Below are 140,613 nucleotides of genomic sequence, written 5' to 3' on the forward strand. Positions count from 1 at the left end.
AGAAACTGGGTCCCTTCCTGGGGTTTAGGAACACCTGGTCTGTGGAACACCTGGTCTGTGGCATTTACCACGTCTGTCTCAGAGCACTCTTAGGCAGTCTCTGAGGGAGGGGGATGAAGGGAATTTTTGGCTTGATGAGGTTAAAGAAAAGTCAGGACTGGCCAGGTAGCTCAGTGGGTTAAAGACGTTCACCACTGAGCCCGATGTGCAGAGCACGCATGGTGGAAGGAGGAAAGTGAGTCTCACAAGCTGTCCTCTGATCTCCACATGTGCACTGTGGTCTCTCTCTCTCTCTCTCTCTCTCTCTCTCTCTCTCTCTCTCTCTCTCTCTCTCTCTCTCTCTCACAGTAGGGCATGGTGGCCACACTTCTAGTCCCAGTACTTGGGAGGCAAAGGCAAGTAGCATGTGTGACACACCAGCGCCACCCAGTGCATGCCTGTGGCAGTCAAAGGACAGCTTTGTAGAGGCAGGTCTCTCTCCCCACCTTTACTCAGGTCCTGGGGACCAGCCTTGGCTCACCATTGGTTTCATGGCAAGTGCCTTTCCCCACTGAGCCATCTCACTGGCCTGAGGAACGTGTTTCTATTTACTCATTTTAATTAAACGTTAATTAATTGTCTCTGGATCTCACTGTGTAGACCTGTTAGCCTGAACTCAATATATAGACCAGCTTGGTCTTGAATTCACAGAGATCCACCTGCCTCTGTCTCCGGAGGGTGGGAGTTAAGGGTGTGTGTCATCACCTTAGGCTCCAAGGAATTTGTGTGTGTGTGGGGGGGGTTGTTTGTTTGTTTGTTTGTTTGTTTGTTTTTTGAGACAGGGTTTCTCCGTGTAGCCCTGGCTGTCCTGGAACTCACTCTGTAGATTAGGCTGGCCTCGAACTCAGAAATCTGCCTGCCTCTGCCTCCCGAGTTATACCTAAGTACACTGTAGCTGTCTTCAGATGCACCAGAAGAGAGCGTCACAGATAGTTGTGAGCCACCATGTGGTTACTGGGATTTGAACTCAGGAACTTTGGAAGAGCAGTCGGTGCTCTTAACCACTGAGCCATCTCACAAGCCCTTTTTTTTTCTTAAGATTTATTTATTATATGTAAGTACACTGTAGCTGTCTTCAGACACGCCAGAAAAGGGAGTCAGATCTCGTTACAGATGGTTGTGAGCCACCATGTGGTTGCTGGGATTTGAACTCATGACCTGCAGTCAATGCTCTTACCCGCTGAGCCATCTTGCCAGCCGTGGTTTGTTTTTTTTTTTTAATTTTTATTAAATATATATAAAGAGAGAGACACATACGGCAGAGTAAATAAGTCAAAAGAGCTGCCAGCCATAGTTGAAGCTTTTTCACCTCATTGGTGCTTTGAAATTGATTCCAATGTGCTTTGCGGAGGGTGGGGCTGGGGGTGTGGAACTCCGTGGTAAACTAAAGATACAAAACTACATCTTTATTGCAGCATCTCTAAGCAGAGCTGAGCTTGCTATGCAAGGACCATTTGAGGACACACAGAGATGGGACAGGAGCCAGATGTGGGTGAAGCAAACATGTCACAGCAGGGACAGTGGCCACCTCTGTGGAAGCCCAACCATCCCCAGATCTCTTGCTGCACCTCGCTGCGGGGTGGGGGTGGGGGTGGGGAGCAGCCACCTCTGGCCAGGACAGTCCTCGAGGGAGGCTGCCTGGGGTAGTGACTCAGGGCACCATGTGCCACCACTTGAAGGTGAAGGGCTTCCTGCGCACATTGGTGCCACAGTGAACCTCCCCGTTGTACACGTGGTAGGTGTAGAAGTCGTTGATGAAGGTGCAGTGCAGACCCAGCGGCTCCAGGTGGGAACGCACCTCCTCCTCCAGGCAGCAGTGGCCATCGATGATGGGCCCAAAGGGCTTGGGGATGCCCAGGTACTTGCCCAGGACCAGCATGTTCACCTGCGGGAGGGTGGGGCCAGATCAGAGGCAACAGCTGTAGGGTAGGTAGGGCCTACAGGTCTCTGGACTAAGACTGGTTCTTTTTCCCTTTTGCATCTCTCTTTCCCCCTCCCTCCCTCTCTCTCCTGCCCTTCCTCCCCTTTTTCTCTCTTCCCTTCATTCCTTTTCCCCTCACTCCTTCTCCCCCTCCCCTCCTTCTCTTTCTCCCCTTCCCTTCCCCTCCTTTCCCCTTCCCTTTCCCCCTCCCTTTCCCCCTCCCTCTCCTCCTATTCCCTCTCCCCTCCCCTCCCCCTCCCTCCTCCTGCCCCTCTCCTCACTCCTTCTCCCCCTCCTCTCCTCCTCCCCACAGTGTTTTTGTGTGTGCCTTGCGGGGTGGGTGCACCCAGAGCCTCTTGTGTGCTCTTCAGTGTATTCCTTTGAGGCCAGGTCTCTCTCCCTGGACTTGCCTGCAAGCCTCTGTCTCTGTGTCCCTCAGAGCAGGGATTTACAGGCATGTGGGTGGCACATGTGGGTGACACCCAGCTTGTTACTGTGGTGCTGGAATCTGAACTCTGGCCGTCAGAGTTCCATAGCAAGTGCTCTTAGCCACTAAGCCACCCGGCTGTACCCCACCCTCGAGTTTTCCGTTTATTTTTGTCTGCGTCTGCCAGGTGCGTGCAGGTGTCTCAAGGAATCCAGGAGACACCTAGATCCTCTAGGCTGAGGTTGTGGGCGGTTGGAGGGCCATTCAATGTGAGTGCTAGGAATCGAACTGGGGTCCTTGAGAGGAGCATCAAGGACTCTGACTGCTTAGCCATCCCTCCAGCCCGCACAGCTCTTTTTGGTGACTTGGTCTCTTGTAGCCAAGGCTGACTCTGAACCCCAGACTCTTCTGCCTTCACCTCTCATGTGGTGGACACACTGTACACTGCGTGTGTGCCTCTAACAAGTGTCCTGTGGGTAAAGGGCCACGAGCTGTTTGAGCTCACTTAGAACGCATCACAGTGAACTGTGATCCCTGGGCCTCGGGCACTATGTTCAGGGAGAGAGGGAGACCGGTTTCCCTACTCAATGGAGTCTTCTGTCATAGCTCAATACATGGAGGAGGAGACACCTCAATGGCTAGAGTGGAGCTGCTGCCTTGGAACCCCAGAGCTCCAGGGAGCCCGGTTTGGAAACGACTGTGCCAAGAAACATCACCAGCTCCTTAGATCTAGGTAATTCTCCACCCAGTACTCAGGTGTCCTTTGGAGGAGGCTGGTAAAAAAGGCAGGGGGAGGTAGGAAGACACGTGGCAGTCACAGTTAAGTAACAAAGGTCAAATCTGGCCCTGCTCTGGGTCCTGTTTCACAGGGGCCCCCTTCCTGGCAGCGAATGCCACCGCAGAACACTTTGTCTATGGCCCGTGTCTGCTGGTCCCCTTAACGCAGTATGGGAGACAAGAAGCAGCAGGGTAGAGCTGGTTTTGAAACCAGACCCTGGCTTTGCCATCCCTTGCCTGCTGTGTGTTTTTGTGTTAGACACCTAATTTCTCTGAGCCTGCCTCTGGAAGGCAAAGCCACGAGAGAGGGCACTCCTGACATTGTGTGAGGCTCAGAAGAGGCTCTGGGTGCCGAGAGGGCTATGTGAGCCTCAAAGGGCGCACGGAAGTGCCACCTGGACCTGCCTTATGCCTGGCCAGGCTGTGTCCTGCAGTTTAGGAGGTCATTTGAGTCAGAGGGAGTCAGGCGGTGGCTGTCACCTCCTTACCATGTTTGGGAAGAAGGCCTGGGCCTTAGAGTTCCCTCTGGAGTTCCCCGCGAGCTTGAAGAGCTGCGGAATGTCGATGATGTCACCCTCTGCCAGGCCCAGCTCCCGCTTCAGCACCGCCCGGTTCCAGTCGATACAGCTCTGGTAGGGAGGCCAAGGGGGTGCGTTAGGGGAGGAGACAGTGTGGGATAGCAGCAGGGATCGGTAAGAACTGGGGGTTCAGGATCTCAGGGACCTCACAAGCTCCCCTCCTGTGCTCTGCCTGGGCTTCTGACCCTGGGCTGGTAGCCAGTGCTGTTGTGAGCAGCCCTGAGAGCCCCGCCCTACCCCATGCACCCGCTGCAGCGTCTCCAGGACACCCAGGCTGCGTACCTCCACATAGGCATTCTGGTCTCTTAATTTCTTGTTGGACAGAATTTCATTGATTGTCTGCCTTTTCCCTGTGGTGGAGAAAGAGAGAAAACGATGGACCCCACTCGGGAGGCAGGCTACCCTCCGGTGCCGCCATTCCTTCAATGGGTGGATATATTCTTGCTCCCTGAAAGGCCCCCATCTCCAAAGGGACCCAGTTTGTTTTAGAGAAGTGGTTAGGGAAATGTTGTCTTGAATGATAATTCTTAGCATCTTCCAGCACCGGAATTGGCACAGAGTCAAACCAGTCGGGACGGCTGGGTGACCCCACTGAGCCTCATGTGACAGGGAACGAATGCGGAGGGTGACCTTCAAACAGGACAAAGCCCCAAGTGGCAGAGAAGACAAGCTGCTTCCCGAGACAGGATCCCGGCACAGTCAACCAATTAGGCCAACAAAACCCATTCCAGTGCCAGCCCTTGATCCAGCCACACCAACTGGGGAGGCCTCTGCACCAATCAACAAGACTGCTATGTCAATGTCCCTGGGAGGTGACACTGGACACCTGGATCAGACCCCTGGCTCAGGAGTGGCTTAGAAATGGACAGCTTTCTGGTGGTCTGCACTGTTTCCAATCCCAAGGCATTCGCCCTTGGTCTCAGAGCCTACTTATTAATATTTTTATTTTTTAATATTTTTATTTTATGTGCATTGGTGTTTTGCCTGCATGTGTGTCTGGGTGAGGGTGTCAGATCTTGGAATTACAGATGGTTGTGAGCTGCCATGTGGGCGCTGGGAATTGAACTTGGGTCTTCTGGAAGAATACTGAGTGCTTTTAACCACTGAGCCATCTTTCCAGTCCCATATATATATATATATATATATATATATATATACACATATATATACACACACACACACACACACATATATATATATGTATATATATTATATTATATTTATGCACCACAAATGTGCCTGGTGCCCGAGGAGGTCAGAAGAGGGTTTCAGACACCTAAGGAGGTCAGAAGAAGGCATCAGATCTCCTGGAACTGGAGGTGGTTGAGAGCCACCATGTGGGTGCTGGGACCCAAACTCAGGCCTTCTTTAAGAGTTACACGAGCTCTTAATGGCTGAGCCATCTCTGAAGGCCCTATATTTACTTTTAAAACTGGTTCTCATGTAGCCCAGGCTAGCCTAAAATTTGTGATGTAGCCAAGGATAACCTTGAACTCCTGGTCTACAACCTCCTGAGTGCTGGGCTTATAGGCGTGCCTCACCATATCCAGTTTATGGGAGCTGAGGATAGATCCTGGGGACAATCCTGGCAAGAATGCTACCATTTGAGTTACACTCCCCAACCTCAGATCCAGATCCTGTTAGGACAGGAGGCAGCTAGGGGGTGGGGCATGGGGAGTGACCTCAGTAACAAAGCAATTCTCTGGCATGCATGAGACCCCTAACTTCCACTCTCAGCAACACTTAATATTTAGAGAAACTCTTGATCCGCTGAGAGCCCTTCGCCTCTGATGCTGGCCCTTGCCTATTGAAACATTCCATCATCCATGGACTTGATTCATTCAGATCGGTCACGGCTGGCTGCCTCTGGGCCTTCTTAGTTGCCTGTCTAATTTTCCTTATCTGTCACCTCGACAATCTCCCCTCACCCCCCACCTCCCTCCCTCTCTACTTCCCCCCACCTACCCACCTCCCTTTGCTGCCTCTGACTCGGGTATCCCAAAGGTACCTTTAGTCTTGGTAGCTCACAGGGAGCTTGGAGGCCCAGCGCTGAGCATGGTTCCCCGCACATAGTAGGTACACAACTCTCTGTACCCTACAGGATCTCAGGGAGCAGTGGAGCCGGTAGACAGCAGAAGCTGCCCACACAGGATGCCAGCCACGGTCAACTTACTCTTGAGTCCTTCGAACAGTGTCGCCTCCCCGTGGCCCTGGCTCTGTAGCTCCTGGAACAGCTGATAGCAAGCTCTGGGGCTGGACAGCAGCAGCCGAAAACCCTGCTGGGGAAACGCTGGAGTCAAGGGCCGGGAGCTGCTTAGCCACCCACCCGGGATTCCATCTACTACCTTCCTCCCTCCACGGAGAGGGGGCGCTGGCTTCTGAACCCTGGCAGAAGGGTCACGCACCTGCTTGTCCCGCGCTGGGACAAAGCTCAAGAACTCATCCACGTGACCCACAAAGAGCCAATCGGAGAAGAGCCTCACGGGGGCCTGCACCTGCTGGGCGCTCAGGAAGTCCTGCAGGGCCTGGTGCATGTCCCGGCTCTCGCTGCTGCTCTTGCAGGGATTCGAAGTTATGACAGGCATCGGCGGCAATGAAAAGACACAGTGATGACTCCCATACGGCCTTGAGATCCGGCCTGGTGACCTCCCCTCATAGATGGAACAAGTTTGGGAGGGTCACTGGACCCTCCTGTGAGATTCTAGCTGCTGCCTGCACCCCTTCCAGCTGTCATTCTGCTCTAAGGGTGTACTGTCACATGCAAATGTCCCAAGAGCTGGGGATATTTGTCTCAAACGGTGGGTCGGGACCCCATTGGGGCGACTCTTTCACAGGGGTGGCCTAAGATCATCAGAAAACACAAGTATTCACATTACCGTTATGAGTCATGAGTAGCAAAATTATAAAGTAGCAACAAAAATAACTTTATGGTTGGGGGGGGGGCTCACGGAAACATGAAGAACTGTATTAAAGGGTCCCAGCATTAGGAAGGCTGAGAACCACTGTGCTAGATAGAGTGTAGCCATGTGGGAGAAGGTTGACTGAAAAAGGGGGAGTCATCTGTGTTGGATACTTCACAGTCACCCACCCACCTGTAAGTCACCCTTACCCACCCGTGCTCAGTGCAAGCCCAATCTACCCCCAACAGAAACGTATTTCCATTGCCTTAGGAAAAGCTCCCAAATTGGAGGTGTCTGGGGTTGGTGGCCTGGCAGAGGACTTTGGGCTCCTCCCACCTAGGAGAGGGACCGTGGAGTCTGGGCTGCTGCTGTCATGGTATTGACATCCGAACAATTTAAGCTTTGTCCCTGGAGCTTCCTTGGGTGGGGGGAAACTGAGGCACGGCCACTGAGGTCCTAGGATCAGTGTCGAACCACAGAAAGCATTGTCCGTTGACTCTGCCTAGACTGTGATGGAGAAGCCAGGCTTTAGAGCTGGTGGGTGACTCCTCAGCTGTTGTGTGGCCTCGGGACTATCCCTTCACTTCCCTGAGCCTCGTCTTCACTGTGAGGCCTTCTTACGTGAGTCGGCTTTTCTTTTCCCCCCTCCTCCTCTTCCCCCCTTTTCTTCCTCTTCCTCCTAGTCCTCCTCTTCCCTCCTCTCCCTCTTCCCCTCCTCTCCCTTCTCCCTCTCCTCTTCTTCCCTCTCCTACTCTCCCTCCTCCCTCTTCCCCTCCTCTCCCTTCTCCCTCTCCTCCTCTTCCCCCTCTTCCTCTACTTCCTCTTCCTCTATTTCCTCTTCCTTCTCTTCCTCCTCCTCCTTCCTCAATCTGTCCCAGCCACCCGGGCCTTCATTCCTGCCTCAGGACATTTGTTCATGTTCTGTCCTATGCTAGGTCACTCGGTCCCAGGACACCTCTTCTGTGTTTTTTTGTTTTGTTTTGTTTTTTGTTTGTTTGTTTGTTTTTGGTTTTTTTTCCCCCCCTGAGACAGGGTTTCTCTGTATAGCCCTGGCTGTCCTGGAACTCACTCTGTAGACCAGGCTGGCCTCGAACTCAGAAATCTGCTGCCTCTGCCTTCCAAGTGCTGGGATTCCAAGGCATGTACCACCACCGCCCGGCCTGCTTTTTTTTTTTTTTTTCTTCTGTGTTCTCTTTTATCTTACTCGTTTGCTTTCTCTGGTGTGACACACTCACTGATCTAACCCCAGCTTCTGGCACATAGTAGGTCTTCAGTAAACAGTCATCTCCTGAAGGCATACAAGTGGGTAGAGGTAGGCTCTGGAGGTTCCGTACCCTCCAGGTGGCTTCCTCTCAATGTTTGCTGACCTCTTAGGTTTGGAGAACATAGGGGAGGCCTTACTGTGGCCTTTGTCACTGTCCCCTACCCCAGCCACCCCCATGTTCTTCTCCTTACCTGGAGTAACCGCTATTCCCGATGAGAATTCTGCCCAGTGGGTACTCCTTCCCTCTGACAGTGACTGGGGGACTCACCTCCAGGTTCCCAAAGGCATCCAGCCCAGTGAGCTCTGACATATAGAGCTTTCGGGTCACATAGCCAAAATTTGGACCCTAAGATGGGAGGATACAATGAGAGAAACGATTGTCCCCAGGGGGACATGGCAGCTGCACCCGTGGTGGTAACGGGAGGGAGCTCTGTGGATACCAGAGAGGAACCTTACGACTCTGCAGGGTGGAAGGGATGTTGGATTGAGTCAGTGGCCCTTGAAAGAGATGGGGGGCCAGGCAGTGATGGTGCACGCCTTTAATCCCAGCACTTGGGAGGCAGAGTCAGGCGGATTTCTAAGTCCGAGGCCAGCCTGGTCTACAAAGTGAGTTCCAGGACAGCCAGGGCTATACAGAGAAACCCTGTCTCGAAAAACCAAAAAAAGAAAAAAGAAAAAAAAAAAAAGAGAGAGATGGGGGTGCTGGTTGAGTCCCCAGCATGTGTCACCTGACCTGCTTGGAAAACTCCTGCACAGAACAACAGACTCTCAAAGCATTCTTTCTGCTCTCTGTCGAGGTTGGGAATGGGGGATGAGTGAAAGCAAGGTTCCTTTAGTCAATCTGAGGAGGGACAGGAGTCCAAGCCACCCCTGTGGCCAGCACCGTGGTTCACACCATGTCCCGATTCAGACCCTGGCTTAGAATAAGCTTTATGGCTTTACAGATGTTTTACATTCCGGCAATTCTCACCAGAGGATACACAGGTCACTGCTATGTGAGCTTTGTGGGTGCTGTGACAAATCACCTCCAGATAGTGGCTTAACATAACACTGGGCTTATCTTCCTGCAGTTCCAAAGGCCTCAAATCACTTGTCACAGAAATGTCACTTGTCAGAGTGTGGCCTTAAGATCATCACCGAGGCACCAGAGGAAGCGTCTCAAGAGAAAAACACCTTGTGCTGGTTGGCAGCTGCCTGCAATGGCCTTGCACAGCCTTCCCACAATGCTCTATGCTGTGGGGGAAGGGCAGGCCACTTGTGCCTCCTTCACTTTCCGGTGTCAGCAGGTGGCTATTTCATGGAATCCCGTCTGTGAACTGAGCCCCACCACCCACATCACACCTCTGGCCACCTCTGCTCCGCCAGATGCTGGACACCAGACATCAGACAGATGTCGGCGCCCACCTGAGTGCTCAGCAACCCACAGCCTTCCTGTGAGCCTCTCTTCCCAGGGGACAGCCTCGAGGCCACCTTCACCTCACCTCCCTCACAATGGCCAGAAAATCCAGTTGGCCTGGTCTTGTAGAGCCACCCAGAGCCTGACCACAGGCAGCCACCACCTCCTCATCTGTCCTGGTCTCTTCCCACTCTGGCTGGCCCCTGGATGTAATCTCTTTATAACACTAGACAGAGCACACCCTCCCTGACTGACGACTTACTAGATCGCCCATTTCTCAGATTCTAAACTGATGGTCCCCCAAGGCCAGCAGCTCACTGACTTTGCTGTGCACAGCATTGGGTTAGCTTTAACAGAAGTATTTTGTTTTAAATCTATTTCTTTTAGAATTTTTTTTATTTATGGAGCTGGAGAGATGGCTCAGCGGTTAAGAGCACTGGCTGATCTTTCAGAGGTCCTGAGTTCAAGTCCCAGCAACCCCATGGTGGCTCATAACCATTTGTAATGAGATCTGATGCCCTTTAAAGACAAGAATAGCCTCAGATTTTGCCTCCCTAGGACCGAGCTTTCAGATGCACCAAGCCTGTGGATGTGAAAGTGAAATTTCCCAACATCAGGTCACAGGCCGGCTGCTCCCATTCAGTAATAGCAGGGCAGCACCACACTCTGGCCAAGAAAAGTGAACAAATGCACTGGAGACAATGTAACAAAATACTCTACTAGAAATCAGCAAGGACAAAACTTGTCAGTTTTTGTCAACTTGATACAAGATCAGCTGGTGAGAAAGAAACCTCAACTGAGAAAACACCTCCATAAGATTGGCCTCAACCAGATTGGTCTGTGGTAGCCCACAGGATTGTCTGTGGGACATTTTCTTGATTAATGATTGCCCACTGGAGCTGGGCAGTGGTGAGGCATGCGATTAATCCCAGCACTTAGGAGGCAGAGGCAGGCGGACTTCTGAGTTTGAGGCCAGCCTGGTCTACAGAGTGAGTTCCAGGACAGCCAGGGCTACACAGAGAAACCCTGTCTCAAAAAAAAAAAAAAAAAAAAAAGATTGCCCACTGGAGGCAATGCCAGTCCTGGACTGGTGGTCCTGGGTCCTACTGAAGGCAGCTGGAGCAAGTTTCTCCATGGCCTCTGAGTCAGCTCCTGCCTCGACTTCCCTCACTGATAGTGAGGTGTGACTCCACAGTGTGGTACGGAAATATAAACCAAATAAGCCGGGTCTTCCCCAACTTGCTTTTGGTCAGGATGTTTTATCAGCAAGGCAAAAGCCAACTGTGACAACAGTGGCGTGAGCTCTGACAGCATCAGGAGAGGCCTGGCTAGGTGGGACATTGATACTGCGATCTGAAGGCTGAAAGTCAGCTAGTGCCAGTATAGGGAGGCGCATTCCTGGCAGAGGGAATGGCGTATGGCATATGCCAAGGTCCTGGGGTCAGGGAGTAATGGGAAAATTTGAAGTCATGGTGTCACTCTGGGGACAGTTTTCCTGTCACTCTGGTACTCTCCACAAGGAAGAGTTGGGTGGGGAATGTACCCAGCCAAGGACCTGCTGTGACCTCCTTCCATCCAAGGTGGGATAAGGCAGGAAGGAGACTTCTGTACTGAGGCCCTGTGTTATAGAACGCTGGGAGTCTGGTTCAGAGCAGGGAAGTTGACCTTTGGAATAGCTAAGTGGTAAGATGCAGCTACTGCAGGCAAAGTGCGGGAAATGGGGGCCCAGAGGCTTAGCGACAGTCCTGGGTGATGCTCCCACCTACGGTAGGAATGAGCTTTCCTCTGTCCTTAGCCAGCACACCTTGGCCAAAGGCACAGGGTTTGGCCAGGAAGAAGCCAAAGGTTGATGGGACAGACATTTCGTTCCAAGCCTCTGGCCTGAGGTGGCCTATTGTCTCACTCCTTGGGGTGCAAACTATGCATGGCTGTAAGACTTGTTCCTCTTCTGTCTGGGGATTTCAGGCCCCAGTGCAGGCTAGGTCTTCCTTGGATGGCAGAGAGGCAGCATGGGAGACCTGATGCTGTCCCTCTTGAGCCTCAGTTTCTACCTCTGTGAAATGGACCCACTGATAGCAGCTCTATCAAAGGTTGTCACACAGAATGAAGTCAGAGCTTGCATCTGAAGGCGTGTGGGTTCAGTAAACATACTATTCTTTTTATTTATGATGTTGATGACCTAGACTGAGTTGGCATCCATCTGCCAGGCCAGGCCAGGCCGGAGTGACTCACCAATATGTCACTTCAAAGTACCTGATGTGTTGACTGTGACTGATAAAGTCCAGCTGACCCTGAACCCCTGCCACAGCCCCAGTGTAGCCCCCAAAGGACAAATGATGCCCAAGAGATGGAACTCTCGCCTTGTGGCAAGAACACTCTTAGGGAGCCCAGGATGCCCCTTACAAAGCTATCTCAAAGACCAGCTGAGCTCATGTGGGGTGAGGCTGTGAGAAACCAGATCTTATCAGAGTAATGACTGAGGTAGCCAGCGCTACCCCTTGGGTCCCACTGGAACAGGAACTCAGCTTTGAGGACCAGGCTGCTCAGGGGTGGGGAGAGCTGGATTGAGAAAGGAGGGGGCCTCGGGGCCAGGGACACTGGACGGCTGGAGGTTGGCCAGGCCTACAGGGTTCCTACCATAACTCGCTTGACAGGGAAATCCTTCAGGCCTCTGTCCCTCGGGGAGTCAAAGACCACAGGCAGCGTCTTGTGTGGGGCCTGGATGTAGCCAATCTCCATTTCGTCCTGGAGGGATACAGAAAGGCTGTGGCTGTGCCACAATCTTGGCACCCAAAGCTCGATGTGGTGCGGACCTATCCTGTCTAACTATTGCCATCAAGAACAAATTCTCCATAACACCTGAGCCCAGAGAATGGCCCTGAGGATGCCGGCAGACCCGAGTCCTGCACAGCCTGCTGGGAAAATGAATAGGACAGAGGCCCTGACTCTGGTGGGGGGGGAGGGACGGGACACCCCAGGGCTGTGACTGGGGTGTAGTGATTGAGCCTTGTCCTAGAGGAAAGAACACTCAGCGTGGGGGTGACTAGAGGTGCTGAGGTGGGGGGATGCTGGGGAACCCAGAGTGCTCCCAGTATTATACTGGGATAGGCCGAGGCTTCCCTGGAAAGGCTCTTTACTGAGCCCAGGTGGGAGCAGCCTCCTGGATCTCACAGGAACAGACACTGGCCCACCCAGCCCTGTAGGTGGCTGCACTGGTTTTCAGAAATGAATCTAGTGAGAACGTTGACTCTCTGGCAGTTATGCGGGGTGGGGGTGGGGACAGGCAAAGTCGCTATGACGAGTTATGGGATGGGAACCCTGGGCATTTCCTGGTGAAAGATGGGAACCTGTGTGCAGCTCCCTAGGGATCAGAGGCAGGGATGGCAAGGGCGGGACTTAGCAGACAGGGAGAGGGACACGGTCCCACTGGGGGGATGGCATGAACGGAGGGGCGGCCTTCACGCTGACCACTGATGAGCAGGGCTGAGTCATGGGTGAGGAGAAGGAAGACAGCTGAGGGGACAGAGGTAAAGGCTCAAGATGAGAGCCAGGGATGGGCATGGAGACGGGAGCTCACCTCTATGTCAGATGAACTCTCTGCTTGATCCCCCCAACCCCCACCCCTGCTCCCTCCCTGGTGTGAGGACCTTCTGAGGCTCCTTCCTCTCAGTCCATCCCAGGAAGGATCGCCTCAGAGCTGGAGCTGTGACCCAGGAGCCCAAGGCCTGTGTCTGTCCCTTGGCCTCAGGCCAATGGGAGCACGTACCTGCATCCATTGGTCATCTATATTCTCCTCCTCGGGGCACACAGTCAGCTTGCACTTGGCTTTCTTGGTCAGAGTAGCTAGTGACTTTAGGAAGTCTTCATTGTCAGAAACCCTAGGGAGATTAGGCCTCATCATCACAGGGGGGTAACAAGGACAGATAACAGACAATCTGTTCGTTCCTCACTCCAGGCTCTCTGAGCCAATTCTGGCTTCCAGAGGCTGAGGGCAGGAGTTATATTTTGCCATTCCCAGAAAATGCACCTGCCCAGAATTCAGAGCTCTCCTTAACGAACCCAGACACCCCTCCCCCAGAGCTTCACCTGCACACGTACACCTCCTGGGGGGGCTGAGTGTTGGGGGTCATGATCCAGGGGGCCACACGGAACGTCACACTGTCTTGGAACACCAGGGCCTCGGGGAGCTCCTGATGGGGAGAGGTGAGAAGGGTCGTCATGGTCACTGGCAGGCAGGGTGTAATGCCTGCCTCCCCTCCCCTACCCACCCCTAGGTCGAGGCCTACCGGGTTAGACTTGTCCAGCAGGGAGATGGTGAGGGGAATGAGCCCTTTGAAGTCTGCGTCTGGGAAAGCAAGGCCTTCCACATAGAAGTCTGTGCTGTGCTGGCCGCCGGGCAGCTCCAGGCAATACGAGAACTGTTGTGGTCCCAGGGCCACCTTGTACCGGGACGGCAGTTTGCCCCCTAGACAGAGGTGAAGTGTGCTTAGGCCTAGCGTGCAATGTGCTTCTGATTTCCTCTCCTCAGTACTGAGGTGCCTTCCCAGGGTCCCTGCGAGTTACAACCCAAGGGGCCCTGGAGGTGTTTAGGGGGAAAACTTCAAAGCTCCACTTGGGACCTTGTTCCCCTGACAAGAGGGGTCCAGGAGGGGCAATGAATGGCAGGTGCCAGCACCATTCCGAACTTTGCACAGTTCTTTTATTCTTTCACTGACTGGTCCATTCATTTGTCCCTAAGCACTGTCACAGTCTCCTAGGCGACTAGGGAGGAGCAAAGGCCATTATCTGTAACAGACACCAATTAAAGTAGTGACAGAGGAAAACGGGAGGGTCTCCTGGGTAATTATCAGTTTATCATATAAATACGTGTGTCATATGTGTTACACATTATATGTACATTATATACTACAGATATTACATATACATGTAATATATCACAAATATAAAGTATCATATGGTTACTTCAGCCTAAGGTTGGAAGGAAGTGGGGGCAAAATGAGCCTCGGAAAGCCCTCTGCCGTCCACTGTGCCTGGGAGAGCCGAGGCATCGGTACACGCCCCTCCCCTTGGCCATCCACCATTTTAAATCTTGCACACCTCACAGTGGCTTCTCTGGCCCCCTCGAGCACACAGGCACATTCCCACCTCAGGGCCTTTGCACCTTCCTCAGAATGCAGTCTCTTCTGACCTGCCTTACTTTCTCTGCCCTCAGCTCCACACCCCACACTGCTGCCTCTAATTATTTACCTGTCGCTCCTCCTATCCCACCAGGATAAAAGTGAACGGGACAAAGACTCCGTTCACGGCCATGTGCCCTGTGCTCAGGCCTGAGGTTGGTACTCCCAGGATAGGAGGAGCTGCGGAGCTACCGAAGTTGGAGTGGTAGATGCCCAGCAAATGAGGGCATGGCACATAGTGGGGGAGGGGAGAAAGGGAGAGAGAAAGGGGGAGGGAGTAGAGGGAGGGGGAGAGGGAGGGTGTGAGAGAGAAAAAGAGAGGAAGGGACAGAGGGGTGAGAGGGAGAGAGGAAGGAAGGAAACGAAGGAGGGGAGAGAGAGAAAAAAAAGAGTGGGGCTAGAGAGATGGCTCAGTGGTTAAGAGCACCGACTGCTCTTCCAGAGGCCCCGACTTCAATTCCCAGCAACCACATGGTGGCTCACAACCATCTGTAATGGGATTTGATGACTTCTTCTGGTGAAGACAGCTACAGTGTACTCTTTTTTAAAAAAAAAGAAAGAGCCGGGCGTGGTGGCGCACGCCTTTAATCCCAGCACTTGGGAGGTAGAGGCAGGTTGATTTCTGATTTCAAGGCCAGCCTGGTCTACAAAGTGAGTTCCAGGACAGGCAAGGCTACACAGAGAAACCCTGTCTCGAAAAACAAACAAACAAAAGAAAAAAAAAAAGAAAAAGAGAGGGGGGAGGGGAAAGGAGAAGAAATGGGAGGAAGGGAGAGGGAGAGAGGGAGGGGAGAGAGAGAGAAAAGAGGGAGAGAAGGGAATTGGTGGACAACGACTGGCAGCAGTCACTCCCTTGTTCTCAACTGGGACAAGCTCAGGTCACCTCCTCTGGACGGCAGAGGACTGAGGCATGTGCCTGCCTCACAGCCCTGTGTCTGGAGTCAGAACCAAGCATAAGGACTGTGCCCCATAAGGACTGTGTCGTCAGAGCGGCAGAGGTGCCAGGGAAGGCTAGGCCAACTCACGTGTGGCCCGGAAGACTCTCACTCTGTTCATCTTGGCCTTGGGCACCTCCAACACCAGCTGATACTTTTCAAAGAAGTCTTTGGGCGTCTTCGTGCTTAGGGTCATTGGAGACATGTCCTGCAGGTCTGAGAGAAGGAGCATGTGGCCATGATGGTCCCCAGGGCCCTTCTCCCTCCAGCACCTCTTAGCAGAGCCCAGACTCCCCCACACACTGCCACAAAGGAGCCTGGCTTTCTTTTCTCATTTTAAAATGGCTACTTGTTGCTTATTTTTTCAAATGTTTATTACATTCACTTATTCTTGTTTGTTTTGGAGCACTGGAAATTGGGTCTGGAGTCTTAGTTGTGCAAGGATGAGAGCTCAACCGCTCAGCCCCTGCCCTGCCCCGCCCCCTCCCCACCCTCCGCCCCAGCCCTAGCCCCAGCCCCTGCTGCTCAGTCCCAGCCCACACTTATTTATCATGTGTGTGCATCAGAGAGGTTGAACGCGCTGTGGTACATGTGTCAGAGGATATAGCAATTTAAAGCAGCCAGTTGCAGCCAGTTCTCATCTACTACCATGGTGGACCCAGGGCTCGAACTCAGGTTATCAGGCTTGGTAGCAAACACCCCTACCCACTGAGCCACCTCGGCAGCCCCTGGTTCTGTTCCTTTCAGCATGTCTATAACGTTTATCTGTGTATGACTATGAAAGGGTGAATTAGGGATAGAAACTCAGAACAACACAGCCTATGTCCATTTGGTTTCTTGCTGTGACCCGAGACTCAAATTCCGGAGCACAGAGAGCGCTCAGAACAATGGTGGTACATGGCAGGATCAGCGCCAGGGTGACGGAAACACCAGGGAAGGAGACAAGGATGTGGACTCAACCTGGATCTGGGGGAGCTTGGGGAACTCCTTCAGCTCTTACTGCCTCAGTTTCCCTATCAGTAAGCAGGGGTGGAGAGAGCCAAAGGGGAGAGTGAAATGGCATATTTCTCAGGAGTGCTCACAGGTTGCAGGGATGTCCCTAGCGACAGCCCCGGCCAGCCGCACACATTAGACACTGTCATTTTACACCGTCCTTTGACTCCCAGGCAAGCTCTAGTCCTGGCCCCTCAGCTGTAATCCCTTAGCACCCTCCGAGGGAAGGTCACCCTCCTCCATCCCTGGGCTACCTCAGCATCCTGGATGAGTGTCCACGAGACCCTGCTGCCTCTACCACCGTCCTCGAATCTCTCAGACCCACCAAGGTGTCAGGCTCCCTGGGCCTCAGATACTGACCCTGCACCTGGGTAGTCGTGTGACTCACATGAGTTGTGGGTTTAACTTCTCTGTGCCTCAGCTTCCCCATCCTTTAGGCGCTTGGGTCTTGTGTGATATCTGGGGACCAGCACCCCTTTCTATTTGATTTGGGCCCCGAGTCTGAGCCAAGCACAGCTATGTGAGCTGGCCAAGAGCCAGCATGGAAAGCAGAGACTCTTGGGGCTCCCTGAGCCCCCCCCACTGGTCTCTTCTGACTGATGTGTGACTTTGGTAGGTCACTTGCTTCTCCACTCCGTCCTCTATAATGTGCTTTTGCTAAGCCAAATTCAGGGGCTACGACAAGACCACATGGGCAAACGGGCCTTGTTGAAGAATGAAGCCCCTCTCCCCAGAGCTGGCCAAGGTCTTCCGTCTTTACCTTTGTTGTCCAAGATCTTGTCATCCTCAAAGTCCATTCCGGAGGCCTGAGGGTCCTCTTTGTCACAGTTCACCAACAGGATGGCGCCACGGCCGCCCGGGCCCCAGGTCCAGGTGCTCTGGGAACATCAGGAGGGTAAAAGACAGTGTCAGGGAGTCTCAGATCCCATCAGCCCCTGCGAGACAAGCAGCTGGTTTCTCTCACCTCCCACGTTGTCTGGCTTTTACTTACCCAGCAATTCCTGGCCCAAAGAGTAGAGTTTTCATGGCTCCAAATATAACCAAATCTGCCCCAAATGCACAATGTGTGTATTTGTTAAAGACAGCATCTACTCTACCCAAGGTTAGTTCAACTTGGAATCCTCCTGTCCCCACCTCTGAGAGCTGAGATACAGGCCTGTCCCACCATATCCAGTCTGTGTGGCACCTATGACATCAGACATGTTAGGCAAGCAACTCCACCAACTAAGCCACATCCCAGCCTCAATTCATCTTTTTAATTTTATTTTTAAATAAAGGGGTCCAATAGAAAAATACACTTTAAAAGCCTTTTTAAAATGTTGGCTTGAAAGTCGGGCAGTGGTGGTGCATGCCTTTAATCCCAGCACTTGGGAGGCAGAGGCAGGTGGATTTCTGAGTTGAGGCCAGCCCGGTCTACAAAGTGAGTTCCAGGACAGCCAGGGCTGTCCTGTCTCGAAACTCCTACCACCCTCCCCCCCCCCAAAAAAAGTTGGCTTGACAGAGAAACGTAGTCAAGAACATAAGAACGCCATGATTCTAATCCACACAGCTACTCTCATGTGACCACGAGTGTGAGTCTTAGTGCCAGGCACCGTCTGCCCAGTGATGGAATATGTTGGCCCACCCTTAGAGATCTAGCATAATATAGTAGATTATATAATATCAGAGGAATTCAACGCTAGGCAAGCTCTCTAAGCCATGCTTTCCCCTCTTTCTACTTTTTTGTTGTCTTTGTTTTGTTTTGTTTTCAAGACAGGGTTTCTCTGTGTAGCCCTGGCTGTCCTGGAACTCACTCTGTAGACCAGGCTGGCCTCGAACTCAGAGATTCACCTGCCCTCTGAGTGCTGGGATTAAAGGTATGTGCCACTATGCCCAGCTGTTCCTCTACAGCTGATGTACCCTGTAAATGGGCCAGTCATTTGAAGCCTGCCAAAGTGTATACTAGCCTCAAACAGAAAGCCATGTGGAAGCTTTGAAGTTGCAGGGACACTCTCCAGAGTGTCCCTAGGGCTCACCCACAGGCCCTAGGTTGACAGTGTAAAGGTCCCTTTCCGCACCCTGACCAACCTTGCTTCCACCACACATACTCGCCGCCACACCTCCTTCCTTTCTCCCTCCACCCTTGTCTCTCGTCCCTTCTCCACCATCCCCTGCCTTGTACGCAGCTCCATGGGGACCCATCCACCAGTCACTAAGAGCTGGGGAGTATTTTTGAGCCACAGCTGAGACCTATCTATGTAACTTTTTTTTTTTTTAATTACCTGGGTGACTCTAGAGATTCCAGCTTGTAGCGTAACCCCATTTCTGAACCCACAGTTGGTTGTAAATATGATCTTGTAAAAGAGATGGCGTATACACAAGCCAAAAGATGAGGCTCCCATGCCTGCGGGGTGGGGGTGGGGCACCTGTCCCATCAGGGCCAGTCTGGGAGGGGTTGTTTCTTACAAGTTCACGTGAGACCCTGGTGAGGTGACCCTGTTCAGATCATCACCACAAGGGGGCGCCACAGGAGAGCCCAGTGGCACTGAAGTATTGACTGACATTTGAGCCTCACCTGATCCTTCCCGGCTTGGGCTGGCTTCACTCTGCCTGTGCGGGTGACATCTGCGCTCAGGGACAGTTCTGAAATCCGAGAGAAGAGATCTGGTGGGGGTGAAGCCCGGGGCTCCCAGAGTGGCCCTGAGGGACAGGTCTCCCCCAAGCATGTCCCCCTGTTTGTCCCCAAGAAGCCAGAGTACAATTCAAAGGCCAGAGGCAGGACTTCCAAACACTGTGCCCTTCAGGGGCCATGACCATGATGCCAAAGCAGTTCCAGCCACCCCAGTGAAGCCTCCATATGCCCTGCCAGGTCACTCAGTTTTGTAATCTGTGAAATGGGATCGTGAAGGTAAGCCCACTGGGTTATTGTAAGGATTAAATGTAGCATCTCGGCACAGAATCTGGCGCTGGAGTGAACCTCACTTAATTTAAATGTATACTCATGGATGAAATCCATCAATGAAACGAAACCTGGAGGTTTCACATATCATGTACATATTCAATACGCACTTAAATAAAACGACCATGCTGTCCAGGCTCAGATCTCACTAATTTAATTTTTTAAAAACGTAGATAGGGGGGCTGGTGAGATGGCTCAGTGGTTAAGAGCACTGACTGCTCTTCCAAAGGTCCTGAGTTCAAATCCCAGCAACCACATGGTGGCTCACAACCATCCGTAACGAGATATGACTCCCTCTTCTGGTGTGTCTGAAGACAGCTACAGAGTACTTACATATAAAAAAAAAAAGTAGATAAAAGGTCTCTCTCTGTTGTCCAGCCTAGCCTCTAGCTCATGAACTCCTCCGTAATCCTAAGAATGAATTTTTAAGTGATTTTTTTAAAAAGTGCCTTGGTGTTTGCCTGCATGTCTGTCTGTGTGAGGGTGTCAGATCCCCTGGAACAGGAGTTACAACAGTTATGAATTGTCACGTGGTACTGGGAATTGAACCAGGATCCTCTGGTTGATCCGCAACCAGTGCTCTTAACCACTGAGCCATTTATCTCTCTAGCCCCTAAGAATGGATTTCTAAAAAAAATATTATATAATTTTTATTTAATTTTGTGCGTATGTGGTGAGGGGTAATAGTGTGGTTGCCTGTGGAGACCAGAAGAGGGTGTTGGATCCTCTGTAGCTGGGGTTAGAGATGGTTGGGAGCCACCGGATGTAGGTGCTGCTAGCCAGACCCTGTTGGAGCAGTACATATTCTTGACCGCTGAGCCAACCCTCCAGCAACACTAATAGATTCTATTTAAAGATGAGTAGTAAAAAATACAAGTATATGTGCATGCATGGGTTATTAATATGATAAAAAGAGATATAAATAATAGGACTTGGGGAACACAGAACTATCTGCTACAAAAAGCAGTGCACGTATGTATGTGTATATGTGTGCATGTATATGTGTATATGTGCATGTGTATATGTGTGCATATGTGCATGCATATATGTGTATGTGTGTATGTATGTGTGTTTGTATGTGTGTAGTGTGTGTTTGTAAAGCATTTATAAGGTATAGAGACCCCGTGTGTAGAATGGAGGTCCTCACTTCCCACCCTGAAGAGCAGTTATTACACTGTGATTCGTGTCTTCCAGTGCACTTGTGTTAACTGAATAACTGTCAGAGGTCCATGGAGCTGGAAAGTCACTGCAGCTGAGGGCGACCTTGAGCCTCTGACCCTCAATCCTCTGCCTCTCAAGGGCTGGGAGTACAGATGTGCGTCAGCACACCTGCCTTATGCAGGACTGGGAACGAAACCCCGGGCTTCATGCTACCTAGAGAAGTTCTCTCCCCTCACCCTCGGCTGTCATCCATGTTTCTCTATGTAACTCTCTAGGGAGGGATATTTATGAAACACCAGATACATGCATGGCTAGAAATGATCATTTTTCTTTGCTTACTCAAAAGTAAGATCTGGTCACGATGTGTCATGGGGAGAAGCCTTGTTGAGGAGGGGATGGGGGTGTATTGTGTGGAGGGAGAGGGCAGCTCTGGCTCCTCCCTCCCTCCCTCCCTCCCTCCCCTCCCTCCCTCCCTCCCTCCCTCCGTTTTTTCTTCCTTTTTGAGACGGGATCTCACTCTATTGCCCTGACTGGTCTTGAACTCACGGAGACCTGCCTGCCTATGTCTCCAGGTGCTGGGGTTAAAGGTGTGCACCCTTGGCAGCTCTTTAGTGCCCTGATCATCACTTACCCACCCCAGTGATGTAGATCAGGGCTTGGACTGGGGAGGTCTTGGGTCCATAGTATGAAACTCGAACCTATAAGACAATAGCAGACATTTATGATTTCTCTTAGTCACTCAACAAACAAGTTTGAGCTCTGCTGTATGCCCGCTCAATCCAGCTCAACTCTGCTAATTACGAAGTTGTAGAAAATGGTCCCAAAGGAGCTCAGAGATGGAGGGACCCGCCCGGCCTGAGAAAAGGGGGTAAGGGAAGAGTCCATGAGGGGTGCTTATTTATTGGCTAATTTTATGTCACCTTGACACAAACCAGAGTCGTCTGAAAGGCCGGAACTTCAATTGAGAAAATGCCTCCTTAATATCCAACTGGTGGGCATTTTCATAATTAGTGTTTGATGAGGGAGGGCCCAGCCCATTGTGGGTGGGGCCATCCCTGGGCTGGTGGTCCTGGGTTCTATAAGAAAGCAGGCTGAGCAAGCCACAAGGAGCAAGCCAGTAAGCAGCCAGTAAGCGGAACTTTCTATCAGCTCCAGCTTCCAGGTCCCCACCCTGTGTGAGTTCTTGTGCTGACTTCCTTCTATGATGAACAGCGATGTGGAAGTGTGAGCCAGATAGACCTTTTCCTCCCCAACTTGCTTTTGGTCACGGTGGTTCATCATAGCAACAGCTACAGTTCTAACAAAGTATGTCTTGAGAGATTCTTGGAAGGGGAGTAGGGGATCAGCAGCTGGAAATGGGGTACAAAAAGCATTAGAGGGAAAGAAAGAGCAGGGAGTAGCCATGGAACTGGACTTCAGGTTGTCTCTCAGGCACCGGGAAGCAGGCCCTCAGCTGTAGAGCATGAGCTGTCTGTGCGGCCTCCAGATCAGAAGGCTGGGGAAGAGAGTGGGGATGGGGAGGGGGTGCACCTCAGGGGAGGAAGACATGAAGCTCTGGGCTCATCTCAGTCCCTCTGCCCAGTAAAAACTGAAACAAACAAACAAGTAAACAAAAACCCAGAGAGGGGTGTCTGATTGACCCAGCTGTCGGGGAAGGTGAGACATTAGGAGGGAGACGCTTGAGTGACATGAGCTGGGGACACCAAAAGCAACCAAAGAGCTACAAGGAAAGGAGCCTATCGTGACATCTGAGGGGTATCTGAGGGGACACACACTGAGGAGAGTCTGAGGGGACACACTGAGGAGTGTTTGAGGGGACACACTGAAGAGGTCTGAGGGGACACACTGAGGAGTATCTGAGGAGACATACTGAAGAGTGTCTGAGGGGACACACATTGAGGAGTGTCTGAGGAGACACACTGAGGAGTGTCTGAGGGGACATACACTGAGGAGAGTTTGAGGGGACAGACTGAGGAGTGTCTGAGGGGACACACTGAGGAGTGTCTGTTTGAGGGGACACACTGAGTAGTGTCTGTCTGAGGGGACACACACTGAGAAGTATCTGAGGGGAAACACACTGAGGAGTGTCTGAGGGGACACACTGAAGAGGTCTGAGGGGACACACTGAGGAGTGTCTGAGGGGAGACACTGAGGAACAAAATATTGGGGGTTCACACTTAGAAGCTCCTGAGGGAATAGAGTGAAAGAACATACTCAAAGTTCATACTAAGAAATTCTTGAGGGGACACTGAAGGACCACATGGAGGAGCCCCTGAGGGACACACTGAGAAACCACTGAGGTGCTGGGTCCTGTCCTATAGACAGTAGTTATCCTGGGCGAGGGAGGGAGGGGACAAATGACAGCATCATGAGTTCTCTGGACTCTGCAGTACATTTTAGTCTGGGCTCCCTGCCTTCAGTCTGCTCCCTGGGTGCAGGCTACTTGCTTGCTTGGCACCAGCCAGTAACATCTTTGCACAGAACTTTTCTCTGGCTTTCTGTTCGCTCCAGAAAATGAGGCTCCTAGCCTTGTGTGGTGGCACAAGTTTGATCCTAATACTGAAGAAGCTGAGGCAGGAGGATTGAGAGTTTGAGCAGAGGCTGGACTAATTAGCAAGATTCTGTCTCGAAACACAGGAAAAGTAGAGCAAAAAGGAGAAGAGAGAGGGGGAAAGGGGAGGAGGGAAGACAAGGTGGGCCCCACAATGAAGCCTCTGAGCTGGCTCCCTCACCCCTCACTTCTCCCCCTGTCTTTGTCATACAGGACTCCTTCAGCACGCTCAACCTGTGTCTTGTCCCTATCATCCAGGGTGAGCCTAGGAGCCACCTGGGTGTTCCAACTCTCTCCCAGGCTGGCCTTTGGCTCCATCCTTCAACTTTCTTCTTCTTCTTCTTCTTCTTCTTCTTCTTCTTCTTCTTCTTCTTCTTCTTCTTCTTCTTCTTCTTCTTCTTCTTCTTCTTCTTCTTCTTCTTCTTCTTCTTCTTCTTCTTCCCTCTTTCTCCCTCTTCCTCCCCCTCCCTCCCCCTCCCTCCTCTCCTTCTCCTTCTACTCCTTCTTCTTCCTCTTCTTTTTGAGACAGGGTTTCTCTGTGTAGCCCTGGCTGTCCTGGAACTCACTCTGTAGTCCAGGCTGGCTTCAAACTCAGAAATCTGCCTGCCTCTGCCTCCCAAGTGCTGGGATTAAAGGCATGCGCTACCACTGCTCGGCAACTTGTTTCTTTTTATGGCAAGTATTCCCTGACTGCACCTGCCAGACACCCTAGTTACCTTCGTGTTCTTAGAGTGGGTGACAGCATTTTGTCCCCCAGGAAAGACCAAACTGGGTATGCTCCTCCAGGGAGCACGGTGTCTGTGGGAATCCCAGAGGATCTTGTGGAGACTACCTACGAGGGTCTCACCCTCTCAGTCCTGGAACTTGTGAACAAGACACAGGGAACAAAGTTTCTTAAAGGTAAGTTAAGGGTGACCTTGGAATTCAGTCCAGTGGCGTGTGTCCTTACAAGAGAAGCACACAGAGGGGGAGGAGGCCAAGTGACCAGAGCGGCACCACCACAGATCAGGGAATACTGACTGCCACCTGACAGGAGCTCAGAGAGATGGAGAGTGACCCTCGAGAGTCGCCACAGAATGACACCCCCCCCCCCCAATGGCCACAGGAAGCTAACATTGGGACACAGAAGGTGCTCCTGGTGGATCCCTGCCTGTGGCCTTCAGCATCCTCTCAGCCACAGCTACCTGTTTGTTTACCTGTATGTTACCTGATGCTCCCATCCCAGTGCCGTCTTGTGTCTGCATGAGTTGGTATTTACTAAACAGTAATACGTGGATGAACCGGGACCTTCATAAGCCCTGCAAGTGTCATTGTGAACGTGACTGCATTTAGACTCGCCTCTGGGTGTACCTAGGAGGATGTTTCTAGAGTGGTTTAGTCACACTGTGGATGTGGGTGGCGCTGTCTGGGGGTCCTAGACCTGCAGCCTCTCGCTCCTGCCGCCACGCCTTTCCATCGTGATGGACTGAGCCCTAGACCGCGAGCCAGAATAAGCCCCGCCCTCCTTAAACTAGTTTTTATTGGGTATTTAATCCCGGTGATGGGAAAAGAATGACGGGGACAAATGTGCCATCTGTGCGGGCACAGAGGACAAAGGAGTCACTATGAACTTGTCCAAGGAGGGGAAGGAGGCTCTCCCAGGGTGGGCCTTGAGCATGGGAGCAAATAGACTGTGCAGGGGCTCACATCTCTCACCCTCGGGCCATCAGGCCCCACCCACCCATCAATCAGGCTCCACCCCACCTATCAGGCCCCACCCCATCCCACTCATTAGGCCACACCCCACCCATCAGGCCCCACCCTCACCACACCCATCAGACCTTTTCATCATCTGTTCTGCTGCTGGCTGCTTTCACCTGTAGGGTCACCTCCAGCTCAGGGTCCAGAGGCCATTTGGAGGCCCCCATGGTACTCTTCTTGACTGGAGGACCATGGATGACATCTACGATGACTCCTGGAGAGGCTGTGATGCCGAAGGTTGTGTAGCCCTTAGGAGCAGAACTGTGGAGCGACAGAGGCAGGCTGAAGCACATATGATAAGAGGGCCCACAGCCATGTTGTCTCCAGACATCCTTTTTCCAGCAGGAGGAAACACAGGCCACCACTGGGCTTGCCCTGGCCAGAGAGTAAATCTGGTGTGATTGCCAGGAGGGAGTGAGAACACAGAATGGCAGGCCTCTTGACCGGAGGAGGCCTTAGACTTGGACCAGAGAGACCGCATTGGGAGGTGAGCAGTATGCACACATGGAAGCAGTGTGCACACACGGGACCATCACCAGTGGGCATGCCAAGGGCTTTGTGCATATAAAGTCACACACAGGGGGCTGGAAAGATGGCAATACCCCTCCCCCCAAGAACAAAGACCCCACAAATATAACAACAACCCAAACAAAATCACACAGATTTCTGGAGTTGTAGCAGAACAAATATTCTTTGTGAATGAGTGTGTGTGTGTGTGTGTGTGTGTGTGTGTGTGAGACAGAGTATATAGCCAGGGCTGTCCTAAAACTCACTCAGTAGACCAGGCTGGCCTGGTCTGGAATTCATGGAGACCCCCCTGCCTCTGCCTCCAGAGTGCTGGGATTAAAGGCGTGTGCCACCATCACCCGGAGGAACAGCAGATCTTCTTGAGGCTCATTCTCACACAAAACAACTGGATCAGGGGTCAGATACACTTTAAAAAGCAGCAGGAGTTGGGTTGGGCATTGGTGGCACACGCCTTTAATCCCAGCATTTGGGAGGCAGAGGCAGGGGGATCTCTTTTTAGTTTTAGTTTTAGTTTGAGGCCAGCCTGGTCTACAGAGGTACCTCCCAAGACAGCCAGGGCTGTCTCAGGGTCTGGGAGGGGTGTGGGGTAAGAAGCAATGTTTGAAGGAGTAGGTGAGGGGACAGGAGTAGAGTTGGAGGCTGGAGAGAGAGTGGAGAAATGTCAGCTCGGTCCTCACGATTAAATTCCCCAAATAAAACTTAAAAGCTTGCTGGAAGCCAGCCCGTGACCCAAGGCTTTCTCAGAGGTCCGGATGAAACAAAGGGAGCTTTAGTTCTGAGTGCTGGTCCAGGGGTGGGCGTGGCAATGGTGTGGGGCTGGGGCCAGCGGGAGTTTAGGTTTCAGTTTCGGGAACTGGAGTTATCTGTCCGGAGGCGGCTACTGTGTGCTTAATCTGCAATGCACTCTCCGTGCCCCGTGTCCCTTTTGTGCAACAAGGCTCTGTTAGCTTTCTGATGACCTCGAGTCCCATTATATGATGGCTTTCTGCCGACTCTGCCCCTTTCTCCCTGTGAACTGTATAGAAGCTGCTGTACTTTGTAACAAACGTGCTTAGCATTGGTCCTCAGCTTAGGCATGGACTTCTGGTCTCAGCTCTGCTATCTCCTTTATTTTCTCATCTCCTGTCCTTAGTCCTTCCCCCTCTTCACTGAAGAACAGCCTGCTGGTCCCGGTAGGAGGGCATTGCTGAGTGAGCATAGGAGAAGGATTGTCCCCAAGGACACATCTCTCTCTCCTATTCATTCATATATATATATATATATATATATATATATATATATATATATAGTACATAATATATGTAACATATTATATATTATAATATATATTATATTACATATTGTAATATATGTATATATTATAATATATATATATATATTCTCCCCAGAGACCTGCTATAGCCAATGTACACTCCTTGACTCAAGGCCAGCAGCCTCAACCTCCCGGGAAACTGGGCACAACCAGTTTCCAAGGCTGCTGCAGACTTGGGGGTGGAGCCCAGAGGTCTGAGCTTCCTCAGGTCTCCCGGGTGCTCTGTGCACCCTCAGGCGTGAGAACCACACCCAGGAAGCTACTGACCGGAGCTGCTGAGTTACCCAACTGAGCAGAAGCTGAGGGACTGGAAACCCAGGCTCAGCAAGGCATGATGAAGCCAGTGGCTGAGAAAACCTGCATTTTATCTTATTTTATCATGATTTTTTTTTTTTATGAGGCAAGTGGAATTGTTTCCAAGTCAACAGAACCTGCTGGACAGAGGGAAGAGCCCAGGTTTCTTTCTCAAGAGACTCTGAGGTGAAGAAGCTGTGAGGTGGGGGGCAAGGAGGAGTTGCAGGCTTGGGTCAGCCACAGTCGGGACACACAGCACCGGGGTAATGGAAAGCCAGTGTGGTGGCGCACGCCTTTAATCCCAGCACTTGGGAGGCAGAGGCAGGTGGATTTCTGAGTTCGAGGCCAGCCTGGTCTACAAAGTGAGTTCCAGGACAGCCAAGGCTACACAGAGAAATCCTGTCTCGAAAAAACAAACAAACAAACAAACCAAGAAACAAACAAAAAAAAAAAAAAAAAAGAAGGAAAGCCAGTGTGGAGGAGTGACAGTGACAGTCACAGCGAGGCCAGCGAGGAGGAGGGTTCCAGAACAGGTGTGGAGAAGCCTGATTCCTGGAACATTCTCTGTCCTTTCTCTTTTCCTCACGCCCATCTTTTGGCTCCACACCGCACTCAAGGATCAGAGAGCTACGTGGCACAGAGGCCGGACTTTCCTGGAGGACTGTGGGAAAAGGCTGGGTGGGGATGGTTTGGAGCCTGCCCTGGGGAGACAACACAGAATGACCAGAAAAGGGTTTTGATTTCGAGTATATTCCCCCTACCCCTATCCCTGCCATTCCTGTAAAAAGATCCCAGAGTGACTGAGGGCCAACTTCCTTTCACTCACTCAACAAACCAGAAAACCACTATGCACAAGGTCTGGCCCTCCCTGCACATGCAGGTGCCCCGCCCCCATGTGCGTGTGTACATGCGTAGCCACGGAGAAATTATCTACCTAATTCACGGCACTCATTTACCCCCAGCATAGGCTGGGGTTCCCATTGTGAACACAACACCTTCTAGTGTCACCTGGGGCCTCTCAAACCACAGGTGGCCTCTTCTTTGTCCCCTGGTCCCCATGCTTGTGGGGTTAGGCCTGAGTCCCTGACAGGGCCACAGAGCTTGGTAGCCCTGTTTAGGGGCTTGCTCATATAGCACTGCCTGGGAGGGGCAGTTAAAATGATTTATTGTCGGTCTGTCTATTTACTTATTTATGTCAGATCCTGGTGTGGCTCTATGAAAGGCCCAGGACTCGAGTTTGCGCCCCAGAACCGTGTGCTAAGCGCGGGGGTGCAGGCTTGCTCCCAGAGCTGGGAGGCAAAGGCAGGTTGAGCCCATGCCCTGAGAAGGGCAGAAGTTCTTCCAAGACCTCATGCAAGCGGCACAAGCTGCTGTCCCCCTCTACCCCCCGCAGTACAGCCCTCCCATTCTTGTATTCCCTTCTCACGGACGGGACATGCCCCAGTCTTGGCTCTTCCCGGGGGACAAACACCCACATTTTCATCAACACCCCTGTCTGATCAAATGCTCAGATCTCCCCATTTGAAAACCTCCATCAGGATCAGCAAGATGGCTCGGTGGACAAAGGCGCCTGCTGCCAAGCCTGCCGACCTGAGTCCTGGAGCTCACATGGTGAGAGGAGAGCTGACTCCCACAGGCTGGCTGCCGACCTCGGTACACAGAGCCTGAGGAATGACACCTGAGTTTGTCCTGGCCTCCGCAGGCTCCCACACACCCCTGCATCTACAGACAATAAGAGCACTTGTGACCTAGACTTAAGGCGAGAGCTAGCCTGGGATCCTGGCGAGGATGCTGGGCTAGCTCTGGCCTCTGGCCTCTACTCGGCACCCACTTTCAAGCAGCTTGTCCTCTGGGAGTGGGCGCCTCTGATGATACCAGGCTTTCCCTTCCTTGTGTCCTCAGCCTCTCACCAGTGGCCTGTGAGCCACCCAGACCGCCAGTGCTTTCCTGCTGCTGGGGTCAGACAGTCACTGACCCACTGACCCTGGGCACCTCCCAGAGGCCTTTATGGACATCACTTGGGTCACGATGCCCAGCTCTGTGGGGGAAGCTGCTGCAATTCCCACATGAAAGGCTGCATCAGACTCCACCCACGAGGCTTCCTCCATTGTCCTAGGTGACCCGGAACCTGGCAGAGGTCACAGTGCTCAGTAAGTACTCAGGTTATATTTGTTGAATGTACAAGGGAATGGAAAAAATGAACAACAAATGAACTGTTGGGGATCTGATCTGCCCAGTACTGTACAGAGTACCTAACAAACAGTACCTCAGAGTATTTAACAAACAACACCACGGAATACCTAACAAACAGCACTGTGGAGTACCTAACAAACAGCACCTCAGAGTACTTAACAAACAGCACCATGGAGTACTTAACAAACAGCACCATAGAGTGCTTAACAAACACATTTGGAGTTGCCACACTTAATCCTTAAAGTCATTTCATGAGGTAAGGTAAATCAGGCCCAGCTGCCCAAGCCCTCCCCACCGTCAGCCTACAGCAGGGACTGTTTCTCCCTTGTTAGGCAGCCCTGTAATTCCTTGCATTGAGTGCCAGGCAGTTGTATTTATACCTCACAGAGAACTAATTGGCACGATAGGCCCCACACCTCTGGCTTATCTCTCTAGCAGATCTCTTGCCCAGAACCTGAGCTGGGCCAGCAGCGCCCAGCTCCTGCCTGCCCCAAACTGCCCCCACAGGCCCAGGATCTCTGCCCCTCTCACCCGCGGACATCCAGCGGGGTCGCTGTGCCCACCACACACACGGCGTGAGTGGGCTGCTCGGGGGCCACGTGGATCACCGCGCCTTGGGCCATCCTTGCTCGCTCGGTCAGCAGGCAGCAGGAAGCCCCTGGGCTGGTTCCTTTATAGTGCCAGGCGAGCCCATGAGTCAGCACCTGCCCTGCCCCGGAGGCCCAGCCCCTCTCCACTCAGGTGCCCCAGTGGCTGCACAGCCTCCTCTACCCTGGGCCACCCAGGACCCCCCCACCCACCCATGGGTGTCCACAGTGAAGCCTGCAACAGCAGAAGAGTGGGGCACTCGGAAGCCTGTGAGGGGAGAGCACAGGCTATGCCCTTAGCCACCCCTGCCTGGGCCAGGACTGCACATCTTGCCCAAGCACACTTAACAAGACATTGGAAAGAAGGGGAGAAAGGCAGGAGAAGGCTAAACAGAAGGCTATTCTGGGCGTGGCTGAGGTCGCCGCCCTACCCCCCACTCTTCTCTTCGGGACTTGCTCTCCGCTGAAATGCTCCCAGGACAGTCTGTGAAACTCAAGCTGTTGCAGTCCCTTCCCCCACTTCATCCTTGAAGCATCTCTGAGGTCAGCTCACATCATCACACCCACTTTCCAGATGAAGAAACTGAGGCCCAGGGTAGAGGAGGCTCTGCAGCCAGTAAGGATTTGAACAGAAGCTGGCCACAGGGTAGGGCCTTTATTAGCAGTCTGTCCTGGTGACGTGGTCTTTTCAAACCTTAAGACAAAGGCTTCTCACTGTAACACCAAGCATCCGAGGGCAGTTGACTGCCAGCCCATTTTATAGAAGGGAAAGCTGAAGCACAGAGAGGAAAAAGTAGTGGGGGCCATGGGCACGGCTGGGAGGGGAAACCATGTTACCCAACCTAGAGGTGAGGTTTGCTGCATACCCTGGGTATCTGCCTCTACAGGACCTCCCCCAGAAGACCAGATGGTGCGGGTGTGGGCCGCGCCCGCCCTGAGGGCACTCATGAGGGCTCTGCACCTGGTGCCAGGGCTGTCTGCTCATGGGGTGAACTGGGGGTGGGGATGACAAGTCCTAACAGGGAGCACCCAGAGAGGGTGTGTCTGTCTCGGAGGCTGCCGAGAGCACAGGGTGTTTGGGGGGCTGTAGGGTCTCCTTTGGCTCCACATCAAAGGCCGCAGGATTCGGTAGACCTGAGCCCATGGCCTCCTGGCCAGCGTCCCCAGAGCTCAGCACATGTGTGTGCTGGACAGGAGGCTACTGGGGGTCTGAGAGGCCAAAAAAAGGCTCCTGGGTCCCGTGATCCCTAAATAGGAGTTAGGACCAGGGTCCCTTTCTGTCCTCAGGGGGTTTGGTACAGGAGCCAGGCCACCAGCCATAGTATAAAGACATGGTAGGAGTCTGTTTTGTCCCTCCTGTCCCTCCACCATGTGAGTCCTGGGCATTGAACCCCAGGTCACCAAGCTTTCTGGCAAATATCATCTCCCTGGTCCCCAGCCTGATTTTTTTTTATTTTTATTTTTTGTTTTTTTCAAGACAGGGTTTCTCTGTATAGCCCTGGCTGTCCTAGAACTCACTCTGTAGACCAGGCTGGCCTTGAACTCAGAAATCCGCCTGCCTCTGCCTCCCAAGTGCTGGGATTAAAGGTGTGCGCCACCACCGCCCGGCCCCTGAGTTTTGAGACAGGATCTCTCATTGGCCGCAACCCACGAAGTCCACTCTGCTGGCTTCCAGTGAGTCCCAGAAGAATGTGTTTCTGCTTCCTCAGCGCTGGGATTCAAGTGTGGGCCTCCACCCCGCAGGGCCTTACATATGTGTGACACACATGTGCACATCTGTGTGAGTGTGCATGAGCCCTCGTGAGAGCACAGAGAAGCCATGGCACAGTGTTGAACATCTTCCTCCGTTGAGAGTTATTTGATGTTTTGAGACAGGGTCTCTTACTGAACCCTGATTGGCTGGACTTGCTGACTCTACAAATCGCTTGTCTCTGACTCACAGGTCCCGCCACTGCACCTGCCTTTTTAAGTGGGTGTCGGGGAGCCAAATGCAGATCCTCCGGCTTGCAAGGCAAGCACTTCACTGACTGAGCCGTCACCCCAGACTTACCCACGCAGTTGAGAACTGTATGTTTTTAAGATGCACAGTGTGCCGTGGGATGTTTTTCTTGTTAAATAATAATAATAACAACTTATTATTATCATCATCATTATTATTAGAAGTAGTATCATTATTTATTATTATTGTTGTTATTGTTATTGTGTGACGCAGGCATGCATGAAGGGCAGAGGACAGGTCTGTCCATCTGATCTCCCCTGCCACCTCTACATAGGTTCTGGGGATCAAACTCAGGTCATGAGTTTTGGCGGCAAGCTCCTTTACCCACTGAGCCATCTTGCTGACCCAAGGTAGTCATTGTTAAATGATGGCTGCAGTCAAGCTATCTCTTCATGTAGGAAAGTAGGAAACTGTGTTTCTGTCACATTTTCTTTAGCCTGCCCTTTCTGATGAGCATCTGACTTACGGCCGCTCTCTGGAATACTGATTTATCTTTCTACGCCCCCCCCCCTCCGGAAGTGGGCTCACAGAGTCAGACGCTTGCTTTTCGAATGACTTTATCGAACCACACCTACCTGAGCCCACTCCTCGTCATCCCTGTCCCATCCCTGTTTGTTTGGTTTCTGTTTCCACCGTGTCACAGCCACGGATGTCACTGATGTGACCGGCAGATGCTTCAGATGTTGGGTATCCGGCCTTAATCAGCAGGCCTTGCAGATGCTGAGCTACTTTGAAGATTCACCCCTGGGCTTTGACTGTAAAGCCCTCGTTTGCATCTCTCCAATGACAACTTGAGGGCTGAGCCGGCAGCCTTCAGAAGTAACATTGACATCTGAACTTGAACCTGGGCCGGGTTTAGAATAACACAGACACCTACACTTTCCTCTGGCGTGCGTGGGTGATTCTCTTCCTGAGCCTGTTTGTTTGCCCAATGGATTCCCACCCAGCAAAAGGTTGCTGGGCAGGGCTGGGTGGCACAATGGCCAGGTGTGGCCAGCACGGCCTGGGGCTTCTTGGCTCCTCAGTGCTTTTGCTCCCTGTCTTTCAGACATCACCAAGCTCCCCCATTGTTAAAGCAGGGTCACTCATTGTTGTTTGTGGCTCAAGGGTCCTGTGGTGTAGAATGAGCAAGCTGGTAGTTACAGAAGTAGCCATGGTGCAAGCCATGCTTGCACTCCTTGGCTGCTCTCCTGCTCTCCTAGGCGCAGTGTCTGTCTGTCTGTCTGTCTGTCTGTCTGTCTGTGCAATTCCTCCTGCCACTGGCAAATACATTATCTTCTAGGTCTCAAAGATTCAAACCTTGGCTTCTTTAGAATGTTATTGTTACCAAACCTGGGGTCATAGTCTATGTGACCCAAGAAGCCAGGTGGAGCCACCCGATTTTGAGAAGCCAATTAATGCAACCACATAACTATCAAAAACAAACAAACAAACAAACAAACAAAAAACAGGAAAAGGAGATCTAGTTAATGTGGCCACTCTAGAAAGAGGGTCAAAGAAATACAGTGAGCCTCTCAAGTCCTTTGTCAGGGTTCTGAAGTGAGACTGAAATTTAAACATCGGGCCAGAGACAGCGGCTCAGCGAATAAGAGGGCTTGCTGCTCTTGCAGAGGACCTGAGTTCGATTCCTGGTACCCACAGGGCGGTTTACAACTCTCTGTAACTCCACTTACAGGAGATCTGACGCCCTCTTCTGGCCACTGTGAGCCACACACAGAGAGACACACAGACACATAAATTAAAATAAAATTTAAAAGTTCATTAACTTTTAACTGGAGGGGCAGGGATCTGCACATCTAAGCATGCCATGATCCCCGCCGACCGCTGACCTGTCATTATCTGGGCTCCAATTTCTTCAGAAGGGGAGTCTAGTAAGTTGTTGGCACAGTGGGAAGTCTTTTCTGGGAGACGAGTTCCCAGCCTTTTCCTTTGCCTACCACAAGGTACCCAGGGGGATTCCAGTGTTGGAGTGGCCCACCATTTCACTAGTCTGATAGTCAAATGGAGAGACGCAAGAGTCTCTAAAATATCCTTTTCTCTGGCAGGCCAGTTACATTTTGATGGCTGGCTAATATGGCCCCTGAGTACAGAGAATATTCCAGGGCTACTGGCTGTACCCTGAGCTCCGGGTGACTGTCTCACTCCTAGAGAGAAAGAGTCTGTAAGATCACACAATGAGAATCCAGCGCTTGTTCCACCCCTGACGCTCAGATCTGACAGTGGAGATGTAACACAAAGGCCAGAAATAAGAGGTTGTTCTGGGCTGGGTGGTGGTGCTGGTGCACGCCTTGGATTCCAGTACTGTGGAGGCAGAGGCAGGCGGATCTCTGTGAGTTTGAAGCCAGCCTGGTCTATATATCAAGTTCTAGACCAGCCAGGGCTACATAGAAACAAAACAAAACACACTCATAAATGAAGGCATTTTTCAGATGCACTGGTGGGAACGTCAGGTAGACGGTTACAGGAGCCCAGGGAAGCTCTGCCCCAGGCCTCAGAGACTGTCTGATGACACTCTGAGCGCTGAGGTGCTGAAAGCTAGTGGTTTCTTACATCACATCCCCAAAGACCTCAGTGACAGTCACAGCGGGTCACGTCAGGTGCTGGTAGGTGAGGAGTGGCCATCACGGGCACTAAAGAGGGTACGAAATAAGTTTGCTCCCAGATCTGTAACTCCAGAGAAACTGGTACTCAATGCTCCCCACAGGCACCTGCAACACTTGTGCTGTGTATGAACTCATGAAGGCACACTACACGCTATGCTGGCTAGCCTTGTGTCAAACTGACACAATATAGCGTCATCTGAAAGGAGAGAACCTCCATTGAGAAATTCCTGAGATTCACCTGTAGGGAATTTTCAGACTTAGTGAATGGTGGGAAGGCCCAGACTATTGTGGGCGGGGCCATCCCTGGGCTGATGGTCCTGGGTTCTATAAGAAAGCAGGCAGAGCAAGCCATGCAGAACAAGCCAGTGAGCAGCATCCTTCCATGGCCTCTCATGAGCTCCTGCCTCCAGGTTCCTGCCCTGCTTGACTGAGTTCCTGTCCTGACTCTTTCAGTGATGCACAGTGAGTGTTACGGAAGTGTAAGTCTAACAAGCCCTTTCCTTCGCAACTTGCTCTTTGGTTACAGTGTTTCATCTTGGCAGCAGAAACGGTAACACACACACACACACACTATGGAAGGATGCTGCTCACTGGCTTGTTCTGCATGGCTTGCTCTGCCTGCTTTCTTATAGAACCCAGGACCATGCAGAGGGCGTTGGATCCCCTGGAACTAGAGTTACAGGTGGCTGTGAGCTGCCTGGTGCTGGGAACTGAACCTGGGTCCTCTGTGAGAGCAGCAAGTGCTCTTAGTCACAGAGCCATCTCTCCAGTCGCCAAGGAGGAGGAAGAGGAGGAAGAGGAAGAAGAGGAGGAAGAGGAGAGCTGGGAGCACACAACCATAAATAGACACACACAATCACAGATAGACAGACAGACAGACAGACAGACAGACAGACACAGAGAGAACACACAACCACAGTCAGAGAGACAGACAGAACACACAACCACAGACAGCCTGACAGGTGGAGGGAAGGAGGGAGAGAGGGAGAGAGAGAGGGAGAGGGGGAGGGAGAGGGAGAGAGAGAGGGGAGAGAGAGAGAGAGAGAGAGAGAGAGAGAGAGAGAGAGAGAAACTCTGTACATATGCTAATGGGCTCACGGACTCTGGCACCCAGCTGGGGAGTTGGGAGGAAGAACCCTGACTAGACTTCCAGTGTGACCCAACCACCTCCTCTCCCTTTTTAGTCCACTAGCTGTCACCAGGATATGTGAAACTATTGACACAGCTGTCCTCCACCCGCTCACTCAGGGCCTCTTCTGGCCTTGGCATGGCGGCGTGATTGACGGTGCGATGTTATCTTGCTCTCGGAAGCTCCAGGCAGCTGGCCCCTTGCCAGCAGCATCCCAGAACTCCTTCTCTGTGCGCTGCCCAGTTGCCCAATGCCTGCCACGAGCTCAGCTTGATCTGCTCACGTGCGCATTCCACATTCTCCTTATCAGCCACCGTCTCTTAAAATCCTACAACATACCAATCGTCAGGAGGATGTGCAAACCTATGGGAACTTTAAAGACTGCTGAGCTGAAGTCTGCGCTGACGTCATGCAGCTAAAGAACCGGCCTTTAGGAGACGTCTGTGGTCATGTCGTCCCTGACTGTGCCCCTCCACCCCAGCCACAACCGTGTCAGCCTTTCCAGCTCTTATGTCCTTGTTTTTCTTTATGGGTTTTACAGTATTGTTTGCGCTTGCCTTTGTGTTGATGGATGGATACCCTATGCCTCCGTGACTAGTTTCTTTAATGCCGTGCTGTTAGCGGGGTTCATCCATGTAATCAACCGTGTGGGGTACAGATGGCCCACAGTCTGTATGACCTTTCACCCCGCGCATATGAAGCAATACAGCTATGCATCCTGCAGGCAGCGGGAGTTCAAGTGTTTGGCTAATACGACCGCTGCTGATGGATTTATATGTGTGTCCTGGCGACAGCTTTAGAGCTTCTCCAGTTATACACACGAGTGGCATTTCTGGAGCAGGCTGTGTGGCCACTGCCAACGTGACATGCCGCAAGCCCTCTTTCATGGTTGTACAGACTCATGCCATCAGCGGCTGTGAGACTCCAGCTGCCCTGTACTGTTGCTGACCTCGGCTACAGCTATGCAGGGCTGCTTGTCTTCTCTGCATCCGAGGGAGTATCATACATCCCGTTTGTGTCCCTGTGTGATGTGTGGGACGGTTGGAGGATGTGAGTGTGGAGGTCAGAGGACAATTTTCAGAAGTGGCTTCTCTCCTTTCATCATGGGAGGTTCTCAGGATGGAACTCAGGTGTCTCTGCTTGGTGGCAAGCGCCTTGATACCTCGCTAGCCCCCTTTGAGCCTATTTGAGCAGAAAGTGAATGGACTCAGGCTTGGTAACGTGAGGTTTCTTCTAGATCAGTGGCTCTCAAAGATCAACAGCATAAAACAGGTATGAAGGTGAGCACCTGTGATCCCAGCACTTGGGAGGGGGAGGCCAGAGGGTCAGAAGGTCAAAGTTATCTTCAGCCAGTCTGGGCTCCAAGAGACCCTGGGTCTAAGGAAATAAATAAACCCCCAGGCTTTCCCACTGAGCTGAGTAGAAACTGAGCCCATCATAGTTATGAGGGCCGAATAGCTTGGGTGAGGATGGACAGGATTTGCATGCAGCCGGGTTTAGGAAATGAATAAGTCCGATCTTTGGGGTCTGCCGACTCCCATACTCCTTAAAGAATACAGATGACTCATGTCCCTCCTAACTTTGGGATGAAGAGAGAAGCCTGGTTACCAGAAGTCTCTCAAAGCCACAACTGAAGAGTGGTAACTAAGGACCCTGACTCCATGTTCCCTGTTGGAAGGCCACTCATGCTGAAAAATCTCATTGGTGTTCTGCCTTCCAGCTAAAAAAAAAAAATGGGGCTGAAGCCCACGGTCCTGGGTATCCGGTTAAGGTAATTAACAATGAACCACAGATTTGATGACAGCCAGGATTCAATTAAAGACCCATCTGGGGTCTGGAGCTGCCCTCCATGCTGGTCCCAAGCTCTTCAAAGGCAACGGGGCATCTTTCTGCCTCTGGACTAGGATGCCCGTGTCTCTGGAGGGACACACTGGCTATGCTACAGAGGAGCCCTGAGTGAGGCCATGTCCCTGGCAGCCTATCAGAGCTATGTCAAATCCTTGCCACCAGAGAACAATGAAACTTGGAGACCCTGGTTCAGGGCCTCTGAGACACTCTTAGAGAAAGCAAGAAGCCTCCATCTTCTCATGAGAACGTGTCTCCTGTTGTCTTCAAGTCCTAGGGAGTGGCTCTGGCGTTGTACTGTGAGCATCAGGGAACACATGCCTGCTTGGCCATCAAAGCCCTGCTGCAGTCAAACTTCTGCAGACAGACAGCTGCCACTTCAGAAGACGCTAACACCAGGAAAAAGCGGTTGAGAGACTCCTTGCATGACACTGTAGACCATGGAGCCAAATGTCTGAATTTTTTTTACTTTATTTTTTATTTTTTAGAATTAAAAAACATGTATGTGTGTGCTTGACAGCATGTATGTAAGTATCACATGTATGCAGTGTCCATAGAAGCCAAAAGAGGGCATCAGATCCCCTGGGATTGGAGTTACAAAGGGTTGTGAGCCACCAGGTGGGTGCTGGGAACCAAACCCAGGTCTTCTGCCAGAGTCCCGAGAGCTTTTAACTGTCATCTCTCCAGGCCTAACAAACTGTATTTATGGTTTTGTTTTATTGGTTGGTGCTTTTTTGACTAGTTCTCACTTTGCAGCCCTGGCTAGCCTTGAACTCACTATGTAGACCAGGCTGGCTTTGGAATCATAGAGATCTGCCTGCCTCTGTCTCCAGAGTGTTGGGTTTAAAGGTGTAGGTCACCAAGTCCTCTTCCTCATCTTCCTCTTCTTCTGCTTCCTCAATTACTTCCAATTTCGTCCTTCCCCATCACATAGAAACAGATCACTGAGCGGGTACATGGTGACCTCTTAGCAACTCCCAGCAGTCCCTGGAGACAGAGGCCACACCATCTCTACCTTACCAAGGAGAGTAAACTCCAGAGAAGGTAAGTGACGTGCCCCACCCAGATCACACAGCTAGCGAATGGCATAGCCAGCATATATCTGGTGCTATCCGACCTGTGTCACAGCCATGGTCACTTACTGTCTGGGACACATACAGTGTGTCCTCCATATATAGCTAATGAACTGAGAGAGCGTGGACCAGAGGCTCCTGACTCTTCCCCATCCTCAGAGCTCTCGCTCCTGAGCAGAGCCTACCCAGGGTGGAATAAAACCTCAACCGGTGTGCATTGGCACACCGGCTGCTTCCTCCCTTGTAAACAGGAAGGCAAGAGGAAGAAGAGAGCTGGAGAACCACGTCTGTCTTCAGGCTCCGCGTCCCACAGGGTGGCTTCTGCCTTCAAGCTCTTAGACTTTTCTTTTTTCCTTCTTTTCTTTACATTTCTTTGTTTTGCTTTGCTTTTTACATTGAAGGACCCCCTGACTCCATTCTTCGTGTGTGCACATACATGTGTGTGCATGAATGCATTTTTGTTCTTTGCATGTACACTTGCACGTGGAGGCCCAAGGCTAAGACCGAGATTCATCCTCAAACACTCTTCTACTTTACATCTTGAGGTACGTGGTAATCCTGTGATTCACCAGAAAAGCCAACTCCACCATCTTGGGCCCATTTAAAGCAAGCATTTATTAAATATTAGACATTGACCTAATTCTGACTTTGGTCAGGGCTGTTCCTTGGAATTTCCTGGGAATGGCCTTGAGCCACTGCTGCAGGGGCTTATAAGGGCAAACTTATAGGCCACCATACTTTCCCACGAGGCTTTGTTATTTTCCAAAAACTACAATTCCCAGCATTCCAGAAAGTTACCTGGTTCCTGGGCAGGTGGGGCTTGCAGGTTAATTTTTTGGGCATTCCACTGAGTCTCTCAATCAAGCCCAGAACTTGCCAAGATGATTAGTTCCCGTCTTTGCCTTCTGAGGCTGGACTCCAGATGGCTTGCCCACTAGTTAACCCAGCACTGACCTGACTTTCTGGGTACCTGAACTCTGGCCCTCACACATGTGTGGCTAGTGCTCTAACCACTGAGCTATCTCTCCAGCTGGACTCTTGACTCTTGGATCTCTCCAGGGTGCTGCTGGGTGCCATGATTAGTAGATGCCTATAGGGAATGGCTGATTAGAGTGGAGGTTGGGGGCGGGGTTGGGGGGGGGAGACAGGAGCCTGCAGGCATGGGCTGGCTCTGCTCAGCCACCACTGTGACAGAAAAGGTGAGGGTAAATCTGACATCTTACCGTGAAGCAAATAAAACATGTGCTGGTCGTGGAAGGCAGGGACCCAGCTGCCAACAGGGGGAAAACTTTTTTTTTGTTTGTTTGCGACAAGTTTAATGCATTCTTGGCTGCTATCTAGCCAAGAATGGCCTTAAAGTTCTGATCCTCCTGCATATGCGTGCTAAGTCTGCACTGGTGAACTGTCATACCTGGCTTATGCGGTGCTGGGACGGAAGCCAGGGTTTCCCGAGTGCTATGCAAGCTCTCTGCCAGACAGCTACGTCCCTGGCTTGCAATAAATAAATAAATAAATAAATAAATAAATAAATAAATAAATAAATAAATAAATAAATTTCTTGCCTCATTTTCTGTTTCTGTTTGTTTTCTTCTGGGAATGTAACAGTTGCCCCTTCTCTGGATAAAGTAGACTTGACTCTGGGAAGTAGTTGTCTAGCCAAGGACTACATTTCCTAGAGTCCCTTGCACCCAAACATAGCCAAGAGCAACCAGCTTTATATTGGGAAGAGCCTCTGCCCCTGGGCTGGAAAGTTCAAGCTTCAGGGTAGGGGATGCCAGGTAAAGACTGAGGGATGCTGGGAGAACCGGAGGCCAGGTCTGCATTGGTGTGTAAAATATGCACCTCAGCCCCTTGTTTCGGGGTCTGAAACCAAATGTGTGTGTGTGTGTGTGTGTGTGTGTGTGTGTGTGTGCGTAACATGTATGTATGTTCCCACAGAAGCCAGAAGGGGGCACCAGATCCCCTGGAGCTAGAAGTATGGATGGTTGCGAGCCACTAGGCTATGAGTTTAACTCAACGACTGCTGGTCCTTCGGGATAGCAGTAAGCTCACAGACCGTGGAGCCATGTCTTCAGCTCTCAGGTGTGCTTCTGATCTCCCCCCACCACCCCGAGCACTCAGCATGTCTCGGGGTTATCTTTAACAAAGACTCCAACGCTGACTACATCAAAGCCACCACTCGTGGTTTGATCTGAGCCAAGATCCTTAAAAACCAGGCAGGTGACAGTGTAAAGTTGTATCTGTCCCTTTGCTACTGGCAAAGGGACACACTCAGAACTCCTACCCCAACACTGCAGCCCCGGCTCCGGCCCCAGCCCCAGCCGGCCGGGTCCCTGACAGCTTGCCCCGTCCCTGAGTCCCACATCCCAACCGTAGGTTTGCTTCTCACTAATCTCATCCTGTCTGTTCGTGGATCCCTGCCTCATCCTGTAGCCACACTAATGCATTCTCACACAGTTCCCAAATCCGGGATTATTAAGCCTCAGCTTCCTGAGAAGCCAGGCAAGCAAATTCACCAGTTGCAAGAAACCCCCTCATTCTCATCACCAAAGAAAGGCCAACACCCAGGGCTTTTGTGCTTCTGTTTATTTTTTGGCAAGCTGGACTCACAGAACACATCTTGAGACAGCCACGCCCCTCCCTTCTCCCAGTATGTGGAGAGGTTCAACTGTCCCACTGAGTCCTGCCTCTATGGCAACCTGCAGGATGGCTGTATAGGCAGAAAGCTCAGAGTTAAGTCAGCCAGTGGTCTCTTCTCCTGTGCAGAGCCCCCAGGCCAGCTGAGCATCCTCCTCGAGATGGGGGCGACCCCCAGGGTCGGTCCTGTCTTAGATTTCTCTGGGAATCCAGTTTTCCTAACCATCAACAGCGCTGCCCCCCTTCCCCCTGCCCCCAGCCGCTTCACTTCAGAGAAATTTCAAGAGGATTTGGACAACCCGATTCCTGGGCATCAGATGATGGGGAGCTTGTAAGGCTAAGAGATACCTGCCATCCCAAAAGCACCTAGAGGTACCCACTGTGTGACAGCTCAGTAAAGGCCGGTCCTGGCCGGGAGCTTGCAGTAAGAATGATGGTCACACTTGGACTTGAATGGACCCTGGGGTGCTTCCTGGGGTAGACTCTCTCATGTGGAGTAGTCTACTCGTACAAGAATATGTAAAATTGTCTGACTTTAAAACCATCCCCTGCAGGGCAGGAGACAGTGGCCAAAACCAAACCCCTGGGCCTTCCACCATAGGAAGTGCAGGCCAAGATGCTGACAAGGTCAAAGCCTCTAGACATCCGAGTGGATTTACCCACAAACAGAGGAGTTTGTGGGGATGGTGTTTAAAGCTATCGCCATGGGTCACGTTGATCCCCATGAGAGTCTGGTAGACACAGGGCCCTTTCTTGGGGACACCAAGAGGATTCACGTCTGGGATCTGAATGAGTGGCAGATAAAGGCAGACATTTCAAGAGAAAAGGCTTCTGAGGGGCTTGGGTCACCCTGGGCATTCAGTCTAGAAACCGGGGGTCTTTAGCTGCTTGTTGTTCTGGGGTCTGTCCCAGTCTCCATCTGCCAGGCGGACACCCCATCCTGGGGGGAGGGTGGGGGATGGGTGGTGGCTCAGGGCACCATGTGCCACCACTTGAAGGCGAAGGGCTCCCGGCGCACGTTGGTGCCACAGTGAACCTCCCCGTGCAGCATGTGGTATGGCGTGAAGTCATCGATGAAGGTGCAGTGCAGACCCAGCGGCTCCAGCAGGGAGCGCACCTTCTCCTCCAGGCAGCAGCGACCATTGATGATGGGCCCGAAGGGCTTGGGGATGCCCAGGTGCTTGCCCAGGACCAGCATATTCACCTGTGGGAGGGTGGGGTCGGATCAGAGGCGGGACCTCAGCATCGCCTTCCTACCCTGGAAGCCCCAGGAGAATCTGGGATTATCTTCAGGCAGCTTTGACTATGTCTGCTTGCTCATTCCTGTGTTGGGATAAGAAACCTGGCTGGAGAGAGCCAGTGAATCAGATACCTGCAGAGGGACCAGCACAGCCCAGGCCTGTGACTTCCCCAGCCACTGTCCCCATCACTGGTGGACTGTGGTGGCGGCCATGTTTGTGCAACAGAACCCCAACCTCCTAGGGTATCTCTGATTGGGCCAAGTTAAACAGCTGACCAAGATGAACCAATCAGATTCTCTCTTCTAGGAAGTTAGAGTTGACATGGGGAGTCTCAGTCATTGTCTTTGCAGGGCCTGCATCTCATGGCCATGTTCATTGAGGTCATTTGAATGAAAATGGGCCCCAGAGGCTCATATATGTGAACACTTGGTTCCTAGCTGGTGGAACTGTTTGGGAAGGATTAGGAGGTGTGGCCTTGTTGGCAAAGATATATCACTAGGGTAGACTGTGAGCTTTCAAAAAGACCACACCATTCCCAGGTAACTCTATCTGCCTCCCACTGGGGGATCAGAGGTCAACCCTCAGCTACTGCTCCAGGGCCAAGCCTGCCTGCCTGCTGTGCCTGCTGCTGCTAAGGACTCACCCTCTAAAACTGTAAGCCCTCCTTAAATGTTTCTTCTATACGATTATCTTGATCATGGAGCTTTGTCACAGCAGTAGAAAAGTCACTAAGACATTTGTGTCTGTCTGCAGACCAGCAAAGGAGAGAGTGCGGCAGAGGGAAAGCCAGCAGAGGAAAAGCAACAGATAGAAATGAGAGAGCTCCAGGCCACGCTAGAAGGCTTGCTGCAGCTGTCCCCACCCTCAGATGTCACAGTGCCCTTGTTGTCAAATCTCCATCTGGCTGAGCCAGCTTGGGTGGGCCTCTGTCTCTAGCCAACACAAACCTCAAGCCCTTGCACAAACTTCCGGGAGCATGTGGATTAATCACAGGGCCACCCCAAGCATGCAGGAAGGAAAGGGGGTGGGCAGAGAAAGGCTTTGCAAGCCAGGGCAAAAAACCAGAGGGGGAAGGAAGGGGGGGGCGGGTCAGGGTTAGGGTTGGTGGATACAGGCTCAGAGGACAGCTGGTGACCAGGGCAGCAGAGGCGAAGCTATACTTTCATCAAAGGCGCCTCTTCTGTGCAGCCCTCCGGGATTATCCTCCTATCTCCTCCTATCTCGGGTTGGCTGCACTCTGTCTGTCTGTGAGCTGACCCCTTATCCCTTCACCATACCGAGTAGTTGGTTGGGCATGTCCTCAGAGCCACAAGGAAAGGTCCCCTCACTGGAGAACAGGGACTGTTCTTAACGACATCTGCTTCTGTGTGGGATGATGGGGGGCCGAGAACTGGGAGAACAGAAGCAGCCAGACCCCCTCAGCTCCTGGGTGATCCTGTACACAGGATCCTGTGCAACTTTTCTTCACGCCACGGATATCAAATCTGTCCCTCCTTCCGTGAGCAGCCACAGTTGTCAGCCTGGGCACCCTGGGACCCTGATTCTCATCACCGCCACTCCTGGTCACCACAATTCCACACATGATGGCAGTCAAATGTCTCCCCCCACCCAGAAGTGAGACTCAGAGTCTAACTGAAGAAGCCCAGGTGTTGAGGTTATGTCTCTTGCTATGAACTGTAATGCTAAATTTTGTACCTTAAGGTCTATCTAGGCCTACGAGTGGTTTCTCATACTTACCAGCTTTTGTTGTGCAAACCTTGTTCCTTAATTTAAAACCACTGGTTAAATACAAATGGCTACAGCCAATCACTGGAGGTAGGAGGGTTTTGGAGTTACCTGGGTGGCCGTGGAGAGCAGGGGGGAAGAGAAGACGCCATGGGATAAGGGATTGTGAGACCTGGCCATGAGGGCTGGCCACTGGGGTAAGGGCAGCCCAGGCAGAACATGGCTGGTTATATCTCGGCGTAATTGACATAAGAGCACAGAACGGGAAGTAGACATAATAGCTTAGAGGGTAGATCTGTGCCCAGCTCTAGTGCTAAGGCTTATTATAAATAAAGTTTTGTGTCCTTTATCTGGGAACAGAAATCTCTAAGGTGGACTAGAGATCGCCTATCCATATTGAACATTTACCACAACACCCAGGTGCCGGGCGGGGAGCTCACCAAGTCGGGGAAGAACGCTACTGCCTTCCTCTTCTCCGTCTTGAAGAGCTGCGGGATGTCGATGATGTCACCCTCCGCCAGGCCCAGCTCCCGCTTCAGTACCTCGCGGTTCCAGTCGATACAGCTCTGGTAGGGAGGACAAGGGACCGCGCTGGAGAGAACCTACTGGTGTGGCTGAGGCAGGTGCTCACTCCTGCCTAGATCCCACCCTCCATGTCCCGCTCTTACTAGCTAACACTGAGTTAACCCTAGATCATACCATCCTAGACCCAACTTTCGAGAAAGCATTCCATACATGGTTGAAGAGTCACCTGTCCAATAATGTGTGTGCAGTACCCATGCAGGCCAGAAGAGGGCAGCGGATCCCCAGGCCAAAGGTAAAGTCATTTTGACTTCTCCATGTCCTTCAGTTCTATGATCACCCTACATTAGGCCATCCAGGCTGCAAGCCTTGCTGTTTTCTCTGGATCTCCTTCCTCTTCCCTCCACACTCAACAGTGCTATCCCAGTCTGGCCCCACCTGCTCCCTTCTCGCCATCTCCCCCACCTCCCCTTGAAGGCTGGCCTCTGGCCTGGTGGGATGCAGTGTCTTTGCCCACTGATCTGCCTCCCGTTTCCTCTTCTCTTGTGTCTCCACAGTCCCAATTGCAGGGGCACAACAGACCCCATCCTGATGCTCCCAGCCCTGGCTACCTCTATTCCTTAGATGCCCAGGCTAACCCACCCTTAATTCTCCCAGGTTAAAGGAGGGTCTGGGCCTGTTTCAATCTGACTGACCTTTTGTGAACTGCTGGTCCCAGATGTCTGCCCTTGGCCCTGACTCCAGCTCCATCCACATCTCCCACCCACAACCCCCGCACCCCCTGGCCTTTGTACCTGTGCAAACTTATTAAAGTTGATAAGGCTCTGGTTGTTAAGAATCTGATTGATGGAGACGGTCTGGACCCGCCTGTCGCCTGTGAAAGACACAGAGAGGCCTGGGGAGGGGGCGGGGGCGAGCACAAGGCGGCTCGAGGGCCTCTCGCTCTGGGCACCAAAAGGCAAGTTTGTAGCTGCTGGCTTGGTTGAGTCAGTGACCCCTAGGTTGTCCTGGGGAGGGGGCGGGCAGCATCTGTGGGAGCTTAGCCTGACCAATGGGCACATCTGGAGGAAGAAGAGAGGCTGGAGGGGCCTAGTTGTGGGGTGCAATGAACTCCAGTGGTTTAGAGTTCACTGGAGGTGGTAATCACTAATTGGGGTTAGCAGCTGTCCAGGAGAACCTGGTAGGATTCCTCTTTCCTCAGCTCCGGGGTGTGTGGGAGGGATGTGGGGGAGTTGGGTCTGTTGATGGCGCTCATCCAGGGCTAGGGTTTATGGGTTCACTAGGCAGTGAACCAACCAGTCCCAGCCTACAGGCTTTGGCTTGCTTTTTTGGAGACTTCAGGCCTGGCTCTCCTGTCTGCCCAGCGGAGGCCATAGAGACAGGGCTGGCTAGAGAGGGGCTATAGGAGCCAAAGGTGTCCAGTCCTCCCAGCTGCCAGCAAACCAAACCCTGATCATGAGGCCGAAAGACAGCGCCATGGTTCTCCTGAGTCTGCGGAACTCTGCGAGGGATGCCTTGTTACCACCCTCTGACTGACAACGGGGCCCCAGAGCGGTCAGGTGACTTACACAGCTTACCCAAGGTCACACAGCTGTGGCTCTCAGCCATCCTATTGCTGCAACCCTTTAATACCCTTCCTCATGTCCCGGTGACCCCCCCCAACCATAAAATTACCTCATTGCTACTTCATAACCGTAATTTTGGTATGTAACAAATTGTTACCTATGAATTGTAATGTAAATATCTGATATACAGGATAGCAACCCACAGGTTGAGACCCACTGTCGTAAGCACTGGGTTGGGGGGAGGGCACCTGAGGGCTAGGTGCTTACAAAGAGTTTCTAGACCTTCCTTGAGCCTGGAAAAGGTAAGGGCATGAGGGCTAGGCCAGCGATGGAGAATCTGGGCCTCCAGCTGCTTCGTAAATCTTTTAGACTTCATTTAAAAACTTCAAACTTCAAACTCAGCCACCAAAGAACACTAAACCTGTGCCCGGGACCTTCTGAGCAGAGCCCGGATGGGACATACCTGGCCCTCACCTTCTCCATACCCTGCACCTGCCGTAGCCCCGCCCCCACCATAGCCAGTGGCCACCAGTGACGCAGGGCGCCATGTCAGGAGGAAGCAGTTGTGAAGCAGTTTGGGGTTACCGCCTAGCTTGAACGCGCCCATTCCTTTCAGAAGCCATTGTGTGCTCGATTCAGGAGAGAGATCGTTCGGGAGGGACTTGACAATTTTACTCACCAATGACACCCTCGAAAAGCAGGGACCGGCCATGGCCCCACTTCTGCTTTTCCTGGAATAGCCTGAAGCAGGCGCCAGGGCTGGCCAGGAGGAGCCGGAAGCCCTGTGTGTGGAGAACAGGCACAGCTGAGCTCATGGACGCACGTGCCTACCGGCCCCTAACCCTAGAGGCCAAGGCTTGTCTAAGGGCCTTACCTTCCCGTCGGGTGCAGGGACGAAGCTCAGGAACTCATCCACGTGGCCCACAGCCAGCCAGTCCACAAACAGCTCCACCAGAGGTTGCACTTTCTGGGCATGGAGGAAGTTTCGCACCACCTGGGTCACTCTGCGGCCTCTCGACCTGGGCCGGGGTTAGGAAAAGACACCAAACTCAACACACACTCCACAAGAAAGAGAATGGCCAGACAGCAGCTCTCCGGAGTATCTGACTCCAGAATGCCCTCCCAGGCATCGCAGCTCAGACCTAGCATTCCAGCAAATCTAAGGCCAGCCCAGGATATATAGTGAGCTACACAGTAGGACGTCAATCTTTTTTTTTTTTTTTACGAGACAGGATTTCTCTGTGTATCCCTGGCTGTCCTGGAACTCACTCTGTAGACCAGGCTGGCCTCGAACTCAGAAATCCACCTGCCTCTGCCTCCCAAGTGCTAGGATTAAAGGCGTGCGCCACCACGCCCGGCTAGGATGTCAATCTTAAAACAACATGTTATTTTATAAACAGGAAAGATAGTTAGTGCACTTTAATAATTCACCCAGGGTGGGCTCCACTTAGCACAGGCTAGATACGGTGAGTAATGACCACCTCAGAGCCACCCATTCTCCTGGACATGACCACCTCATCTTTGGTCTCACATAGCTGAGGAGAGTTAGCTCACACCTCTCTTGCTGCAGCCTCAGTTTCCCAGGATGTCAGTGGAAGGGACACAAGCCTGCCCCAGCAGGTCTCACGACCCGCCTGCTTTCTGTTTATGCATTTGCACCTATCCATCTTTTGCCTTCTGGCAAGGAATTAATGACGCAGTCCCAGGGTCCCCTCTCAGGCTCCACTCCCGATCCATCTATTATTGGATCCTTTCTGTCCTAGCAGTTTTGTTGAACTTGATTATAAATATTAATCTCCTTTCCCAACATCAGCTAGTGTCACATGCAGAAAACCCCACCTCTGTTTGGATGTGTATACATGTACATGTGTGCGTGTTTGTGCATGTGTGTATATGCATGTGTGTGCACATGCACAGGTGTGTGCATGGATGTATATGTATGTGCGTGTGCATGTGTGTGTACGTGTGCACATGCACTAGTGTGCGTGCGTGCATATTTGTGCGCACATGCACAGATGTGTCCATGCATGTGTGTACATGTGTGTGCATGCATGTGTGCGTGTACATGTACATGTGTGTGTGTCTGTGTGCGCGTGCACATATCAAGGCTACTGTCATCTCAACTTACAGTTTAGTCAATCTCTCTTCTGCTCTCAGAAAAAGACCCAACATTGGTCATTTCCACTCTAGCATGAATGAGCTTTGACTTAGATGCTATGTTCCTCTCCGCTCTCAGCTGATACCTTCTCTTATCTACCTTATGTCTGTTTCACAATCAGGACCTCAGTCTAGCCAGAGTGCTCCGTGTGTGACTCAGCCTCTCTGGGCCCCTTGTAAAGGAAAGGGTTGGACTTAACAACCTGTTACATCCCTGTCCGCCCCAGCCTGCTTCTGACTTTCCCGGGGAAGCACTGGAGAGATCGCCCATCCCACGCAGGACTTCCCTGCTCTCCTTCCCCGCCACCACCCTTAGCCCCCAGAGCCTCTCTCTCACCCAGGCAGGTTGCCCCCGATGAGGATTCTCCCCAAGGGATACTCCTTCCCATTGGCCACCACGGGTGGGCTGACCTCCAGGTTGCCAAAAGAGTCCAGACCACTCACAGAACTGTCTTTAGGTTCCCGTGTCACATAGCCGAAATCTAGACCCTGGTGGGGGAAACTGAGTCAGGCAGGAGCAGAGTACCAGGAAGAGCCTGACCGCTTGTGATGGGCCCTCTTGTCAAGTCCAGGCTCAGGGGACTTCAAATTCTGAGCAGTGGTGGTCTCCCCTGGTGTCCCTCTGAAGGATTCAGACATCAGTGTGAGTACCAGTTGGGTAGCCAGCAGAGAGCCCAGCCCTCATGGAGCTGAAGGGGTCTCCCCTCCCTCACTCAGGGGCATTCACTGTTACTCTGCCTATTATAAAAGGCAGCATACGATCACAGCACCACAGGCTCCTTCCCATAGGCAGCCATCGAGGTGACAATGACAGGCTTTATAAATGCCTGGGAAGGCATCTCTGCAGTTGAGGAAATAGAAGCCCCGAGAGGGATGTAAGTCTGAGAAGATCACACAGCACGTGATGCATACACCCGCCCCCTCGCACCCCCACCCACCCCTGATCAGCAAATAAAAGCACACAGTATGCCATCACAGTTGAAGCACAAATAAATGCGTATTTTAGCATATGTCTATCTCATATAACGTGTGGCATAGACTTGCAGCAAAAGGCCATTCATTGCCTCTTTACAACCATCCCTGGCCCTCTCTCATACAGTAACTGGCCAGCCTGCCGTCTCCCCTACAGAACAAGCGCTCCTCCCTGTACTTCTGGGTGGTCTCTGTCCCCAGGGATGCACCGTCCCCCAACTCACCAGGATCCTTTTGTAAGGGAAGCCCTGCAGCTCTCCGTTCCTCGGAGAATCGAAGACCACCGGCAAGGTCTTGTGTGGCGCCTGCACATACCCCAGCTCCATCTCATCCTGCCGACAGACAGGGAGAGAGACCGCATCTGTAGACAGCCAGCAGCGCCCCCAAGTGTTGGGCCCTGGGCTCTCAGGGAGGGCAGCTCCTAGTGGTGGGGCATTCTCTGCCCTTGGAGGTGGGGGAGCCACAAAGAGAAGGGACTGAGGACTTGGGTTGCCTAGAAGAGTCACAGGAGTAGAGGACACAGTTTGGGGTGTGAACACAGGTTCAGGGTGGCTACAGGGGCAGATGTAGCATGGCCAGTGCTTGATATGCAGGCCACCTACCGACCATGCACCCATGCCTATGGCCTCCATACTTGGTCAAGAAGGCAGAGGTGCTGAGGGACCTGAAGCAGGAATGTCTCCTCAGAGTTCATAAGGAAACAACGGCCCAGAGTGCATGACGTCACAGCAGGAGAGCGGCCCACTGTATGCCAGGCCCTGGGCTCCTTATGAACCCGGACTCCACTGGTGTCCACGACTCATCCATAGAAGACACTGTTATCATTCACGTGATGCATGAGACCAGAGAAGGACAGAGGAGACTGTTTCTTCAAGGGCACACAGCCTGTCTGCCAATGGCAAGAACCTAAACTCTGGCTGTGTCTCTCCAGGATCCTTCCCATAATCACCGCACGGGGCTAAACCTAGCCTCTACCTAGACTCTCACAGCTAGAGTCTAGCTGAACTGGAAACTCCGTAGCTTAGCATCCAAGGCCTTCCCCTCAGCACTTGTCCCTTCCCAGAACCACTGCCCTGACCCAGGGAGCAAAGGAGGCTCTACCTCCTGCCTCCTACCTCTGGGCCTTTGCACACGCGGGTCCTCCGCAGGATCTCCCCAGCCCAGCCCACCGGACGCTCGGCAGTTCCCAGCCCCAGCACTGCCTCTGTCAGCATGGTGGCCTGGGTGTTCATTCCATGATCTCATCAACAAACACCCAGGGGTGACTGAGGCCACAGAGGATGCAGTAATGCTATGCAGAGCCTACGGGGGTGGGAGGAGGCCTGGCAAAGAGCAGGGAATGTTCCCAGCATTCCCTATGGGATCTAGTCCAGCTCACGCAGAGGCCCCTTCCCTAGCCTCTCCATCCCGGGCCTTTTCCTTAGAGGACCCTCCTCTACAGCATGCCACTAGAAACCCAAAACCTTGGAACCAGTCCCCTGTCTCATCCATTTCCCTTGCAGAAACAGTAAGGCCTCCTCCGGTCCCTCCGACATCCAGTACCCCGGTAAGGATACCCTGGACTCCAGGGATCCTGTAACAGTTATTCTCCATAGCGGGTCTTCCCCAGCCCCATGCTATTGGCATGTTGGACCAGATGTTCCATGTGGGGTTTACCTTGGTACTGAAGATTTAGCGACACTATGGGACTCTACATGCCAAAGGCCAGTCCCTCTCCTGACCCCATGTAACAACTACACTGTCTCCATATGCTACTTAATGTCCCCCTGTGGGACAAACTGCCTCTTAGCTCAGTTGCTGCATGCCGTGTGTGTGTGTGTGTGTGTTTGAGAGAGAGAGAGAGAGAGAGAGAGAGAGAGAGAGAGAGAGAGACTTCTGCACCTCACCCAGCAGCCTGCCTGCTTGGGAAACTTTGGAATGAAGACTCTGTGTCTGGCATCTGGGAGAGCCCTGGGGTCTCCTGGGTACTTCCCTGTAGGCTGGTATCCTGGGTAGCGTACCTGGATCCAGCGGTCGTTCCGGTTCTCTGCCTGAGGACAGATGGTGAGTTTGCAGCCCGCCTTCCTAGCCAGCTCCTCCACGGCTTCCACAAAGCAGGTGTTATTCCTCACCCTGTGAGCAATCGGGGAGCGAGGAAGGACTCAGAGCCAGGGCCCGGGAACAGAGATGACTCGAAGGCTAGGGCTCCAGCCAGACTTACCGGCACACGTACACCTCTAGGGGTGGCAGGGTGCTGGGTGTCATGATCCAGGGGGCCACCCGGAACACTGCTGTGTCGGTGAAGATGGGGGTCTCGGAGAAGTCCTTTACAGGAGGACCAGGATAAAGAGGGCTGGGCGAGAGTTCTGGATTTCTGAACCCTCTCTAGGGTCCTCAAGAAATCCCCTGGTTTGGACTGTGGATGTAGTGCATCGGGTAGAGTGCTTGCCTAGCGTTCGCCAAGTCCTGGGTTCTAGCCCCACCACCGCATAAAAAGGCAGCGCGTGCCTTTATAAGCCTAGCATTCAAGAGGTGCAGACAGGAAGGTTAGAAGTTCAAGGTCATCTTTGGTTATGGACTGAGATAAGACCAATCAGGGCTACAATTGACCCTGTCTCCCTTGGCTTTTTCCAAAGGCTGGAGATGCCCAGTAGGGTCATGAGGGAGTTTGAGGCCCTTATCTCTACTATGCCACATCTGTCAAGAATGGGCCATTTGTCCCATGCTCTGCTTGGCCAACCTTACCTCATTAGAATCATCCAGCAGAGTGACATGGAAGGAAATGAGCCCTGGGAAGCCTGCATCCGGGAAGGAGAGGCCCTCCACGAAGAAGCGCTCCTCATAGCCCTTCAGGCGGGGCACCTCATAGGACATCCTGTCTGGGCCCAGAACACACTTATAGGACTCACAGGAATCCTCGGGGCCTACGGGAAGAAGAGTGGCCGTGACTCTTGGGCTGCTCAGAGAACGTGAAGGGCTCAGGAGAGCTGAGCATCCTCTGCCTGGGCCTTTGGGAATGGTGGGGAGGGGCGCTCTTTCCTAAGAGACTAGGTAATGTTTCCCCCAGCCCAGCTCATTGCTTCTACCCACCTACAGGAATATGCAGACAGGCCCTGCAGAGGCAGTCTGGCCACCAGGAGCGCTTGCTGTTCCTGCTCCCTGTGCTCACAACTACCTGCAATTCTAGCTCCAGCAGATCTGGTGCCCTCTCCTGACCTCCCTGAACACCTGCACACATGTGCAAAACCCACACCTTCGTGCACATAAATTAAAACAAATTTTAGAAACTATGCATGCATATTTCATTAAGAATGAAGGGGCACTGGCCAGCTTGAGCGTGGCTGAGCCCGGCTCTGGCAGGCCTTGCACTTCTCCCCCATTCCCTCTGCCTTGCCAAAAACCATTAGATTACACTCCTAAAGCTAGCAACCAAGGTCTCTTTCCTGTTTGGCCACATTCTCCTCCTGAGGCTGACTACCAAGGTCCAGCTATGGAAGTACTGAGGTCCAGCAATCAAAAAACCCCCTTTGGCTAACCCTAATTGATATGCCCAATTAAAATTAAACACCTCATCCTAACATGGGGGGGTCCCCCTTTTACCATTATAAACCACCATTTGCCTATGGGCCACATTTGTCTCCTTTCTATCCAGAGACAGTCCTTTGTCCCTCAGGGACAAATACCCTTTCACCCTCTCCCTGTTCCCTTAACCTTCTTCCTCACCCTCTACCTTGTCTTTGTCTCTTATTCCCTGACTTCCATCCCCCTGGGGCAAAGATATCTCCTTTGTGCTGATAACTTGGTCTTGGGGGTCCTGAGCTGATAAATTTCCTTTCAAAGAAGCCCCACTCCAACTATGGGTGGCAGCCCACATCCTTAATCCCAGGATTTGGGAGGCAGAGGCAGGTGGATCTCTGCGTTCAAGGCCAGCCTGGTCTATAGGTGCCAAAGTTACACAGAAAAATTCTGTCGGGGGTCAGGGACAGGCAGGGAGAAAAAGAAATCCCACTTCAGGGGTGGGGTGGAGAAGCCCATTCTACTGGCTACAGGGATAACAGCTCAGTCAACAAAAGTGCTTGATGGGTAGGCATGACAAGCCACCCAAGTTCTGTGCCCAGAAGTCTGGTTTAAAAAGCTGGGCATGATGGCACATGCCTTTAATCCCAGCACTCAAGAAGCAGAGGCAGGCAGATCTCTGTGAGTTTGACACCAGCCTTATCTACAGAGAGAGAGAGTTCCAGGACAGCCAGGGCTACACGAAGAAACCCTGTCTTTGTGGTGAGGGACTCTGTCTCAAAGGAGACAATACCTAAGGCATGACACCTGAGACTATCCACTGGACCCCACACTACATGCACACATGCACACACACTCGCGAGCACACACACATATCCTCAGAACCCAAGCTGAGAAGCCCAGCAGCCCACAGCAGGGAGACAGAAGAGGCAATCACTCACCGCAGACATGGAAGACCCGTGCCCGCTCTGCATCACAGCTGGAGGTGTGGAGGATAAGCCTGTGGTCCTCAAAGAGGGCTTCGGGGCCCTGGGTCCGTAGGACCATGACGGACATGTCTTCCAGATCTGCGTAGGCAGACAGGGGCTTTTGGTTGACAGCTGTTCCACAAGGGCACTGGGTGGGTGTTGGAGGCTGGGGATCCTAGCCTCAGCTCATGGAGATACTAGAATTCATTGATGCGAACAACAGAGGGGCGTGTATACAGACATTGCCCTGCTTGTGTCTTCTTTGCAGCCCCTGTATCCTCATCCTGGAGCAGAGGTGAAGCGCACCTGGGCATCTCACTGGGCAAGCCATGACCCTTCCGGTCTCCAGAGGATGCTGTTCACTTTAGAAGCCAGCTTCTTTGAGCATCATGTAGGGACTCCCTCAATCGCAGTTAGAGATTTATTGGGAAGGGTCTGAATTTGGGGTTGGTGGCAACAGACTCAATGTGCAATTTGGAGGGGGGGCACTCCTGATCTGTGAGCCTCCCCTCTAAACTGGGGTAACAACACTTGCCCCCATGGATGATTAAAGAAAGATCTGGGGGGAGGGCCTTGCACATAATAGGTACTCAACCAATGCTGTCGGCCACTTCTCTCCAGCAGGAAGAGAACGCTGGGTGACCTGGAAGCAATGAGTACCACAAGCACAGGGGACTGTGGAGAGGCAGCTGGGCTCTGAGGAATACCATGATAAACTCTGCCTCGCCCTGGTTCGACTTCAGAGTCCCACCTGGGGTAGGGACTCCTGTCGGGTAACTGAGGAGGGACCCTGGGTACCCAGAGACTGGGGCTGCCCCAGCCCACTCACCTTGCAGGCAACGCACATATTGGTCACAGTTATCTTGGGCATTAGAGTCGACATTGTCCCGATCACAGTTCACCAGCAAGATGGCTCCGTACCCATCAGGCCCCCACACCCACTGCCTCTGTCAGTGAGAAAATACAACTGGCAACAGGGCTCCAGCAGACCCAGGGTGGACCTCCTACTCAGTACTTCCTGGCTAGCCTCGGGAGCCTTCGCCACATCTCGGGAGGAATCCACCTTCACTGAAGGAACCTCTGTACAAGAAGCATCAACAGCACCCCAGAGCTCACACCATCAAGGTCAAAGCACAAGGCTAGCTGTTATGGCTGGTTGTGAGGTGCCTCCCTGGCCATTATGGGTAACTTCTTGGCTCCTCTCCCATCATCTCCCACCCAAGCCCTTTTCCAGCCAATGGAATCCCTCTGTCCCTCACCCTTCCCAACGCAGCTCAGTCATTCCTTCCAGGAAGTCTTCCTTCCTTTCAGCCCACCTTGGCCTCTTTTAAACCCACAATGCATCAGCGCTACCAAGACCACATAAAAGACCGTTAATAGTGTCTTGTGCAGCAGGCTGCTCTTTCTGCCAGATCTGGTCCTCACATTTATTACCTGTGAGACAAATCTGCTCCCTGCCTGTGTTTATCAATAAAGTTTTATGAGAACACTGTCTCATGATCAGTTTCCGCACTAACTGGCTGCTTCGATGCAGTATAGGTCACAAAGCCTAAAACATTTATAACCTCACATTTATTTTTTTATTTATTTTAGTTTTTCAAGACAGGGTTTCTCTGTGTATCCCTGGCTGTCCTGGAACTCCCTCTGTAGGTCAGATTGGCCTCAAACTCAAGAGTTCCACCTGCCTCTGCTTCCCAATTGCTGGGATTAAAGGCATGTGCCACCATGGTCCAGTAAGGCATCTGTCTGTCTGTCTGTCTGTCTGTCTATGTAAAGTTTCATAACCCTTGACCTAGTTTATAAGCCTAGAACTTTCTCATCATTCAAGGACAGGCCAGGGCTGGGGCCCCATATTATGACCATGTTTGATGATGACGACCCCAGCCATGCCTGCTCCCTCTCTGGCTACCCTCTCTGGCTTCACATCAACTGGGAAGAAAGGGGACACTCATAATGGCCTCGCCCCTCTGACCTGGTGCACAAGAACTTCATCCCTACTGCCCACCTTATCCACGAAGCTCCTGTCCTGCCGGTCCGCACAGTTCATGTCACAGTCTAGGGTGATGTCTGTTGGGGAGGCAGCAGCAGGTGAGTCCCCATGATAGACCATGGATAGCATCTGTCTCAGTCAGCAGAGCCATTCAGAGGTTGGGGCCGTGGAGTTTCCCATTCTTGGGCAAGGGAGAAGGGTGTGTGTGTGTGTGTGTGTGTGTGTCTGTGTGTGTGTGTAGGGGAGGGTCCCAGTAGGAAGCTTTCCTTGATGGCCACCTGTTCTGAAGACCCAAAGCCCTTGTGTGGAACACAGCAGGCACTGAGCTCAGGTAACTCAGGGCAGTCTTCATTGATAGGAAGTCCCATCAGGATGCTCTCAGCTCCTCGGGAAGTAGCAGTGAGCTTGGATTTTGGTGTCAGAAGGACACAGTGTAAAGGTGGGCTCAGCCACCTCGCTGGACAGCCTGAGAAAGGCTGCCTTGGCGTCTACTCTCCCGACCCAGACCATCTGCCCAGACTTTCTCACTGGAAACCAGAGGGCTCTTAGAATGCATAGGGCATAAGGGGTCAGACCCTGCCTATAAAATGGGCTTAGTTTAGTTCTTAAAGGACAGACAGATAGACAGACAGAAAGACAGACAGACAGGCAGGCAGATGCCTGGGGTGCTTTCATTCACCTACCACTGTGACAGGAATGGTGGAATCTCACCACCATGCCACAAAAAAGTACAGGTGCCCAGGGACCCCCCAACCACAGAAAGCCGGACAGACCACACGCATAGCTAGCTACACGTGCTCAGTCATATCTTCCACACGGAAGATAACCCAGGGCAAGATAGTGTCAGAGTCACCTGGCACAGTGGCTCACATCCTGGACTCCGTGGTTGCTGCTTCTTTGTTACTGTACCTGGTTAGGTGTGTGTAGTGATTTTTTGGTTTTGAGGCAGGGTCTCCCTCTGTAGCCCTGCCTGGCCTGGAACTCACAGTGTCCAACTTTTATGGCAGAATCTCTCACTGAACCTGGAGCTCAACGATTCAGCTATCCTGGCTAGCAGCAAAGCTCCAGGGTCTCCCGCTTCCTCCTCCCAATCCTGGGATATACGCACAGGCTACCATGCTCTGGTCTTATCTGGGAGCTGGGGATTCGAACTTAGGTCCTCTCGCTTGTTCAGCAAACGCCTTAACCACTGCGCCATCTCCCCAAGCCTTTCTTTCCCTGTGTTTGAATTTTCTAATGTAGGTTTTCTTTCAATTAGAAAAATTAAAAAAAAAAAGTTTGGAGGGGGAGGGGTGTGTGTTTGTGTGTATGTGTGTGTGTGTGAGTGCATGTGTGTGTGTGTGTGTTTGTGTGTGTTGGTTTGTGTGTTTATGTTTTTGTGTATGTTCTCCCAACTGCTTCTTTTACACAGACACTGGTTCAGTTCATCCCCAGACCTTCCAGGACTCCCGGCCACACCCTCAGCCCCGCCCTGCTTACCCACACAGGTGAGGTAGAGTACTGCATAGGCCAGGGGCAAATGCTCTCGGCTGGAGTGGTAGGCTATCTGAACCTGCAGAGAGACATGCACAGTGTCACCTGTGGACAAGCCTGTGGGACCTGGTGGGCAGGGACAACCTCTGTCCCCATGTCAGCTCCCCTTAAGTTCCTCAGGGCCACTTATCCCCACACCTGGGCACATCTGTAGAGTGGGCACCATTTGTCCTGGATCCACAGGGACCTGGATTCTAGTCCTACTAACAGCTACCTGGACTTGAGCTCAACATCTCTTAGCCAAGGTCCCGTGCCTGTCTGAGCTGCCTCAGTTTCTCTGGTCCTTCTGATCAGAATTGGAGACCTACACAGCCCCCATTTTGCAGGTAAGAAAATCCAAGAGTCCTGCGTTTGACCATCCCGACCGAGTTTGCCACTCACTGATCACAGAAGCTTGCGAGCCCTGCGGCCAGCTTGGTCCAGATCTCACACCTGTTATCGTACCTATCCTGAGCAGTTTCTGACCTTCTCTGGGCCTCAGTTCCTTCAACCATAAAGTGGCAGATAATAATGGTTTCTACCCCGTAGGATGGGTTACAGCTGTGTGGATTAAAGAGGCAGAGCATGCGGGGGCTCATCACGGTTGCTCAAGCCCAGCTCCCAAGCACCATTAAGGGTGAGGACAGAGGTGGTGACACTGGGAAGTTGGGGACATTGGGAAGCTGGTAGAGGCAGTTTAATCACTGACTCTTTGACCCTCCTCTCCCCAGGACATGCCCTGCAGACACCTGAGCCATGCTCTGACGTCTCCTACTTCATCTGGGTCCATAGTGTTAGGACCCTGTGGAGGCCACCTTACCTCTCTGTCTGGGAGCCCCAAAATTCTGCACCAGTATCTCAAAGGGTGGCGGAGGAGGGGAGGAGCACCTACAGCCTTGGAGTCCTGTGGAAGCCCAAGCACTCAGGATGGGAGGGATGGGAGGGATGGGAGGGACCTACACAGCCCCAACGTTCAGAGCACCAGCTGGGGCTTCCACAGCCTGGCAGGTCCCACTGCCTAGTCCTAGGGACCCTGTGATCCTCACCAACTCAGTTCCTCATTAGGACTTGTGACTTCAGATAAGCTACACCCCTTCTCCGCCTCAGTATCTTATTCTGAAGAGTGGGTTTATTGAGTTCAGGACAGGAAGAATGGGCGGGGAGGGAGTCAGATCCTGATGTGTAGGAGTTCTTCCGTTCCTTAGCTAGGTGGGCTCCAAGACAGCTACTTGGTGCCCCACATAGGGGAGGGGGGTCTGCCAATGATAGATGGGCTACCCAGGGCTTAAAAATGGTCAATGCTTCTTAAAGGGCTAGTTCCCCCAAAGCATTGCCTTTGATACTAGAATATCTCCCTCATGACAGGTCCTGGTCCCCATCAGCCCTTCAAGGGAATGTCACCAGAAACAAGCTCAAAGGCCACCCATATCTTGCTTTAAATCTCTCCTAGCTTTTAAATGGGGACAGGAAGAGGGCGGGAAGAAGAGAAGTGAGACCCATCCGGGAAATATCAGCTCCCGGATCTCAGTTTACCCCTGTCCCTGCTCGCTCCTCTACTGACAGCAGCAGACCCCACCCCTATCCAAGCCCCTCCTTGCTGATATGGAAACTGAGGCCCAATACAGCATGGCTGTGCTCACTTCTCTCCTCATGGGAGCTGGTCAAACAGCAGATACTCAGGATCCATCCCCACCCACCCTGGGAAGGGGACTGGAATGGCCCCAGTCTTCAGACTGGCACACAGAGGTCTGAGAACACACAGCCAGCACTTGTAAGTTGTAGAATTGGGGTTCACACCCAGCAAGTTGGGCCCTTGGGTTGAGTGCTCCCCCACGGAGCTGTGGCCACTCTAGAGGAAAGATGGGATGCAGGGCCAGGGGTGAACTCACATGGCTGTCGTTGAGGTCATTGCTAGGGGAGTTCATGATTACAATAATCTCCAGGCCCTTGTTGAAGCACCACCGCCTGGTGTCAGCTCGCTCTCGGCTCCTCTCCATGCTGGGAGACACATAGATGTCCACTCCCGGTGTCCCGTAGACCTCAAACATGTCTGTGCCCTCAGGAACCGCCCTGAGGAGAGCAGGGAGTATGGGAAGGATGAGGGACTTCCTCAGACATGGGAGCTCAGGCATCAAGTCCTCCTTCAGGAAGCCTTTCCCAACTACCCGAGCCACTCACAGCAAGCTCTGGGAAGACGGAGATCAGATACCACACAAACCCTTGCGCACTCTCACACCTAAGTGCTGAGATTCCAATGTCCCTGGTGATCACCACCAGGCTCATCTGGGGCTGGTGATCACACACACACACACACACACACACACACACACACACACACACACACACACACACACACACACACACCAGAAAGACTCAGAGAGGTGAGGGAAGGCAGACAAGGTCTGTGCATGGTGGTGCACGCCTTTAACTTGGGTGGCAGAGACAGGTGGATCTCTTGTGAGTTCAACCCCAGCCTGGTCTACACAGAGTTTCAGAACAGCTAACTACACAGTGAGACTCTGTCCCAAAACACAACAGATGGCAGGAAGGAAGGAAGGAAGGAAGGAAGGAAGGAAGGAAGGAAGGAAGGAAGGAAGGAAGGAAGGAAGGGGAGGAAGGAAGGAAGGAAGGAAGGAAGGAAGGGGAGGAAGGAAAAAGGAAGGAAAGAGAGAAAGGAAAGAAGGAGGGAAGGAAGGAAGGAAGGAATGAAGGAAAGAGAGAAAGGAAAGAAGGAAGGAAGGAAGGAAGGAAGGAAGGAAGGAAGGAAGGAAGGAAGGAAGGAAGGACAGGCTGGGGGCTTGAGCAGAGAGGAAGTGCTCTCTCTTGGACCCCAGGAAGCACCTTAGCCCCAGTAACCCGGGAAGCTGCTCAGATTTCTATAGTAGGCCCACCGCCATGTTTTTCCTCTGTCCTGTGACCACCATGAAGGGCCAAAGGGCCTTGACAGCTTCCTGGTGTGAATGGAGTCCTCTGGCTCCGAGGCCCCAGTCACTCAGCTCCCCTGGGATCTTCCCTAGGCCACCCTGTGAGTTTGCTGGGAGTCCCTCAGGTAGCTGGAGACAGCCTGGCCAGGAAGGACACACAATGGCGGTGGCTGTCACAGGCATCTGCACCACAGCCTGGGCAGAGTCCTGGGTTCAGTGGTGCCAGGGCTGGGGTCAGCAGTTGGGTGGCTATCAAGCCGGGTCCCATTTCTGCCAGGTGACCTTGGCTAAATCACCTTGAGTGTGGGATAATGACACACACTTGGCCAGGCTCTTGGGAAACTGGGAGGCTCGAGTGTATTTATAGCCATGAGAAGCTTGGAAGACTCCTGACGAGGATAAGGAAGGTGCTATTAAGATGAATTATGGTGCAGGCTGCAGGTGGATGGAGACAGCTCTGACGGCGAGCTGGGCGGGCGGTTGTGATGCGTCTGAGGAAAAGGGCTTTCACACTGGAGCTTCCAGAGTTCCAGTTAGGCTGCAATGGCTTGATTCCCGTCTTATCCTTGTGACGTAGGAAGCCCGAAATAGTTCTTGGGTGGGAAGAGAGGTGGCATGGCAAGGGGATTGAATCCTGAGTTTTCTGCAGTCAGGAAGCCTGGGTTCAAGTCCCAGCCCACCACTCACACCTGGAGGGAGGGGTGGCACGTAGCCTCACCAGTGTGGCAGCCTATCCAGCTGTCATGATGGAGCTGGAAAGAGAGGCTGTGTTATCTTCCTGTTGGGGCAACTGAGGCAGCCAGAAGGTAAGACTCCAGACCGCCATCCAGGGCTGACATCCCAGCATGGAAGCCAAGTGTTAAGATGGCCAGGATGGAAGGAGAAACTGGGTCACGGGCAGCAAATTCCCGTTTCCTGGAAGTTAGGGAGTCCCCAAAATTTCTCTGGTGCAACACTCTTCCTTAGGCCAGGCCACCATGGCTGACAGCGAAGCAAAGCCCATACCCTAGCTTCTAGATGGCTTCTTCTCGGCCATGAGCCTAAGCTGGCTGAGTCTGTTCACATCCCTCCCTGATAGCTTGAGTGTAAAGTGGCCAGCGAACACGGTAAGGTGATCAACTTTGCAAGACCCAGGGCATGTTTTCTGGGACGTCGAATATCCAGAGCTAAAACCCAGGCAGGGGCTGGTGAGACGGCTCAGGAGGGAAAGGGACTTTCTACCAAGAATGACCAGCCGAGTTTGATACCCAGGAATACGTGGTTAAAAAGAGAGAGAGAGAGAACCGACTCCTGAAAGTTGACGTCTGACCTCCATGTGCACTCTCTTATGCCCCCATAAATAAATAATAATGATTAATAATAATAAACTGGACAGTGCTTGAAAATGGGGACAGCTCATTTATCCTATGGGTGGCCAGTCCCTGGAACCTGTGCACTAAGCTCCCAGGGCCAGTGGTGCTGCAGACACCTGGCCATCGAGCCTTTCCCATGGCTACTGATGCACTAGACCTATGGCAAAGGGGCTGCTTAGGAATGCTGGCCCTGATTCCCTGCCGGTGGCACACGGATGACTTGGGGTGAGACTACCCGGTCTTGGTACCCATCAGCCAGCTCTTCCTCGGCACCCTTGCCCCCTACCCACCATGAAGATGACACATTGATTTTGGCAAATGAAGCTGCCCCAGTGTGAGGCGCACACTACCATGTCACTTCAGGGAAACTGAGGCTCAGGGGTGACTTGTCCAAAGTCAAGCCTCCTGGTCTGGTGGCTTAGTTGTCTTGTTCTCACTCCCGGGCAAAGCCGACCTGGTGCCTCCCTTCTTCAGCTACAGTTCTGGACTCTAGAACAAAAACTGCTACTGAGAAGTTCTGTTAGTTAAAACAGAATAAAATAGCAGCCAGGTCCCCTCAGCGCTGGCCTGAGGGGACAGAGACCCCAGACAGAGCACAGTCTTTGAGAGGCAATTTCAATGAACAAGGGCCCCAGCTCCCCCAGCACGGCTCACAGAACTAAGCTCAGAGCGGTCAGAGGAGCCTAAGCTGGCTGGGGCTGTTGACATCCCTCCCTGATAGCTTGAGTGTACAGTTGTCCGGGCTGCTCTGAAGCCTCAAAACAGGTGCTTTCTATGCCAGCGTCTTCTAGGAAACTGAGGCCCAGGGAGGAGGAGCCAGTGGCTCAGGATGATAGTACAGCCTTGGAGACACCGAAGACCCAAACTCAAGGCTTTACCTGGCTGTATAGGGCATCTCATGGGTGCCGTGAGCTATCTGCCCTCTCAACTAACAATGTTCAAGCCCCTCAACTAATGAGCTGGGGTAGCTTTTTAGTTTGTTTGTTTTTGAGGAGACCCAAGCACAACGGATGGCAGGGTGTGTGTGAGTGTGTGTGTGGTTATGACACACAGAATTTCAAATGTACTAATCAAGTGCTTTATCACTGCAAGAAACCCCCAGCCATGCCCCACCTGAGATTTGGAGGTGAGATAGCTTGATCCACACTTTATTCTGACAGGGTCTTATGTAGCCCAGGCTAGCCTTGAATTTTTTTATGTAGCCAAGGATGACCTTGAACTTCTAATTCTCTTGCTTCTATCTCTTACATTCTGGAATACAGCCTTAAGTCAGCATATGTGGTCTTTACAGTACAGGAATCAGAACACCCACCCGCAGCCTTGTACATGCTAAGGGAGGGAGTCTTCTAGCAATGGAGTCCCAGACCCAGAGATCCTTCTACATGACACAAGGTGCAGCTGGGGTGGAGACACTGCAGAAAGGAGGGTGCCACCTCATGGCTAGGTGTGGTTGTAAGAGACACCTGCCCAGAGAAAAGCTTCCCTGGGGAAGTCTACACAACTTCCTGTTGGTGAAGACCTCCCTGGTGGGACAGGGGTCTCCGTCATGGCCGCCCACCTTCTGGATTTTCCGCAGCTTCTGGGGCTCGCTCCAAGGGGACTGGGCTGGTTTAAGAGAGCTAAGAAGCACGTGGCCACTCTGAGACTACTGCAGCCATGCAGACAGACCACACCTGACTCTTCCCAGGTCTCCCAGATGTCGACCTGAACACGCAAGGGGCCCTGAGCTTCCCCCAGCCTCACGGGACCTTGGGAACTGGGTTCCCACTACAATATGTCATGGGCTTTTTGGGTCTCAAGGCCTGGTTTCTATCTTAACTTGCTTCCTTAAGCTGGTTAGATCCTTTCACCCACCGGACCTCAGTTTCCCTATTCAGAAGAAGGGATGGGTGAGCTCCAGCAGCCACCACCGGGCCAGCCTGGGGACTGCTTTCCACTCTCATATATGACACATTATAAAGATGACAGCTGGGCCAAGCAGCCCTAGGGAACAGACACCTAGATGTGAGTCACATGTTAGGAGAATGTCTGAAGGTTGCTTTCAGCCAGCCTTCTTGTCTCATTTCAGCCTGCAACTGTGGCTCTTCCAGAACTTTCCTTCTTCCCAGTATGAACCAAACTTTCTTTCTCTGCCCCCAGGGCTGAATTCTCAGCCCTGAGAATGGTCCTGGGGTGGATCTTTGGATCTTTCTTTCTTTCTTTCTTTCTTTCTTTCTTTCTTTCTTTCTTTCTTTCTTTCTTTCTTTCTTTCTTTCTTTCTTTCTTTCTTTCTCTCTCTCTCTCTCTCTCTCTCTCTCTCTCTCTCTCTCTCTCTCTCTCTCTCCTCTCTCTCTCTTTCTTTCTTTTTCCCCATTTCTCCATCTCCTGGTCCTACCCAGCTGATAAACGGCAGGTTTGGGAACACTTGAGACTTTCCCCAGACTCAGGGCAGAGCCATAAAATAATGGAAATGATTTCTGTGCATGTTAGCATTGGCTCTGCGCTCTGTAGTCTACATGCCATCTCTGCCCTCCTCCCAGGTCTCTCTGAAGAAAGAACCAAACAGTTCAGACGGCCTCATGCCTCTCTACCAACTGGCTACGCCACCTCTGACAGGTTAGTTAACCTCTCTGGGTTAACCTCTGAGATGGCGAGGCCGCTGTGGTAAGCTGGGGCATCTGGGTAAAATACTCAAGACGACGCAAGCCACCAAGAGCCCACTGCCCAGTCACATCACTGGTTCATCACATTACAGAGCCAGAGGCAGAGTCCCCGGGGAAAGAGCGTCCCAAGATGAGGCAGCTGGGAAGTACCAGAGCCAGCGCTGAGCCACCATCCTGCTGCTCCTGGTTTGTAGGCTAGGGCTAGGATCCGGGAAGAATACCCTAAGATGTCCAGTCTTGCTATCCCCTTCCAAGACACAAGTCGCGGGCTGTAGAGATGGCTCAGCCATTCGAGGCAAGGCTCACAACCAAGACACAGGTCATCTCTGCAACCCTCACTGGACAGCGCCTGGCCGACACTAGAACAACCCTTCACTTCTGAGCATCCCCAGGACGGCTGTACACCAACGCTCAAAGAAGCCCATGCCCCGTGAGTGTGATACTCTATTTCCCAGGGGGATTGGCCATCACTATGTGCAGAAATCCTAGAAAACACCAAAGCCCTGCCACCACCCATGACTGCCCCATCCCCAGTCTTCTTGGTGAATCCCCATCATGGCCCTAGTCACTCAAGTTACCCCCAGCCCAGCGGCTTGCCTCCCACCCAGCCCATCCTCCACCCTCGAAGGCACCTCTGAGAGGAGCAGGAGAGGGAGGGGGAGGAGAAGCTATCCCCAGCTCCCTGGACAAGTCAAACCGGAGATATATCTACCCAATGGGCACAAGGCAGCTGGGCAGTGAGTCACCCCTATGGGCACGCAGCCCTGGAGCAGGCTGTGGCGCCAGGCAGCATCCATCCCACTTCCTGTCCTGCCCGAATCTTTGGAAGCTAAAGCTACAGAGACTCCCCTCTGCATATCTCACAGTCCACCTACCCGCAGCCAGGAGCTAGCTCCTGGCATGCAGCTTATCTCGGACTTGGTTATCTCCTGTGACTGGCAGCTCACTCCTTCCCTCCCTACCTCAGACCCCAACCGATTTCACTCCACACTTGAAACTCTTACTTCTGGATGTTTGTTCTCAAAGGGTGTGAAACTTTGGCCCCTGGGGCATACCTGACAACGTCTGAGTTTTGGCTGGCCCAGCAGGGTTGGGAGCACTGTCGGCCCCTGGCAAATGAAGACCAAAGATGATTCTCACAGTGTTACAGTGAGTGGCACAGTCCCGCAGGGACTTCTGGTGGCCCAGTGCTGAAGCCACATCCAAGATGGGGGCAGGAAGGTCTGAGAGGTGACACCCTGATCCCTGCATCCTTGGAATCTCCTCAGCTCAGTCTCAGAGCTGGGACTCAAAAGCCTAAGAAACCAGCCCCGGTCCTACAAAACCCCTAGCCAAGCCACCCTGGCCCACAGCAGCCACAGCGCATAGGTGATGAGTGACCGTGGATCTGAAGCCCTGGGGCTCCAGGGGCTGGGCAGCTAGACACGAAGTCCTTAGTAAGTCTACAGTGGGCTCAAAGCTCAGCTTTGCCTCCAGGTGACATGGGCTAATGGCTCAACCTCTCTGTGCCACCACTGGTACTTTGTGAACATCACCTGAGATAGTGTTAACGTCAGGGCTCTTGTCAGGGTGGAGTCTGAGAAACTGTGACCAGCTCTGGGGACAGAGCTTGGCACCTTAAGTGCTAGGTCCGTGAGTAGATGTGGCCTTTTAAGAAATGACTTGATTCTCCCTGTGCTCATAAGGGGTTGGAGGATGAGAGTTCAGGTCCCTTCCCTTTCTTGTGACCAGTCTCTTCTAAGGACCCTTAAACCGAGAAATGAGCCCATGGCCCCAGAACTGTCTAAGTCCAATGTACGGAGCTCAGCTCTGCCTGGATCCTCAGGTTCAAAAACCCTGCTGGGAACGGGGCTGACTGCAGGAAGGACCCACGCTTCCCACAGTGGGCAGAGGTTCCCAGGTTAAGACTACAGATGAGGCACCGTAGGCCCAGCCTGTGCCCTGAGGAACACAGCTCCTAGCCGTGAAGGCCCACGGACTCCACACGACGAACCCCAGACCCTCCAGAACCAACTCTTACCCATAAATGTCCACGATGGTCTCAACCCCTGCCACACACACAGCGCTGGTGGGGTGCTCCAGAGACACACGCACAATCCTCTGTAGAGACATGCCGGCCTAGGATGGGGGCTTTGGCCACCAAACCCAGCACTAGCCAGAGGTCCCCCAGGATGTGCCTTTAAAGTACCCAGCTCCGCCCCTCCAGCTCAGGGCGCAAGCTTATTGGCTCTAGCTCTAGAAGCCCAGCCTCTTCTCAGAGGCCAAAGAGCCAATCCTCTCTTCAGGACTGGCCGGAAGGGTTCTGATATTTGCATATGAACCTGGGGCTCCCACCCCAGGGCACCCAAGGAGTTAATTTCTACCTAGAGAGAAAACAAGTCCCCACAGGTGCTTGGCCAGCACATCTGGGGTGGTTAGGGGGAGGGGGAGGGGGAGGACACGCAGGGGAACCCAGGGCTTTGTCCTGGCCTGTCTCTGTCCTCTTGCCTCTGTTTACACTGCTGGAAGGGCCGCTGAGGATGCAGGATGCAAGGCCCCACTTCACCCTGGTGCAGGCAACCGGAAGTGCAGGTGGCCCCTGGATGCTTCATGCAAACCTATGAGAAATGTTGGTCTTGCCTCGCTCCTCCCCCTCTCCCTCCCCCTTTCCCTCTTCCTCCCCTCCCCCCTCCCCCCCGTTCTTCCCCTTCCCCCTGCCTCTTCCCCTCCCCCTTCTCTCCACCCATCTTCCTCTCTTTTTATTCTCTCTCTCTCTCTCTCTCTCTCTCTCTCTGAGTCTCAAATACTCCAAACTCACTATGAGGTTAACAACAGTCTTAAACCTCAGATCCTTCTGCCTCCCAAGCGCTGGGATTACAGATCTGCACCACTCTACTCCATTTTATCTGGTGTTGGAAATCACACCTAGAGCATTGTGTGTGCTAGGCTCTACCAACCGAGCCACATCCCCAGCTTCGCCCCCCTCCCCATCTATATGTATTTCTAGATCGGTCTGATTTTTACATTTCTGGGAGAGGTGGTGCCCACCTGTGCCGTGGCACCTGTGCAGAGGCTGGAGGACTTGTTTCCTCCTACCAGGTCCATTCCAAGTCGTCAGGCTTGGTGGCTAGCACCTTTACCCACTGGGCCACCTTCTTGGACCTCTGCCCGCCTTTCTTAATTAAAAGCTTGGGTTGTAAGACTAGAGAGAGAGTGAGCTTCCTCCTACCTCAGGGTCTTCCTGGTGGCACTTCACACACACACACACACACACACACACACCTTACTTCAGCCCACCACCACCACCAATTGAGCCCTGGCTGAGGGGATCACAGCTGGGCAGTTGTAACGTGGATATGGGCTCACTTTCCTAAGGCTGATGTTGGAGGTCAAACCCTCCCAAGGGGGTAAATGATACAACAGTGACCAATGTCATCAGGACCAAGAATATCAGCGTAGGTTGCCCTCTTGTAGATGGGGAAACTGAGGCAAGAGGTATCTGCAAGAACAAGGACTCTGGGCAGGGGAGTCGGGTTTGATCGGCTGCACCACGTACTGACGGGATTCCATCTCTTCTCCTGGGGCTTGTTTCCTCAGGTCTAGAAAATGTGGCCAGTCACCCGCTCGGGCAGAGATAATGGCTGTGGAGGCTCAGAAGTGCTGAGTAGAGTCCCTCCTCCCAGCTGCTGCCCCCCCAGGGCAGGGCAGGGACCAGAACCCACTCACTTCCTAGGGTCCTCCATTTGCACCAGTCGGAGGCTGACATTTGGAGCCTATGACTGTCCCCTCTGCGGTGGCCCAGGGTATGGAAAGGGCATTCTCCAAAGCAACCCGAACCCAGGGCATCTGGTTTCCAGCAAATGGCGTCAGTGTTAGATAAGAACCAGCACGCTTGATAAAGTTCCAGACATCCTCCCTGACTGTGGGGGATGGGTGGAAAGAGTGGGTAAGCATCCTCCAAGGGTGCTGGCACATTGTGCTGGGGACCTGATGAGCCTTGTGCTAAAATGTCTGTCAAAGGGAATAGTCTGAGATCACAGCAAGTGTGTAAGATGAAAAGAAGCGATGTTTCCGAAGATCAGACCACCAGGCCTAGGGAACTCAGCACCGGAGTCAGGGCTACGGAATTGCGTTGACCTGTCCTGGATCCCGGTGCCTTGGAGCATCGCCCCCTTCTGCCAGCCTCCCCACCTCTTTCCATAAAACCAAGGGAAGAGGAGAGGAAGAGGAAGAGGAAGAGGCAGGTCCCTCCTCGATAGTATCTCAGGCAGGCGGGGGGGGGGGGGGCGGCGCGGGGGAGTGGCCATGGATCAAGGATTCTGTCGAATCAGCGGCTGTCTGGCATTCACCTGCCTCAGCCCAGGAAGCTGCTCAGCTGACAAGGGCCGCCTGAGGCCCTGCTGGCACCGAGCCTAGGGATCTGTGCTAGGGTGTGGAGATCAGGGAAGCTGGCCCCTCATTTTCTTATCCCTCTGTCGGCCCAGGCGCAAATGAGGCAGCCAGTTAAAGAATGCACAACGATGTTTTTATTGATGAGAAAGACGGTGGCCAGTCAGCCAGGACCCCAGACAGCCTGAGCGGCAACTCCAGAGTCCCCATCATGTGGTGCTGAAGACTTGCTCCCATGGTCGCCTGTCTCCTCTCCTCTTCAGAGGTCGGGCATCGCCCCAACCCTTCTCATCCTCCTTTATCTTCTTCTTCTCCTTCTCCGTGTCTCAGCTGCAGCCGGGCCATGCTCATAGAGGAGGCTGTTCGTGCAGAGAGCCTACAAATGGGGTTCCAGTTCCACAGACCCTTCTGGAAGGGGGAAGAGCCAATGCCTACTAGGCCATGCCTAGCCTAACACTTTCATGGAAGCCTTCGCTAACTGAGTGTCCGCCGGTTATGAAGTGACAGCAGCTGCCTCAAGTCTGGGGTGGCACCAGAAACTACTAAAAATACCAAGACAGAATCCAGTGGCCTGTGGTGGCTCCTGGACCACAGGAGGAAGATGGCAGGCCTCTGCCAGCCATGCCCTGCAGCTGGGTCTGCCTGCCTGCTTGCCTCCACATGCCTCTGTTACCTCAGCTGGTGCTATTAGCCTCCAGGCCAGCTGTCTGTCCTACTGGGGGTGGGGGTGGGGGACACAGGCCTGCCATGGGGTTTACTGGGGCAGTACAAATGTTGTGTAGGGTCCCTGGCTGCTAGGGGAGTGTGGGCCCTTCCCTCCCACTGCCTGCAGCAGGATCGGGAGTAATTAGAGACTATTAGAGGAAATTAGGCCTCACCTCCAGATGTAACTTAATGACCTACCCCACCCTCTCCTAATACCTTGGGCCCCACCCCCTCCACATCTGGACCAACAGCCTTCAGGTTCAGGGGCCCTAAACACCCAGCCACGAGTCCCAGGCTTCCAGGTTCCCCACCCCAAGATGGGCAAGCTCTCTGCTTTCCTGGTCCAACCTTCCTGCCCACCCCCACCCACGCTTGCAGACTTACGACGGGCTCCCTATGGCCCGCGGCATCTTCCAACAGGAAGCACCAGGGCTCATAATTAAAGGCTGCTCCGGCAGGTAACGAGCATCCTGCAGAGGTCGGACTGGATGGAGTTGAGCATTAGAGGGGCTTTTGTGCCTGCTCGCTTTCAAGGACTGAGTTTTCCTGCCCTTGCTTGCCTCCGTTGAACTGAACGGTGCCAGAGGGCCATGGCCTGAGGTCCTTTGGGAAGAAGGACGCCCCAAATCTTCCTTTACATCTTACGCAATCCAGGAGTCATATGAAACCACGGTGCTCTTGCCCCAGGGTCCTGGCAAGGTGGGCATTTCGTTCCAGAGCTATTTTTCTCGGGTTTCAGAGAGGTGGAGGGTTGGGGGTGGGACAGCTCAAAGTGGGGCGTGGCTGCGGAGGCCACACCTTGAACAGGCTCAACTTCCGGCCTTGACCCTCTCAGGGCTCTAGCTGGGAATGGGAGAAGGAAAAGTGGCGATAGTCTCCAGGGCAGGGCAGGCGACTCCAGGAACGAAGAAGTGTGTTGTCCTCCTGGCGCTCAGCTGACCACAGTAGCCAGCCCACTTTCAGGCCCAAGGAGGGTGGAGGCTGGTTCGTGGCCCTTGCCCTTGCCCTGGGACTCCCATCAGCTGGGAAGCAAGGGTGGTGGTCGGGCAGGCTCAGGGCACGGAGTTCCACCACTTAAAGGTAAAAGGTTTCCTCCGCACGTTGGTGCCACAGTGGATCTCTCCGAGCAGTTGGTGGTAAAAGAGAAAGTCGTCGATAAAGACGCAGCGCAGACCCAGCGGCTCCAGCAGGGAGCGCACCTTCTCCTCCAGGCAGCAGCGACCATTGATGAGCGGGCCGAAGGGCTTAGGGATGCCCAGGTACTTGCCGAGAACCACCATGTTGACCTGCGAGAGAGAGGAAGAAGAGTCTCAGTGGCCCCGGATGCACCGCACCGCTGGACTCCTTCTGGGTTCTGGCTCTGCTGATCCATCCTCTGCAGAATTAGGGGTTGGTCAGGAACTCGGGTCTCAGATTGGGTTGGGGTATGTGCCCATTATAAATTGGGAGTCGTAAGCAGAAAGATGGTGAGTCTGAGGCTAGCCTGGGCTACATAAATAAGACATATCTCAAAAAAAAAAGTAAGAGGTGGGGAAGGCTTGCCGGGGGTAGCTCAGTGGTACAATGTTTCCTGCGGTAACAACCCGGGGCTTGGCTAACTGTACCAATGGCGGTCTGCGGTCCTCCAGTTCCTTCTTCCATCTTTTGTCATATTGTAACAAGTTTGTCACAACCAGAGATGAAATGTGCTAACTGTCCTCACCATTAAGTCTCAAACTCAGGTCAAATGGCCACCTGAGGTGCCTTTTTAATCTATCAAAGCTGCTCTGGCCACCAGGTTCTCCCAGCATCCCTCAGTCCCTACCTGTTACGGGGTCCTCCTGGCTGGCACACCAGAACCTCTACTCTGAACCCTTGAGCCCAGGGACCAGGCTGCCCTTCCCTCTATAATCCAGCCATTTTGGTTACTCAGCCCCCCACCTTTATTTTTTTTTTTTTGTCTACTCTTTTATTTTCCTGTCTCTGTCTCTCCTCCTCCCTCTTCTCACATGACCCAGCTCAGGAAGGGTCTGTTCACTCTGGCTATATGCTCCCTTTTATCTAAAAAACAAAACAAAAACCAAAAACTCCCTTTTATCTCTGCCACGTTTAGGAGCAGTCATATCTCCTGTGTGTGTGTGTGTATGTGTGTGTGTGTATCTTTCACTCACTAGCGTGGCGACACCTCTGCAGTACACAGCTTGCCTGGCTGTTCACAGCATCCTGTTAGTCCTCAGCCCTTACTGAGAATCCGTGTACTCCAGAAAGGTCATCCCTAAATCTCACAGTCCTCCCCACCCCCTGCCCCGGGGTTGTGGTTCAGACAGGTCAAGTAACATTACCAAGGTCACAAAAACTTGTTGCCCACTCCATGGGCTGGGGTGCACATGTTGGAGGGGGGGGGAGGTTGCAGGGAATCCAAGGGCAGGGAGAAGAATAAGAAGCCATGCTTATTGCCATGGTTAGGACTCTGCTCCTAGAGTTAAGAGTTTGAGGCCAGCCTGGTCTGCAAAGTGAGTTGCTGTTTCATAGAGTGACCTTGTCTGGGGGTGGGGTGGGGGTGGGAGGAGTCCAAGATCATGAGCTATAATCTCAGCCACGCCCAGTGGTCCTTCAGTGTTTCAGATGCAAGCAGCCATTAGCACACGTGGCTGGGTAGGTTAAAATCACTTCCTGTCTCAGGTTGTTATCTGCAAGCCACACGTCATCCCGATGGCTTGGGGGATGCCATGTTACACTGCAGACTGCCAGAGAGCTTGCCCAAGCAGGGAAAGCTCAAGCAGAAGGCACAGGCTCCCTTCAAGCAGCCCTGATCAGTGGGGATGGATTTTACACTCCTGGTACTCTTGGTTGTTACAGGAGGCCAGAGATGTGGTTAAATACCTTGGGATGCCCAGCCGCGGGAGGCTCAGGGGGAAAACTCCTGTTTCTGAGGAACAGCTTGGCGTCCTGCCAGCCTGGACTCTGGACTTGGGACAGCCAAGGACAGCCAGGAACCTAGGTACTCCCTCACTCCAGCCTGCACACTCCTCCCCTAACTCAGTTCTGCTCTGGTCTTGACAGAGGAGAGGTACCCAAGTTAAAGGCACAGTAGAGAAGGGGGGACACTTCCCACTCCAGAGCCTCACCACTTATCCTTTCCTGACAGGAAATGGGCTGACTGGCTGGCTGCTTCGATAGCATCACTCAGACCCCGCCCAACTGAGGGCTCTTGGCCTCATCTGCCTGTCAACTGCCTAATGGTTATGATTTGTTCTGCCTTCCTGGAAGCCCTACACAGCAGTCCCTTGTGGGAGCCACAAGTGTAGGAACTAAACAAGCCAGTGAACCTCTGGACAGAAGGCAGAAACATCCCGTCTACCTTTCCATCTAGAAAATGTGAGCTTCTTTGGGTGTGACTGGCTTCCCTGCTGAGGGGTATCTAGCAGCCCTTCCAGCTGCTGCCCACTGGGTACCAAAGACACCAGCTCACTGTGGCCATCAGCGACGCCCAGGATACGCATCTGCCCCACTTAGGAACTGCAGAACCAGCTGCCTCAGTATCCACCTGTCCTCGTACCCACCCACCGGGGACTCACCATGTCAGGAAAGAAGGCTTCAGCGTAGGCTCCCTTCAGGAAGAAGAGCTGTGGAATGTCCACGATGTCGCTCTCGGAGAGGCCCAGCTCCCGCTTTAGCACCTCGCGGTTCCAGTCGATGCATTTCTGGGGAAGAGGGAAGCCGTGGGCCAATGCAGAGGACTCTTAAGTGCGCTGTGCCTGTGCGCAGCCCTGCGCTCCTGGGGGGGGGGGGCCTCCAAGCCTCACAGTGGCTTTGTGCAAATGGACTCACAGGTGTCCGAAATGGGGAAACTGAGACCCAAGGCAGCTCACCTAACTGTGCAGAGCCAGGGAAAAGTTGAAGTTTGGTTCTGAAGGTCCCTGTCACTTGATTACAATTTTTTTTAATTATTATTTTTAAATTGTATGTGTATGGGTGTTTTGCCTGCCTGTGTGCCTGTGTGCTATGTTTATGCCTGGTGCCAGTGGAGGCCAGAAGAGGGCGCCAGCTGTCTTGGAACTGGAGTTACAGATGGTGGTGACTTGCCACGTGGGTGCTGGGAATTGGACCTCCTCAGTTCTCTGGAGGAGCAGCCAGTGCTCTTATTTTTAAATTGTGACGCGTGAGTGCGTGCGTGCGTGCATGCGTATATGCATGTGTCTATAAGTATATGTGGATTTCTGGAATCAGACTTAGCTCATCAGGTTGGCCACTTACTGAAACACTCTGACGAGCCCCTGTCATTTTAGCATACTGCCCCAGCCACCATGTGGCTAATACTTCTGCTAGCCCCAGCCATCTATGTAACGACCCTGGCATAATGCAGAAGGGCCAAGGGGCCTCCTCCCTTCACTGAGCCCAGCACGGTGAACACGGCAGGCACTGTCTTTGGTCAGCCACATCCCTTCTTAGACCTGGGCCACCTGATCTCTGCACAGGGCTCCTGAGGACCCCGTGTCTCTGCCTCTCACAGTCACGCTTCCGGAGTGAGTGTTTGGATTCAACGTCTGTGGAAATGAAGGGCACCCCCAGAGCCAGGCATTCCAGGAGCCTGTGCAGCCTGAGAGCGGTCAACCTGTCCCCAAGTCCACCAACCCCTGAGGACGCTCATCCCACACCCTCAGAAATCTGCAGAGCAAACTAAGGCCAGGCCCTGTCCCCCACAGGCTGGACATTGCTACCATCCAGCCTCCATCCTGCCCTCACCTGCACGTGCGCGCTATCCCTCCTGAGGTGCTTGTCAGCTAAGATGTCGTTGATGCTTCTTTTTGCCTTATGCTTGAGGCCTGTGGAGGACAGACTGTGTTCAGGGGACAGACTGTGCATGGCTCGGGGACACTGCCTGAAGCCCCCAGGCCTGGAGAAGCACATTGCAGGCCAGTGGCTCTGACAGGAGTAGGTTGGGGAAAGAGAAAGGCCAGTCACTGAGGGGCTGCCTCCAGCTGCAGAGAAGACCTGGCGAAGACTCAGAAATACTGGGGAAAGGCCCCAGGGCTCCTCACAGCGCCCAATGCTGACCTCCCACACTGTGTGACCAAGAGCACACATACCCTCAGTTGACCCCACCTCCAGCTAAGGTTGAGCCCATTTGAACCCAGGTGGGACCCATGCATCTCTCCCAAAGTCCAGCCTAGGGGCCCCACTGGTATCCAGGGCAACTCCCTGGCTCCTTGGGTCCCCTCCTTGCCCCAAGGCAGCTGTAGGAACACACCCAGGAATGGTGAAGGAAGGACAGGATCCCCATGAGGTGACAGGTGACACAGCTTTGGGTACTCACCATCAAACTGCTCAGCCTCCCCGTAGCCCTCCTCCTTCTTCTCCTGGAACAGCTGGAGGCAGGCACTGGGGCTGGCCAGGAGGAGGCGGAAGCCCTGCCATAGAGGGGACAAAGGGCTCAAGGCATGGATCCAAGGACAGTTCAGGAGCCCACCCACCACGCCCGTGTTTCCCACCTGCAGGCCTTTCCCCACACTGGTCTCCCGACCTGGAGCCCTGCTCACTTTGCCTCCCAGGCAACTCAGTTCCCACCTAATCCAGGTGTGTCCCTCCAGCTGTTGACTGTTCCTCCCCTTATCAGAGCTCTCGCCACGCTATGCCACAATCACCGTCTGGCCACCATGGTACTTAGTTCATGATGTCCGAAGGCCACTTTCTTCACAGCCCTCTCCACAAGACAGTGGGACTCTGTGGTCAGTGCAGAAAACCAGAGCCCACGCCTGTGTACAACCCTCCCCAGCCAGCCTTAGATTCTACGGACCTGAGTGAGGGCAGAACCCTTCTGAGCCTCGATTTTCTTACCTGTAAAATGGAGTCAATAAATGGGCCTGTCGGAGGGTTACATGGCTAAAAGTGTGTGTGAGTCTGGCATATAGTGTTTGAGTCATTTTTCCAACTCTTGCCTGATTCATGGAGTAGTCTGGGTCTGAAAGGACCAGCAGGAAGCACACATGTCCTCCTGGCCTGAGGCCTTTGACTCCTCCAGGAAGCACTCCCTGATTAACACAGCCTAAGCCCCACGTGCAATGACCCCATAGGACTGAGCTGGTGGCAGTGCCCCTGTCCGGAGCCACCCCATCAGGCCAGACGGGGCAGAGGTGACTCAAATGGAAGTCTGTGGGGTAGTGGAGCAGGGGTCCCACCTTTTGGTCAGAGGTGGGCACGAAGCTCAGAAACTCATCCACGTGGCCCACGGAAAGCCAGTCGGAGTAGAGTTCCACAGGAGACTGCACCTGCTGGGCCTGCAGGAAGTCACGCACCACTCTGGCCATCCGCCGCCCACTGGGCCTGGTGGGAAGAGACGCTCAGTCAGACGCCTTTTGTTCTTATAACCTTCTGAGCAGGTCCTCTTTACCAGAGGGGAAACTGAGGCTTAGAGAGCTAAGGTGACTCAATCTTGGCTACACTGAGCTAAGGTGACACCATCTTGGCCACACGGCTGAGAAAGGTCAGGGCCTCAGTCTACCTATTATAGGCCGGGAAATTTGAAGCCAAAGCTGAGGCCATTGGCAGCAGAGGGTGGGAGGACATCCCAAGAGAAGGGAGGCAGACACCCTAGGTCAGGGGACAGGTGACATGGTGGATGCAGGCCAGGCCAGGGCCAGGGGTCAGGTTTGGCAAGGGGGTGGAGCTTGTTTGATTAAGGCCTTCTGAGCCCAGCCAATCACGCTGTGGAGTCTGAAAAAGGAAAAAAACCAATCTTATTCACTCCAGAGTGTTAGAGTCACACACTGCCTGGGGCATTTGGGGTTCTCCACGCCCAACCCCCAGACATTCCTGAGATGAGATCTAGCATTTCCTAACCCCCTTTTACCCCCGGAGGATGCGGCAGGAGCCTCCTCCCGGACCTCCCCGTGTAGCTGAGGATGGCTTTGAACTCCTGATCCTCCTGCTTCTAGCTCCCAAGTGCTGGGATCACAAGCAAGCAAGACTACAACCGGTTCATACAGTGCTGGGGGTTCAGGCATGTCACCAACTGAGCTGCAGCCCCAGGCTTGGGCTTCAAATCGATGGCCTTGAAACCCTTAAGATCTGGCTCTGACGGCTGTGTGGCCCAGACTGTCTTTTCTTGGCTCTCTGAGCCTTAGTTTCCCTCTGAGAAGAGGACCCACTGGAAGATTTATTTTATTTAAATAAAATGACCCTGTTCCTGACAGACTGCCCAGCTTAAGGCCACGCCACCCACAAGCTCTCAGACCTGCTTCCTATGGAGTGGTCCTGCCCTAAACAAGGAACGGCACCAATCAACCCTCCTCATCCTTCGCAGCCAGCGGGGGGCCGTCCTCTCTGGGTGACCGGTGGCCTGTCCCTCTCCTGGATGCACACTGTGAACTTCATCCCTTCTGATCTATCCAGAGGAAGGCTTTCAAACATCAGACTATGCCTCTCTTTCAGATGGCCTCATTCCCATCTCCCCTCCAGAAACTGCCTGGCCCCTGCCTAGCTCCCCCTGACTTCCTCACGGCCCGATGTCTACCTGACCCCAGCCTGGCCCTGACCCTCTCTGCTCCACTCATTCTGGTCTCCTGCGGACCCCTGAACTTACCAGACACATTCCTGCCCCAGGACCTTTACATCTACTCTGCCCTCCGGCTGGAATCACAAACCTCTCCCCATGGTCCCATGGCTCCCCTCTTGCCTCTTCCTCTCTTGCAAGATGTGATGGTAACTCAAATCTTGCCACCTTTCTCTGAGGTTTGGACAAATGGAAGCCATGTCCCAACTCCCTTCATAGCTTCTTTTTTTTTTTTCTCCGTGGCACTGGCTACCACCTGGGATATTACTTGCCTGGGTCTCACCCTCTGCTGAGGTGCACACCCTATCAGAGCAGGACTTAGGGTTCTCAGTTGTTCTCTGCTGAAGCCCCGCCCCCTCACGTAATCTCTGCTTCAGAAACACTGGTGAATGATGCAAATGGTTTGGAGCAGCCCTGTCTAGAGGCTTCAGAGGTGGCTCAGTTAATGCAGTGCTTGCTTAGTGTGCACGAGGTCTTGGGCTCAATCCCTGGTACCACGTAGACAGGGTGTGGTGGTACAGTATCTGAGAGGCAGAGGTGGGGGATCCTCCTGTATTTTGAGTTTGATGTCAGCCAGGGCTACATGAGACTCTTCCTCAAAACATTAAAAATAACCCAAAAGTCCATAATTTATAGTGACTGGAGTTCTGGGAATGTGCAGATGATGATGCTCCTGCTTGGAACTGGGTTCAGTGGTGGCGCATGCCTTTAATCCCAGCACGTGGGAGGCAGAGGCAGGCAGATTTCTGAGTTCGAGACCAGCCTGGTCTACAAAGTGCATTCCAGGATAGCCAGGGCTACACATAGAAACCCTGTCTCGAACAAACAAACAAACAAACAAAGAAGGTGGGAACCACGTTCTTATGTCTGCTAATCCAGTATAGTGTGGGTTGTTTTGAAGGCCATCTTTGAAAACAATGAGAAACAATTCAGTAGGTGCAGAGCCACACTCCTCCTTGGAGCCCTCTCCCACCCTCCCTTCCGGAGGCTGAGGCAAAGGGGTCCAAGCCCCAGGAGAGTCATCTGTACATTATGAGCAGTCAGATCCATCTCTGCATCATAGCCAAAGACACCACCAGGGGGCAGACTTGTTCAAAGGCCTGATCTCGTTGAGTGGAAAACCCAAGGCAGCCAAGAAAGGATCTAGTCTGTTGGGTACCTCCTGTGAGCTTGGCTTAGACTCTTATGCTTAATACCACTTGTAGTCCCCAAGATCATCCTGAGCCGGCGTGGTGGCGCATGTCTATAATCCCAGCACTGGGGAGGAAAAGGCAGGTCCATCTCTGAGTTCCAGGCCAGCCTGGTCTACAGAGTGAGTTCCAGGACAGCCAGGGCAACACAGAGAAACCCTGTCTCGAAAAACCAACCAACCAAAGAAGATCGTCCTGGGATACACACATATTAGCAAAGTTACCATCTGAGGGTCACCCTGTCCCCTTCCTCACCTTGTGCCAATGGGCCCCTCCTTTCTTTCTCCCTCAGCTTCAGCCCCTGCCCACTGGTCTCTTCCCATCTCGCTAAACCCTCTGGCAAGCTCTAGCTCAGGACAGCAGGCCAACTACTAACTTTTACACTGGGACCCACAGAGGACACCTGGCTTCTGACTGTATCACTAATCCCGTGTGGCTCTAAATCGGTAGCTATCCCTCTCTGAGCACCAGGGCCTCATCTGTCCACTAAGGGTCTTATTCCTGGCTTTTAACAGTCTATAGGCTGACGTACAGCTCCTCAGTGGGCCACAGTTGATGGGCACCTGGAGACTCTGCCTTCTTTGCAGGTCCTTCACGAGAACCTAGAGGGTCCAGAAAGTCTCTGCAGCTTGAAAGGGGAGGGGAAAGCTCCTGACTGGGACAAATATGCCCCCTCCACCCCCTACCCCAACTGTGTGTGCTCCTGACTGGGGCAGGTATACCTCCTCCACCCCCTACTCCAACATACACACACAGAAGCCAGAAGCCGACATCAGGTGTCCTTCTCTATGGCTTCCCACCTTATTTCAGGGGGCAGGGCCTCTCACTGAACTTGGGGCTTACTGCTTCAGCTAGGTTGGCAGCCCTGTGAGCCCCAGGGATTTCTTGTCTCTGCCCCTCCCACCAGTGCTGGGATTACAGACGTAGGCTGTCATGCTTGGCTTCTAACATGGCTGCTGAGGTTCTAAACCCAGACCTTCACACTTGCAAAGCAGGCACCTTGCCCAGTAGGCAATCCGGCCAGCCCCAAGCGAGAGGGCTGTTTTATTAGGGCCCATTTTACAGCTAGAGAAAATGAGGCATGGGATAGAAAAGAAATCATTTATTTAAAAAGTACCAGCATTGCCCTCTCCGCATCCTTAGAATGTCCTCTTCTGGATGCTGCTTTTTTGTTTGTTTTGCTTCGTTCTTTTCCTTTCTAGTTGTAATTTTAATTTAGGTTTTGTTTTGTTTGGGTTTTTGGTTTTGGAGACACACACCTCACTGCAGCCTGGCCTGGCTTTGAACTCACGGCTTTCCTGTTTCACCCTCTTGCATACTGGGGTTACAGGGTTGTACCACCATGCTCCACACCCACGTGCCTGGCACGTGACCTTAATGTGAATGAACAAACTGACCACTGACAATTTGCCGCACACCGTGGTGACTGCGGCTGAGCAGCACAGCTCACATTTGTGGGCATCGGACTCCAGAGACTCACAGCTCCCTCCCTGAAGCCCTCCAGGCCTGAAGCCCAGGCTGTGGTAGGACCAGCCCCTGTACGCTATCTGAGATGGGTGTCCGGCAGGGTCACCCCCAGCTACACTCAACCCAGTACAGCAGGCCGCGGCACCCAGCTGTGTGCCTCCCTTGGTACCAGCAACCTCTCCCTTGTATGATTTCACAGCCTTGGGCTTTCCACCTGAGGCTATGTGACCTTTCTACTGTCAGAGGCCAGCTGGGCCTCAGAGGATGAGTTAGGGCACACCCAGGCTCCATACCAAGCTTCACAAATGAAAAGGTTATCCAGGGTTTGTGGTTGAGTGGTGCTCCTGTGGGCTACTTGGGGGAGGGGAGGAACCCACTCGGTGTAGTAAGCAGGCATCTGTCTACGTGTTAACTGAATCTTGACCTCTGCTCCATCACAGCTGGTCGGCATAGGGCCGCCGAGATGCCCTGCCACGAGGGTACCTAGCTGGTTACTCGCTCAGTTCCAGCTGCCTATTCTGCCTCTGGACCCTTCCAAGACAGGATAACAGCGACTGGCTTCCCATTCTGTCCCTGCTTATGTGGCAGAGGGCATGTCACCTCCCAGCTTGGCTGACTTTAGACAGGTTCTCATTAGTCCAGGCTGGCTTTTGAATTCTCAATGTAGCTGAAAATAACCATGAACTTCTGATCCTCCTGCCTCTACCCACCCAAGTGCTGGGATCACAGTCTGTGCACCTCTCTTGGATTACTTACTCCACGCTGGAGATCCAACCCAGGTAGGTACTCACGCATGTTGGGCAAGCTCTTTCAACGGAGCTCATCCCCAGCCTCTGACGTGCTGGCTTAATGTGTCGATTATGCTTATCAGACTCTGGCCCACTAATTTGACCCTGAGACCTTATAATCTGTTGGAAAGTCATTCCCATGGACTGGAGAGCATCTTCCAGTCTGGACTCTGTGACAGTCCTTCCATGGGTCCTGGAGAGCACCTCTTAGTCCAGAGAGCCACGTGGGTGAGCTTACTGAGTCCTCCCCCACCCGACACCCTTCCAAGCCACTCACTTGGGGAAGCTGCCACCAATGAGGATTCTGCCGAGGGGGTAGTCTGTGTTGCCCACCCTCACCGGTGGGCTCACATCCAGGTTGCCGAAGGAATCCAGGCCAGAGGCACCTGCGAACTCGATCTCCCGGGTCACATATCCAAAGTCAGGACCCTAGAGAGGTGCCATGAGAAGCCCCCCAGACAGGAGGGTCAGGGGGGAAGGAGCCATGCCTAGCAGAAGCGAGGACATGGGATATCTGCTCCCTGGCTCTCTGCTGAAAGCCTGCTTCCATTCAAACCTACCAAGCCCTGTTCTACACTCTGATCAGATCAAGTCACTGCCCAGAGGAGAGCAGAGAGTCACCAGGCCCTTGATCGAGCAGCGTATGTCTAAGGGACTCATGGATGGACAGTCATGGAAGACAGATATTGGCTAGGGAAGGAAGGGAGAATGAAGCAGGTAAGGGCTGCGAAGATGGCTCCAGAGGAAAAGCAAGCACCGGCCACGAAAGCATGAGGACCCGAGTGTGATCCCCAGCAGCCACAGAAAAGCCTGGGGTGGTAGCCACTGGGCTGGTAGGACCAGCCCCTGTATGCTATCTGAGATGGGTGTCCGCCAGGGTCACCCTCAGCCACACTCAGCCCAGTACAGCAGGCCGCAGCACCCAGCTGTGTGCCTCCCTTGGTACCAGCAACCCCTCTCTTGTATGATTTCACAGCCTTGCCACTCCAGTACTGGGAGGTGGGGTAGACATGTGTGGAACTCTGGGACCTACTGGTTGGCTAGCCTAGCCTGACAGGCAAGTCCCAGGCCAATGAGAGACCACTGTCTCATAAAAATAAATGGGTGGCTGCTGAGGCCACACACACACACACACACACACACACACACACACTGAGAGAGAGAGAGAGAGAGAGAGAGAGAGAGAGAGAGAGAGAGAGAGAGAGAGAGAGAGAGAGAGAAATACACCACACATTAAATCTCGTGAGCAGCTCGGGACTCTCAATACACCAATCAGGAAAAGGAGGCCTTCAGAAGCCTCAACCTACACCGTGAGCCAAGAAGAAAGAAGACCATGTCCTCAAAGGGAACAGAGGCCGAGGGACTGCAGTGCCAAAAGCCGGGGCCCTCCGGACCCCGCAGACGCTCACTCTGCAGGAGACTTGGGGCCCACAAACCCACAGAAACAAGGCCACCTCGGGAGAAAGTGCGGCCGACTGTCAGGCAGGGGCCTGAAGTGCCCCACTGCCTTACTGAGTTGGCAAGGTGCTTAACCTCCCTAGCCTCCGTGTCCTTGGTCCTGAAAGCTCGAGGGCAGTGTGAGCTGTGGCACCTGCTGCCATCCCGGAACAGGAAGTAGCGCAGTTCCTGGCGCGGCATGCTCACTAGGGTACATTGCCCCTCCCAGTCAGGGCTGGCATTCCCGTTGACTCCCCACCACTGAGAATGAGCCTCTGACCAAGAACTTTGCTGTTATGCTTCTCCCAGGATGCAGCTGTGGTGGGAGTGGGTCTCTATTTGCATATGATTTGCATGTGGTTTGCATTCTCAGATGGACCCTTCCACCCACTCTCCTGCTTGCTGTCAGTGCGCACACCACTCTCTGGACCCTAAAGTTCCACCAGGGCTCCCAGGAGAGGAGCCACGGTAATCCCCCAGCTCCCCCATCCCATCCCTGTGTACTTGGGCCACATACCAGGATCCTCTTAAGGGCGAAGTCCCTCAAGCCTCTGTTTCGGGGGGAATCAAAGACCACAGGGAAGGATTTGTGAGGTGCGTCAATGTAGCCAAACTCCAACTCGTCCTGTGTGAGGAAGAAAGACCTACAGCGGTCCTCCTCAGGGGTTTTCAGGAAAGATGACCCCAGAAGGACACAGGAGACCCATCCCAGAGTCAGGGCGTCTGGAGGAGGCAGGGGAGATTTCTCCTGCTGGAGGATGGCTCCTAGCTCTGTCCTGGTTGCTCTGGCTCCAGCCAGGCAGGCCAGGCTGTCACCTACCACCCATTCACAGTTCTTCTCTGTGTCAGCCTTGCACACACCTGGATCCAGCGATCGTTGCGATTCTCTGCCCGGGGACAGACCACTAGTTTGCAGTTGGCCTTTGTGGCCAGGTGGGACATGTCCTCCAGGAACTTGTCATTGCGGCCGTGGATATCTGTCACGCTGCAAGGACAGTGACAGCAGCTAGGACCAGAATCCAGTTGATCCAGGACGGTGTTCCTGAGCTCTGAGCTTCAGATCTATCTATACCTTGGAGGGGCTAGGAGACTTGTGTGTGTGTGTGTGGGGGGGGTCCTTGTTCTTAGATCACATCAGATGACCAGTGCATGAACAGAGCAAAGCCAGGCTGTGGAGCCCAGAGCCAGGGTGCCTGAACCATCCCAGGCAGTCCAGGGTGGCTATGGAGGTGACCCAGGATTGATGTCACTGGTGGAATATCAGTAAGTGGGCTAGCCTGGTCTTCTCAGAGCAGAGTGAAGGTGAAGACTCTGAGCAGACAGGAGGCTGGGACACTCCTGGCTCCAAGTGTACAGATAACACTGCTTGAACACACCTTCCTTGAATCTGCATCTAGTTCAGTGGGCCTGTCTTTCACCTCTACCTGTGATATCTCAAGGGCTGGCCAGCAGAGGCCACCAGATACCAGGCCGTGGCAGAAGGCTCACGACAGCCAGAATGGGTCAGACTCGGTGTGGGCCCTGTGGCTGGGTCCCTAGATACTCAGAAAATGCAGTAGTGACCCAAGAAGGGTGAGGCCAGGTCCCTACAGTCACTAGCACAAATGTGGGGCTCACCTCCACCACCCAGGGTCTCATGTAGCAGAGGCTAGATTTGAACTCCCAGTCCTCCTCCCTGTACCTCCCAAATGAAGGATGGCGGGCCTGCACCACCACACCTGGCCCCACTACCCAGACTGAAGTCAAGGCTTCTGGGCCATCAGACTTAGAGCAGGTGCTGGTGGCTGTGTCCTGACCTCCACTGCAGTCCTGTGGCAGCTCAGGGGATGTGACACCATTCCTGAATGATGGCTGGCCAGCTGTGTGGCCGCACTGCTCACTTACCTCTCTGGTTTTGGCAAGGCGGGGCTGGGGGCTCACCTGCACACATACAGCTCCAGGGGCGGCTGAGTGTTGGGGGTCATGATCCAGGGGGCCACCCGGAAGGTCACGCTGTCAGTGAAGACTGACACCTCAGAGAGGGGCTGGGGGAGAGGAGAGCTCAGTGGTTTTGTGGGTTCCTGGGTGCCACACACCTCTCCCTTGACACATCCCTCGTATTGAACCTACCCGTGTGTCCACCAGGCTGACACTGAGAGAGAGCAGCCCTGAGAAACTGGCGTCGGGGAAGGCGAGCCCTTCCACGTAGAACTGGATGGCCCTCTCCCCAGAATGCCTTTCCACCTCATAGGAGCTGTGACGGGGCCCTAGCACCTGTTTGTAGTTGGAGAGGGATGTCCCACCTAAGGAGAACAGGGTCAGGCCAGTGTGGGGACAGGGTTGGGGCTGGCAGGACAGGAGGACAGGAAACCTGTGGCCGGAATCTGGGCCGAAGCACCCCTGGGGAGGTCTGCTTCAGTTCTCTTCCAGTGCTACTATGCAGAAGCTGTGTGACCTTGGCTCAATGACTCAACCTCTCTGAGCCTTAGGTCAAGTGTATAGCAGACAAATAGAGAAAAGCATCTGACTCAAAAGGTGATGAGGACCCAAATGTCTGTCCACGGTGCTTGTAAACAAATTATGTCAAATAAGGTAATCCATACATGGACTATTACACACCCACAAAGAAGCAATGAAGCGGCTGTGCGTATGCACAGTGGATGAACCTCATTGATGGTGTCAGAAGGTAGTGGGAGTGGCTTCTGGTGGGGTTGAGGTTATTAAAGATACCACCACTGAGCTGCACCCCAGTCCCTTAAAGTCGCAGATTCTGATTATAAACTCCAGCAATTCAGTCAGGATTTGAAGCCAGGACCTGGGTCCCAGGCTCTAAGGTTCCTGCCCCTCCCTCTCCTGCTTGGGCGGGGCCACCAGACCACAAGAATTCAGTGCTTGAGGAGCCAATGAGTTATATGGGGTCAGCGGGGGAGGGTTGGGGGAGCGAGGGGGGTTAGGGACCTTGGTGCCCAAGAAGCCTGGCTTGGAGCTCTCCCTCTACCTGGCTGTGTGGCAGTGACTGTGTTTAGGCCTCAGTTTCTCCCACTGTGCAATGGGAGGAGCAGTTGGGGCCCCGACCTTGCTTGTCATACTGTTCCCTGATGGAGTAGCCATGCAAGCCACAGTGAGTTACTGAAGGGTGACAGACCCAGGGAGCACGGAAGGAGGAAAGATGTGACAGGCCACAGCCACTCACCCCGGGCACAGAAGACCTTCAGTCTTCTGGAATCTGACAAAGATGCCTTCAAGACCAGCTTGTGGCTCTCAAAAAGCTCATCAGGGCCACCACAACTCAGCACCATTGGGGACATGTCCTGCAGGTCTGGGAGAGTGGCTTTTGAGACAAGCCCCCAACAACAACCCAGACCCCCACTCCTTCCCTCCTCCTCACCTCCCATGCCTGCTCTCACTCACCCTCCAGCGACTTCAAATGGTTAGCATGCAGGTCTTCCCTGGACCCATGGATATCTCTGTCACAGTTTACCAACAGGATGGCCCCGGAGCCCCCAGGGCCCCAGCGCCAGGTTTTCTGTGGCACACAGGAAGGCTTGGATTAGTCAACCCTGGGGATTGTGGGAAGGGGACGAAACATGGCCTGGGCTGGCTCAGTGCTTAGCTCAGAGACTTTTACATTCTGGGTTTGCTTAAAGATTTAACAAAGGACTACGGCCACTTGGAGCAGAGCTTCCAGGAAGGCTTAGACCCAGAGATGGCCATCCTTGTGTAGTATACAGTGGCTGTGCCCAGGACTCACAGTGAGGAAGCAGGGCGGTGTCACTAATCACAGAAATGACCATGCTTTGGCTCTACCTAAGACCCACTCTGATCTCTATGGAGAAGAGTTCTTCATTCTGGCAGTCTCCTGGGCTTAACACTCACCAGGGGTTTGCAGGTCCTTCCAAGCTGAGGATCAAGATGCCTGACTCTGGGGTCAGCACTGTCCCCAATACCCTGTGCCTTTTCTCCATTTTGCAAGAAAGCAAAGAGAAACTCTGGGCGGGAACCCTTAGGTTCCAGTTGGTGCCCAACCCCAGGTCCCCGGGACTGTACAGGTCCGTTCTTTGCTTCTATGGCACCCTTGCCCACCCCTTCTGAGCAGACACCACCCTGCACCAAGGTCCAAGACATGGTTTCCTTGTAGCCCCCAACTACAACCCCCTCAAGCAACGCTGTGCAGTGAATAACCTGCATAGCCAGTCAGGTGTTCTGCCCCACCTTGTCCAAAAGACTTGAGATCCAGGCTGCCTCTCTGGATCTTTCCCTACAAATGGGTACCTCCTGCCCCTGCATGACAACATGCTTTTTGTGGGATAACTCCATTCTCCTCTTCATTCTTTGTGGCCTAGCTGTAGCTGAATACTATAGCCTCCTATACCAGAAGGAGGTCATGCTGTTATTCAACAATCCCTTGGGGCTGGAGAGATGGCTCAGCAGTGGCTCACAACCATCCATAATGAGATCTGACAGCCCTCTTCTGGTGTATCTGAGACATCTACAGTGTACTTACATATACTAATAAATAAATCTTTAAAAAAATCCCTCATGAAGCACCTGCCATGTGGAGATGTCCAGATTTGAACCCCCTGAACAGAAACTATACAGCAAGCAGAATAGGACAGACCAGAGAGGGTGTTTCCCCAACAGTCACACAGCATGTCTGTCACATCAGCCTAAGCTACTGCTCACTTGAGCCAGTTTGGCCATCCTTCCGTGGATAGAACAGATCCTGTTCTTTTAGAAGGAAGGCTGTCTGCTGCCAAGATCACCCAGGTCTCTGTCTCTCAGTGCCACACTCTTGGGGTATCCAGGGTCTCACCTTGTCACCAGAGCCTTTCTTCACCTTGCCTGTGCGGCCTGTGTCGACATCAAGGGACACATCTGCAAAGGGCAGACAGGTTACCTGTCGCTGTACCTGGGATGGTCCAGCCAGCTCAGCTCCCACCCCAGCTGAGGACCCAGAAGCCTAGCTCTGGAGATTCGACATTGAGGAATGTGTGTCGGCCTCGGGGCTCTGGCTAGAGCGACATTGGCAATTCTGGTGTCGGAAGGACACAAGTCCCTGTCTTGTCCATGTGCACTGAGTGACCATGTCTTAGAGACCCCGGGTTTCTATGTCACATGCAGGGTACCCTTAACTATATGTAGCCCCTGGAGACTTATGATCAGGGTCTGTCATCCTCAGAGGATGCTGCAGTGGGCTCTGGGTGAAAGAGGCCTATGACTCTCCATGGTTCTAGGTTGGGACAATGGGACTCCCATGAGGAAGCCACTGTGGATTGTGCTCATAGCAGTGACATTTCTAGGCTCTATTGGCTCTGAGCATGGCTGGGTCTCAATCCCTATGGTCCTGGAGATGTTTGAAGTTCCCAAGAAGCGGAGGGGTGAGGTGGGTAGCTGAGGCTCCCCCCTAAGGCCCCGAAAGCTTCAGTCACCGTCACTACATCCATGTCCAGACCGTGTCCAGAGGCAGGCCGGAGTGGGACTCACCAACAGCAGTTAGGTAGAGCACACTGTGGGCCAGGGCAGCAGCCTCCTGTGACTCAAAGTATGACACCTTCACCTGGGGGAAGAGAGTCAACCCTGAGAGAAGGCAAGGTGAAGCTATTTGGCAATTGTGACCTGGGGTACTGTTCCAGAGCCCCTCACAGTTTAAGGAGAAAATAGGGCTACAAAGTTGGGTATGGCGACTCCAGGACCTTCTGAGGATACGAGAGAGATAGACAAACTGGGGCTACTGTCTGTCCTACTGACCTAGACAGCTTGACCTTCCTTGACGTTATTCATCCTCTGTAGAGAGGGAATGACCAGTCTGGTCCCACAACCAGTGAGCGCCAGGACTTTTGCCAAAGTCCAGGGGCTCCCACCCCTCCCCCACTTGCCCCAGGTGACAGGATTCTCTCCAGAGAAGGTTGGCTCAGGTCCTGCCTACACCCATGTGCAGAGCCCCACACAGGTCCCAGCTTGCTCCATCATGGAGAAAGCACCAGGCCAGCAGTTGAGGACCATTCTGTTATTCAACAACCGCAGTGTGTGGGAGACACCAGGGCCAGCTGGGAGCTGTCGGTCAAAGGTGGCTTGCCGGATACATGTGGAGACTTGAGTGGGTGTGCTGGGGCCCTGCATTCAAGTACGGCCATGCAATCCTTCATGGGGAAGCACAGGGGCTTGGGGACAACTGCAGGGAGTAACATAGAGGTGTGTGGATCTGAAGGGTGTCAGTTGCTGTGTGGTGTTGGGGTGGGTGAGATGGGTCTGAGTCTCTGATGATATCCCAGGAGATGGCTGGGCATGGGATACAAGCTAGCCCCCCACCCCGACTCTGGATGTTGTTTACCTTGAAGTCATATAAGTCCTTACTGACTGTGTCCGCCACTACCACCACGTCCACGTTGGCATCCAGGGGCCAGTGGGCCCAGCCTGCGGGCTCTGCCACTCTCGAGGGATCGTAGACCATGTAGATCTTCACCTCAGAGCTCCCAGACACCCCAAAGGTCTTGGCACCTTTGGGCACATCACTGCGGAGAGGGAGGGAGGGAGAGACTGAGGGGTTCAGAGAGTGGTCATGTGAGGTAGAAGCTGGGTCCTGGGACCGCAGCTGTTTAGGAGGCACCCCTCACCAGTAGGGCTGGGGACCCCTGCCTCTAAGTCTCTCTCTGCTCTAGCCACACGGTCCTTCCTTCTGGTTCATGAAGACACCAAGCTATCTTACCCCAGGACCTTCGTAGAGCTGAATGCCCCCTGCCCCTGTACGTACATCCATGAGGCTCACACCCCAGGCTTCAGGGCTCTGTTTAAATGCCCCCCCCTTTTCAATAGCCCTCCTCAAGTGGTTCGGGTTAACTGTCAACTTGGAGCATATGGAATGATCCCAGATGGTTCAGAGGGTATAGATACTTGCCGCCAAGCACCCTGGGAGATCTGAGTTCAAGCCCTCCCAGGCCCAAATGGCAGAGTGAAAGAGCCAACTCCTTCTGACCTCTGTTCATGTATGTGCACAGGCATGCACAAATACGCCTTTTAACATGATTGTGATTGATGTGGGGAGACCCATCTTAATTGTGGGCGGGGTGGTTTCCTGGCCAGGCAATCCTGGATGGAACAGGGTAGAGGGAGGGCTGAGCAGAAGTGTGAATTCATGACTCTCTTGTGATCTGTCTGGTTGTTTTTTCACAGCCACGGGAAAAGAAACAAATACCCCCCCGCCCCCCGTCCCTCTAGCTAAGGCCGAGTCACCTCCTGCCCGTCCCAGCTTTGTCTACCCTGCATGTCACCGGCCAGCTGTCCTGCTAGCTCAGTTCCCGAGGGCAGCCAGTTTGCCTAGCTTGCTGCTGGATCCTCAGTGTCTGTGCAGGGCGCTCAGGAGATGTGTGGGAAGGAGGGAAAATAGTCCCGCTTTCTGCAACCCCCAGGGCTCCCTCGGGCCCATCTGCACTGGAGTGGGGCCTCACAAAGCAGCTACTCTCTGTCCCTCCGAGGAGCCCCAGAGCTCTTGGCTCTGGAAGACAAGGAGTCAAGCTTCGGAGCCCCTCAGCGGCTGGATTGCCTGCCTTCGGTCCTTCTGCAGCTGCAGCTTCAGATGGAGCACTCGAGCTTTGGGGCACCCAGAGCAAAGCCAGCAGTATCCTGGGGAGATGTATTGCCTATTGACTCAACCAATACAAGCTGCCTACCTGTGTCAGGCACTCTCCTGGGGTCAGGCTCCACAAAGCCCTCCTCCCTAAGAAGACATCCGAAGGCGGGCAGAGGGGGGTAGAGGCAGAGGTGCCATTGTTCAGGGCTCCACCATAGTGTCTCACGGCTGTGAGGCCCCTGAAGACAGGTCCACTTAAAGAGGGCCCCCTGACTACATGTACAAGATGAGAGGTCTTTTTTCTTATTCTCCTGGCCCTGCCCTTTCCTGGGCCCTTTCTTGAGAATCCATCCAAGCAATCCTCTAGAGAAAACCCTCCTATAGTCCCCTACATAGTCACCCTGTCCCCACCAAGTAACTGTCTTCATTGACCACAGTGATAATGGGCACGATTCAGTCCCGTACTGTGCTGCACCGCAGTGCCACCCTACTGATGAGGGGAGGGCCAGAGCACCACAGGCCTCCCCTGACCATCCCCAGAACTTCCTCCAGCTGCATACCTGTTACCATGGAAACCACACACATTCCCCCACCCCAGGTGTTCTCATCCTCTGATTTAGAGTCTCGCTGGCCACCAGGGACAGACCTGCCCCCAGAGTGGCTGTGGACCCTCTGAAGCCTTATCCCCATGGCTACTGCCGTGCTGACCGTATCATTCCAGGCCCCAGGTGTTCCTTGATTCTCAGCGTCCCAGACTTGAACCCATCAAATAACCAAGGTTGCCCTTGAATTCCCGAGGCTCCAGCCCTTGAAGTGAGTTGTTCGGATATCAGCATTACAGTGTTCCATCCCTCCCTGCTGGCTGTCACTTTGACCTTGCCCCTGGTCCAGCTCCCTGGGGACCAGCTCCCAGCCCCGATGACCCTAGTACCCTTGCATCTCCTTACACCCACCCATGCTTTTGATGTGGCTGCCCGCACCTGGCCTCAGGCATCTCTCTGGGGTCCCACACACTGTGACATTTCTGGGGATCCACCTGCTGTGGACAGCCCTGTCAGGACCTTTCCTGAATTCCAGCAACCCCACCCCAGGCCTCAATCTCCTGGGCCTTTTGCACCCGACCCTCTCAGCCTCCGAAGCTTTGGTCCCAGGGCAGTTTGGGCTGAGCTTACCCTCTGCAGCTGCCTGGCAACTCCAGCAGTTGCCAAGGCCAACTCCCAACTCAGTCCCTGAGCTGTGTGCTAGAGATGATGACGGATTGTCTGGATCTGTGGCTGCTGATCTTGGGTGTGACCCTTGACAGTGACTGTTGAATCTCAATCTCTCTCTCTCTCTCTTTCTCTCTCTCTCTCTCTCTCTCTCTCTCTCTCTCTCTCTCTCTCTCTCTCTCTCTCTCTCCTCTTTCACCTATGCCACGCTCCCCTTCACCCCAAGGGCAGGTCACCTGTATATCACCTATATCTTATCACATCTGTATCTTACCCCACCCCAAGCCTGTCCCTGGCCTGGACCGGAGGTGTCATCTGTACCCCACCTTCCCTTCTCCCTCACACCCAACTTATGTGCATGGCAAACATCACCTGTTTTCATAACTTCTGCCCCCTTCACTCTCCCCAGCTGTTGAGACCCTCTACAGACAGCTCCCACTCCCTACCCACCACAACTCCACCCAGGCGGCAGCCTTCCTTTCTACCCAGGCCATGAGAGTCACTCCATCTGCAGAGCTAACACCCTTTCCCTTTTCCCCCCAGCTGGCTGTAAACCCCTGGGCTCTGCTTGCTTTCTCCTCCACCCAGCCTCAACAATGCTGCCCTGCCCCCATCCCCAGGTTTAACAGCCTTCTGGGGACACTTATATGCATATGCGCTTATTGTAAAACTTATCAACACAAGGTATATCCTACAACGGTCACACTGCGTGTTACTCCTTATTGTGGAGTGCCTTGTAAAGGCTCTAGAGCCCATTTCCCCTCACTGTGGCTGTCTGTAGCTGCAGCTCATTCCACACTTTGGCCAGGCAATATTGTCTGTCCCAGATTGATCATTATTCCACCAATAAAGCCATTGTCATTGAATCTGATGCCTGACTTGAACGTGGGTTGGAAGCAGAGGGTTGTGTACGTGCGTGCGTGCGTGCGTGTGTCTGTGTGTGTGTGTGTGTGTGTGTGTGTGTGTGTGTGTGTGTGTGTACTCGAGCACAGGCGCCTAGTGCCTAGTGTCTCCCCTTCCTTCAGGACTTGAGCAACTTCGCAGAGTCAGTGCTGGAAGCTGTGCTGATTTGAATGAGAATGCCCTTCAGTGGGTCCTATATTCTGAAAGCTTGATCCTCAGTTGGTAGAAGGATTAGGAGGCGGAGCCTCGGGGCGGGGCCCGGGAGGTGTGGCCTCAGGGAGGTGTGCCACTGGGGCTGGCCTTGGAGGCTTCTAAAAGCCTGGCACTTCCCAGTTCTCTCTCCTTTTCGGTCTTCTGTTTGAGGATCAGGTTGTAAACGCTCGGATGCTGCACCAGCACCATGCCTGTCTGGATGCTTGCCATGCTCCCTGCCACCAGGGTCCTAGACTCTACTGCTCTGAAACCAGGGGCCCCAAATTAAACACTTTCTTATATAAGTTGCTTTTGGTCATGGTCACAGCACCAGAAGACAGAAAGACCCACCTTTGAATTCAGCTAATCCTTCAGTAAAGGTGCCATACCCCACCCCTGTCTACCCACCCCCATAGCTAGGGACTAGTCAGTGGCTTCCCTCGAGAGGCAGCTACGAGCAGAACAGGCCTTCAGGACCCTTCTCTGGGGCATGCAGGGGCCTATCCAGCTCAATCCTGGGGCCTTCCAGACTCTGGTCACCCTCACCCTGTCCACGGTGGCAGCAGGTGTTCAGTAAGGTCCCAGAGGACCAGGCAGTGTTGCCACAGCTATTTCTTGTGGTGCCCGAGAGAGGCGGGTTTTGCCAGGAGGGTGCTGTGTGCCCTTGGATTCTCATTCCCTTGGCATCCTGGCCCTACCCCTCCTGGAGCCTCGGGCATCGGACTGGCACTACAGGTCTGTGGGTGGGCCATAAATTAAAGGACAGATTGCGTGGGAGCTGGAGTAAGGCCAGGAGGTCCACAGTATGATCTGCTCCCTGCACACACCATTATCCATAGTGCCTCTCTGTGGGGGTATCTTGCTGGGAACTCCTGGCATTGTGACATCTGGCACATGTCCCCAAGCTCACAGTCAAAGGAAGCCTCCTCCTAAAGTGACAGGACAGGCGTGGTGGTGCCGTCCCCTAGTCTAAGCGCTAGAGAGGCAGAGGCAGACAGACTGCTGAGTTTACTCCAGCTCCAAGCCAGCTGGGGCTACATGGTGAAACCCCATCTCAGTGAGAATGGGGGAGGAGCCAAAGGGGCTGTGCTGGTCAGGTTTGTTTTGTAGTTGTTTGTTTGTTTGGTCAACATGACACAAGCTAGGGCTATTGGGGGACCATCATTGGGAAAATTCAGATTGTCCCACAGCCAAGTGTGTGGGGGCATTTTCTTGACTCATGATTTATGTGGGAGGGCCCAGACTATTGTGGGCGGTGCCATCTCTGGGCTGGTGGTCCTGGGTGCTATAAGAAAGCAGTCTGGAGGACTAGAGAGGTGGCTCAGGGGTTAAGAGCATTCACTGCTCTTCCAGAGGTCCTGAGTTCAAATCCCAGCAACCACATGGTGGCTCACAACCATCTGTAATAAGAGCTGATGTCCTCTTCTGGTGTGTCTGAAGACAGTTACAGTGTACACATATACATACAATAAATAATTCTTTTTTAAAAATGAAGAAGAAAAAAGAAAAAAAAGAAAGAAAGAAGAAAGCAGGCTGAGGAAGCCATGGGGAGCAAGCCGGTAAGCAGCACCCCTCCACAGCTTCTCCTCAGCTCCTGCCTCCAAGTGCATGCCCTGAGCTCCTGCCCTGACTTCCTTCAGTAACGGAGTGTGGCCTTGACCAGTGGTCTATAGGTAGCTCCTCACATTCTTTCCTGTAACTAGCAAACAGTTCTTGCCAGGCTGTGCCAAATAAACTCTTCATCGTCAAGTTTCTTTGGCCACGCGCGGTCTTCATCACAGCGATAGAAACAAATTAGAACATCGGCTCTGATTGCTTCTACTACGCTCTTCAAACCAAGCCCTCGTCTTCATCTCTGTGTCCATTATCAGCCTGAGACATCTTCCCTCCCCCCCCCTCCCGACCCCACCTCCTGCCTCACGTCCCCTGCCCGAGCCTCCCCTCCACCTCATCTCTGCTGGGACAAGGGCATGGCGTCTTGTGCTTCTTCAAGACCCGTTCAAATGCCACTGTTTCCCTGAGGAAGGGACTAACCTCCCCTGAGTGTGATCTCTGGTCCCTGATGGACCAGAGATCCTTGGTTTCCCCCCTCCACGCAGCCTCCCCTGAGGCTCGTGAGGGCACTGGGGCTGGGGCTGCCGTAAAGTGTGCTCTGATTGGTGGTTGCTGCTGTCAATCTTCTCAGCCTGTGCCACCTGCCCTGGCCTAGCACCGCTGTTCCCCTTTGCAGCCTGCAGCACAGGGAGTCCCTCCAGGTCTGCCTGTACGCTGGAGGCACCTTCACCAGCCTGACTCATCCCTGTAGCTTGGAGCAGAGCCAGCTAAAGTAGTGGCCAAGGCCGCCAGAACCTAGAGAACACCAAGGGGCCATGAGGGTGGAGCTCCGCCCTTCTAAGTCAGCCCGCTGACTCAGTCAAGTGCCTGCTGGGGACATCTGTCCAGCTGCTGGGGGCCGAGGGGCGTTTCAAGCACCCCATACAGCTAAGTTTGTGATACTCTTGCCCGCGCGCAGGCAGGGCGTTCAGAGAGGTGAGGTAACCTTCCTCAGATCACACAGCAAAGAGCAGTTATCTCCCCTCTCTCACAGGGGCTGGCAGGACAAGGAGCACATGACTGGCTCACATGACCTGAGCATGTCCTGCTGAGGGAGGGAGGAGGTCATAGGAGAGGATGAGGAGGACTTGGGAATGGCAGAATTTCCACACAAGCTCCTCAGAGGGTTTCCTCGTGAGCAAGCCTGGGGGTGGGGGTGGGACCAAGCAGGAAAGTCGCCATCCTAGTCTCCATCCTCACCTGATTTTTCAAGGTCAGTGCAGGCCTTAGCACAGTGTCCATGACTCTCTGGTCCCAAGAACAGTGAGCACGCATGCGCTCCAGGTCCCAGGGGCCGAGGGCTCATCATGGCCACACACACACACACACACACACACACACACACAGGACTCAGACTGAGCGCTTCCCACATTCCGTAGCTCTCTACGTGATTTCTGTAATTACAAAGCTTTTCCTTCTGCTAGGCTGCAGACTTCCACCCAGAAGTTTCCATCTTTCAGGCCACCAACTCTCAGGAGGACGAATATTGGGACCTTTGCGCTACCCACCCACACTTGGGCATCACCTGCAACAGGGTCAGGAGCTGGGTAGGTAAGGCTTGTGAGAGGCCTGTGCTGGGCAGTGGCCCTGCAGGAAGGATCAGGAGGTACAGGTTGTCTCAGGGACGAAAACAGAGAAGGTCACACAGGCCCAGGTGGCTGGAGCTGATGACAGGTGGCCAGTGTCCCAGGCTGGCCTGGCCCCCAAAGTCTCTAAGCCTGAGAGACAGCGCTGCTCCCATTAAGACTGCTTGCGGCTCAGTCTGAACACCCTTGTACTGTGTGACGTGGGCACAGAACCCAGTGAAGAATAGCACCCAGAAGAGACACCATGGTCCCTGCTTTGCTGTCTGACTCCATCCCCAGTATCTGCCTGCAGAACAAGGATTTACAGAGCAGAAGGAAGCTCCGAGCAGTCACAGATGGGGCTACACAGCAGAGAGTTGAGATTCAAGCATGGAGCATGTCTAGGGGTGCCCCCACCCCACCACTCACATGGACTCTGCAGCAGAGAGAATCCCCAGGGATCAGTCATCCCTGCAGTAGAGCTATCAGAATCTGGAATCAAGCAGATGTGGGTTCAAATCCCAGCCCCGGCAGTTGGGGGCTCTCTGTCTTCAGAAAGTCAATCTCTCTCTCTCTGTCTTTGTTTCTTTGCAAAATGGAGACCGTAGTCCTTTCTGCCTTGCAAGCTTGCTGTGAGAGTTAAAGGCATATTATGGGAAGCACTGGAAGTCACAGCCATGACCACTGCTGCTACAAATGGTGCTGAGGGTCTTGGAGGGGTGGGCACCAGACAGGAAGAGACGGGGACCCATGCATGAGAATGCTGTGTGACCCTTTCCATCTCAGCAGACCAAGGTGCCAGACTAGGCTCACCACCACACAAACCAGCATCTCGAACAGTGACTGCTGTCTAAGATGGCGGTATGCAGGAGGATTAGGAGTTCAAGGTCAGACTGGCTTCTGTAGCAAGAGCCATCTTAAATAAGCAAATAAAATCAGGGACTGGGGAAATGGCCCCACTGGTAAATCCTTGCAGGTGAATTCAATGCTCAAAATCACATTTAAAAACCTAGGAGTGGGCTGGAGCGATGGCTCAGTGGTTAAATGTGCTTACTACTCTTGCAAAGGACCCAGGTTCAATTCCCAACCCTCACTAGGCAGGTCACAACTGTCTGTAACTCCAGTTCCAGGGGATCTGATGTCTTCTTCTGACCTCCTTGGGCACTGCATGCATATATATGTATGTATGTATGTATATATGTGTATATGTATACATGTGTGTATGTATATATGTGTGTATATATATGTCTGTGTGTTTATATATGTATATGTGTGTATATATGTGTGTATGTATATGTATGTGTGTATATGTATGTATGTGTGTATATATGTGTGTGTATATGTATGTGTGTATATATGTGTGTGTATATGTATGTGTGTATATATGTGTGTATATGTATATATGTGTGTGTATGTATATGTATGTGTGTATACACATATGTATGTATATGTGTATATGTGTGTATGTATGTGTGTATTATGCATATGTGCATATGTGTATATTCTGTATATATGTATGTATGTGTATGTGTATGTATGTATACACATATGTGTATATGTGCATATTTGTGTACATATGTGTATATATGTATGTATGTATACACACATGTGTGTATATGTGTATATTCTGTATGTATATATGTGTGTGTATATGTATGCATATATGTATATGTACATCCAGACAGAGCACTCATAAGAAAAAAATAAAAGCCTGGGTGACTCATATACCAGGAAGAACCAACAGGAAGATCTCTGGAGATCACTGACCAGAGAATCTGCTCTAACTGGCAAGTCCCAGGTCCCTGTCTCAAAAGAGCCAGGGTGGATGGCTCTTGAGGAAATACACCCAAGATTATCCTCTGGCCTCCACACGTACACGCGCATACAGGAGCACTAATACATATGCACATACACACACCCACATTTTAAAAACAGCCCTCATGATGGCTCTCAGTGAGCTCTCTAAGCAGGCACAAGCCAGGTGACCTAGGGTAGCCAACCAGGTTGTTGGGAGAGGTGCCGCTCAGACTCCTCTCAGCCTTGGCTCTCCCAATCTGTCCCTTTAGCTGTGTGCAGCTGGCAGGGGTCACAGAAGGCCATACATGGCTGGTCCAGTACCACACATACTCACTTCCCTAAGGACTGTGCCATATGGGGCGTGGCTGTGACCTCTTCTTCCAAGAGATAGTGATCAGTGGTTCATGGGCACCTTGCAACGCCCTGTCATTGCTCAGTGCAGGCTGCCTAGCAAGCCCAGGAAGATGGCCGGAAATGGCAGGCCTCGCCACAGTGGATACAGGGCTCCAGGTGGCAGCTGCCACTCACTCCCTGTCCTTCGAAGCAGAGGAACTCTGGAGCCTGGGACCAAAGTACCCCAAGAGAAAGGGCCCAATTTAAAATCAATGTACCAAGTCATTTTCCCCTTGCCAAGGGAGATCTGAGACCTGTGGGTGATGAAATTCCTCATTAGTAAAATGGTGAAACTAGAGATGCCAACTGTACAAGCACACAATAGGTGGCCTCACCCGTACCTACCTAAGCTGAGAGAAAGCAAGCTCAGAGGGGCTAAGTGATTGGCCCAAGGTCACACAGCCTTCAAGGACCAATAAGATTCACAGCTATCATGTTCTGAGAAACCACCAAGTTGGCCAGCCCTGGAAGCTTTTCTCAATGAAGCCAGGTGAGAGAGGAGGACCTAGCCCTCCTCTCTCTTCACCAAGTCCAGAGGTTGGGACCACATGTGCCCATGTCCAGAGCCTTGGTGACCAACCTGGCTCACAGCATGCCTGTTGCCCCTCTGCCGAGTCCCTGTGGAGTTAGTGACCTATCTTCCATCCAAACTAACGATATGCCCGAGGCCTAAGCCAGGAGCAGTTTGGTCCAATGTATGGCCCCCAAGGGCTCATGGGAAGTACTTGATAGTAATGTTTCAAACCCAGAATGCCTGGAGTCCTGCTCTCAGGGTGCATTTGGAGGCCCAAACTCAGATGCGTCTCTTCTATGAGGCCAGGTTGTCTCGTGTCCACAAGTCCCAGTTTTCTCAGTGCCAGCCCTGACTTGCTTTCTCCAGCCTCCTGGCCTTTCTCCAGCCAGCTGAGCACGGTAGGTGACAGCTGTGTCTGTGGAGCTGAGGGAACAGGCCTCTGAGATAGAGAATAATTCGGGTCTCCCGTTTTGACATCCCTGAGGATTGAACCCAGGGCCTCCCGCATGCTCACTCTACCACTGAGCTACACAGCCAGCTCACTTTTTACTTTTTATCTTCAGACAGAATGTCACACAGTTGCCCAGGCTGGCCTTAGACTTGCGGTCCTCCTGCCTCAGTCTCCTAAGTGGTGGAATGACAGTGTGGCTCCGTGTCCGGCTCGATGCTCTTTATGCTGTGGGGATGCCCACTGTTCACTTACTGTTCTACCCCTGACAGCCCTCAGGGGACCAGGGGACCAGAACAGTGCTTCTTTCCTCTGTGGCCTCATACAGTCCAGGAACTCAAAAAATGGAATTGTTTGAACGTCACCTCCCAACAAAGGTGCTCTTCCTTATGCAGGTACAAGGACAGGCTGGAGTGAGGAGAGCAGGTGCCCAGCCTGGTCCCAGCAGCACCTGCAGCCCGTCAGCCCCTCAGACTGGGATCCCAGCTCTGCCTCCCCGTGCTCCCTCGAGGCTGACAGCACTTATTTACCCAGGCGGGGAGAGTCAGACAGATACACTGTAGGGCATGGTTGGTTTTGGAATTCAAGAAGCCCAGGAGATGCTCAGGCCTGGTCCTTCCTGTAGCTCATCGGAGAGTTTCATGCATCCCGCCCACCCCTCCCCCCACTGTTCCGCCATACTCCTTGCCCTAAATCCCCGAACATCTTATTTCACTTTGCTGAAAGTAGCCCAACGGCCTGAAGGGGTCAGGGTGCTGAAGCAGGCAGCCTATTGGGGATGGGAGTTGATGTGGTGAGATGACCCACCAGGAGAGAGGCATTAAGCTAGCCCTGTGGCTGTAGGACGGCCTACAGCCCCTGTTGAGACTAGTTACCTCATGGCACACAATTAACCCCACATACAAACATTTTTTCAAATTGCCAGGCCATGTGGCCTCTGGGGAGATTAATCATTTCCTCTGATGTCACCTTATACACTATCATCTGGAGGTTCAAACTCTGGGCAGCTCAGATGACCAGCATACCTCATACTTGGGGGGATCTTCCCCAGGCTTATCAGCAAGCAAGACCAGTTTTGAGCCCCTTGGCCTCCACTGGAGCCAGTCACCAAGCAAAGGGGTGGAGGAGCCCCAAGTTCATCACACCATCATGTGTGGCCTGGCTCTAACCCAGCCCCTGGGGGAGCCTCAGGCTCCTGGAAGTCCCACTGGCTTGTCCATTCAAGGTACCTTTCCCACTGCCACTGCCTCTGGGCAGGAGAATTCCTCCTCGGTGTCACAAAGTGAATTCCTGTGTCCCTTGTAAACTCTGGATAGCTGTAATGTTAGTCAGCGCTCAGGTACAGAGCTGACACTGTAGTCCCTCCCAGAGTCAGTCAAGGGACACCACAGCCAAGGCAGGGCCAGTCACACTGAAGGACAATGCTAAGGGCTTGGTGTCCCTCCATATACCCTGTGCTGACCTTGTCCTTTCCCTCCTCCAAGGAGTAATGGAAAGAACAGATGTGGGAGTGGCCACAGCTGGCACAACCTACCACAGACAAGCACAGGCAGGTCTCATTCGTCCCCCCCAACCCATGATGGTGGCACTGTTGAGTTCACTCGGAGAAGCAGAAGCAGGCTCCCAGAAGGGCAGTGTCTCGCCGGGGTGAGACCACACAGCCAGGGACCAACAGAGCCAGGATGCGCACCGCACCGGGCTGCATATGTAACCGCCACACTGAACTTCAGAGGGGCCCAGATCATCCAATCAGGACTCAGAGCCCTGGGCAATGAAAAGCCAGGGACTCTAGAAGTTAGCTGTGGTGGGGGTGGGATGGGGTGGGGTGGGATGGGGGTCAGGGGAGGGATGGGGGTGGGAGGGATGGGACCAGATGGGGATGGGGACCGGATGACAGAAGGTAGACCTGGCACTCTGCCAAGTGCCGTAGTAGAGTAACCCAGGGCTGAGGTTTGGAAGAACCTTTCTAGAAACAGCCTTATCCCTAGGCGAGAGCAGGGCCCTGGATTCAGGCAGGCGGGACCCACGCATGGGCTCTCCTCCCCTGACATCAGTGTCAAAGCAGACTGCCAGATGCAGCACAGGGGGGGGGGGTCTCAGCCGAGCTTCAGCTCAGCTGCAGGATGCAGGGTACGGATGCTCCACGCCATAGCCAAAAAAAAATTCTGGGGGCTGGTCCCGAGGTAGAACATTTGTCTAGCATGTGTGAAGGCCCAGGGAGCACCAAAAATTCTCTCTCTGTCTGTCTCTCTCTGTCTGTCTGTCTCTCTCTGTTTCTGTCTGTCTCTATCTCTTTCCTTTCCCTCTTCTTCCTCCTCCTCTTCCTCCTTCTTCCCCCACCTCTCTTCACTCAATGTACCCTATTCATTAAATCTAGATTCGTATGCTAAACGGGCAAGAGTGGATATAATTCCATTAGCCACTCTGGTTCCCAGTGGAGGGTAGTCAAAGTCTGGCCTCCAGAGTGTCTGTCTGTCCCTTCCCATCCCTGTCCCCGGGACCCTACAGCATTACAGTTAAGACAAAAAGCATCAGTGAAGTTCAGACAGGCAATGGGTACAGCGCTCCCCCATTTGCCTGGGCTAATGTAGGACTGAGCCCCAAGGGTGAGCTGAGTTCAGATGGTGCCTGGCAACTCCCGGCCCTCAGCTTCCTGTGGAAGGCACCTCACCTAGAGCTCCACAGGCCTCAGAGATCACCAACTTCCATAGTGATCAGGTAAAGAGCTGAGGCTGCCGACCAGGTCCCTGCATCCCTATCTAAGCAGAGCCAGGACAGGGAAGATTTGGGTCGATGGGGAAAACTGAAGTCATGGCTATCTTATTCAGATGTCGCTATTGCCGCCATCACAACCACCATCATCACCACCACCACACCACCATCATCACCATCATCATCACCATCATCGTCTCTTGCCAGCCCAAGTCCCAGGCTTTGCTCCAGGATCGCTTCTTAAATTAAGTCATTGAGTTATGCCTTGACCACTCCCTCTTAATCCCAGTCACTCTGGTTGTCCCTGGCTGGCCTCCAAGGGTCAAGATGTCACATGCACACCCCTAACCGCAGAGAGGTGGAAAACTGGCAAGACGTGGAGGGAGGAAGGGGGGCCCAACCCTCTTCCCTGGCTCCAGCCCCACTTCCTTCTGCTGCTCCATTTGAAGACTGTCATGTAGAACCCAGACAGAGCTTGGTCCCAGGACTCAGGGTCATCTCCTGAGCCCACCTTCATTCATCCAGGGACTGGACCCAATGTCCTGACCCCAGTGCACTGGGCAGACCCAATTTCCTTCCCCCATAAGCTCTGAAGGCAGCTCCACCATCTCTGGTGTCTGACATCACCCTGCCAGCTCCCCTCCCCTGCACCCTCTTTTGCCTGCGGATCCCCTGCCCTGAGAACAGGAAAGCATCCCGGGTCTTACCTATAGACGTTCACCAGTGTCTCCACACCTACCACGCACACAGCGTGAGTCGGCTTTCTCAGAGACAGCTGCACAGCTCTCGGGGAGGCCATCCTGTGTCGAGCTTCCAGTCTCCTGGTCGGGTCAGCTTGGGTGCCCAGCAGCCACAAGCCCCAGATGCTCCCCGGCTCCCCAGATCTCCTTGGGGACACCCGGCTGCCGGGTAGGAGCGTGCCTTCTGATGGGCTGGAGCTCTCTCCTCCCTTTTAATTTCACCCTGCAACCTGGGGAGCCTGCCTGAGCCTGGTCCCCACCTCCTGGCTCCATGCCCAGTCACCTAAGTCATGGGCTGTCAATCTAGGAGGCTGGGAGGGAGGTGTTTGAAACTCTCTGTGGGGTGGGAAGGGGACCTGAAATCAGCCAGGTTTGGCTGCCAACAAGGAGGCTCAGAGGGTCCCAGCCTTGCCACCCAGCCTCTTGGTGCCTGAGCCCACCCTGCGACTGCCTCTCTGAGGGCTCACACTAAGAAATGTGTAGATCCTATCTCCCGACTGAGGCAGTCCAGTCCTCAGGGCATTGTGTGAGGTTCGAATCCAAGGCCTGACACTCAGAGGCTCGAGAGCTCCCCTGGACTCAGTGACCCCGTGTGTGTGACAGCTACTGAGACAGGAGGACCTCACGGGGTGAAAGTTCAGGGTAGTGGGAGAGTTAGCCTTGTCTAAAAGAGGTGCTGGCAGCTAGTCAGGCCTCTAGTTACATTGCTAGAGAGTGGTAGAGCTGCCTGCGCACAAATCCACCAGGAGGTGATATGCTGGTACCCAGAACTCAGAGGTTCCCAGAAATCAGAGGGCACAAAGTCAATGAGCGATCACCTTGACCATGGGCTCGAAGTGTTAGGTCGAGATGCCCCACTCTACCTCCTTCCTTCACTTACATGTCTTTCTTCTTTCTTTCTTTCTTTTTATTTTATTTTTTATTTTTATTTATTTATTTAGTTGTTGTTGTTGTTCCTGGAACTCACTCTGTAGACCTAGCTGGCCTCGAACTCACAGAGATCCACTTCCTCTTCCTCTTTCTGCCTCTGCCTCCCAAGTGCTGGGACTAAGCCTGCGCCAGCTTACCCAGATCACTTACCCGTCTTTCACTCCCACAGTGGCCCTGTGAGGAGGGACGGAATCGTCCTTATGTGATCCTGGAGAATGGGGGCGTCTCGGGTGTCTTACCCAGCCTTCCCACAGGCAAACAGCAAAGCGAGTTCCACGCGTGGCTGACGTCACGTGACTACGGTCTACACAAACCTGTTGGTGCGCTGCCCCTAATATCATCTTCCTGTGCTAGGAAACTTATTTCTTTAAAGTTGAAAATGACCCAAGGGGAAACATGAGGAGGGTAAAAGTTACATAGAGCATGTGCCTACTAATTTTGATGTAGATCATGTTTGGGTATCTGTGTGTATGAGAGAGACAGACAGACACAAGCACGGGTATGGACACTTTTGAAATGGTATAATAAATGTCCTTCCTTCTTTCCTTCCTTCCTTCCTTCCTTCCTTCCTTCCTTCCTTCCTTCCTTCCTATCTTCTTTCCATCTTTCCTATCGCATAAAACTGAGTGTCACGGCAGTGAATGCCTGCATCTTCGACAGGAGAGGTCAGGAGTTCAAGGTCATCCTGAGCCGTGTAATGAGTTTAAGTCTGGTCTTTCAACAAGGAAGGAAGGAAAGAAGGAAAGAAAGAAAGGGAGAAGAGTATATAGGGAAACTCTTATCTGAGCTCAGGAGGCAAGTTCTGAGACGTGGAGTGACAAGGTCCCAGATGCCCTGTGCTCACACAGGTGTTGCTGGGCTCCTGGGCACTCTTCCCTAGCAGAAGCAGAGAAGTCCAGGTCCCTTGCTCTGAGGACTTGATGGGCTAGGAATAGACACCACCCAGAGGCAAGAGAGATGATGTTAGAGGCTGCAGGCTCTCCACCCTCTGGGCAGAGGTGATGGTGCCCTGATCCTGGGGTGTCATTGGAGTGAGGAATGGGATGGAGAGCAGGTCTTGAAGACAGTGCAGCTGATGGTGTCAGCTGGTGAATTGGAAGTTTAATAGGAAGAAGATTGCAAGGATGGCCACAGTGTTCAGGGCCCGAGTGATCAAAGGGATGGTGTCTTGGTTGGATGGACAAGAGACTCAGTGTGGGTCTCGGCTGGACCATTCTGTTGTAAACAGGAAGATACCACAGGACTGCTGATAGGAGAGGGTGAATAGCATGTCTTCTTTGTGATGAGGGCCAGGGTCCAGAGAAACACATCTCTGGAGCCACAGGACACACCTCCCAAGCAGGAGACACACAACCAAGAATCTCCTGTCCACAGGCAGGGGACGTCAGAGATGCACTCCCAGCAGGAAGCCTACCCAGCAGCCCGATGGAGGTTCCTACCTCAGGAACCAAGGGAACCAGGAAACAAGCAAAGAAAAATGCCATCTACTTTTATTTGGTTCCCTTTTCCAGAATGATCTTCTTTGCTGCCAGCACATCTGAGTGTAATATTGTGGCCTTAAAAGCTCATGATACTGTAGGCATCAAGACTAAGCCTCAGTTTGCCCTCCAGGTACAGAAGCCAGCAAAACTTCAGGAGTGGCCTTTCCACATCCCTTCTTCAAGCCAAAAGAACCAGGACCCCGTCATTTTGTCTAAGCTATCCTAGGGATAGAAAAAACGTCCACTGTCTATAAATAGTGTAAAGACTATAAAGGAAGTTCATCTGAAGACCAGAGGCTTCCACTGAGGAAGATTGGATGGATGGATGGATGGATGGATGGATGGATGGATGGATGGATGGATGGACAGACAAGTAGATCGATGAACTTATGGATGAGTGGACAAATGGATGGAGGAATGAGTGAATGATCAAATGGGTGAATGGATGAATGGATAAATGAATAGATGGAAGAGAAAGAAAGGAGAAGAGGAGAAAGGTGATTGGTGTCTAAGAAGACAGTGGCAATGCTGGATGAAGACAGTGGCGGTGCTCATGACAACGAGGTACGTCAAACTTGTAAGCACCGATCAGCCTCCCCTGTGCTGGACAGATTGTAAGACTCTTCCACACATTTACCCATCTGACCTTCCCAACAATTCCAGGTGACGACTTCCAACCAATCCTGGAAACCCAAGTTCAGACAGCTCAAGGCTTGGCTGGGCTCTCGGACATTGTAGGCAGGGCAGGGGGCCATCAGGACCTGCTTTCTCCAAGGGCTCACTCTCGGGCTTGAGGAAAATGAAGAAGAGAAAGAAAGGCTGTAGAGGGATGGGCGGGGACGCCATAGGACGCACTTCTATTTTACAGAGCCTCAAAAGGGAACTGAGGCCAGAGCTTCTGGGCTCTTGGTCACCCACAGTCCCCTGCCAGGGATGCATTAGGCCCTCGTCCATCTTCTGTGCACTTCCTCGTGTTGTTCAAATAAAGTCATGGGCAATCTGAACAGTCATCTGCTCTGTTTTAGAAAGCAGCTCCCACTGTCATTATTCTCTCATTGAAGGAAACCCCCGCGTCTCTTCTCCCGTCCTCTCTAGGACCCTCCTCACCCCTCTTCCTTTCCTTCTACCTGAGAACATTTCCCGGGAGACACCATGACCTGTCCAGGCCCCCACCCTACCCACAACCCACAAAGTCACATCCTGCACACCCAAGCTGTATTCTCTTTGAACTTGAGACTCCAGGTAGGCTAGTTCAGGTCTGGGAGGAGCCGGGGTGGGAGCTGGGAGACGTTACTACCCCCTCCACCGATGAAATACTCAGCTCAGTGTTCCTGTCTTGGCTGGAGATGCTGCCCAGGAACCGTGGGACTGAGAGATTCTTCCAGGATGCTCTGCGAATGAGCCGGGGATAGGGCAGCTGGGCGGCAGCTGGTGCTGGGTTCCAACATCCGTGTCCCATTTCCCCATCCCGCTTCACTGGTTTTGTGGAACGCAGACCATTGTTCTTGGTGCTGGGAATACAAGACGGAGTCAGAGCAACGTGACCCGGGGCACAGACACAGGCTGCACTCACAGTGGCAGGCAGCAAGTTTATTCAGAGGGAGGTGGTGAGCAGAGGGGGTTTGGCTAGAAATGACTGGAGATAAGTCAGAAACACACACACACACACACCCCTCTTAGCAAGTTCCAGGGTGCTGCTAAATTATTACAATCCCTAAAGGCCCCCAGCTCCCTGTATGTGGAACTAGATCAGAGTTCTCACCCAAGACACCTTTCAGGGGTCAGGCAGGCTGTCTAAATGAGAGGACTTGCCAGAAATGATATAATAGGGCCAGGTGGCAACTGTGGTCCAGGGACAAAGAGAGGCCTGGACTGACCACAGTGGTTATCCCCGAAGAACAAAACCCTGATATGCTAAAGGCAGGCCAGTATGGGTTTTGGGTAAGGATATGGTTAAATCTGTTTCAGGAGGTTGCTGGATGCCTGTGAGGCTAGGCTACCTGGGCCAGGGGAGCCTTGGCACCCAGCAAGGCATAGGAATGGCTGATCTAGACCTTCTGACAAGTCTGAGGGATTCCGAGGCTGCCAACCCTAGCTGTGGGCTCTGCCAGCCTAAGAGTCACAGCTTTGGCTATTCCTTGGCCTACCCAGGGCAGCCTCCAGGGAGGGGCGTCTGTAGAGGCCCTAGTTCCAGACCCTAGTCCTTCCCTATTGTCACTTCCCCTCCCAGGACCTGTGTGAATGGCAGGGACAGTCCCACCTGCTTCCTGCTACTCCACCTTTGTTCTGGAAAGATACTCTGATGGATCATGGTCTTCGGACTCATTTTCTAGTTGGTTAGCCAAAGTTTGAAGGGAGCAATGACTTACCCAAGGTAACATGGGAGATCATTCATTCATTCATTCATTCATCCATGCACTCATTCATTCAGCAAACATGTAGAGGGAACTTGCTATTTATAGGTGCCACCCTAAAACCCAGAGTTCCAGACAGTAGGTGGATGCTCTCCACTCTTGTTGGGGTCTCCCAGACACCCTCAACCTCTTTCTGCACCCCTGTAACCCAAGGCAGGTTTCAGGGCCTGCTGGTAGACTAGGGAGTGTCCCCAGGTGCTCTGACTCTCCGGTCATGAGAAAGCAGAGTACCTGCCAATTCCCTCAGTGCAGGGGACCCTGGGGCCAGTAGCTGTAATGGCAGGAAGGGATGAAGGCCACAAGCCATGTGACCCTTGTTGGCTCTGTTCCCACAGAACCGAAACCCCAGGCCCACATCTCTGCTGAGGGTCACCTGAGTTCCATGCAACCGCACGAGCAGTGGTAAATGATAGCCTTGCCAGGGTTGGGTCAACCTTGGGCACCAGCTGAGTAGACATGAGGATGCCGCCCTCAGGGGCTCAGGATCAAGAGTGCCACCCTACAGGTGGCTAACTCAGTGACCTCAGGTCAATCATCCCTGTCCTGGCCACACTTGGCCTCCACATCTCTCTAAATGGTGACACTCACTAAGGGGCACCGGGACCCCATCTTCAGTCTCTGCTTCTCTTAGCTGCAAACTCTAAGCAGTTGCCTGCCCTACAGCCCATCTTCTCTGCCTCCTGGTCTGGGTCACAGGCCTTCCCCTTCCCGCTTCCTTGTCCATCACCATCACCTGACCCAGACACACCACTGTCTCTCTGTGAAGACTTCAGCAGCTCCTGGTGGCTTGCTGTTGCCTGACATTCCTCTACTGAGAGCCTCCCTCGCAGCCTCGGATGTCAGACTGTTGGTAGAATGCTCACCCAGCATGCCTTTCTCCTGAAGTTCAGACCCCAGCACCAGATAAACAGGGTATGGCAGTGCACACCTGTGACCTCAGCCCCCAGGAGGAGAAGGTAGGAGAATCAGGAGTCCAAGGTCAACCCCAGCTACATAGGGAGTGAGGCCAGTCTGGGCTACATGAGATTCTATCTCAACTAAATGAACAAACATAAAAAAAAGAAAAACGAAAAAATCCTCCCCTAGCTCCCTAAACCCCCAGGATGGAGAAGATGGCTGAGTGGGAGGCAGAAAGACTTTGAGGCCCGACCCTTATATTCCACCCTGGGCTTGGCCAAGCCAGGACCCTGGCCACATGATTGGACTTCTCCATGCCTCCTAATCTTCTAAATCTCTTCATCTCCTGATCCTTAAAATCTTCAGTAATGCACAAGCTTAGAGGGTTTTTTTGTTTTGTTTTTGTTTTTGTTTTTTTTGTTTGTTTTTTTTTTTTTTGAGACAAGGTTTTTCTGTGTAGCCCTGGCTGTCCTGGAACTCACTCTGTAGACCAGGCTGGCCTCGAACTCAGAAATCCACCTGCCTCTGCCTCCCAAGTGCTGGGATTAAAGGCGAGAGCCACCACGCCCAGCCATGCACAAGCTTAGAAACATACATTAAATAGCAGCTAGGTTATTGCTAATGCTCAAGGGATTGGGGGGGGTACAAGCTTGACCTGGCCCTCAAGGCCTCCAAGACCATTCCCCTCAGTGACCCTCCTGACTGGGTCCCTGATCAAACTCCCTCTGAGCCTTCCTGCTGCCTCCACTGGGGACCCATTTCCTGACCTGAGATTTCCATGAGTTTCATGTGTTCTGGTCCCCAGCATCTCACCCCTCACCCACACACACCTCTCAGCCCCTCATGCATCCCAGAAGACTCAGAGACTACCTCCGTGGGAGTGCTGGCTGGCTTCCTGTCAACTTGACACAAGCTAGAGTCATCAGAGAAGAAGGAGCCTCAGTTGAGGAAAAGCCTCCATGAGCTCCAGCTGTAAGGCATTTGCTCGATGAGTGATCAATGGGGGAGGGTCCAGTCCATTGTGAGTAGTGCCATCCCTGGGTTGGTGGTCCTGGGTTCTATAAGAAAGCAGGTTGAGCAAGCCATGCAGAACAAGCCAGTAAGCAGCATCCTCCATGGCCTCTGCATCAGCTCCTGCTTCTAAGTTCCTTCCCTGTTTGAGTTCCTGTCCCGAGTTCCTTCAGTGATGAACAGCAATGTGGAAGTGTGAGCCCTGTAAACCCTTTCTTGACCAACTTGTGTTTGGGTAATGGAGTTTCATCACAGCAGTAGAAACCTTAACTAAGGTGGTGGGTTTACACTCATACCCTAGGGAAAAATGATTTGAGAATGCCTACAGAAGACACCCTCTAGGGCAATGTTTCCCCAAGTGAGGACATTAAGTCAAGAGAGAGAGAGAGAGGGAGAGAGAGAGAGAGAGAGAGAGAGAGAGAGAGAGAGAGAGAGAGAGAGAGAGAGAGAGAGAGAGAGAGACTGAAGTTAGTTATGGAGTTTATCTATATGGTAGATTTAGCTACGAGTTCCCTAATAGACCAGGAAACAGGTAACATAGAATGGATTTTATGAATCATGGTATTCACAGGGTAAAACTAAGCCAGTTGAGACAGAGAGCCCAGTTCTTCTGGACATGGATGTCTGATTGTGCTGCGTGGAGTTTTATGGGTCAAAGGTAGACTTCTGAACCACACGGTTCATGGGAGCCATACAGCTGCATCTGTCTATAGACACACATGCTCTGCCTTTGATAAAGTCTTCTCCACAAGACCTCCATGTTTTAAGCAAACTTCTGGGTAAAGAGAGTATGGTGGACAACTCTGGAGTGTCTGTCTGTCCTGAAGTTACCTCTTCCCTGAAGCTGCTAGGACAGAGGCTAGGCTCCAGGGATATCTCACTGAAACATTAGCCTGGGTCCAGTACCTTCCACTGACTCCCTGACAGAGCAGTAACAGAACCTCTGCTGGGCAGCCCTCCAGTGTGAGGGCTTCACGCCTCACCTGGGTTTTCTGTAAAACTTGCCCCATTTATCTTATGAGCCTCATGGACACAGAAGGGCCATGTGACCTGCCGTAAAATACACAGCAAAGGAGCTGGGCATGTGGCTCAGTCCGTAGAGCACTTGTCTAGAATCCATGAAGCCCCGGGCTGCATCCCTGGCATCCGGTAAACTAGGTTCCACAGGGAATTCCGCGGGGGCGGCTCTGCCTGGCAGAGACTTCTTCCCATCGAGGTCTGGGCTCTTGTCATCCACACACTCTGTCAGTCTCCTGAACTGACACCTCATCTGTGTCGACATCATCAGAACAAATCCACAAGCTTTACCAATGTTATTGGCCGCTCCGGATTCAGCTCCTTGCGCCGGTTAATATTGATTATCAACTGTCTGTGAGGGATTAGCTAGATTAGGTTAGTTAAACTCGGGAAGATCACTCCATGTGTAGGCGCCACTCTTCCCTGAGCTGGAGTCTCAGGCTGAATAAGAAGGAGGATATAAGGGAGTGCCCCTCCCCCCCCCCTGCTTTCTCGAGCAGATGCAATGTGACAGCTGCCTCACAGTTCAGCTGTGGTGCCCACCCTGCCATGACGAAATGCACCCTCAAAATGTGAACTGAAATAAAGCCTCTCCCCCTCCCCCTCCCCTTTCTCCCCTCCCCCCTCCTCTCTCTCTCCCCCTCCCTTCTTTGTTTTGTTTATTTTATTTTATTTATTTTTTTTAAGACAGGGTTTCTCCATGTAGCCCTAGCTGTCCTGGAACTCGCTCTGTAGATCAGGCTGGCCTCAAATTCAGAGATCTGCCTGTCTCTGCCTCCAAATGCTGGGATCAAGGGCATGCACCACCACCGCCCAGCTGAGCCATCCTTTCTTAAGTGGCTTCTTGTTAATTATTTGATCATAGCAGCAAATAGAGTGACCAGTGCACTCGGTAATCATAAAACCATAGTGTCTTTTATTCCATTTCCACTATAATTACTAATACTGAATACTCTCAGATCCCACGTCACACTGAAAGTAATGACATCCAGGCTACAGAATGGCCAAGACAGAGTTCAGGAAGCCTCACGGTTCAGACGGCTGAGCCTCTCCGAATGAGAAATCATAAACCTGAACCCCTGTGTCTCACACACACACACACACACACACACACACACACACACACACGTACGTCACTGTCAGGGACACATCCCACGTGAGCTGAAGCTGCCAAGGTACACCAATGGTCTGGCAGGCTGTGTGCTTAGATAATACTTTTCCTGGGAGGCGACTGAATGAGAAGGCTGGCATGCAAGGCCACATGGCAGTCTTACAGTGTTCCTTGAGAGTCCTAGTGTGGCGTGACACCTGGTACAGGGACAAGCCCTTCTGCCTGGTGTTTCTGTATGGCTGGATGAACTCACAGGTGCTATTTACTGCCATCGATAAACCATTTATCAGTCTGCCGCTCCTGGTGTGCTGACAGATGACAGCTGTTTGCTTAGATAAACAAGGCGGAGTCCTTCTGGTTTGGCACTCAACATGGAGTAACTCACGACAAACCGCTGCTTTGTAAACTGGGGTAACTGAGAGCAAAACCATTCTGAAAGCCACCATACTATACACACAGTGTGACCCGGAGCAGGCAGAGCCCACTGTCCTTACATGGACCCCATTGCTCTCAACCTAAGCAAGACAGTGACTCCCAAACCCCCCATGAGCGAGATGATGAGCAAGAGCTGGTGATGGCCGGCTTTCAGGGTGTGGGGGTTGTCCTATGGGGTCTGAACCTCTCTCTCTCCCTCTCTCTCTCTCTCTCTCTCTCTCTCTCTCTCTCTCTCTCTCTGTGTGTGTGTGTGTGTGTGTGTGTGTGTGTGCGCGTGCGCGTGTGCGTGCGTGTGTGTGTGTGTGTGTGTGTGTGTGAGTGTGTGTGCGCTCGAGAGCATGGTCTTTATGCACCTGTGTATGCATCTGGGAAGGGCAGGGGTTGGCATTGGCTGTCTTCCTCAGTCACTCTCTGACTTATTTTTTGAGACAGTCTCTTGCTGAGCCTGGAGCTCACTGATAGGCTAATCAGCTATAAAGCTCAGGGTATGGGTTGTCTCAGCTTCCCAGTGAAGAGATTACAGGCGTGTGGCACTGTGGCTGGCTTTTTCCACGGGTGCTGTAGACCTGAACTCAGGGCCTCAAGCTTGTGTGGCAGCCATGATGCCAACTGAGTGTGTGCATGCATGTGTGTGTGTGTGTGTGTGTGTGTGTGTGTGTGTGTGTGTGTGTGTGTGTGTGTGTGTGTGATGCACAAAGGTGGGGCACAGCACAATAGGCTTATTCTTATATTTGAGGGCATGGCTGACCCCTGTGGGTGTTTGAACCTCTCCCCAAGACAGCATCTTAGAAATGCTGTATTGGTTCAAATTATAAGTGTCAGTTTTTTTCTCTAACTTAGCTAGCTCCCAAATACTTGAGACAGAGACTATTAGATTTATTAGCAAGTTTTATGGCACAATAACTGAGCAGTTATTAATCTATTCTAATCCTCTACACTAATCTGGCTACCTCCCAGTCAAAATTGATGAGACACTTGCAGTTTAGTATTGATCTGGCTCTCTCTGCTCCAGGTGTGTTCCCTTGGTGGCTCCTGACCCTCTCACGTGGTGGATCCTCCCTTCTCTACTCTCTACCCCACGTGGAATCGGATCTCTCCTTCTCAGTCATTGTCTGATGAGCCCCAGCCCCATCCTCTCTCCTGCTCAGTCATTGGCTGATGAGCTTTTAGTGATAAGTCAGAGAATTAACGGGGAGCAATGTTTACACACCACTAAGACAGGAGAGTCTTAGAATAAGCATTACAACGCCAGGTCCATCCGGATGACAGCCAGATATGAGGGCAGAGAAACCAGCATTTGAATAACACACGGATAACCTTTACACGGACACAATAACATGTCAATAATGGTGATCTACTCTTTCTTCTTCTCATGCTGTCTTCCAAGTTACTGACTTTAGTCTCAAGTCCATCCTTTCCGGTTACAACAGGAAGGCTCAGTCGCCAATCCCCAGGGGCCTGATATCAGGCTGTCCAGGCCTCAGCCATTCAATCCATCTCCCCTAACAGCTTTGACCTGGCTGAGAGTCCTGGTGTTTGAGGGGTCAGCCTGGGTGTGAACATGCCACAGAGAGGGTCCCAATGGCTGGACCAGGGGGCTCTCACACACACCTAGAACATCAGAAGATGATGCATAGAGACAACCCCGAGTCCAGATGCTCTACAAATGGAAGACCTGAAAGCAGGATTGAGCCTGGTGGGAGCCCCTCTCCTCCCCATTTTCCCTGTCGGGAGCCTGGGGCTCATCAGATCCTCTAAGAAATCCATGGCTGACTTGGCACTGTAAGAAGGTCCAGAGAGGGTGAGCAGTTTACCCAAGGTCACACAGCACATTCCCCTTCTCTACCTGAGGAGATGCGGGTGGCAGGGTAGAGGGGGGAGAATGCTAAGTACACCAGCTGTCTAGCTGGCCCAGGTATCAGGGCTTTATCCCTCCCATGCCTTTGATCACCTCGGAGGGAGCTAGCCATGAACACACAAAATGCATGTTAGTCCTTCTACTGGCCTTTCATGGTCCACTTCCTCCAGGAAGCCTTCCCAACTATCCCTGGCACCCACACGCTCTGCTATAGAAAACTGCCGACTTTGGCCAAATTCCACTGTTCTTCTAGCAAGGCATTTCACAGATGGATAGGGACAGGGCCATCTCAGACAAGCTGGCTCATGGGGAAGTCTTCATTCCAGGTCTTGTGAGACGGAAACAGGAACAATACATCCTGCAGGTAAAGGGTCCTGTCTGCAGTTGAGACAGTTAAGAATGAGTTCCTGTTTGTCCTGTGCAAGTTAAGGTTTCTGTCTGTCATTAAAGAATGAGTTCCTGTTTGTCCTGGGCTAAGTCCTTGCAGGTTAAGGTTTCTATTTGCAATTAGGGGTTAAGTTTCTGTTTCTTAGATCCGATGTAAACCGCAGAACATATTTTTCAGCCTACACTAAACTTTCCAACCCATCCCTGTGGTATATATGGCCTCGTTCTTTCCTCTCTATTGTTCTGCCTTTCTAACAATGTATGACAGCAGACTCTCTCGCCCCTGTGAACACTTCATCTCTTCTATAAAAAGGACCTCAAGAGCCAGCAGGGGTTGCCCCCCAAAATCCTGACTTAGGGAGAGGCAGCCAGGCTGCCCAGTCCCAGGTGTACCCCAAAATAAAGCTTGCTTCAATTGGACCATCGTGGGTCCGGTCTTTTTCAGGTGTTCTGAGCCATCAGCCAGCCACTGGGCAGCAGCCACCACCCTTGGTGGACACATCCCCTAGGCTCCCCCCAGTGCCCTGAGGAGCAACTCCTAGAGAGCAATAGCGTCTGTGAGCAGAACTCTCAGCCCCACGTCTCCTGGCCCAGATCCCAGTGGCAGTGGGGAGAGAGAGGGAAGGACAGAGGGACAGGTGGAAGGACAGACTGGAAAGCTGAGGTGGAAAATGAGAGAAGCTCAGAGCCGGAAGAAGGAAGAGCGGGAGAAAGGCAGAGGCAACAGCTGGGAAGTCATGTCAGAAAAAGTGAGGCTCAGAGAGGGGCAGTGACTGGCTCTGGGTCACACACCAGACAACAGAGCCACCTCCCTGGCACAAAGCCTGGCTTCAGAGAAAACAAGGCAAAGCTCATTAAGTCTCTGGCAAGGTCTTATCAGATAGGAATGGCTAATAACTTAGATCTGTCAACACGTCCTGCCCCATGTTCCTCCTCCCGGCCTCCTGCCACCCTCCGCTCACTTTCTGGAATGGGCACCTGGAACTGCCCAAACTCGTCTTCTCCCTGCGGAGCTGGGGCTGGGTCCCAGCTCATGGCAATGATACCTCCCTACCCTGCTGCCCAGGTTAGCCCACCCATGCTGAGGTGGTAAGAGGCAGGTGGCTGCCATTCTACCCTCTTCTATGGTATCAGCAGGACGTGTCTTGGCTCCCAAGCGCCTGTCTTCTGGGGCCAGCCAGGGGCCTGATCTGCCTTAGGCATCTTCCCGGGTTCACTGTGTCTCTGGCACTCCACAGTAGGAATATGTGAGCGGGAGACACGGGGCCTGCGCTGGCTTACACGGGTGACATGGTGCAGTCGTCACACTCCGATCTCCTGCTCCTGTCACTTCCTGAGCTCCCCGGCTGTACCTCTGTGTCCTATTCCCATTCTCATCCTGGAATAAATGACAAGTGACTGAGCTGCAGCCCCAAACCTCTTCACACACAACCAGACCTGCCTGAGGTACACCGGGCTGGGAAACAATGTCTCCACCGACATGAGCAGCTACTTCTGGGCTACAATTCTGCTCACATCTCACAGGCAGAGGAGAGCCTCGGTGGCCTCGGAGCTATGAGCTGGGCTTGGAAACCTCCTTCTCTTCTTCAAGGGCCAGGCTTCCAGACCTTCTGGGAGACAGCACTCCTGAGGAGAAGGGCTCATCTAGACAAGGGTGCGGTGGTCCATCTGACTCTCCTGACCCCAGGAGCCAGAGAGAGGGCTGAGTGTCCAAGAACAGTGTCTGGAGATCTGTTGCAGACATCCACCTTTAAGATAACTCTCGTCACAGGCATGCAGAGAGAAGAGGTGCCAGGTATTGCTGCTCAGGGAGGGACCTTTCTGTGGGAGGTGGCACTGGATGGTGGCTTGAGCAAGGGAGAGTTTATGACCTAGGTCAGGCATCCCTTACCTCCTTGTCCTCTTTCTGGGTGCTCAAGGTTGGCCCTACCTCACCGACTTGCCCACAGTGCCTCCCATTTCAGTAAACTATAGTCCCTGAGTGACACACAGGCTAACAAATGGGACATTTGACACCTAGAAGGGAGTTGGTGACATCAGGTCATTAGAAAGGGGCCAGACAAGAACCCTGGTGTCCATGGCTCCAGGTGCCCAATGTACTTGTCCTGGCCCCCACATCTGCCTAGATGTTGGCCACTCAGTTACTAACTGGCCATAGACTTCTCTCCTGGACTGAGCCTGGCTCCCAAATAGACCAACCATGCAGGCCATCCTATCTGGCATTACATAGCCAACTTGTCTGCCCTCTGTGCTCTGTGTGGCTTACAACCTCCTCTTCAGCAGAGGCAGCCACAGGGGTTCAAAGAAGGTTTCGCCCTCATCCGAACCGGACACGCACCAGTTCCTCAGAGCCCTCATGGGCGGGGCCTAATGCACCCCCGCAAAGCCTCCACCCTTCCCAGCTCTTCTGAGTCAGCCCCACGGTGCCCCAGACACCAGGTTCTGCAGCCAAGGCCAAGCAAGGCTTCCACAACCTGGCGGGGCCAACCCCCTGTCCCTAGAATTGAGGGACACTGGCAAACAGAGCTCCCTCTAAGATCCGTGAAGGCGTAGCTCGCTTCTCAGCTATCAGGAGTGTTGATGAAGTCTCCTTAAGGGGAGACATGTGAACCCTTTAAGCTCAGGTGACCAGAGCAGTTCAGACAGGAAAGTAACCCTAACTCCCCTAGGACACCTAAGAGCAGTCAGCAACCCACTCAACCATTCAGTCTACTCAGAGGGTCCTGCGTGGTGCATTGTGGGGCAGGGTTCAAAGTGCATGGGGCTGCTTCTTATCTATCTATCTATCTATCTATCTATCTATCTATCTATCTATCTATCTATCTATCTATCTGCCTATTTGTTTGTTTGTTTTAAGTCAAGTCAGGGTTTCTCTGTGTAGCCCTGACTACTGTCCATGTGCCTCGCTCAGAAGGCCCTGTGGGAGAGCATCCTCGGTCTTGCAGATAGTAACGAGAGGAGAAGGAGGAGGGGAGGTCTGCAAACAGAAGAAAAGGGTGGCTTGCTACCCCAGAGGGACCAGGAGAGGATCGCTGGCTCGGGGCTAACTGCTGAGTGCACAGTGACTTGGATCCTAAGTGTTCTCTAAAGGCTCCTGCATGTGGGCTTCAGAGGTGTGGCCTGTGGGAGTCAGAGGTGTGGCCTGTGGGCTTCAGAGGTGTGGCCTGTGGGAGTCAGAGGTGTGGCCTGTGGGCTTCAGAGGTGTGGCCTGTGGGCTTCAGAGGTGTGGCCTGTGGGAGCAATGGATCACTGAGACCTTTACCTACTTGGCTGATTAATCCATCGATGGCTTAATGGGCTGTTGGGAGGTGGTGGAAACTTCAGGAGCTGCCACCGGAGGAAGTAGGCCACTGGGAGGGTGCCTTTGAATGGGGACACTTGTTCTGGTCCCCTTTGCTTTCCAGCCAGCTTGGAGAGAGCAGGTAGCTTGGTCGCAGGCTCCCTGCTTATCAAGGTGACCCGGAGGTCAAACCCTCAGAGCTCTAAGCCAAAATAAACCTGTCATTATGTAAGTTGCTTTTCTCAGTGATGGTTTATCACAGCAATGGAAAGCTGAGTGAACCAAGCCCACAAAGGAGGGATTCTACTCACCCTGAGACCGGAGGGGGCTCCCTCAAGTCAAACTGGTCTCTCCCAGAGGTAGCTGGGAGGAATATAGGGAGCCCTGGGTCTCAGTTGTGAGACCCCCCCACACACACACAGGCTGGTGGGGTCCTCTGGTTCTCTCTCTTCTTAGCCTTATCTTTCTTTGACACAGCACTGGGTAAGTATCGCTCTGAGGCCCCATCTCCACCCTCTCCCTAACAGCACCGCAGCCTCTGTGCCACTCACCAGAATGAGGCCGGTCCGAGTGAGGCTGGGGCTGAGCACCTACGGCTCAACCTAGGCCTGAATCACTGTACCTGATCTTGGCCTCCAGCCCCAGAGCTGGGGGTGCCAGCCTGGCCGGGCAGGGCAGGCAGCAACTGATACAGAACTGCTGCTTCCTGCCCCACTTTCTCCCGTGGATGCATAGCACCGTTCTCCCAGACACCCAAGCCCTGGTCCCAAGCGCCAGCCACCTACAGAGCAGTGTATTCTTCCTGTGTGCTGTTCTCACAGGTGGGGGTGGGGTGAGGGTGCTGGCCTGATGGTAGAGGCAGAGCTTTTGTGAGACCCCAGGTTGAGGGTCCAGCCCTAGGAGCCTCCTCTAAGAAAACAAAACCCCGCCGCCCTCAAGATTCTTGGTCCGATGGACAGGACTCAGGCCCGGTCCTTCTGAAGCCTCCTGGCTGACTGAGAGGAGAAGTGGTCTCTAGGCTGCCATGGTCCAGGCAGTTGGTCCCTACCTGTGCCTGCAGGCTCCTTCTGGGCAAGTGTGGTCAGGGTTGGCAGTGAGTTAAAAAAACCAGAGTTGCATGGAAGACATGATACGGGCCATCTCCAGGACAGGAAGTCCCTTGTCCTAATTCTTTTTTTTCCCATTTTTTATTAGGTATTTAGCTCATTTACATTTCCAATGCTATGCCAAAAGTCCCCCATACCCACCCCTCCCACTCCCCTACCCACCCACTCCCCCTTTTTGGCCCTGGCGTTCCCCTGTACTGGGGCATATAAAGTTTGCAAGTCCAATGGGCCTCTCTTTCAAGTGATAGCCTATTAGGCCATCTTTTGATACATATGCAGCTAGAGACAAGAGCTCCAGGGTACTGGTTAGTTCATATTGTTGTTCCACCTATAGGGTTGCAGATCCCTTTAGTTCCTTGGGTGTTTTCTCTAGCTCCTCCATTGGGGGCCCTGTGATCCATTCAATAGCTGACTGTGAGCATCCACTTCTGTGTTTGCTAGGCCCTGGCATAGTCTCACAAGAGACAGCTATATCTGGGTCCTTTCAGCAAAATCTTGCTAGTGTATACAATGGTCCTTGTCCCAATTCTGTCCCAGCTGTAGTTCCCGGCTGCCCATGCACGTGGCCAGCCAGGTATCTGTGTTCCTGTTTCCTGACAGACTTCTAAAGACATGACACAAAGCCAAGGCCACACACCAAGGCCAGACTGGGGCCCAGAATTACCACCACAGGGAGTGGGGAAGGAGCAGCCCGTGATTCAGGAAGCTGGTTCCCCATGTATTTGGCCCAGGAGGCTCGGTCTGACAGGCACCCTCTGCCCTAGTGCCCCGGAGATGGCCTGCCTCGGGCTGCCCAGATTTGGCCTTTCCCAACTCCGTTTGGAAAACGCTTTTTATCTGAGGGAGGCCTGCTCCCTCACCAGGAGTTTATGAACCTAGTTTATGGGTCTGGTACAGAGAGCCTGGGGCATGGTTTTGGCATGTGCCTACAAAAATACCCGCTGAGGTGCGGCCTGGCCTCTGACTTGAGCTTCTCTGGAAGCCAAGACTAGGGATGAGTCAGCATTATGAAGGGAACAGGAAGGACCAGAGATACATAGGAATTTACTGAGGTCACACAGCTCACCCATAACAGACCTTGGCCCTTATATTGTTCCCTTGTGCCAAGGCTAGGAGGGGACAGGTCGTTATGCTCTTAGGGACAGCTCAGACCTATATTGAGGGCACTAGGGGCTGAATTACAGGTTCTGTAGGAGGCAGCCCCAGGACCTTGGCAAAGCAGGGTTTGGGGGACCTAGAGGATCACACGACCCCTCTCTCAACCGATCACCAGCATCTTCTAAGATGGCCAAGTTATGACATGGTGGAAAGAGAAGACACAAGTACGTCCTGAGCCCCTCCGGACACAGCCAGAACCGGGTACTGGAGTATGTCACCCAGGCCTCGGGCGGTCTGCAGCTGTTGAGAGACCATACACATGTACAAGATGATCTGGGGGGGCGGGGTTTCACAGATGACCAGACATGTCCCCCAAGGTTGCATAGCACCTAGGTGGGGAGGTGAGCGCTCTTGTCTGCTTCCAAAGACTACACTTATGGCTTCCTCTCCCCCGTAGCTCCCTCCAGAGAGGGCTCCAACCACCCTGTCACCGGCTCACTGACCTAGTCCTCCAGAGTCCAGAATCTCATGGCTGGACTGGTTCCCTGGGTGCGTCTCCTCTCTGGACTCTGAGAAGAATGGCATAGACAGAGATGAACTTGGCCTTGGAGTTTACCTGCGCCGTTGAGATTCCCAGAGAAGCTCAGAGCAGCAGAAGGCAGAACGCACAGGCCAGGGAGGGAATCAGATACTTGGCTTAATAGAACATGGCCAGGCATGATCTCTTGTGTGACTTCAGGTATGGTTGGCTCTCTCTGAGCCTTGGGGCAGAGCCATGAGCCTATCTGTACCCAGAGAAGGAAAAAAGGGGAAGAAATTGAGCATAGCAGCACACACCCACCCCGCAATCCCAGCCCTTGGGAGGCAGAAGCAGGAGAATCACAAGTTCTAGACTGGCCAAGGCTACACTGTGAAACCCCGCCGAATGGGTTTCATTCACAAGTGAATGAAATTTTAAAAATTGAAAAGAGAAGACAGGGAGAGAGCTGGGCCAAAGGTGACCCTGTGCCAGGGCCACACTTGGGTCATCCCCCAGTTGCAGCATCTCCCAGAGTAAGAGCTGTAGGAATGGAGGCCTGAGGATGTAGCTCAGCTGGCAGAGTGCTTGCCCAGCATGCATGAAGCCCTGGGTTTGAGCCCAACCTGCATAAATTGGATATGGTGGTGTATGCCTGAAATCCCAGCTCTTGGGAGGTAGAGGCAAAAGGCTATCCTTGGCTACCCAGTGAGTTTGAGACTCTGCCTCTGTGTGTGTCTGTGTGCATGCACGTGTGTGTGTGTGTGTGTGTGTGTGTGTGTGTATGTGTGTGTGATCTGAGATCTCCAATTTTGCATCACAGGCCAGCAGCAAGCGGGAGCGTGCTCTGGGGAGCCAACTGTGTCTATTGCATCTCGATGTCACACACAGCAAAGACACATGGGTAGCTAGAAACTGTCATGGTGAGACTATTGGTCGGTGGAAAGTGGTCAACACGTACATCATGGTTGACCTCTGTGCCTTGGGCTGGTTACCTTAGAAGTTAATGTTAAACATTCCCTAAACATCCTTGGTTGTGTGCAAAGTACCTTTCTAGAAGTGTGTCCATGTGTGCGTGTTACTTTTATTATCACTGCAACAAAACACCATCCAAAGCAGTGGAAGGGAGGAAGGGTTTATTTGGCTCACAGTTTGAAGGTTCACAGTCCATCGTGGTGGGGGTGGGAGGTGGGGGTGGCGGCAGGGCGGAGGCACAGTGACTGGAACAATGAGGTGGCCTCTCACATTACATCTACAGTCAGGAAGCAGAGAGAGATGCTGGGGCTCAGCTCGCTTTCTCCTTGTTATTCAGCCTAAGAACCCAATCCACAGCCTGGCAGTGATGGTGCACACCTTTAATCCCAGCACTCAGGAGGCAAAGGCAGGTGGATTTCTGAGTTCGAGGTCAGCCTGGTCTACAGAGTGAGTTCCAGGACAGCCAGGGCTACACAGAGAAAACCTTTCTTGAAAAGCCAAAAAAAAAAAAAAAAAAAAAAAAGAACCCAGCCCAGTGTCAGGGCCGCAGGGGGTGGGGGGAGAGGTGCAGAGGGGGGGATTGGGGGGGCGGTCTTTTCTCCTCAGGTAAACTTCTCTGAGAATCTTCACAGACACACCTTCAGGTCTTTTAGAAGCCGGCAAGCTGAGTGGCTCTGGTCTCAACAGGTGCCACGCAGCTTCTTGTCTCTCTCAGTTCCGTGTCTTTATAACCCACCCCTCCCCTTTCTCTCGGTCTCATGTATCCCAGGCTGGCCCAGACCACACGACAGAACCAAGGGCGACCTTGAACTCCCCATCCTCCTCAGCACAGGGATGGCAGGCGTGTGCCACCACACCCAGCTTTATAGGGTGCTGGGGGGGAAACCCAGGCTGCATGCCTGGTAGCAAGCTCTCTATCGAATGAGCCACGTCCCCAGCCCCAAGGGATTGGCTAGTGTTTTTATTTTATTTTATTATTTATTTATTTTAGATGATATATTTTATCTGTGTATGAATATCTTGCCTGCTTTTATGTATGTCGATGCTGTACTTGTGCGCCTGGTGCCTGAAGAGGTCAGAAGAGGGCATTGGATACCTAGGAACTGGAGTTTCGTGAGAACAAAACCTTGGTCATTTGCAAGAGCAGCAAGGGCTCTTAGAGGCTGAGCCATCTCCTAGCCCCTAGCTATAGTTTCTTCGGTAGTGGGGAATTGAACTCACAGCCTTGCGCATGCTCGCTGTACCACTGAGCTATATCCTGCATGTGCTCTCTCTTAAGCCCCATTGTTTGGACCTTGTCTTTGCCCAGGGACCCATTCTAGACAGTCATCGGTTTCACCCGTCTTTCCTTAAATTGTTTGACTGTAAAAGGAATTTTTAAAAAGCAACAACTTTCCCTCATTAATTTCCATTTTAAGAACTGTCACTCTCAGCCGGGCAGTGGTGGCGCATGCCTTTAATCCCAGCACTTGGGAGGCAGAGGCAGGTGGATTTCTGAGTTCATGGCCAGCCTGGTCTACAGAGTTCCAGGACAGCCAGGGCTACACAGACAAACCCCCTGTCTCAAAACAAAAACAAAAACAAAGAAGGAAGGAAGGGAGGGAGGGAGGAAGGAAGGAAGGAAGGAAGGAAGGAAGGAAGGAAGAAAGAAAGAAAGAAAGAAAGAAAGAAAGAAAGAAAGAAAGAAAGAAAGAAAGAAAGAAAGAAAGGAAGAAAGGAAGAAAAAGGAAGAAAGGAAGAAAGGGAAAGGAAAGGAAAGAAAAAGAAAAGAAAAGAAAAGAAAAGAAAAGAAAAGAAAAGAAAAGAAAAGAAAAGAAAAGAAAAGAAAAGAAAAGAAAAGGAAAGAAAAGAACTGTCACCCTCTTCTTTGGGTTCATCTTTCGGTTTTCTTACCTTCACCAAAGCAGGACCCAGTCATTCCCTTCCTGACCTTGCCTCTCCTCTGGTCGCCGACCCTCAACAGCATCCACGCCCCCAGACTTCCGTCCACTTGACCCGTTTGCTGAGCACATGCGTTCCCAGCTCCCTCTACCACTGCTAGTCCCAGCGTCTGCGGTTTCTGTCCTGTTCTCTTCTTTGAAGAGTGAGTTACTTCAAAGGCCGATCGATTTGACATTTCCAGGTGGATGGCCTTTCTCGTCATCCTGGTGAGCTCCAGGCTTCATTGCGTCAGAGGATGTGGTAGGGATGACAGGACTTATTTTGGTTTTGTTGAAACTTGCTTCAGGTTTCGAGGCTATCCCGTCTGTACCCAGCTCAGGGCTGACATGGAGTCTCCCTCTTGTTGACTGGGTGGGACTTGTAACGTGTGTTCATCAAATCTTCTGACAATTACTACTATTCTCCCAAGAATTGGACCAGTTGTGTGTGTGTGTGTGTGTGTGTGTGTGTGTGTGACACACACTACTTTGTACATGCATGTGTCTTTTGAGAAATTAGCCCATTTCATCTACCCCGTCAAGCATGTTTGTGAGCCTTTTTGTGGTACTGAAGCCAGATAGAAAGGTTGGGGAAATCAAGGGGATACAGGAAGGGACCCCTTTAATAAACTATTGGCTTCAGGCTTCAGAGCGCATATGGAGTAGGCATCTGAGCTCTGGGGTCCCTGGGGGGCTGGTGCCGGGCAGAGCTCATGTTGAAGCAGAAGACTTTCCAGACCCCAGACCCCGGGATGGTGTGGACCACATTCAGGGTGTGTCCTCCCTCCTCTGCTAAACTTCTCTCTTGCTGGTCTCTTCACACAGATGCCCCACCCCACCCCCACCGTGGAACTTCCGACTTCAGGGAGTGTGACCCTCACCAACAAGTTGACAGGATTTGCAGTCACCTAGGACACACCTCTAATCATTTCTAGAGAGGCCAAACTGAGGAGGGAATACCTGTCCTGAATGTGGGCGTCACCATCCCCAAGGAGGGGGTCCCCAACTACATACATGGGAGAAAGCAAGCTGAGCACCAGTCTCTCTCTCTCTCTCTCTCTCTCTCTCTCTCTCTCTCTCTCTCTCTCTCTCTCTCTCTCAGGAGATGACAGCAGATACCATGTGACCGGCTGCCTGCCTGCCTGGTCTTGCACTTTGAGACACTTTGTGTGGGGTTCCAAGCCAACCTGCTAAATAAATACCATCAGGAACCTCAAAGAGAAGACAGTGGGTAGAAAGGTCCCCCCCCTTTAAGGCCTCCACACATAGCTGCTCCCCAGCTTCTTGGAGGTCATATAGAGTTTCTAGGGTGACAGTAATAGCCATAATTAGTTAGTATAAAAATATGATGCACAGAAGAGCAGCCAGCTGGGCCCACAGGTAGCGAGGTGGTATCCTGTGATTCACCACACGGCTGGGGAGCTGCAGGCCTGACCCAGGAGGCCTGTGGTTGGCTAGGCTTCTAAGAGAACCCAGTAGATCTGAAGATATCCCCAGCGTGGGCAGTATCAAGGTCAGATCTTTGAGAAAGGGCTTGACTCAGTTCTAGTCAGCACCTACAAAGACTTGGGCCTAGTCAGCATCCACAAGGACTCAGGGCCAGTCAGCACCCACAGAGGCTCAGGACTAGCTAGCATCCACAGGGGCTTAGGCCCATTCAGCATCCACAGGGGCTCAGGCTCAGTCAGCATCCACAGGGAGTCAGGCCCATTCAACATCCACAGGGGCTCAGGACCAGTCAGCACCCACAGGGACTCTGGTCTATGTCAGAGAACAAAATCCACACCACCGGTTTCACTTGCAGCTGACCCTGCTCTTGGAGACCAGACATGGAACCATGCCCTTCACCCACAGGGCTGACTTCGCAGCCACCGCCCAAGCCTCACCTGTCTCCTGGGCCAGTGGGAAGGTCCACTTAGCCACTGTGTAAAAGGCACTTAGCACCTGCCCGCCATTATCATTAGCCCACCCCCACCCAGTTAACAGATGAGGTAACTGGAAAGCTATTCAGGGACCTGTCCAGAGTCACACTGCTACCGGGTTGCGACATGTGTATGCCATGGTCTAAAACCTCACAAGATGGCTGTCTGGAGCAAAGCCTTGCTCTGAGAGAAGGTTCTAGACCTAGATGGGCCTTAAAATATCACAGAGAGACAGAAAGAGAGAGGATGAGGGAGAAAGGCAGGCAGACGAGGGAAAGGGAGGGGGGGAGAGGTGGAGGAGCCTTTTGTGAATAAAGGCAATTTCAGTCAGTAAGATAACATAATTGACAAGCTGCAAAAAAAACAAAACAAAACAAAACAAAAAAACAAAAAAAACGGCACCCACTAATTAGTCATTGACTAAAACATATAAATAACAAATATCAAGGGTCCCTTCTCTATGCCCGCCATGTTAGATGGGGGAGGGGCTGTGCTTTCCTGGACCCTTCCCACACGTAAAGTTGACCATGATTTTAAACAGCAAGGCTCTGGTTCACCGGAAGGATTGAAATAGCTGCTAACCCAGGGCTCTGAGCACCACTCCCCGATCTACACTCCTCCCCACCCCTCCTCACCGCTACCCCCCTCCCCACTGCTACCCCCCCTCCTCACTGCTACCCAACCGCCCTTTCTTCCTCCAGATTTATTTCCACACTAAACCCCTCCTCCAGGGAGCCCTCCTGGGCCCCTCCCCCACTTCCTCATTTCAAAGCTCAGATGCCTGGGCTGTGTAGCAGGGACACTGTCTCTCTTGTCCTTGCACAGTTGACTTTCTAAGAGAAGGGAAAGGTTACATTTAAAGCAGGAAACTCAAGTTTCAAACTGGGATTCCGTCTATGAAAGGCAAATAGAAAAGCCTCCTAGAGAAACACTCGTGAACGCTGAAGCCTCAGATAAGAAGCCCCAGACTGTGTCAGGAATAGGGGAGAGGAGAACCTACACAGGTCTTGGGGTGCACAACCAGCTTGAGGGCTTAGAGGATCCGTGAGACCCCAGGAGAGAAGAGGGTCCGGAATTAGCAACAGGCAGACCCGGGTGGTGAGCAGCCTTGCCCCCAGGTGAGCGCCGCATCCAAGGATTAAGGGCTCAGCCAAGGGGCCTCTGCAGAGGGCACCATGCAGGGAGAGGATGCTGAGAGAGGACCGGAAAGAGAGATGCAAGTCCTCGTGACCCTGATGGAAGGGGGGCATGAGAAGTGGGCAGTGAGGGGGCAGGAGGTGCGAGATCGCGCTCGCGTGGACCCAGGGTTCCGGTGCGAGATCGCGTTCGTGTGGACCCAGGGTTCCGGTGCGAGATCGCGCTCGCGTGGACCCAGGGCTCCTTTTCTCATTCTGCTGCTGACCAACAGCACTGCCACGCCTGCGGGTTTATTTCCGGGCTCTAAGCACCTCTTCCAGGAAGCCCTCCTCAAATTCTCCCACCCCCTGCCATAGAGGAGACTCTCCCAGAGCTTCACACACCCTGTTCCAGGTGCCACCCTCCCAACTACAGGATTAGCAGCTTCAGTTGGCACTGGAGAAAATGCCTCAGATCAGGGGTTTAGGACAAGCTGACTTCAGAGGGGCCCTGACCTCTAGATTCCTTAGTAGAGGGCTTGCTTCATATCAGGAGGCCCTCGATTCTGTCTCCAGCCCTGCATCAACCAGGTGTGGTAAACCACGCCTGTCATCCCAGCACTCAGCAGAGGCAGGAGGCTCAGAAGTTCAAAGTCATCTTCCTCAACAAAGCAAGTTGAAGGCTAGCCTGGGCTACACGAGACCTCTACAAAGCTAGAACTTCTGATCCCGTCCCCAGATTGAGGGCAGCTTGGTGCCCCTCCGGCCACAGACGTGACAGTTCTAATCCTCACGCAATCTTCTTCATCCACCACCTGCTTCCTTAATTCTCCTGAGCTCGGTCCCAAGCTTGACCCTGAGACCAAAGAACCAGGCACGGTTCTTTCCCACCCATCTGGAAAGACAAATGGATGGACTGGTGATGGTGGTAGGGATGGAGACAGAGGCAGGGGGATGACAGTTGATGACGGTAGTGATGAGGGTGGGTTGGTAAGGATGGTGATCGAAACAAGGGAGGATCACACTTAGCCTTCCTGAGTGCTCACCAGGACTAAGCCCTTGACAACAATTCCCATGCCAGCCGGATGAGGTAAGCATAATCTTATTAATAGTGGGTGATATTTACCACTTAGTCGCATAGAGGCGTTCCCAGAAGGGCTTACAAGTGTCAACCCATTAGAGGCAGGAACCATTATGCGCCGTGGTTTACAGACGAGGAAACCAGGACCTTTAACAGCCTACCTGAGGTCTTCCAGCCAGTTATTTGAGCTCATGTGCATTGCCTGCTGTAGACAGGAGTTGCCTGGGACCCTGAAGAATAGACTATCTGCCTTCTGGATAGACTGGGAGAGACATCCTGTTGGAGGCTATACCAGCCCAGGCTTAGGGATTTGATGTTTTCCAGGTGGGGCGGGCACGAGGCGAGGACAGTGCAGGTTGGGACTTAGGTACTTAGGGTGGGCTCCTGTCAAACTGGGGGATGGGCAGGGCTCCTTGGCTCAAAGAGTGGGAAGAAGCCAGGTGCTAATGGCCGATGGGGCCCAGCCTTGTTGGAAGACTTGAACTGCATTCTGTGTGGGGCTGGAAGCCCTGCCTTCTTCCTGGGCCTCTGAGATCTAGTCTAGCCCAATGACGCGTGGGAAAGACAAGCCTTCCTAAAACCAAGCCCTCAGCAGCCTCCCCCACCCCGAGAAAGTGTGGGTCCTTCTCATCCCACTCTGGCCACACCCCCAGAATTCCAGATTGCCACCTTTCTACTGCTCCTGGGCTCATCATGTCGCTTCTCCACAGTCGTGACACTTACTCCTTTCCCTGTGGGCTCTTGGTGGTTCTCCACCTACCTGTCCCCAGTTCATCTCTCTCCAGGGATCCTCTCAGAGGCACAACCCTCACCTCACAACTCACTGCATATCACATCAGGCCCACCCAGAGGAGCTGCCTGACAGCAGAGGTACTCGCTGCTACCCTCATTCGGGACCTACATCACGGTGGGAGTGCCTGCTTCCTTCTTGCTGGGTTAGCTCTCCAATGTCCTGGGAGCTCCTTGCGGGCTGAATCCCAACCTTGTAATTAAGTGTAGGGCTGGGCACTGCTTCCTGGACGCTCCACAGGGGGGGCAGTCTCGGAAACACAGAGGCATCCCCTCACCCTGTCCCCGTGGACACCTTGCCACTTGGGGAGACTAAGGCTCTCTGGTTAAAGAGATTTCTCCATGGTTACCAGGTCTGGAGCTAACATCAAGTCTGGTAGACTCTAGTCCACACAGGTAGCTACCTCTCTCAGCTGACCAGATAGCCCTGTCCCAGGCAGCACACAGCCACTGCCTGGTAGAAACTCAGACATTGCTGGACCCTGGGCAGGACCCAGGGCTCGCCACAAGGCCAGGCCTGTTCTTTATGGGAGGGTCTTCCAGCAGGGTCACTGGGGCCTTCATCAATGCAGTGGACAATGGCTAACAGTCCTGGGGTCTGAGTGGCCCACAAGTCCTCAGGGAACTAGAATGTTGGGCAGATGCTAGTCTGCACTCAGATCCAGGGTCTGAATTAGGGCCCACGAGTCAGACACTCTGCCCTACCAGACCACAGTCAAGGCAGATGTCAGCAGGCAGGCAGTACTTAGTCCTGACCCACCCAGCACTTCTCTCCTTCCCCATGGGTCCTCTGTATATGTGAAGATGCCCAAGGCAGTGATTCTGCCGTGCAGGCACACACGCTCCTCAGATACTCACTGAAGACCTAGAATATGCCATCGTCTGGAGCCCAGGACAAAACCCTATGAGATGCACAACACCAGGTCTTTAGCACAGCATCCCAGTGCTACCTGGCCATGGGGCCCTTGGGTAGGAACAGTGAAAGGCCTTGGTCACAATGGAGTGTGGGTCTAGACCTAAACAAATCAACCTGCCACATCGGGATGGCTTGTCTTGTTGGGCATAGGGCGTGAGCCCAGAGGCAAAGCCTGAGAGTCCAGCTGAATGTCCCCAACCCTGCCGGCATGAAGAGGGTGATGGAGCACAAGGATTGACCCTGGGGGCCTGGAACACCACTAATTCAGGGAGGAGACGGGTCATGAGAACAACGCCTCATGGAGGGACCTGTGGCTTTGATAACAAGGACATTCTCCAAGGGGCCACACAACAGGAGACATGGGGAGATGGCTCCAGAGGCTGGTAAGGGACTCTGCACCCCAGGCAGAGCCCTGCTGGGCAGTGTTGAGTCACCCCCTGCCGGGGGCCCCATGGTTGCTTCCTCATGAGGCCCCATCACATCCTCATGACCAGCCATTCAGCCACTTAGCAGTTACTCATTGTCTAGAGGCTGGAGCAGTGGAGGGAGGGAGGTCTTGACCTTGCCTCCTCCTTGTTCCCCCCACAACAGGCAACTTCACCCTAGAAATCTTCCCTACCACCACTGTTCCTCTTTCCTCATTAGAGCAGGGCCAAATCTCCTTGGGTAGAGAGATCCACTCCCAGGCAGAGTCCATCCCTCCCTCTACACTGGCACCCCAGAACCCTGCTTAGGCAGAAGTGAGCTGGTCTCAGAGAAGTCCTGCCTCCGACAGCACCAGGAACATTCTAGACTCCTGCCTTGAGATTAAGCTAAGCTTCTGTTTGACGTCACCATGGAGACCTGGGTACAGGTGCAAGGCACAAGGCCAGAGTCAAACTCTTTCATCTGTGGGACCCCAGGCAATCTGCCACCCCTCCCCATCCCGCAGAGCCTGTAACCACCACCCACCTCGGAGGGCTGGCAAGGAGCGATGCAATGTTTGTGGAGTGTTTAACTCAGGCCAACCCCTGGTGAGTGGCTCTCAAACACAAGCTGTTATCATCATTAAAAAGGAATCATGAGGCGGCCACACCTCAGTGGTGCCCAGCACTCTAGTTTACAAAGCACAGCGTAGAGCCTGGAGCCTTGAGGAGACCTGGGAAGCAACCTGGATGGAGGCTCGCTGCAGACTCACACATGCCTGGCCTGGCCTAGTGTCCTGCTCTCACAGGTCTGTGGCCCAGGGATCTCTACACATTTGTCAAAGTGAGAGAATAGCCGCTCTCACAGCAGGTGATGGGCGTGGCCAGACCCAGCCGCTTTCCACTTAGATGTTCCCAGAACCATCCTCTGCTGAGCGATTGGTCTGTGCTGCGTTTGACTGAAAATGTCACCTTGCCGCCAGTGACCATATGGCCACAGACGGAGGGAGCCCGGGTTCCCGGGAAGAGGAGGAGAAGGAGAGTAATTTGTAGGTGTATTCGGAATCATCACCTAGGAGACAGGGGGAAGAACTTGGTGGGTGGAGGAGGAAGCCAGTGCAGGGGACTCAGTCACACCAAACAAGAAGTCTCTGCGCTGCCCTACCCCTAGAGGTGACCTACGTGAAGGAATGCACAAGGTTATCCCATAGAGAAGCCTTTTCTCTGTATCTGTGGCAACTGGCCAACCAGGGTATGTCTGAGACGTGACAGGAAATGACAGATGTGGTTTCTCTGTTGTGTCCAAGAAAGGAAGAAAGGAAAGGAGAGAAGAGAAGGAAGGAGGGGAGGGAGGGAGGAAAGAAGGAAGGAAGGAATCACTTCACCTTCCCCCGTTTCTCCCTCACTAGCTAGAATGCAGATGTGATATAGGGACTAGGCAGCCACTTTAGATCATGAGGTAGGGGCCTAGTATAAGGTTATGTGGAGCAACAAGAGAGAAGGAGCCTGGGTCACTAGCACGTCACTCAGCTCCCTTGTCATTCTCTCTCTTTTTTTTTAAAGATTTATTTATTTATTTATTTATTTATTTATTTATTTATTTATTTATTTATTTATTTAATGTAAGTACACTGTAGCTGCCTTCAGACACTCCAGAAGAGGGCGCCAGATCTCGTTATGGATGGTTGTGAGCCACCATGTGGTTGCTGGGAATTGAATTCAGGACCTTCGGAAGAGCAGTCAGTGCTCTTAACTGCTGAGCCATCTCTCCAGCCCCCCTCCCATGTCATTCTAAACAACACAGGTCCTACTCTGTCATATGCCATTGGCTTTCTGCTCTTTGTGACAGCTGACTGACAACCTGTTTGGAAGGATTATTTGCTGACTCTCCTTTTTAAAAGATTGTGTCTGTGCAGGGAAAGTACAGGGTTTTGTCATATTCCCTAAACAGCGCAGGGCAATGGTTCTCCCCACAGAGTCTACCCTGCGCTTGGTAGTTCAAGCCATCTAGAGATGTGTGCTGGCTGCATTCCTGTCAACTTGATACAAAACTAGAGTCATTTGAGAGGAGGAAACTTCAATTGAGGAGATGCCTCTGTAAGATCGGGCTGTAGGCAAGATTGTAGGGCATTTTCTTAATTAATGATTGATGTGGGAGGGCCTGGACCATTGTGGGTGGGGTCATCCCTGGGCTGGTGATCCTGAGTTCTGTGTGAAAGCAGGCTGAGCATGCCACGAGGAGCAATCCAGATAGCAGCACTCATCCATTGCCTCTGCATCAGCTCCTGCCTCCAGGTTTCTGCCCTGCTTGAGTGTCTGTCCTGTCTTCCTTCAGTGATAGACTATGATGTGGAAGGGTGAGCCAGATTAACCCTTTTCTCCCCAGCTTGCTTTTGGGTCACAGTGTTTCATCACAGCAATAGTAACCCTAACTAAGACAAGGTACTTTATAGTCTTCAGTCTTTTCTGGGATGTTTGGGGGTTAGACAGGCCAAGCACTACAGTGCTTCAGAAAGGAGACAGACCTGTTTGGGTCTCCGTGTTTGCCTATAAGTTATCTCCCGGGGAGACAGGGGCACAACTCCATCTGGGTACCCACACCAGTGCCTACCTATTTACTGAAATGTGCTTCCTGACAGATGTGTGTACACAGTCGCAGTGTTAGGCGCAGAAGGACAGCAGTGCCACAGCCAGAAAGTCTAACGCAGGGGCACTGCCTTTCCTACATACAGTCTGTCATTGACAAGAGCCACCTTAGCACGGCACATGACTGGGTTTGGCATACGGTGGGCTTGAGATTTCCAGCAGGCAAGCTCTACTTCGGGAGGCAAGCAGGACAAGAGCAATTGTGGCTCAAGCCGTTGTCCCCACACTCAAGGCGCAAACATTCGCAACCCCATGACCTGTTGCATTTCAGATCCGCTTCAATCAAGCAGGATGCCTTTGCCTTTGACCAAGTCACTGAGATGCAAGGAGGGTCCTCCATTGTCCTCAGCTACTCCTTCATTTCCCCAAAGCTCCCAGGTTCCTGTTGGTGACTTAACGTAGGGACACTGAATGGATCTGGGGACATCTGCAGCCAAATGGACTCAGAGGACCACAGCATGTGGCTGGTGGCCCACCTTAAAAAAAAAAACTAGCCGGGCATGGTGGTGCACGCCTTTAATCCCAGCACTTAGGAGGCAGAAGCAGGCGGATTTCTGAGTTCGAGGCCAGCCTGGTCTACAGAGTGAGTTCCAGGACAGCCAGAGCTATGCAGAGAAACCCTGTCTCGAAAACCAAAACAAATAAACAAACAAACAAACCAACCAAACAAACAAAAAACAAAACAATACAAAAAAACAACAACCTAACTAAAGCAAAACAAAAACAAATAAACAAGAACAGTCTTCTGTAGCCCAGGCTGGCCCAGACTCACTACACAACTCAGGATGACCTTGAACAGCTGATCTTCCTGCTTCACCTCCAAGTGCTAGGGTCAGAGACACACACCACACACCATCTGGGATTGGACTCCTGTCTTTGTGCACATGAGGCAATCTATCAACTGAGCTGTGTCCCCAGCTTGAGTCCTTATTTGTACTACTTAAAATAGTGTTTCTAGGGTCTAGAGAGATGGCTCAGCAGTTAAGAGCACTGACTGCTCTGCCAGAGGTCCTGAGTTCAAATCCCAGCAACCACATGGTGGCTCACACCATCTGTAATGGGATCTGATGCCCTCTAATGATGTGTCTGAAGACAGCTACAGTGTAAGAAAGAAAGAAAGAAAGAAAGAAAGAAAGAAAGAAAGAAAGAAAGAAAGAAAGAAAGAAAGAAAGAAAGAAAGAGATAGATAAACAAATCTTTTACAAAATAGTGTTTCTCTGTCAACTGGTAGAGGTAGGGGTCTCTCTCTTTTGAGGATAGGAGAGATCTGACAGCGCAATCCTGAAACCACGCTCTCTGGTTCCCAGGTAGGAGGCAGGGAAGGGGTAGGGACCAATGTGAGTCTACTAATACCCCCTTTGATGTAAACTCACCTCTCAGAAGAGAAACCCTGGGCCCCTGGGAGTCTGTTAGCTTGGGACGAAGGCTGTGTCCTGGTCGGTGCCCATGAGGGGGTAAGGGCTGCAGATGTTGTGGTCTGAGCCACAGCTGGATTTTCACATCAGTCTTACAGCCCTGTGCCTTTAACTGGAGAAAGGCTGCTGGAACCGAACCACAAGGCCATCTGTCCCTGGCGCATCCTGTCCTGTTTCACTCTTCCTATCTTCAGTTTTAGCAGACATCTTCCGTCAAGGAATGGCGGGAACAAGGAGTCCTCATTTACAGGGAGGGAAACTGAGGCCCAAAGAGGGATCCCAGCCTCAGTGAAGTTAGGGCACTGTGAAGTGAGGTCTAGACCCAGGTGTCTCCTATAGTGGGCTCTGTCCCTGTCCTGGGACACTGCCACCTATAAACCCTCCTACACACCCCTGCCCACCATGGCATGTCACAGAAGTACACAGCCACAGCAGGCATGCACACATGGCCTTGGCTTTCCCTGTGGCTTCATCTCAGAATGCAAAAATCATTATGAGGCTCTCGCCCTCTGCCTGTCTCCCTAGAAGGCACTTCAGGCAGCAGCTGGCAGGGAAAGTCGAGCCACGGAGCCCTGACTCACTCTCCGCCCCAATTACCAGGAGCCATTTGGGAAGAGCTGGTCTCTCCTGGAGCCAGGAAGAGCAACTTCAAACGAAAACCACAGGCAAGAGCAGCCCTTTAACCGGAGGCAGCTACTGTGCTATGGGGTGTGAAGGGAGAGATTGTAGGACCCACCCAAGTGCCCTGGGGCCTTCTGGGTTCTGGTTCCAAGTCCTCCACCTTTAAGCAGCTTTGGGAATAACACCATGCATCTGTAGCAGGTGCAGATGTTCCTATGACACCAATGTCTCTCAGTCACGGTGTCAATCCCTTTAGGTCCCCAGATTCAGGGATCTATATCTGCCCAGACCATCACTGGGTCCTCGGGATGAAACACGGGACACAGTAGACACTTAAGAAGTGATGTCGGATGGCCAGATAGTCCCTTCTTTTTACTTCTACAAACCCCTCCTCTTGACTTCAGTCCAGGGATCTGAACTCTCATTTTATAGACGAGGGAATGGGTTCAGTCAAGTTACGCGCATGCTCTACTTAACCGTGAAATGGCTCTCCGGGGACTTATTCTCCTTAACACCACTGTCCCCTCCCTGGTTTCCTTACTGTCTGAACTCACGTGCCAGTGTCCATGGGTACTGTCAATCAGGGTTCCTTCTTACAACCAGGAAGCCAAGAAACCCACTCGTGAAGAGGAAGGCCCCACCACGGCTGTGGGTGGCATGCACATGTGGACCTAAAGGACTCATCTCTCCCAGCAGCGTCACCCCAGAGACCAAGCTGTCAGCACGTGAGCCTTAGGTGACGTTCAACATCTAGAGGGAGCAGAGCTGGGTGACTTCCCAGAGAGACTCGGCAGCTGAGAGGACACAAGACCGCAAACAGATGACCCAAGGTACGACACAGGCTGATGGGGACCAGCATGGTCTCATTCCAAAGTGTTTTGAGTCACCAATAAGGCAAACTTGTTTGTTTGTGTACTTGAATCTAGAGGCAGAGTCCTGGTCAGTGTTTCCTGCAGTTGTCTTAGGAACCCAAGAAGAGAGTCTGCCTGAGAAAGAAAAGCTGACATTAAAGCCGTAAAACTGGGTATGAATGAACAATGGTGGTATCAAGCTGTGCCTGAGCGGCTGTGGCTGGCTTTCAGGACTGTGAGACATTAAATATCTCTCGTGAGTTGAGCAGAGTTTCTTAAACCTGGCTACTGCTGAACATACTCAACAAATCTAACCACATACATTGTCTTACAGAGATCTCAAGACTACTTTTTTCTTTCTTTTTCATTTATTTGTTTGTTTGTTCATTCATTCATTCATTCATTCATTCATTCATTCATTCATTTACTGTTTGAGATAGGGGTCTCTCTGTGTAGCCCTGGCTGTCCTGGAACCCACTCCGTAGACCAGGCTGGCCTCAAACTCAGAAATCCACCTGCCTCTGTTTCACTAGTACCGAGATTAAAGGGGTACGCCGCCGCCACCACCCAGCATCAAGACTCCTCTTATTGTCTGAGTCTGAGGTAAAAGAACAGGAGGGGGACTCTGATTTCCTCCAACCCCCCACCTTTACATAGACCCCTTCCTCTATGGCTCAGAGCAACCAACAACCTCAGACACCAGCGTCCCAAAGCTGGGGATAGCCAGGTAAGTGTAAGGACGATGGGGGGGGGGGGGGATGGCAACCAGGCTTCCCATTGCTGCCTGCAGGGAGCCAATTTTCTCTTCCACAAAGGCTCTTCTCTGTCTCCAGGGTGCTTCTCCTCTGATCTCCTGTCTCCAGGACACCTATGAAGGTGTCTCAGTTTTCAGAAGTCAGTTGTCAAGTTACGAGCGTCCTGTGGCCACTTTCCAGCAGACCCTCATCCAGTCTGTAGATATCAGAACCAGAATGGGAGAAAGGGGGCTGCCAGTTGCACTGCTTCCGGATGGTCGGTCGGGGTTGAGGTTGGGGTTGGGGTTGGGGGTAGATTGTTCAACCTTTCAATCCTAGGTAGAGTAATGACCCGACAAAGAGGTCCACCCCCAGCCAGGTTGGTAGACTTGCTGCCTAGCACAAATGAAGCCCTGGGTTCAAACCCTATCCACACTTCTATTGGACCGGGTAGCTTATGCCTCAAACGTCAGCGCTTGGGAGGTGCCAGTGGGAGGATCAGAAATTCAAAACCATCCTTGATTACACATGGACTTCAAGGCCAGCCTGGGCTAAGAGATTCTGCTCCACAACACTGCACACACACACACACACACACACACACACACACACACACACACACACACACACACACACGATGTCTACCTCCTAATTCTAGAATCTTTGAAGCTTACAAAGGGGACTTTGGGATTAAGATTTGGAACCTGACCCTGGCAGTGGTGGCGCACACCTTTAATCCCAGCACTCAGAGAGGCAGAGGCAAGTGGATCTCTGTGAGTTCGAGGCCGGCCTGATCTATTAAAACAGGAACACAAACCAAAAAGACTTGGTACCTTAATGCAGGAGAGGTCACCAAGTGGGCTCAATCCAACCTCTGGAGGTTTTGAAAGCAGAACCCCTCATGGGTGTATGCCAGGTACCAGTGAGACTGAGCTGTGCTCACTCGGAGGCTGAGGAAGGCTCCACACCGGGGTGTGTGGGGTGTGTGTGTGTGTGTGTGTGTGTGTGTGTGTGTGTGTGTGTGTGTCTAGAAGCAGAGAGAAGGGACCTGCTAAGAGGATATTGACCCTAATCCCAACCCAAGTTGGAATTCTGACCTCCAGAATTGCTACAGAGCCACCAAATCTGTGGTTATTGCAACAGCCATAGAAACTAGCCTGAGTACCCAGCCTTGCCTTCTTCACTTGGGAAAGAAGAGACCTTTACCCAAACCACCATGGAACCCTACAGGGCCCACATGAGCTCAGCCCCAGCTCCACCAAGCCTGAACTTTAAATCCAGGCTTCCAGTAGGTGCTTGCTGCCAGGGAGTCCAAGGGTGCGGCCTTTGCCTGCTCTCGGACCAGGCATAATGCTCAGTGCCACCTTAGTCTTTCTGTGGACCTTGATCTTGAGCCAGGCAGAAAGAGGAAGGATTAAGAGAGGGCTCTGACAGCGACTGGAAGGAACGAGGCCCAGGCCAGCTGCCAGCCAGACTGCTGGGGTAACTGGATCTGTCAGGATCAGAGCCTGTGCCCAGCTGCCCTAACAAGCTAGGCTCAGCCACTTGTCCCCAATATGCTAATTAATCATAGAAGCAGTAGATCAAAGTAGGGAAAGGAGATTTACTCCATGTGGCCACTTAGGGGGAAAGGAACTAAGAAGTCTAGTGATCCCTTCACATTCACTTCGTGCTCCTAAATGAAGTTTAAATAGAGAGGGGCCCAGAGAGATGGCTCGGCAGGTAAAGGCCCTTGCCACCAAGCCAGATAGTACACCATGGGGGGGGGGTGTGTCTGGATATGTCCTTTAAATAGAGAGACAGAGATATGTGTAACTAAAGCCACGGTCCAGGTGTGGCCAAGCTGAGCCACCCTTATGTCAGTGTGTCTGTCCTGAAAGGTGGTCTGTCAGATTGTCCTAGGGTGTGGAGTCTCCTAGAAGGCAAGGGCTCCAGTCTGTAGCCTTTTTCTTCTCCTGGTGTGAGACTTGCAGGAGAAATCTGAATTCCCTGTCGACAACTGCCTGGGCAGTTAGTTACACTGGGGGACAGAACTCTAAGGGGCAGCTAACTGGGGCCACATGCTTTGGGCTGTGGGGTCCATGTGGGTAGTGAGGTTCAGCCTCAGTTACTGACCTACAGTAAACCACTGCAGAGCCATCTGGTGTTAGAGATGGAGTGCCTGCTGAACAAGGTGGACAGTCCCACGAAATTGATATCAAGGGCCAGGCAGTGATGGCACAAGCCTTACGTCTTAGCACTCTGAAGGAAGAGGCTGGTGGATCTACAGGAGTTCAAGGCCAGCCTGGTCTGCAGAGTAGTGAGTTCCAGGACAGCCAGGGCTACAGAGAGAAACCCTGTCTTGGAAAAGAAAAAAGAAAAAAGGAGAGAGAGAGAGAGAGAGAGAGAGAGAGAGAGAGAGAGAGAGAGAGAGAGAGAGAGAGAGAGAGAACTGGGAACTCCAGGGAGGCTGTCCTTAGTTCCTTGAGACCCACACACACACCATTATCAGCTCTGACCACTCCAGGTACCATGTAAAAACTCTAGCATCCAGCTTGGCCATCAGGGAGAGGGGAGGAGAAGATAGGGGAACTGAGCTCTAGAGGGACGGGGACCTACTTTTCCCAGGAAAGAAGGCTGAACAGGGCAGGCAAAACTGGGTGACCCAGGGCCTCTTGGTCCCGGAGTTATTTGTGAAGTTCATACTTTGAACAAAATACTGTTTATAGTTTTCTACTTTTTAGGTTGTATTAGCCTATCAGCTACCCCCTCCCCCCATATTTGTACTTTATCACTGGTCTCTGCTTTCCAGAAGAAGAAGCCACACACTGGCATAACCCAGCATAACCCAGCAGGAGTCAGAAGGCAGAGCCTGGGACTTGGGACTCCAGCATGCACACTGTGCTCCGGGGCCTTGGGGATCTTGTTAAGAGGCAGTCTGGCTCTGCAGGTCTTGCAGGGCTCCAGAGGCTGCACCTCCAGCCAGGTGACTCTGAGGGGATGCGGCGGCGGTGGGATTCTGGTCCTTAGGAGGAGCTCTCCACTGAGCCTGCTCAGTGCTTATTCTGGTAGGGCTGGGGATCAAACCTAGCGCCTTGTCTGAAGGCCACTCAGGTGCTCGGTTACTGTACCCTGTAGCTGTTATGCTGAGATTTACCTGAGTTGTGTAAGGAAGCTGGGGCTTGAAAAGTTCAATTTGTGGAGGTCGCGGGACGGAAGTGACTGGAAGCAGAGTCTGTGTGTTGGACGGCTGTATCATGCGCCCATGGCGGGATGGACCGTGCTGGGGATGGGAATCTCAGCTTTCCCCGAAGGACCACTGTCATGCAAGGCATCTCTCCTTCAGGTCCCCGCCCTAGACTAGAATGATAGCATTAGTCACTACCAACCTCACAGCCAGCCCTGATCCACCTAATCCCTGCTAAGTACCCCTGCCAGCTCACGCCCCGACTGCTGCTGCTGATCGTCACGGTCACTACAGGGCCAGGTGCACATGCCTTGTCCTGATCACACCACACAAATCCCCCTCCCAAATCCTAGGACTTCAAAAGGGAGGCCCCGCCCCGCCCCAGACTATGCCAGCGCAAGAATGACATCATTCCCAGGTTACATGGGAAAACAAAGAAACTTCCCGATGGTTCGATGGACTCCCTGCAGAAGCCCTGGAGAGCTGACCGGCTGACTGCTGTCCCTCTTCTGCTAGAGACTAGAGGAATGTTCTAGGGACCAATTTCAAACTTTATAGTTTAGGCTTGGGTCTGGATCCCAGCATTCACTGAGTGTCAAATAAATGAATCTGACTCTTTGAGGGATAACACAGAAACCCACAGTGAACTGGTAAAAAACAGAAAAGAATGTGGTCTAAAGACTTAGAAGTGAGGGATAGAACATTCTGGAATGTATAGAGGGCTCTATATCCCGTGGTGTTTAAGGGATTCATTTTTCAGTTTTTAAACTTTTAAAAAATTATGTATATAGGAGTATGCACATGTTGTGGGTGCAGTACCTAGGGTGTCCAGAAGAGGGCGTCAGATGCCCTGGAGCTGGCATTGTGGGGCTTGTGAGCCGAGAGACCTGGGTCCTGGGTGCTGAACTCAAATCCTATGTAAGAGCACTGGGAGTTCTTAACTGCTGGCCGTCTCTCCAAGATCTACCTGAGGCTGAGATCTGAACTCAGCCTCACTGAGCTCTGTCTCTAAGGAGGGCTTTGCTGCTGTGGTCCTGATGCTGTGTTTATATCATTGAACTGAGATTCTTCCCATCCTTGGTCAGCATCAAGCCTCTAGGGCCAGGTCCGTGCCAGAGCTGTTGGCGGAGCTCTCAGTGCTGAGTTCCCTCTGAGCTGGCCATGCTGACAGAGGCGGCTCTCCTTCTCAGAAGTACCCCTCCCCCTCTGCCTCCCTTTCTGTCTCTCTCTATCTCTATATCTGTCTCTCTTTCCCTCCCTCCTCCTTCTCTCTCTTCTTTCTTTTAAGATATAATCCTGCTATGAGCTCAACCTTCAACTCATAGCCTTGAACTCATGATCCTCCTGCCTCAGCCTCCTAAGTACTGGGATTACCACTATGCAGCCCTACACAGAGCCTTCAGTCCATTAGATTGCTCTGAGATGGGGAGCCCATTTCTGTGTATCATACCATCTTGAACACTGTCTCTGGTCTCTCTTTGTTCACCAGATGCCAGTAGCGTGCACATATGTGCATGCATGTGGACACACATATACACACACGTGTACACGTTCCCCAAATGGTCAACCCAAAGTCTCTCTGGATCCTGCCATGTGGCTTATGGGAAGGAGCCTTCCAGGCCTAGACCACTACTTTACAAGGATTCTCTCACAGAACCCTCACAGCCACTGAAGGGCAGTCCCTTTGACTGTCTGCGTTGAACAGGTGGGGAAACTGAGGCCTGTGTGTAGTAGCTCAGCTATCCAAAGCTTTGAGGTCTAGTGGCATGGGGACACATTCATGGCTCTTTGCTTCTGCAAGTGAAGTGAGCTTTGGCAGGCAGACATATGCCTGTGACAGGAGCTGCTGTGGTGGGGGGCCTGGTGTTTCGATCCACTGTCACCATAGGACAGTTTGGGGCACCTAAAAAAAGTGACACCTGTGCCTGCTCTCTCAGGAGTCACTAGTTTCTCTTCTGAATCATCCTCACATGCAGACACACAGAGACAGACAGACAGACAGACAGACACAGAGACACACACAAACAGACATATAGACACACACAGGCACACACACAGCATAAAGATGCACACAGAGACACACACACACAGACAGATGCACACAGACACAGAGATACATACAGAGAGAGATACACTCAAACATACAGACTCACACATGAGCAGACACACACACACACACACACACACACAGAGCTGACTTCTGCCCTGTTTCTCTGTAAACTCCCTGAGTTGTGAGGTCTGTGCCTTCCCAGCCTCCTCTCCCATCAGCTGCTCCACCCGCTTCAGCTGGCTCCCAGGCCAGCATCTGCGAAAGGATCACGTGGCCACTCCTCTGTCCTCACCAGCCCTCTTTGAGCTCTGGAAGATGGCTCTCCCTTTTCCTTGAGGCACTGTCTTTCATCAGCTTCCTCACAAGACACAGCCGGCCTTCCCTCCCTGGAGTCTCTAAACACAGGAGGTTCCAGCACATCTAGCCAGCTGCATATCCCTGTTTATACAGAGAGAGAGAAACACAGATGCAGCCCAGAATCTGAGGGTGTGACTCAGTGGCACAGTAGATCCTAGGGAAACGGCTCAAACAGAGCTGGCATTGTTGCCCAGTGGGACAGACCTTGGGGTCACAGCTCTGTGGAACAGCCGCTAAGGGGGTGGCTCAGTGTCAGAGTGTGTGGTTTCATAGTATAGCTCTTTCCTTGCATGCAAGAGGCTCTGGGTTCAACCCCTAGCACCCATTGCAAAACAGTAATGCTTAGGACTGATCAACTCCATACTTTGCCATAAAGTTTTATTGATGCAGCTTCAGGTGTGCCCCAAAGTGCAAGAATTATACAACTTCCCAGTTACCCTCACTCACCTCTCCAGATTTCCCAGATTCTAACAAAGACATTCTTCTTCTCTCCCTCCCCTTTTACCTTTTTCTCTCTCCATCTTTCCTCCCTTTTGCTCTTCTTCTCTCTGCCTTTCCCTTTCTACTCTGTCTCTATTTATACTTGCATTTTATATACGGCACATTTTAATAAATCACATATATTCATTATGGTGGTTTGATTGAAAATGGCTCCCATAGGCTCATGTTTGAATACTTAGTCTCCAGTTGGTGGAACTGTTTGGGAAGGATTAGGAGGTGTGGCCTTGGTAGCCATTCCCAGACCCCCATGTCCTCCCCTCTCCCTGATGCCTGGTAGCTGTGACTCAGAATGTGAGCTCCAGCTTCGGTGCCATGCCTGCCTGCCTACTGCCATACTCCCTGTCACGATGACCATGGACTCACGCTCTGAAAGCCCCAAATAAGCCCTTCTGGAAGTTGTTTTGGTCACGGTGTTTTTCTTATCACAGTAGCAAAAAATGACTAAGACGT

The 140,613-nt window shown here is 52.7% G+C and overlaps 3 protein-coding genes and 3 long non-coding RNA genes across 7 annotated transcripts; 3 read left to right on the top strand and 3 right to left on the bottom strand.

The window, feature by feature from the left end:
• Positions 1-1,074: 1,074 nt before the first annotated feature.
• On the bottom strand, positions 1,075-29,806 carry Padi4 (peptidyl arginine deiminase, type IV). Of its 2 annotated transcripts, none has more exons than NM_011061.2 (16): positions 29,656-29,770; positions 24,878-25,058; positions 21,138-21,204; positions 18,962-19,029; positions 17,168-17,285; positions 15,505-15,630; positions 13,589-13,767; positions 13,389-13,492; positions 13,069-13,180; positions 11,940-12,047; positions 8,098-8,252; positions 6,148-6,292; positions 5,916-6,018; positions 4,025-4,092; positions 3,653-3,793; positions 1,075-1,924 (listed from the first exon to the last, which is right to left on the bottom strand). In NM_011061.2, the coding sequence occupies exons 1-16, from the start codon at positions 29,745-29,747 to the stop codon at positions 1,691-1,693; spliced, it is 2,001 nt and encodes a 666-aa protein (NP_035191.2). In that variant the 5' UTR covers positions 29,748-29,770; the 3' UTR covers positions 1,075-1,690. The 2 variants fall into 2 exon arrangements, with proteins under 2 accessions (NP_035191.2, XP_006538696.1); XM_006538633.2 differs by having other exon boundaries at positions 1,425-1,924; positions 5,916-6,021; positions 29,656-29,806.
• Positions 29,807-40,935: 11,129 nt separating this feature from the next.
• Positions 40,936-66,215, bottom strand: Padi3 (peptidyl arginine deiminase, type III). The gene is made up of 16 exons (NM_011060.4): positions 66,083-66,215; positions 59,034-59,214; positions 57,112-57,184; positions 55,648-55,709; positions 54,472-54,589; positions 53,616-53,741; positions 51,904-52,082; positions 51,380-51,483; positions 51,180-51,291; positions 49,404-49,511; positions 48,545-48,696; positions 46,925-47,069; positions 46,730-46,832; positions 45,280-45,359; positions 44,404-44,529; positions 40,936-42,201 (listed from the first exon to the last, which is right to left on the bottom strand). The coding sequence occupies exons 1-16, from the start codon at positions 66,172-66,174 to the stop codon at positions 41,968-41,970; spliced, it is 1,995 nt and encodes a 664-aa protein (NP_035190.3). The 5' UTR covers positions 66,175-66,215; the 3' UTR covers positions 40,936-41,967.
• Positions 43,328-45,278, top strand: Gm52482. The gene is made up of 3 exons (XR_003955158.1): positions 43,328-44,160; positions 44,384-44,780; positions 45,143-45,278. It is a non-coding gene; the product is annotated as a predicted gene, 52482 (long non-coding RNA).
• Positions 66,216-66,559: 344 nt separating the features above from the next.
• On the top strand, positions 66,560-73,078 carry Gm13032 (predicted gene 13032). Its single transcript, NR_045944.1, has 3 exons — positions 66,560-66,670; positions 68,761-69,834; positions 72,263-73,078. It is a non-coding gene; the product is annotated as a predicted gene 13032 (long non-coding RNA).
• Positions 68,548-101,345, bottom strand: Padi1 (peptidyl arginine deiminase, type I). Its single transcript, NM_011059.2, has 16 exons — positions 101,127-101,345; positions 87,859-88,039; positions 87,012-87,084; positions 86,341-86,402; positions 84,939-85,053; positions 84,721-84,846; positions 83,658-83,830; positions 83,469-83,572; positions 82,410-82,533; positions 82,066-82,173; positions 80,389-80,540; positions 75,294-75,438; positions 74,432-74,525; positions 73,861-73,940; positions 72,693-72,818; positions 68,548-70,421 (listed from the first exon to the last, which is right to left on the bottom strand). The coding sequence occupies exons 1-16, from the start codon at positions 101,216-101,218 to the stop codon at positions 70,188-70,190; spliced, it is 1,989 nt and encodes a 662-aa protein (NP_035189.1). The 5' UTR covers positions 101,219-101,345; the 3' UTR covers positions 68,548-70,187.
• Positions 101,346-128,259: 26,914 nt separating this feature from the next.
• Positions 128,260-133,624, top strand: 4930515B02Rik (RIKEN cDNA 4930515B02 gene). Its single transcript, NR_040654.1, has 3 exons — positions 128,260-128,431; positions 133,108-133,334; positions 133,431-133,624. It is a non-coding gene; the product is annotated as an RIKEN cDNA 4930515B02 gene (long non-coding RNA).
• The last annotated feature ends 6,989 nt before the right edge of the window (positions 133,625-140,613 follow it).

Source organism: Mus musculus, chromosome 4 (assembly GCF_000001635.26).
Source record: "Mus musculus strain C57BL/6J chromosome 4, GRCm38.p6 C57BL/6J".
NCBI lineage: Eukaryota > Metazoa > Chordata > Mammalia > Rodentia > Muridae > Mus > Mus musculus.

Coding starts and splice junctions, on each gene's coding strand:
- Padi3 (NM_011060.4), bottom strand. CDS start 66,174: ATGTCTCTACAGAGGATTGTGCGTGTGTCTCTGGAGCACCCCACCAGC. Junction 57,185..59,033: donor ATGACCTCAACGACAGCCAT/GTGAGTTCACCC, acceptor GTCTCTCTGCAG/GTTCAGATAGCCTACCACTC. Junction 51,292..51,379: donor CTAGAGGTGTACGTGTGCCG/GTAAGTCTGGCT, acceptor GATTGCTCACAG/GGTGAGGAATAACACCTGCT.
- Padi4 (XM_006538633.2), bottom strand. CDS start 29,747: ATGGCCCAAGGCGCGGTGATCCACGTGGCCCCCGAGCAGCCCACTCAC. Junction 17,286..18,961: donor CCCAAGCCGGGAAGGATCAG/GTGAGGCTCAAA, acceptor TGATGTTCCCAG/AGCACCTGGACCTGGGGCCC. Junction 15,631..17,167: donor CAAGATCTTGGACAACAAAG/GTAAAGACGGAA, acceptor TCCTTCTCTCAG/ACCTGCAGGACATGTCTCCA.
- Padi1 (NM_011059.2), bottom strand. CDS start 101,218: ATGGCCTCCCCGAGAGCTGTGCAGCTGTCTCTGAGAAAGCCGACTCAC. Junction 83,573..83,657: donor TCAGCCTGGTGGACACACGG/GTAGGTTCAATA, acceptor CCTCTCCCCCAG/CCCCTCTCTGAGGTGTCAGT. Junction 73,941..74,431: donor GGAGGCTGAGCAGTTTGATG/GTGAGTACCCAA, acceptor TGTCCTCCACAG/GCCTCAAGCATAAGGCAAAA.